The 144179-nt window shown below is 40.8% G+C and overlaps 1 protein-coding gene and 2 non-coding genes across 6 annotated transcripts; 2 read left to right on the top strand and 1 right to left on the bottom strand.

The window, feature by feature from the left end:
• Nucleotides 1–53938: 53938 nt before the first annotated feature.
• ZFX (zinc finger protein X-linked) lies at nt 53939–108328 on the bottom strand. 4 transcript variants are annotated; one of them, XM_032389557.1, is made up of 8 exons: nt 108248–108328; nt 86040–86128; nt 82506–83075; nt 60603–60752; nt 60240–60383; nt 59501–59653; nt 58826–58966; nt 53939–57970 (listed from the first exon to the last, which is right to left on the bottom strand). In XM_032389557.1, exons 2-8 carry the CDS (start codon nt 86098–86100, stop codon nt 56787–56789), a joined length of 2403 nt encoding a protein of 800 aa, XP_032245448.1. In that variant the 5' UTR covers nt 86101–86128; nt 108248–108328; the 3' UTR covers nt 53939–56786. The 4 variants fall into 4 exon arrangements, with proteins under 4 accessions (XP_032245448.1, XP_032245446.1, XP_032245449.1 ...); XM_032389555.1 differs by lacking the exon at nt 108248–108328 and adding an exon at nt 107689–108073; XM_032389558.1 differs by lacking the exon at nt 108248–108328 and adding an exon at nt 107316–107356.
• Nucleotides 108329–120301: 11973 nt separating this feature from the next.
• Nucleotides 120302–120404, top strand: LOC116622928. The gene has a single exon (XR_004297642.1). It is a non-coding gene; the product is annotated as a U6 spliceosomal RNA (small nuclear RNA).
• A 5625-nt stretch (nt 120405–126029) lies between these two features.
• On the top strand, nt 126030–126136 carry LOC116622925. Its single transcript, XR_004297639.1, has one exon. It is a non-coding gene; the product is annotated as a U6 spliceosomal RNA (small nuclear RNA).
• Nucleotides 126137–144179: the final 18043 nt, after the last annotated feature.

The following is a 144179-nucleotide window of genomic DNA, read 5'->3' as shown; positions in this document are numbered from 1 at the left end:
TCATAGCATCTGTGTATTTCCTTTCTCGTAATTATTTACCCGTTTGTTTGTCTTCTCTCTCCCCCGACTAGAATTGAAGCTCCATGACGAAAAGCACTTTCTCTGATTCACCGGTGTGTTCCCAGCCCCTAATAGCGGACCTGGCACACACTAGGAACACTTCAGGTATTTGTGGAATCATCAAACGAACGACTGGAAAGAGGAGCAGAGGAAGCGACTGGGTAATACGTATCAGAGGCAATGTATCTCTGCATGATGAAGGGTTGATTGCAGCTTTTGAGAAAAGGAATGTCAGCTTTAGGTAACACATCCGAGCATCCGCTCTGACCATCGGCTATTGCTGAAACAATTATCACTCAAGTCATTCTCGTAATGTGCACCAATGAGGGCTCTGGTGACAAGTACAGAAACCAACTTAAGCTAACTTAACCAAAACGAGAATCCACAAGAGGGCTTCTGACCTGCCTTATGGAACCTAAGCACTGGAGGCAGAAAGGGACTAAAATCAGGAAACCGAAATCCCTGGAAAGCTGGGGACATTTCTCTTTCTTCTTTCTCTTTATTCTCTCCCTCTCTTTTCCTCCCTCCTTCCCTCCTGCTTTTCTCTGCATAACTATTTCTTTCTTCTTTCTCTGCAGGTCAGCTTTCTGCACACCTGCCACTCATCGTTTCTGAGCATTTACATCTCTGCTGTCCTAGAACCCACATGGAGCTTGAGTCTCTCAGAATTGAACTTCCACATTTCCTGAGAGAGAGATTCTGATTGCCCTAGGCCTGGGTTAGGCGCTCAACCCTGGACAATTGCTCGTAGCGGGTGAGTTAGGAATACCCGCACAAACACTCCCTCCAAGGGGTATCACCTTGACATGCCCCAAGGGCGAGGGAGTTTAAAGGGACAACTCCTGGTGACAAGGGGGATCACTGGCTTTTTGGTGAGGGAGACACCTCAAGTTATCTACTGGGTCATGCTCATCCTTAGCTCCTCCTCGCTGTCTTTCTACTTGCTCCTTACCACTAGTTTACCTCTGGAGCATCCAGGCTTTGGGCTGATTCTTTAATTCCTGGAAGCCTCCAGGCCTTCGAGGGGCATAGTATGGGAGAGAAGGAAGGGAAGAAGAGAAGCACTTTTATGCCACAGAAAGAGGAGGTTGAGATCAAGAAAAGAGTATTTTAAGCATCAAAGCATGACAGATTATTTCTAAGAGCAGAATCAGATTAAGAAAAGAGTAAGTGCATATTAAGTATGAAAGCTTGATGGATTATTTTCAGTTGTTGCCTTTGAATCATTTGTTCAAAGCTAATGACTCAGCCACTAAGAGATTCTTTTGTTATGTGATCAGTCTTATCTTATTGCTCATATGGCAAGTTCAAATGATAATATATTTCTGATTAAATATTGCATTGATGAAGCAACCTGTTTCTTGGTCCTTATGCTCACTTTTATGAAGCATTGTCTTCCAAAAGTGACATGTGAATCTATAGAAACAGACCCATCAATATATTTGAATAAAAAATAAGTGGTTGAATTTTGGGTGTAGGATTTTAAGTTTTTATGGAACAATGTCACACAAGATAGAACAAGCGACATATTTAGGAAAAGTCTTCCTTAAAGGCCATATGGTATATTGGTTAATATTCTGGCTTTGTGGCCAAAGGATTCATACCCTGGTTTCTGCTGCTTAACTAGTTGTGTGATCTTCAACAAAATATTTAATTTCTTTTTTTAAAGATTTTCATTTATTTATTTATTTATTTGAGAGAGAGAGAGAGGGCATGAACAGAGGGAGGGGCAGAGGGAGAGGGAGAGGCAGGCTCCCCGCCAAACAGGGAGCCCAACTCAGGACTGGATCCCAGGACCCTGAGGTCATGACCTGAGCCGAAGGCAAATGCTTAACCGACTGAGCCATCCAGGTGCCTCTAATTTCTTATCGTAAAATAAGAATAGTAATAGCACTTGCCTCTGAAGAGCTGGGTAAGGTTTACTTGCATGAATGGATTGTATCAGTTAGGGATTGTACTGGAATGCAAACAACAGAATCCCTGACTACATAGTAGCCTCAGCATCACTATATCACACACCTGAAACTAAGAGAGCACAATGTGTTATCTATACTGGAATTAAGATAAAAATAAATAAATAGTAGCTTCAGCAGACCAGGCGATTCATTTTTCTCACTCATTAGGAGGCCCGGGGTAGGTAGTTGCCGGCCTTGGGTAAAGGGGTCACAGATTTCCGAAGTGAGGTCTTTGCAGTTCCTGTGATCTTTCTCTCATGATCCCAAGATGGCTGCTGTGGCCTCAGCCATCACGCCCATGTTCTTTTTTTTTTTTTAAAGATTTTATTTATTTATTTGACAGAGAGAGAGAGAGCACAAGTAGGCACAGAGGCAGGCAGAGGGAGAGGGAGAAGCAGGCTTCCCGCGGAGCAGGGAGCCCAATGCGGGACTCGATCCCAGGACCCCGGGATCATGACCTGAGCCGAAGGCAGCCGATTAACCAACTGAGCCACCCAGGCGCCCCCACGCCCATGTTCTTAACAGCAAAAAGGAGGAAGGGGTAGTGATTGAATCAAGAGAGCAAAAACTTTCCCAGATGTTTAAGTCAGCGCAGCCTAAGTGCTGTGATAAAAAAGCCCACTCATCAGTGGATTAACACAATTGAAGTTTACTTCTCACTCCTGCCAAGGTCAGTTGATAACGGAGGGTAGGGGCTAGAGGAAAAGGATAGGATGCAGTTTTGCTCAGTGCAGTCGTGCAAGAGCCCTTGTAGAATATGGGGCTTCCAGGGTCAAATGAGGCATGAATATTCTGCCAGCAGACAAGGGAAGATAGAGTGTGGGGAAGTGTGTAGAATGGATCAGGTCTAGAATTGAGGTACTAGATTTTTGTTCACATTTTATTGGTCAGATTTCAGTTGCATGGGTCCTCATAAATGTAAAGGGAGCCAGAAAATATAGTCCCTCAATGAACAATTCTTCCCAGCAACGTCTCGAAGGGGAGCCATGGAAGGGGAGCATGGACCTCCGCGGGTAGAGCCATGTCTGCCACACTGGAGACCCACAGCAACTTCTACATAAACTGTATTGCCTAGAATTGTGGTACTTGATCACAAGTACCACAAAAGAGGTTTCTTTTGATACGGAAGAACATCCTGTGTAGGCAACTAACAGTGTCTGTCTCATGTGAGAAAAGTACTTAACACAATGCCTGGCACTTCATAAACACTCCGGAAATGCTAGCGATCGTCACTGCTACGCTGTCTTTCTTAGGGAGAGATGTACTCTTTGGCGTAGCTAACTGCACTTCCTGCTCTGAATAACTTGCTGGACATTCTGGTTTATTGAGCGCTGAAACTAGAATCAGAAAGCCTGGATTTAAATCCTGGCTCGGTCCCATACCATCTTCTCTGAGCCTCACGTTTTTGATGGAAAAAATGGGAAGGTTTAGACCTGCCTCACATGCTTGTTTTGTGGGTTAGCTTAGACAATGAACTCGAATGGGCTCAGAGCATTCTTGCGTTCACACTACGTACACAATATTAAAACCGAATCTCGAACGGAAGCAACCCAAATGGTCATTCCTTGGGCTTCCGTAACAAAGGACCACAAACTATGTGGCTTAAAACAAAGGGGTTTATTCTCTCATGGGTCTGGAGGCTAAAAGTCTGAAATCAGGGTGTTGGCAGGGCCAGGCTCCCTCCCAGGGCCCTAGGGGAGAATCCTTCCTTGCCTCTTCCAGTTTCTGATGGGGGCTTGGTGTTCCTTGGCTTCCCACTGGATCACTGCACTTCTGCCTCTGCACTCATGTGGAACTCTCCTGGCATGCCTCTGCGTCTCTTCTCCTCTTCTTATAAGGACACCAGCCATATTGGATTAAGGGCCCACCCTGCTCCAGTATGACCTCATGTTAACTAATTATATCTGCCATGACCCTGTATCAGGTCACATTCTGTGGTACTGGGGGTTAGGACTTCAATGTGTCACTGGGGGATGCAGCTGGGGGAGGGGGGCTCAATTCAACCCAAACATAACGTTCATTATATGATGAATGAATAAACAAAATGTGGTATATCCATATAATGGAATATTCTTCAACAATGAAAAGGAATGAAGTACTGGTACATGCTACAATGTGGACGAATCTTGAAAACAATGCTAAGTGAGAGAAGCCAGACATAAAAGGTCACATACTGTATCATTCCATTTACACGCCATGTCCCCAATAGGCAAATCTGTAGAGGCAGAAAGTAGATTAGTGATTGCTTGGGGCTGGAGGAGGGGGGATTGGGGAGTGACTGCCAAAGAGTATGGGGTTCCTTTCAGGGAAGGACAAAAATGTTCTCAAACTGACTGTGGTGATCGTGGCGCTAAGAAAGTGAGCAAATGAAATTCTGCCATTGTAAGTAAGTTTGGGCCTCTACCTTCAATAAACGACATTTCCAGGGTCCTGAAAGAACCTATCCGTGTCATCCTATGGAATGCTGCTGGAAAGCTTAGAGGAATCTGGGGTTAGGGAGGGAGAACATGAGACTCTCGTGGGAGGAGGAGAGTTAGCTGGCCAAGCGGACTGGTGAGAACTGACATCCACTTGCCTCTAATTCCGCGCTCTGGGCTCCGCAGCTGGGAGGCTCCCTATTAGGAATGGAATGCGTTTCTTAATCTGTGTCTTAGCTCAGTTTGCAGCCCTTGGTCCTCATTGACAGGAGTAACCCCACTGTTTTCTCTTCCCTCCTCTCCTCAAACCTGCATTTACACAGAAGCCTTCTCTTTCCAGGTCACCTTTGGCAAGCCATTCAAGGCTCTGTTGTGAAAATTTCCATGAAATGATGCCTGCAATGTCACAAAATGATACTAAAATTTGAGAGATCTATTTCTATATCCCATAGCACCTAAATATCCCAACTCCCTTTCATCGTCCAGACAGGAGGGGGCAGAGTCTCCTCTTACACAGAGAGAGAAGGCGACCGACTGAGTGCCACTATTTGGATGTTGCGGGCTGCCCCATTCCTGGCCCAGGGCCAGGGGCTGTCGGCCATACAAAGACGAGTAAGACCCAGAACCTGCTCTCAGGGATCTTTGAATCCGGTTGTTGACAGTGTGCGTGGTGAGTGAAGGAGAAAGAACTAGCCCAACTAAGATTTGTAACTGCACCTGCCTCCAGAACCCCTCCTTGAGAATACATCCCTATGTCCCCCTGTGGGTCTTTAAAGATTTCTCTGCTTTCTCTATGCCTATTATTCCAAAGCAAGTTTCTCCGGCTCTCTCTTCATCCGTCCCTTCTTCAAAAACCTCCACCTATCACTAAGTAATACCGCTTTTTGAGGTGACTCTTTCCTGCCTCCCCTGAGTCCCCAAATCAGCAGGCCATTTCTTCTGTTTCCAGTCACCCCAAGGTGAAATACAAATGTCTGTTACATTAACAGGAAGAAAATTGAACTGAAAGAAAGTTTGCCTAATTTGTAAAATAAAAATGAGTTTCGATCCCAGTAGCTTATGTATTATTCTCGTAAGGACTGGGTTTACATCGATCATCTTTTCCATGGCAGTCAAGTGTGGAATGTGGTGAAGTTAGAAATATAATTGTATAGACATAAAAAATTGCATCTCTATAACCATCATCGGGACACTTTTCTCAAGATGCTATCTCGGTGTCCTTCAGAGCAATAACTCTATCAGTTGAGAATGTAACAGAAGCAACTTAAATGTTGTGCCTCGTTTACTTCTGCTCAGGCTAATGTGCTTCAGAGCAAGCCTATTACTCATGACATAAGGTACTCTCAGAGAGGCTGGAAACGCTTCAAGACCATTAAAATAAAATGCCAGCCATTCCTGCTGTTCAAATATTCTTCAACTTCTAATTTAAGGCACCAACACCTAAGAATGTAATTGTGTTATTCTCTCTGATAGCTGGAATCTATCGAAGCCAAATGCTGGGGAATTATGGACTACTGGGGCTACGGGAGTCCAGGAGACAAATGAGGTGGGGAAAACATGTTATTTTGTACTGCCACATTCAACATTTGTGCTCCGTTAGCGTTTATGTGTTAAAATGTATTCAAAGACCAAAGTGCCTGAATTGTCTTTCCTCAGCTGAATTGAAGAAGAGGTTGGGGAAATGCATAAACCACCTCGAGATCTAAACTCAGAAATCTGAAAGAGAGAGAAAGACTCACACACCTCTACTCGGAATTATTTTCCACACTAAATTTTCTCCAGAGTTGATCATCTATTTTCGAAGCAGGAAGTTGTCATCTTGATCAAGCAGTCCCGTGCATCACCCCCCTCCCGGGCCCCAGAACTGAACAGTTCCGTCCCTGATAAGCAAGTGGACCACAGTTTGAAAAAGGCACACTGGATCAGAAAAGGGCAATTTTAAAAGCCGATGCTGGGAAAGGTGATGCTTCCTCCACCACATGGGTAAATTATTTCTATTTAATGCCTGCCTTGGGAGGGGTACACTTTAGGTTCAGGGACCCCATTGGCACATCAGGGCTTTGCCTGGGACATGATGCCAATTCAAACTGTCACACAGTACAGGGAGGGGAAAAAAGCCTAAATCAGTTTCTATTCTTTAATAGAAAGCAATACTGTAGTTTAAATTAGCAAGGCACTGCTGAACCACTATTTAAAATGCGTTTGCACTGACATCCCAAGAAAGGGTTTTTTTTCTTGTTTAATTGCACTGTCAGTGTGGAACGCTTTCACTTAAAACCATTCTGAGGTAGACCTTTTAATAGAAAGTGACAATTTAAATTGCCATGATAGCGGCGTAAATGGTGCTTAAAGTCATTACTAAACTCATGTCGCACTTGGCTCCGGACCAGTTTGTTAAAGCTGAAGAAAAGGTGTTGGGGGCAGGGAGGAAAGTAACTAAATGGTGAATCATTAATTCCTTTTATATTCATTGTAATAACATTAGCTGTGATGAAGTCATCTGGCTCCCACTGGATGTAATGTACATTTCTACTGAATTCCACATTATTCCTTTCTAACATCGTCCCGAGTGATGCCTGTTACTGAGGAACTGCTCCAGTCACAGGCAACTGACTTCTCTTCCTCGTCTTCAGTGCCATGGTCTGGAAGAGGAGCTGGGCCTTCCATTTGCTGGTTGGAATTCAGAAGCAAAAGTGCTAGATTTAACTATTTTCCTTCTCTACTCTGCCTTGAGTCAGTCAGATTCTCCAGGTTGTCCTTGGGAAATGACAGCTCTGTCCCCAAAGCTGAAGGTGTCATTCATTGTGAGTTGAGGTCAAGGCCGCTCGAGGGGTGCCATTGGTCAAACGTGATTGGCTTAACCAAGACAACTGGTTTGCCAAACCCGTGAGGCCACACCTAGGGCCCCAGGGAGGGGAGCACCATGGAATCTACTGGAGCCCTGCACCCGGAAAGGAGCTCCCCAGGGGTTTAAGGTTGAGTTCAGAGCCTTGGGGACCACGATGGAAGGGAGAGGCAGGAACAGAGAAGCCTGTGTGTGGGATTGCGCAGCACTCAGCCGCTTCCACAGTCTCCCACTCAGCTGCCTCCGTTCGGAAACAGAACCCCTTAAAAGTGAAGTCATTTGGTTGTTTGGGCACAATAGGTAAACTAGTTGATTATAGAATTACCATATAAAAATATGCTGCACATTCCTTTTTATCATGTAAAAATTTCCTCAAAGAACGAACAATTGTAATTGGGCTCCCAGTAGGAAAACATCCTTTACATTTTAAACTTAAAACACTGTATTTAGGACAGGGTTTCTGAGTAGTTTTCTGAAGTCATACGATTGAAGGGCTCTGGGAATGACTTTACACCCTTCAAATTTTTCCTAGATGAGACATTAAAAATTTCTGAAATTTCCATCACTTAAAACGGGAAGTGACCATGGTGATCTTCTGGGGCATGACATTAGGGTCTTAACTGGGGGGAGGGGGGTTGGGGATGGGTTACAGAGACACCATGAAAACCATACACAGATTTTGGTATAGGTGTGCATTACTAAGGAGAGAGAGTTCATTTCTTTCATCAGAATTTCGAAGAACTTTGCAAAGCAAAAAATAGTTTATCCATTAATCCAATCTTGCTTCACTAAAAACCAAAAAACAGAGACCCAGAGAGGTGGTCGACTTCCCAGAGCCATACCAATGGCTCCCGGCCAGTCTACAGAATCCCAGCCAGTCCCCGATTCCCGGTCCCAAACCGCCTTTTTAATTTTTTACAATTCTTCTTCCTTTTGCAAAACAATGGATACTGCACTCCTGTGCTTGTCTGAAAGCTGCTCTCTTGGCAACCTGAACTCCCTGGAACGCAACTGTCCCTGGCAGAGGCAAGAGGGGCCTCAGAGCCCCTGCAATTATTGTCACGATGTTCATGCATTTTGGTCCATGGAAGAAGGACCCGAGAGAACCCTGATTCCTTTACACCATTTATGCATTCATTTAACAAAGATTTATTGAGCTAAATATTTATCAGTGTGTTATTTAGACATAATTCTGACACATTTTGTTATCCACTTTCAGAGAAAACAAATTTTGTCCATTTTCAGAGAAAATAACAGGAAGTGAGCTGGGAAAGGACTGCAAAAGGCAGAGAAATGATCCAGAATTATGAGATACTCGCTCACAGCCTGGCAGCAAAGAGAAAGCAAGAGCATCCGCTGTCGAGCAGGGAAGACCCGGAGCTGTGAAGCAGATAGTAAAGGATTTCTCACACAGCCTGACTGGGAACGGAGGGTTGGGCAGAGTTTGCTTTAGAGAGCGCTTCATTTAAAGGGTTAAAATGTATGCCATGTGATGAAAACCATCATCTACACAAAAACTCGTACACACATGGTCACAGCAGCAGTATTCGGAATAGCCAGAAGGTAGAAACAATGCAGGTGTCCACCCACAGAAGAGCATGTTCTATCCGTACCACGGAATATTATTCAGCCATGAAAAGGAACGAAGTACTGATGCACGCCACAACGTGAATGAACCTTTAACACATGATGGTGAGTGAAAGAAACCAGTCACCAAGGGCCGCATATTCCGTGATTGCATTTATATGAAATGTCCAGAATAGACACCTCGATCGAGGCTGAAAGATTAATTGTTACTTAGGGCTGGGAAGGATGGGGGGGGGTGGGTGGGGAGGATGCTCACCAGAGGATACACGGTTTCTTTGAGGCGATTCAAATGTTCTAAACCTTTCACATATCAGAATATATTAAAAGCTTCTGAAGGGGCGCCTGGGTGGCTCAGTTGGTTAAGCGACTGCCTTCGGCTCAGGTCATGATCCTGGAGTCCCGGGATCGGGTCCCGCATCGGGCTCCCTGCTCAGCGGGGAGTCTGCTTCTCCCTCTGACCCTCCCCCCTCTCATGCTCTATCTCATTCTCTCTCTCAAATAAATAAATAAAATCTTTAAAAAAAAAAAAAAAAGCTTCTGAAATGTATACTTTTTTAGAAGTGGGCTTGAACTCATGACCCTGAGATCGAGACCTGAGCTGATGTGAAGAGTTGGACGCTTAACTGACTGAGCCACCCAGGTGCCCCAAAACTATTGTTCTTTGAATGGATAAATTATAAGCTGCGTGAATTATATCTCAATAAAGCTGCTATTTTTTAAATGTACACCATATGAAGGCTTAAAGCCTAAGCTCTAGCCTTGTGGAAAATTGCTTTTCCCTTTGGAGCCAAATTCTGAAACGTCACTGGTCTTGAAGAAGTGAGGCTAATTCACACCAGGTTCTCAGTGCCGTCTGCTTTTGTTAGAGTAACAAAGGCTGCAGAAAATCCATAGAACGCAGAACGTCAGTGAAAATATCAAAGGAGGGAGGAAAGAAAAGAGTTAGAAGGAAAAAGCCACATGACACACATAGAGCACAGTGTTCTGTCAGAGAATAAACTTGGGTTTTGGACTCAGCCAGCTAGTCACCTTAGCCACCTTAGGGAAGAGGATTGTCAAAAGAGGGAAGGGGGGAGGATCTAGGATATAAATAAGTTTACTGTGTTTTGAAAGGCTAAGTCTTATTGGAGGAAACGAACTGCTGGTATCCAGAAAATGGAGAAGTCAGTCTCATGTGTTTAAGGGTCAAAGGAGACAAAGTGCCTGGTACAGTGGGGGAGAATGCAGAAGGCAATCTAAAAGTCTTGAGAGAAGCTATGGCCCTTCTCTTGTCTTTGAGGACATGGGAGGAGCCCTTTGGCACCGTCGCCATCCCCAAGACTAGAGAAAGGGGGACAGCTGTGAGCGTCACAAAGCATGGACACCTGGGCCAGCCTGGGGCATCAGGGTACCAGAGGGGCCCAACGTGTGTGGCTGATGGGACTGGACACTAAGCACTGTGACCTATGGAAGCCCGTGTGCCGTGAGCCGAGCACCCTGGGGTGAGCAAATCACCGAGGAAGCACAACATGCCACGCTGGGCCCAGGAAATGTCACAGCAGGGAGGCCAACAGTGCTGGTCGGTCGCTGGCCGTGGAGGACTGGTGCTCCTCACGACACCGGGAGGCGGCAAGTAGCATCGCAGCAGTGCCAGGAGGAGGCGCCAGCGAGCTGGGATCCGGCGTTTAGACAGCGTGAGGCCCACAGTGTTCTCAGACCACCGGGAGGGGCATCAGGAGCCAGGCAGTTTGATGCGGGATTTCCTATTCATCTGGCACATGGGGTCCTGAATCCATCTTAACTGAATTTGCAAATAACAGGAGACATCCCGTGCTCAAACCCTTAAGTTTGTGGACAAATTCATGCTGGTTACAACGAGAATACCCTGCCCTAGAAGCTGTATCCAACTTCAGAATTACGATGTATTTTCACAAGCATTAGCCCATACGGTCCTCACGAAGTCCTGTGAGCAGGTAGGTGGTTCACCTTATCCTCCCCATTTGTCAGATGAAGAAACTGAGGCTTGGTGAAGCCAAATGAACTGCCCAACATCCCATGATTAATAAGTCCTGAAGCTCTGGCTACCATAAGGGGTATTTTGCCCCCTTAGTCCAGCGCCTATCATGCCATGATGCCTTTCAAAAAAAGGGGACTACATAAGCCCCCCAAAACTTCAGGATTTTCCTGCCTCTGGACTGGAAGGGCCACGTTCCGAAGTTAACTTCAGTTTGGCCCCAGCTGCTCTTCTGGCTTTAGGCCACAGCACTGGCTCTAGGAAACCCTCTCTGCGCGCCCCTGTGCTCTCCAGCAGAGGAGGCCCGGGCCCGGGGCTGTGCCCGCCGCGTCCCCTGCCCGGATCCGCACACCCGGACCCAATCCTGCGTCGTCGGCCTGCCGCACCGGTGCGCTTCCGACCTCGCCATGTCCCGGCCAAGCGGACACTGTGCTTTGTTTGTCGGGATGTGTCCAACATTCCTGCTGCCTTGCTCCTGACGTGTTAATTCCGTGGGTCACTGGTGCCGGTTCTGTCTTCCTACCGAGAGTTGGAAGCTCTGAGATCAGGGGCCTTGTTTCACGTGCCCGTGATTCCCGGCAGCGTCCAGAGCAGCCAAGGAGCTGGTGAACCGCTGTGACGGACGCTCAGTCCTTTCTTGGCAGACACTTGGTAATTGCCTGGTTGGCAAATGTACGATTTTCTCGTCACGTCCTATGCTAAACCGCAAGGATCCTCAGCACCTGCGCCCACCCTGACCCTTACAGACCTACTTCCTCAGCCACTAACAGGCTGAGGACCCCTTCTTCCTGGAGAGTCCCGGCCCAGGGGTCGCCTTGGTTCGATCCTCTCTCGGCGGTGGCTGTGTGAGCTCCCACAAGCCCTGGGCTTCTCGCCTCCCGCCTGTGAGCCGGGGACCAGGAAGACGGTAACAGCTCTCAGCACTTAGGATTGTTACGGGGATGAAGTCCGTTAGGATGTGCTCAGACCTGTGAGTGAGCACAGCTACGTGCTGGATAAGCGCAGCCCCTTACGATTCGAGTTGGAATGACCCCCGCCCCCCACAATGGCGCAGCCAGTCCGGCTACACCGGGGCCTTCTCTCACTGCTCTCGGTTGAGCTTGAAGGAGATAAAAAGCAGATTCTAAAATGCGTCCCCCCCCCCCCACACACACACAAAAGAGGAAAGCAGGGTTTAACAATTGTTTTTCTGGGAAGACTCGCCTCCCTCTTCAAGATGGGCCTTTCAAAGGGGACTAGGCTGGGACTGGGCGGAGCTATTGGAGCCACGGCGGCGCGAGGGGCGCCCCGTGTAGGGGCAGCGAACCGTGCGGGGCCTGGTGTAGGGGCAGCAAACCGTGCGGGGCGGCCAGGCCGCCGGCCGTGGTCTCGCTCCGCCGTTGCTGCGAGGTTCCCAGGCTTGCGTGGGCGCCAGGGCAGGGGCCGCTTCCCCGTGAGCCAGCCGCTCAGCCAGCGGGTCGCACATGGACGGTCCGCTTAGTCGCTCACTTGTTTAACAAATACGTCTTCAGCACTGCATGGAAGACATAAGATAAAACGTATTTTTTTTTTTTTTTTCGTTTTCCTGATATATATACACCCTTGGTCCTCTGGAATCCCCAAACGGATACACTGACAGAGTTTACATCCCAGTCGTTTATAGACAACAGATAAATGAGTAAAATATGTGGTATGTTTAGATAGTGACCTGTTCTAAGAAGAAAGAATAAAGCAGGGAAGGGGATATGAAATGTCAGGGGATGAACATTGAAATTCTAGTGAACTTGGCCAGGTGACCAAAACCAGGGTTCCTCCAGGTTCTCCAGAGAACCAGAACCAAGAGGATGGAGAGAGAAAAGAAGGGGAGATTTTAAGGAACTGGCTCATGTGATTATGGGGCTGGCAGGTCTGAAATGCGCAAGGCAGGCCAGCAGGCTGGAGTCCCAGGAAGAGTTGATGTTGCAGTTTTGAGGCCAAAGGCAGTCTGGAGTCAGCTTTCCTTTTCCTGGGAGGACCTCAGTCGTTTTCACTTAAGGCCTTCAATTGATTGAACGAAGCCCACCCTGTTGGAGGAGGTCATCCAGAGGACACGACCGCCAGGTGACCCTCAAGCTGGCCCCGGGCAGAGGCTCCCTCCCCCGTCCTTGGAATGTTCCTTCTGCTTACTGGTCCCACACAAGGAGCCACTTTCAAGGACACAGCCTTGACAGGGTAAGGTGTTTCCAAGCCCATCTGGACTGGATACATGGCTGAATCCTGTTAAAGCCTCTATATCAACTTTTAAGATTCTGGCTGGGTGGGGGGGGAGTGCGGTGGAGCTCTCGTCCTGCAGCGCCCAAGACAAGCCTCGTAAGTTCCCTTGCTTATTAAACATGCCACCCAAATCTGGAATGGCCTACCTCTTTCTTCAGTCACCGCCCCCCCGCCCTCCTTATACGGGGGCCAGTTTGCAAACCAACAGCCAGCACCCACATAGTGGACAGTGATCTGCTTTGCTCAACGTCTACTGAGAAGGGGGCTCTTGAGAAAAAAAAAAAAAAAGCATTCAGAAAGTGAGTGAGCCAGGAAAGAGAAAAACAGAGTGAGCAGAAGGCGCAAAGGCCAAGGCCAAGTGGGAATATGCCAGGAGGGGAGTGAACAAGGGGAAGAGGAATGGAGAAGAGACCAGAATTCCAGGGGACAGACTCTGTGGGGCCTCGGAGGTCTTCCTAAGGAGCTCGGCGTTGATCTGAGCGGAATGGAGGGCAGGGTTTCAACAAAGGCTGGCGGGATCTGACTTAGGTTCTAACAAGATTGCCGGCCGCTGTGTTGAGAAGGACTGCAGGTGGGCGAGAACAGAAGCAAGGAGAGCAGCTGGGAGGCTGTCTCAGTAACCCAGGAAGCACAGCGGGGGCTCCCATCAGCCTGGTAGTGGTGAGGGCCAAGGAGAAAGGGCAAGGAGAAGTCCCCGAATTCTGTGTGTAGTTTGAAGATGGAGCTGGCCGACTGGCAGACTGCATTTGGATTGAGAGAAAGGAAGGGATCAAGGAAGGCACTGAGGTGTTTGGCTTGAACCCCGGGAGCTGCCATTGGCTGAGGTGGGGAAGTTTGCAGGAGTAGCTTGGCGTGGGGCACCGTATAGCAAAGACTCTGGGACAGAGAATGGGGCTGCCTAACACCTGTCTCCGTGGAGGCGTCCTGCAGGCGGTTGGATGTACAGGGCTGGAGTTGGGGAGGGAGGCTCAGGCTGGAGATAGAAACTGGAGCGTTAGCAACACATAGACGATGTTGAGAGCCCTGGGGCGTCGCATGAAATCACCCAGGCAGTGAGAGCAGACAGAGAAGAGGTCCAAGGATTGAACTGTGGGCCACTGGACACTTGGAAGTTGGGAAGCTGAGCAGAAGCCAGCAAATGGGATGAGAAAGTGTGATCAAAAAAGAGCAGACCCGGGGCACCTGGGTGGCTCAGTCGGTTAAGCGGCTGCCTTGGGCTCAGGTCATGATCCTGTGGTCCTGGGATCGAGTCCCGCATTGGGCTCCCTGCTCCGCGGGAAGCCTGCTTCTCCCTCTCCCACTCCCCCTGCTTGTGTTCCCTCTCTCGCTGTGTCTCTCTCTGTCGAATAAATAAAATCTTTTAAAAAAGAGAGAGTACCCAAGAGGTGAGTGGGGTATCGTGGGAGCAAGGAAGAAAGTGTCTCAAAGAGAAAGTGACCACCGTGTGAGATGCTGCTGCAGAGGACTGAGAAGTGACATTGGACGTAGCAGTGTGGGGTCATTTGTGAGCGGGGCGGCTTCGGTAGACAGATGGGGACAAAACCTGATTAGGTGGGCTCTCGGAAGAACAGAAGGCCAGACCCCACAGACTGCGCACGGACGCCAGTCTAGTGTTTAAGAGACGAGAATGAGCAGCACATGTATATGCTGCTGGGAAAGGCCCAGGTGGAGGAGGGAGGCGGCGATGCGGTGAAGAGACAAGACCGCCATGGCCGTGACCTTGAGAAGGATGGAGTCTAGTGCACAGGTGGAGGGACTGTTCCTGGCCAGGAGCATAAACAAGTCACCCGCCTTATTGGAGAGGAAGTAGATGCGAGGGGAGGGTGGCTATGGGGCTGGGGACGTGTGGAACTTCTTTCTGTTTGCTTAGTGAACTAGGAAGCTAGGTCAAGCTCAGGGGAGAGTGAACATGGGGGGTGTGGGAGGAGAAAAGAGGTTTGAGAGTTTGAAGACAGAGCTTTAAAAAAAAAACAGTACTGAATTTTGCTGGAATTTCTATGAGTTGGAGGCAAGCTCTTTAACCAGTAGTGACAGCACAGGACACATAGAGCCTGGAGTGAGCTAACCCAAAGGCTTAAGTTTATAGAAACACCAGAGTCCACAGAAGGGAGGGGAGGGAGAGCACAAAGGACCCCCAGGTGCCTGCTGCAAGACAGGAGGCACCCCAGAATGGACAAAGGGTACATCCGGTAGCGAATGGGGATACACGTGATTCCCCGTGTTGGCGAGTGTTACCGTGAGTGAGGTCTTTCAGTGCCTCCAGAAAACAACAGATGAAGAGCATTCCCTTCATCTTGAACATCTGCTCCCTTCAAATGGAAGATGGGGTGTAGAGGCTCAAGCAGGGCCGCGTCGCCCCCACCTCTGAGTGGCAGCCCCAGCTCATCTGTGGACACTGAACGTGGTGGTGCGGAGGGCCAAGGGACCGTTAGGAGGAAGGAGAGGGCAAGGCCCCATTCCACCTCCCTGCACTCCAAGAAGCTCCTGGCACGAAGGCAGCAGCATGAGTTTCACCTGGGAAACTGTTAGGAATGCCGATTCTCAGGCCCCACCTGCCACCTGCTACATCAGAGCCTCTGAGGGAAGGGCCCAGCAAGCTCTGTTTGAAGCAGGTCCTCCGATGTCCACCGAAGTTTGAGAAATACTGCCGTGAAGCAGCCTGGAGAAATTTCTCTCTGCTCTTATCCAGTAGTGCCACCTATTGGGCAAGCGCTTCAGATGCTGGGAGGTTCCTAGAAACACCGGAGCGTGTCCTTTTTCTTTTCCATATTTAAACGACTTTACAAACCCAAACCCAAAAGCAACCTTCTTATGATCCGTCACATTATGTAAACACTAATTTTACATGGCTGGGATGAATATATTGAGACTCCTATTTTGCTTAATTTTTTTCATAAAACATTTTGTATTCACTTTCCATGAATTAGCCCAGGAGAATATACAGTCATTATATTTATGGTAATATTCCATCATAATAAAATTACAGAGTCACAGGGACATTTTTCGAACGTGATGAACTGGACCCATGGTCCAACTGAGCATAAATAAATGCATGGAGACCACATGACTTAATATTTGGAATTAATTCCATCCTGGGAAATCTAAGAAGTTTGTTATCATATCACAAAGGAGTCCATCATTCCCGTGGTTTTAGACACTTGAGCTCTTTATAGTTTTCAGTGGTTACAAATAAGTACCTTTGTATAATAAACTGGTTTCTGAAAGTTATTTCTTTGGGATTATAATCTATAAAGTAAAATTTTTAGCCCAAATGGTCTGATAACATCAGAACATTATCTAAAGGAAGTGAAAAGAATATCTAGCAAACTCTCCAAATGGGTTAACAAAACAGTCGGTCGGTTGTGGGGTGGTCGTCACACGCAACAACAGGCTTACAACACAATATCCAACCTTCTGGCTTCCCAGTATCTTGGGGACACCTTTCCTATGTTGGTCCCGTCTCCCTGGTAGAAGCCAGAAAACTTGCTTTCTCAGCTTCCCTTGCAGATAGGTTCACACGTGACTTAGGATTCATCCATCAGACATACAGAAGTGAGACTCCGCTTCACACGTGAGCAATGGAAAGAATCTGGAAGCACGTGGAATCCACTTTCTGGCGAGGGTACGTGGCTTCCAGCACTCGGGGTGCTGGTACCTGGTCCTCGGTCGGCATTGCGGGTGCAAGCGGGGGTCCTTGTCCGGTGGTCTTCACTGAACAGCTGGGGGGATGGTTTAACCACTACTCCTGGCTGAGTAGCCTTTAAGCTGCACACTCTGGCCCCTGTCGGAGATCTGGGAACTATGTAATTCTCGTTAATAAATTCCTTCTCTGCTTCTGTGCTTGCTTTAGTCCTTTTGCTATGGAACAAATCACCCTAAAACCTAGTAGATCTTGTGGCTTACCGTGGAATTTCTCAATCTCGGCACAGTCAGCATTTGGGGCCAGATAATTCTTTGTTGTGGGGAGCTGTTCTGTGTCTCGTAGGATGTTTAGCAGCACTCCTGGGCTCTACCCACTAGATGCCAGAACACCCCCCTCCACGTTGGGACAAAGGAAAATAACGTCTTCAGACATCGCCAAATGCCCTGTGGCGGCAAAACCTCCCCTCGCTGAGACTCACTGGCTTAAAAGAATGTCTCGGCCGAGGGGGTTCTGGCTTGGGGTGTCTAATGCAGTTGCAGTCGGATGGTGGTTCGAGCTAGGGGCTGGCTGGGAATCTCTCTCTTCTCATGTAGTCTCAGGGCCTCTCCACGCAGTTTCTTTATATAGGCTAGTTGGGGCTTTTTCACCACGCAATGCCCTCGAGTTAGTTGAACCGCTGCTGCAGAAGCGCAGGGCTCCAAGAGGGTGTCCCAAAAGAACAGGGTGATGCCTTTTATGATCGAGCCTTAGAAGTCACGCTGTACCACTTCCACCATGGTCACAAGATTCAAGGGAAAGAGTTGTCCAAGTTACACTGTAGGATCACATGGGATGGGAGACATGTTTGCAACTTTTATCTGAACAACGTAATGTGCCACAGTGCCCTACAACATTACTCATCAGAGAAATGCAAATGAAAGCCACAATGACACACCACTGCATACCCACCAGAATGGCTAAAAATAAAAAGATTCACAGCACTAGGGTTTGATAAGGATGTGGAGCGACTGCAACTGTCTCATACTGACAGGAATGTAAATTGGCATAACCAACTTGGGAAAAATTGTCTGTATCAGCTAAAGCTCAACACATGCCCAGTCTGTGACCCAGCAATCACTTTCCTGGGTTTGGAACCCAAAGGAAATAAATGCATATGTGCAAGGGTACTTGTACAAGCTTTATTCAGCCTAATTAAAAACTGGAAAGTCTGTCAGTAGGAGAATGCATATATAAGTTGTGATCTACTCATCCGATAGAATGTTACACTTGCAACATAGAAGGACAAACAGGACGCCTGGGTGGCTCGGTTGGTTAAGCGTCTGCCTTCGGCTCAGGTCATGATCCCGGGGTCCTGGGATCGAGCCCCACACTGGGCTAACGGGGAATCTGCTTCTCCCTCTCCCTCTGCCCCTCCTCCTCCTACTCGTGTTCTCACGAGCTCTGCTCTCTCTCAAATAAAAAAAATATTTAAAAAATTAAAAAATTAAAAAAAAAGGACAAACAACTTATATACTCAACAAGGGTGAATTTCATAGACATTATGCTCAGCAAAGGAAGTCAGACACGTACACATGGTGTGATTCCATTTATATAATGTGCAAAAACAGGAAAAACTAATCAGTGGTGATGGAAATCAGAGGAAACGGTTACCTCTAGTGGGGGAAGGGGAGGAATACCAACTGGAAAGAGACACAAAGAACTTCCGGAAGGCTGGGGATAATCTATGTTTTGATCTGGATGGTGATTACACAAGTGTATACAGATGGAAAGTTTCATCGAGATACTTCGATTAGTGTATCAGTGCCCTGTAATCACTTTATTCCGCCCCTCAATAAAAAGTAGAAATAAAATTCCTTTGCTGCTTAAAGTAGCCAGTGGATTGTCAGTGGCACCTGAAGCCCTCACCACCGGAAGGCCGGGGCTCACGCTGCAGCCACCACGTTCCCAGATGGCCAGACCCTCTGCACATGAAGCCCACCGGAAAACCATCTCTACTCAGCATGCACCCAGGAGAATCTTCCTATAGAAGAGAAGTCCACGGGGCGCCTGGGTGGCTCAGGTCATGATCCTGGAGTCCCAGGATCGAGTCCCGCATCGGGCTCCCTGCTCAGCGGGGAGCCTGCTTCTCCCTCTGACCCTCCCCCCTCTCATGTGCTCGCTCTCTCTCTCTCTCTCATTCTCGCTCTCTCAAATGAATAAATATAAATAAAACCTTTAAAAAAAAAAAAAAAAGAAGTCCACAACCAAGCACTGTAACCCTAAAATACGAAAAACCGAGGAACAAAACCATGTCGCTGTTGAATGTGTCAGTCAATAGCTGTCTGTGCGCAGCCGAAGGAGAAATGAGGCAGGGAAAGGCTACATTGAAAAGTTTTCCCAGAACACAGCACCAAGAGATAAAGGGACAAAAGGAACAGAATTGTAAACGCACAGGGAGGAAAGATTCAGTAGTTACAAGGTTCCTCTTAAAGTTATTTCCAAAAGGAGATAAGCAAAGCAACATTAAAAAAAATGATAATAGGCAAGAAATTCCCAGAACTGAACCAAACACAAGTCCCTAGATTGAGAGAGACTCTGAGTGCATATCAGTATTAAAAAAACAAAAAACAAAGCCATCACCCACATCGAGACACTGTGACAAATTTTCAGAACGGAAGAACAGGGTGCCACCTAAAGCTACTAGAACAAAAAGACATGAAAAAAATGAGAGTATGATTGACATGGAATGTGCCATCAGCAAAACAGGGGCAAAACTACTGATAATCGCTGACGTGAAGTGATCGAAACTTGGGAGTTCGTTACATTATTTCCTCTGCTTTTCTGTAAGATTCGAGTTTTTTCATAATAAAAAGGTTTCTTTTGTTGTTTTTCCTTTTGTTGTTTTTTTTTTTTTTTAAAGATTTTATTTATTTATTTGACAGAGAGAGAGCAAGAGCAGGAACACAAGCAGGGGGAGTGGGAGAGGGAGAAGCAGGCTTCCTGCCAAGCAGGGAGCCCGATGTGGGACTCGATCCCAGGACCCTGGGATCATGACCTGAGCCTAAGGCAGACGCCTAACGACTGAGCCACCCAGGCGCCCTCCTTTTGTTGTTTAATAGAGGGAAAAAATATTTGAACTTTGAATTCTATATCCATTCATATTGTCAAAGATGAAGGCAAAATGAGAACATTTTCAGATTGTAAGGACTCAAAAGTATTATCATACCAGATGCTCCAAGAGGAGAGAACTTCAACAAGGAGAAAAATGGGACTAAAACAAGTAATGGGAGGGAAGGAGCGATGGAAAGCAAAGAAGTCAGTAAAATATGGGGTAAAACTAAATTATGATTGCTTATAAAAATTACCATCTTCAACACCAAACTGTAACGAAATTCAAGATGCATCAACATGCAAGTCATAGGAAAGCAAGGAAGGGCTGGAGTTGAGGGCAGTAAGAGCTTTTAAGGGTCTACGTTTGTCCAGGCTGGTAATACAGAAGCAAACTGACTTTTAGCCGAGTGCTGCTCAAACTTTAATATGTACAGGAATCCCCTGGGGGTTTTGTTAAAGAGCATTTTCTGATACAGCAGGGCTCAGGTGGGCCTGGGATTCTGTATTTAAAGATTTTATTTATTTATTTGACAGAGAGAGACACAGCGAGAGAGGGAACACAAGCAGGGGGAGTGGGAAAGGGAGAAGCAGGCTTCCTGCCGAGCCGGGAGCCCGATGTGGGACTCGATCCCGGGACCCCAGAATCATGACCTGAGCCGAAGGCAGTCGCTTAACCAACTGAGCCACCCAGGCGCCCCGGGATTCTGTATTTAAAACACACTGCACCGACCACATTTTGAGCCGCGAGGCTGTGGACTATATTGTGGCTAAGGATTGTGTTGCCCCAGGGTGAAGAGAGGCTAAACGTCCCTCATTCTGTTTCAAAAATGTAAAAATGATAGAGTGTTTCGGAAGATATTCAGGGACATGATTTTAAAAAACACGGACCAAAAATGAAGTGGAAACCCACAGCCGTTAAGTGTGGGCCCTTGGAGACCAGGAAGGACCTGGAATTTCAACTCCAACCAAGGAATAAGGAACCACCGCCCCCTCCCCCCCGCCATTCGCAGTAGGGGAACGGATGCCCCGAGCTCCCGTCCCCCCAGCTCTGGCTGCAGGCGGACCAAGTCCACCGTTATCTGCTCGGGAGCAGGCTGGAAACCGCTCGCTCAGGACAGGATGAGAAAGCAGAGATTGCTGCACAACCAGCCAGCCCCTATACATTCGGTGTGAGCTCCTGGTGTGGAACTGTGATACACCCACAGGGCAAAAGCCCCGAGCCACTGACTTCTGTCCTCAAGACACTGGGCTGAAGCAATCTTAACACCACTTTGGGGGACAGTGAGTGGGAGAGAAAACAAAACAAAACAAAACAGCCTCCATAAAGATGAACCTCGGAAACAAATTTACAAAGGCCACAATGAAAGCCAGCACTACAAAAGGAAGCCCACATGTAAGAAGAGTCACATAAAACAAAGTAGAAATAATAGAACAATCTGGAAAGGATTTTTCAAATGTGTATTTAAAATCAACAAACAAAAGCAGGTGGTTATGAATCAAGGACAGATGAAAAGCTTGAAAATTAAAAAAAACAACAACAATGAAACAATTTTTAGATGGCATATTAGCCAAGTCCAGGCAGAAAAAGAAAAACCTCTCTAGATATTTCCAACAGAGGGAACTTAATATAAGGAATGCATTACACAGGTGATAGAGGACCTGAGAAGCCAAGAGGGGACAGTGAGGCCCCCCAGGGATCAAAATCAGCAGGAAGCTGCTACCACCCCTGTGGCTCAAGGGAGAGCAGAGGCGGCTGTGCGACAGAACCGAGCATTTAGAGCCGCTTGATGGGAACCAGAACCATAGCAGGAGCTGCCGCCGTGGAAGGTGCAGCTATCTGGCGGAAGATGGGGGCACAGAAGGGACACAGCCACTGCCGGAGACACTGCCCAACACCGAAACAGAACAAGAGAAGTACCGCAGTTTCTCCCCTCCCTCTCTTGGCTTCTCCCCACTTATCCCCTCTTGGCTTCTCAGGTCCTCTATCACCTCAAGCCATCTGCCAATACCTCCCATCCGCCACACCTGCCCAGAGGGGATCCCGGGATACATCGTTCCTCGCAGTATGGAACAGGGCAGAGCAGAGTGGAGAATGAATCAGAGAACAAACCCGCAAATGCCCAACATGATGAGATCAACGAGAATGGGGGCAAAAAGTGGATTCGCAATTTAGAAGACAGAGCTGAGGAAATCACTCAGAGGCAGCACAGTAAAAAAAAAAACAAGATTTAAAATATGAAAAAGTAATTAAGAGCGAGGGGATTAGAGTGAGAGGCACCAATACATATTTAATGAAAGTTCCAGAGAGTGAAATGAGAAAGAATCAGGAAGCAGCAATATTTAAGGAGATAATGTCTGAGAATTTTCCAGAACTGAAGAAAGACAGTCGCTAGACTGAAAAAGCTATTTCCAGGGAAGATTGGCTGTATTATTTGTATCATGCATCCCACTGAAAACAACTAAAACTATGGATAAAATTTTTAAAATTTTAACAGCATTAAAAAGCGAATAAAAAAGTAAGGAAATACCAGGCCAAAATCCAAGAGAAAGCAGGAGCCTATAGAAAGAAACAGTTTCAAAGCACAGAATCACTTTTACCCCAAGGGATTTGCTAATCAGGAACACTTGTGCTTCGATTTTAGCAGTTTAATGGGAAAATTTGGACATAAATCAATGCCAGGACCTGCCCAAGGTAGAGAAAGTAACAGGAGGCCTTTCCCATGGGAAGCTGGGACTCCATTGGCTTGGGGATATTTAGAGCGGGGGGAAAAAAATCCTTCCCTGTGAAGTTGTGACCATGAACTTGCAGCTCAGGTTCACACTGCCTGAGTAGTTCTGGGAAATCTGTGTACCTGATTTAAAGTGGTTCCAGATTGGGACTAACCCAAGAAGAAAAAGCAAATGCAGAACTTTTTGTCAAGAAAAGCAACTTCATCCTGGGCTTCAGTGAATCTCCAGCAAAACAATTTTTCAAGTATAAAGTAATCAGCATCGAGTAAGAAATAACCAAAAATATAGGAGAACTAGTCACCACGAGTGGGAACCAGATAAAACAACAGACTGCAGAATCAAACTTAGCAAAATGTCAGACATTAATTGGGGAAAAATCCTTACTGCATTTAAAGAAATAAAACACATGATTGAAAATATCCGCAAGAAGAAAAAAACTATAAAAAGTTATCTTTCTTGGTTTCTAATGCTATTGTCCAATAAAAGGATCCAGGGCTCCTTGGAGAAATGATTGTTTCTAGAACTGGGGCAGGAAAAATACACGATGAGCCCGGAGCGTCTTGAAGTGCCAGAAAGTAAGGAAGTGCTCAAAAAACAAAAATGATAGGAGTATCTCAGAGGAGTACAGAAGACAAACTCAAGGAGCTAATAATGGCCAAAGCTGAGACAATTTGGGCAAGAGAAACAACATACGTAAAGTAGTATTGAATTATAGCCTAAAGTTATGTTTATAAAATAAACATCCATGAGTCCATAATGATATAAACAATTGAAGAAAAACTAATGGGAGAGAAGAGACAAATCTCCTGTACAGAAGAATCCCAAATAATTTCCGTACATACTCCCATGCAAGAGATGAAACTTAACTCCCTCCCCCTTACTTGTGGGCTGTGTTGGAGTCTTGCTTCCAAAGAGGACAGTATTGAAAGGAAGAAAAGTCACTTGACCGTGGAGAAAGCTGGTAAGCACTACCTGAGCCAGGTGACCAAGGTCGACATTGCCAGAGAAACTGCAGAATGATCTATTTCCTACAAAGAAGAAACAGACCGACAGTGGACTTTGCTGCAAGAACGGAGACCAGAAGAAAACAAAGAGGTAATTTCAGTGAAGCTGAAAGACACCAACAGCCAACCTAACAATCCCCACTCAGTGAAAACATGCTTTAGGAATAAACGTGAAATAACAAAGAAGAGAAGCAGAGCCATAGCAATCCAGATAATGAAGTTTTTAGATTCTAATTTAAAAGTAATTGGTTAACGGAGCGCCTGGGGGGCTCAGTCGGTTGAGCGTCTGACTTTAGCTCAGGTTGTGATCTGGGAGTCCTGGGATCGAGCCCCGCCATCAGGCTCCCTGCTCAGTGGGGAGTCTGCTTCTCCCTCTCCCTCTGCCCTTCCCACCCCCTCACCCCGCTCGTGCACATGTGCTCTCTCGCTCGCTCGCTCTCTCTCTCTCAAATAAAATAAAATAAAATAAAATAAAATAAAATAATTGGTTAATATGTTGAAAAAATTAAAAGAGAAGATTTAAAATTTTGGCAATAAAATTAGAAAGGGTAAATAGAATCGAATGGGAATCCAGAACAAAAAAATACAGTAATTGATATCAGTAACTTGATCCATGGGCTTAACAGCATTATTATACACAGCTAAAGAGATAATTGATGAAGTGGAAGATAAGCCAGGAGAAAAAGTATCCATGACAAACTAGAGGGGAAAAAGGAAAATCCACAAAACAGGGTAAGAGACATATACGTTATAAGGAAAAGACCTAGCAAAGGGGTCAGAGAAGCCTGAGAAGGGAAGAGGCAAGGTGGGACAGAAGCATTATTTGAAAAAGATAATAACTGGCAATTTCCCAAAACTAATGAAACATACAAGCCATGTATTCACGAATTGCTGTTAGTGTGAAGTGGGACAAACACGAAGAAAAGCACACCTAGGCACATGATGGTCAAACTGCTGAAAACAAAAGGCAAACAACAAATCTTAAAAGAAGACATGCAAAAAAGACAAGTACCGGGGCACCTGGGTGGCTCAGTCGGTTAAGCGTCTGCCTTCGGCTCAGGTCATGATCCCAGGGTCCTGGTATCAAGCCCCGCATGGGGCTCCCTGCTCGGTGGGGAGTCTGCTTCTCCCTTTCCTCCCCCCTTGTGCTCTCTCACTGTCTCTCCTTCTCTCTCTTACAAATAAATAAATAAAATCTTTAAAAAAAAAAAAAAGACAAGTACCTTCAAAGGAGCAATTATAAGACCGACAAATAATTTTTTTTTTAACAGAACTGGCGAGAAGAAAATGAAATGGTATCTTCAAAGTGTTGAGGGCAAACAACCGCCCATCTCAAATTACACAGTCAAGGAAAATACCCTTCAAAAATGAAGGTGAAAAAGAATATTTGCAGACAAAAGACTGATGGAATTCCTCCCCAGCAGAATTTCCTTAAAGGAAACAGTAAAGAGTGTCGTTCAAGCCGAAGGAAAACGATCCCAGATGGAAATCTGGATTTGCAGGAAGGAAGAAGTACAAGGGGAAGGGTAAATATGTGGGCAGTTCTAATATCGACTGTTCGATACAATAATAATAATTTGGGGGAGGCTTAACATACACAACTACAATGGCATATAGGTCAGGAGAGGGTATAAATGGAAGGTTCTGAGGTCCTTGCATGGTCCTGGAAGTAGGCAAAAAGACCATTTAGCATTAGATCCTAAAGAAGACACCTGTTTAATCTCTCATACAACTACCAGCCAGCAACTGAACTCCCGGGTATAGACCCAAGAGAAATGTGCAAATGTGTGCACCAAAAGAGAAGGGCAAGAACGTTCACCGTAGCAGTATTTGAGATAGCCCCAGATGTTGATGGAGAATGGATCAATAATGTGAAGTATATTCGCCCAGTGGAACAAAACGGACCCGGGGAGTTCCAGAGAATCTCTAACTGGAGTAGCTTGCCGATCTTTCCCAGCACAGCCACTGGAATGAGTGAATTGATTTGCTTCACTCCCGTTTAGGATTAAAGGATTAAAAGTTCCAGGAGAATGAGTCACCCTCACATACTTTAGGCAACACGCTGACACTTTTGGATCTATTGCAAACTTGAGAGGAAGAATCTGGCAGATGGAGCCTTCAGGAGCCTCTTTAGTTTCTGTAGCAGGAGTTCTGCCAGATCCTCAATTTATCATTCCACCAAGATTGTACACACCTAGGGAACTGCCCAGAAGTAATCGTGCTTGCTGTTATAGGAAGGATGGATCAATGTGGGGTGGCGCCCCCCCTCCCCTCACAAATCAATCCATCCTTTTGGTCACTCATTATTCACGTAACCTATCTGCCCAAATATACACATCCCAAAATGCTGTTGTCCAAAATAATGTGATTTTCTCCCTTACAACATAAAATGTGCTCACACTTTCCAAAGAGAGAGACACACTGAAGTCTCCTCGGTTTCTGTATCCAGCTGCAAGATAAAGATCTTTGGGTCAAAATCTGTTCCTCTTCTAATTCCAGCACAATTCTTTAAGCCGTGGTCTAAATAGCAAGTTTATCCGTCTTCATCTATGTTGGGAAAGGAGTCAGTCAAAGAGACGAGAAATTCTTTAAAATTTATAAATATACGTATTTGGCAAGGAAGACAATTTGAGGATTGGCGATAGTCTTGTTTTTGCCACCAGTTCTGAAGTTTCCCTCCTCCATCATAGAACCCTAACTCCTCCTGCCTTGCTGGCACGAGGGGTCCCAAACCTGAATTTCTGAGAGTCAGTCCTGACTGTTCAGGCATCCGGTAGTCTTCCATTACCTTTTGCCTGGGGGAGCCCCGTGTTCTATCCATCCCCTATCCCACCCCCGTAGTGTGGCAGCAACTAATTTTGTATCGATCAGAAGCAGCTAATCAAGCTAATATCATAAGCCCCTTGTTTTGCCTTCACACAGTCATATCCGGAAGAGACAAGCAGTTCATGTACCGGATGAGCCCAGTGGCTCTCTAGATTAATGTCCCAGCTAAAACCAGCGGCTCTTCCTCCCCACAAAGCGAGAGGCTGCACGTGATCTCAGTTTCCCCCCCCCCCCCCCCCCCCCCCGTGCTATCAGCAATGGGCAGCCGATGTTCTCGGCACTGGTATGCAACTCCCCTGGATAGTTGGCATCCAAGTTCAAATCCACATCCTCCTCACCCCTCCACCCTCCACCCCCACACAACTGCTCTCATAGAAGCCCCATAAAAAAAGGGGGAAAACTGCCAATAAATATATGAAAGGATTTTCAACCTCACTAATAACCAGGGGAATGCAACTAAAACAACAAGAATTCATTTTTCACCCACCAGAGTGGAAAATATGACATTTCGGCAAAGTTTAGGGCAAAGAGACACTTTCATCACTGCAGGAAGTATAAATTGGCACAGCCATTTTGTCAAGCAATTTAGTGGTGTCGCTAAGACTAAATATGTACGTATTATATGATTCAGCATCTGCTCTAGAAAACACACTCTGGAATAGATAGGTGGGAGATGTTCACCTAGGCACTGTGTATAGGAGTGAAAATCTGGGTATAACCTAAAGGTCATCAGTACAAGATAAGTGAAATGTGGTGTTTTCATCATTTCATAGCTAAGAATGAACTAGATGCACATGTATTAACAGGGAGTTCAGAACTGGATGAGATGGTTGAGTAAAAGAAAAAAAAGTAAAGAGGATTGAAAAAAGTGAATGATACTGCAGGAGAGTATTATTTTTGTAAAAACAGGCACATGCATGTTTATATACATATTTTTTAAGTTCTGGAAAGATTTAGTCCAAAGTCATAACAAAGAGTGGAGAGGTGGGGAGTAGAGGGACCCAGATCAGGTTACAGTCAAAGAGGACTTTATCTTTATATAAAATGTACTTATTTTCACCAGGAGAATGTTTTATTCTTACAAATGAAAATTAATAATAAAAATAATGCCTGTTACTTTGGAAAGTATACTTGTCTTAGAATGCTCACTCACCTGGTGTATGATAAAGACCTGCCTTTGGCGACATCCTTTTTGTAGGACCATAGACCAAGTGGCCCCAGAAGCTTCCAGCAGTACCCCCTTGGAGATGCACGGTCTAACAGGCTAACCAGGCAGGCACAGCAGAAGTTCTTTATGAGGCTTAATTAAGCCAAATCTAAACAGGAACCTTCTAAAGCTTTTGAAAATCTGCCAAAACTAGCTTTGGCCCTCGAATGACTTATCTACTGCTGCCTAACAAATTATCCCAAAACTTAATGGCTCAAAACAATATTTATTTCCCCACAGTTTCTGTGGGTCAGGAACTAGATTCTCCCACAGTGCTGCAATCAAGGCATCAACTGGGGCTGCAGTCTCATCTGAAGGCTCTATGGGGAAGGATCTGCTTCCAAGCTCACTCAGGGTGTTGCTGGCCGGAGTGTATTCCTCACAAGCGGTTGGACTGAGAATCTTGGTTCCAGTGAGGGCCTCAGTTTCTCACTGGTTGTTGGCCAGAGACTGCCCTCAGTTCCTTGCCATGTGGACCTCTCTATGGTGTAGATCACAACATGGCAGCTGGCTTCATCAGAACGAGCAAGCAAGAGGCACCAGACAGAGAGACAGTTGTGACCCAGACAGAAGTCACAGTCTTTTGTGACCCAATCTTAAAAGGAACAACCCACTGCTTTTGTCATATTCTATTCATTAGAAGCAAGTGACGAGTGCAGCACACTCAAGGAGAGACAAGCATCATTAGGATCCAGATCAGAAGCTGCTACAACCATCCCATGTGAATTCTGTGTTGTGTTTATGCTGTGTTAGAGTGGAACAAGTAAGGTGCGGGGGATGGGGGGTGTGCCTCAGGTATGGAGGAAATATTAGTATCCAGGAGTCCTGAAAGACAATTCCTGGTGTTAGAGAGAATATTAGTAAATCCAGTAGATGGCAGCCTTCACTATGAGCTGGTACCTACTCCCTTGAGAATAGCATCTTCTGACACAGCCTACCCTGGGAATAAAGAGATTTAAGCAGCCAATTAAATAATCTGGTTAATAGGGAATTATGGTATATACCTATTGATGATCAATTTTCAAAGAAAAATAAGACAATTCTGCTATAATTTGAAGTGATTTCTGTGATCGTCTTTTTAAAATTTTGTTGCAGATTTTGACATGTATGATGACAAATTATATCGTAATGACATGTAAGCTTTTTGCATGTAAGCCAGGATCTGACCAGTACAAGGCGAGCAGTCCAGCATCACCACTGGTAAATGCAGGCACGTGTGGCCATTTGTGTCTAGCAAAGTATTGTACTTCCAGAACAATGGCCATACCATCAATTAACTTTTAATCCTTTCTTCACATGGGTAAAATCTCTGGGTAACTGTAGATATTAAGGGTCATCCAGCAGTGTTTTTCAATCTATACTATGTGACTTATGAGTGCATCAGAAGGGACATTGCCATGGGGGCTGAGCAGTCTTCTCGGTGGTTGATTTGAAGACTACGTGTGGAGTGCTCGCTTGCTCTGTGTCTCTCTCTCCCTCATCCTGTGTTCTCCAGGGGCTTGTGCTGAGCAGTAGACAGCAGCAACTTGTCCTCTCTGCCCAAAACGACCCCCAGGAAGCCAGCAATCCCCAGCAGACACAGAGGCAGCAAAGCATCCTCCACTCCACTCCAGCCCTATAATCCTCAAAACAAACTCCATAATCAGAACAAGCATCACAGCCATACAACAGGAATTCTCAAATGCAAACACGAACACGCAAAACTCAGGGAACATTTGAGGGAATCCATTGCCATGAAAGACAGGCACCAAGCTCAACCAACACAAGAACCATCAGAGTTGCCTCTGGTATTTATGGAGGGATAGTTGTGTGTGTGTGTGTCTGTGTGTGTGTCTTCTTTCCACTCCACCTGGAGGAGTCTGAAACATGTCAAAGATTATCGGATAATAGGAGGAGGGTTTTTTAAAAATGTAATTAAAGGCTGAGAAGGAGTCATGAGCTCTTTCAGCATAATTAGCTTCAAAATATACACCAACAGGAAGTTATCCTCCACAGAAATGTCTGATTGCTTTGTAACTATTTCTGCCGAGGGTCACCTCGCCACACTGAACTCTTCCACTGTCCACTTCCACCTGCAGGACCTAAAGCTTTCTCCTCCTGCATCCAAGACGGGATGACAGCTGTTAACAGAGGTAATAAGAAGATCAAGAGGTATGGGGAAGAAGCGAAGATGTTGAGAGTGGTTCAAGGAGGTTGCTCTCTCCTAGCGGAACAAGTGGGCACAGGCGCACAAGATGGGTTAAATGGATAAGGACAACCTGCCAAGTTCTTCTTTAGACTCCATATGGTTGGGATTATGAAGTAAAGATTCAATGTTGTGGGTTTGCTTGGCTGAGGTGCGGTGTGCTACATCTTTCACCTCGCAAGTTACTCACAAAGGTTTGCTTTCTCTCAAGTAGAAGATAAAGAGGAAAAGCTCATGCATGGGGTAGTTATTGACCATCCCGTCCCCTTCCCAATAAGGCAAAAGTCATTAAGCCTGAGCTGCATTTTGAGGCACTATGAGCCATCTTTGTGTTTAAAGGTGTAATATTCAGCTGGACTTATTTATTTATTTATTTATTTATTTATTTATTTATTTATTTATTTGACAGGGAGAGAGCACAAGTAGGGGGAGCAGCAAGCAGAGGGAAAGGGAGAGGGAGAAGCAGGCTCCTCCCTGAGCAGGGAGCCCCCAGCTGGACTTTAGATTGAAACTTCTGTGTTAAACCTGAACAAGAAAACATTTGCACCATAAATGTCAGACTATCAGAACAATGATGCTAAAGAACAAGAGTTGGGGCACCTGGGTGGCTCAGTCAGTTAAGCATCTGACTCAGTTCATGATCTCATGGGTTGTGAGGTAGAGCCCCGTAGGCTTGGTGGTCAGAGGGGAATCTGCTTGAGATTCTCTCCCTCTGCCCCTCCCCTGACTCGTACTCTCTCTCTCTCTCTCTAAAATAAATAAACAAGTCTTTAAAAAAAAATAAAGAACAGGAGTTGTCCAGACCCAAACGGTAATAGCTCTGACATTCACCCCAGATAGCCCCCCAAAAAGGGACATTGTGAGATGTGAAGTCAAAGTGGCAAATTTGGGAGAGAATATGCTGTTGGAACTGCATATATTAGAGAGAAACCAAACATATGCAGCATTATGTAAGTCTACCAAATTGAGTAAGTCTGAAGTTGTAAATCAGATGTCACTTAAAACATAACCTCTGCAGATGTCTAGTCTCTGAAGAAATTAAAGTTGTTCCTGGATGGGGACAGAGGTCTTGTGACCAACAGGCTTGCATTCACTCAGGGCTCTCTCAAGCTCCACCAGTGCCACCAACCCCCTGCGACTTAGTAGCCTCTGTGAGGCTGGTGATAATGTAGGCTTTAGAGTCACTGATATCGAATACTTGCTACCAGAAACATGATCAAGTTGTGAGAAGTATTTCTTAAGGTACCAGACCAAAAGACTTCCATCTGTGACTAGAGATGCCAGTGAAATGGGACACGCGTGGAACCCACAGAACAGAGCAGCCATCAAGTGACTCCCATGTTAGGGCTGTTCATGGACTCCAGGTCACCAAAATGGTTTTTCCTTTGTTTTTGAGAGCCACCTCACAGCCCTGGAGAGAAGAGCAGAATGGACAATGGTGGCAATTCATAGGCCCAATTTATTAGCACATGTTGGTGAGCTGGGGAACAGGGCACTACCTGCTTCTCCAGACTGTTACAGCAGGCATCTCCTGGGAGAGAAGACAGCAAGTCTGGAAGGGCCAGAAGCCCCAGGAGCGGAGCTTCTCAACCTTGGCTACACATTAAGTCACCTAGGGAGCTTTCTAAAAATACCAATGTCTTGACTCTCCCCTCAGAGATTCACATTCTACTGGCTGGGGCTGAGTCCTGTGCAGAGGAACTTTCTCAAACAATACCAGGTGGGTCTAATGTGCAGCTAGAGTTGAGACCTCTGATCCAGATTAAAAGCCTGTATTCCTAATTTATAGTCAAGATTTATTAAGCCATCTTAGACTTCAGCACAATCTTCAGAATTATCATTGTTGGTGAAGCTAATCTGAGGATAAGAAAAAGGTCATTCATACCTGTTCTCCAAAAGCAAGAATAAATAATCCAGCTCAGACTGAAGATTCTGGTGTAGATCTAGGGGAGAGAAGTGATCCAAAATACAAAATTGGACCCAAGATAAGCAAGATCCCACTGGTTTAGATAAAGCAGGGTCTGAAACCTGAATAGGGCCCCCTCCCTCCCAAAAGTTCCATTGGGAGACTATACATACTAATTTGCTTTCAGTTGAATAGGAGGACTCATGACGGCTGGCAGTGAGTTTTTTAGCCACTCATACCCTAGCATTTTGGAAACCCAGACAAATGTACAGAAATAAAACCTAAAATGTTACGTCCAAACATGGCGATGTTCTATATGGCCTGGGTTTGTTTCAAGTTGTTAAGGAAGCCTGCCATCCAGCAAGCAGCCTGCCGACATAAAGATAGCTACTTGGTGAACATTTTCTCATTTCCACATTACATAGAGCAGAAACTGTGGAGTGTGCCACTCTCTGGCTCTAAGGTATGTGAGAAGAAATCAAGATGAACTCAGCCAGGCTCAGCCTGGCCTGGCCTCCACAATGCCAACAAAGTAATTAAACTCATGTCAACAGGAGAAGGATGGAGATTGAACTGGAGAAGTATTCTTTGGGAGCCACTATCAAACACAGGGACTCTCTTTACAGAAACTTTCAAATCTTCCTCAGGAAAAGTGTAACAGGGACAACAATTTTACAGTAGGAACATTGACCGTCTTCCCTCCCTCTGTTCGGTTTCTAAGGGAGAAAGAGTCCTTTTCATGGCACAGTTCTGGGGTTTTCCTTTGTTGTGGAGAATCCACAGGTAATACACAAAGAGATTAAAAAAAAAAACAAAGTAAAGAACACAGAGATTCCAAGTTGGAAGAAGAGTTAAGAGGGCAAGAAATAAGCTATATGGACTAGATATTTGAGGGGATTTGAGAAGGTTGGAAAGTGATAGTGGGAGAGATTTTCAGAGATCTCTTACCGGCAGTGTAAAGTTTATTAGAGAAGTAGCAGTAGGGAGAAGGGATATTTAATATGTTAGGTAGGCATTAAAAATGCATTTTCTCTTTGGTTTTTCCCAAGAGACCAAGTAAAGCTGTAAATTACTCATCATGAATGTTGGCTGCTGACCTAGATTTCTTTGGATAGATGCCTTGCAATAAATGGATCACATGAAGTCCTGATAAATTAAAATTATTAGACTTAGAATTAATTATTAATATCAGAGAAAGATTAAAGAGGCTATCACATTCATAAAACAAGAATTGGCTGTTAAGAAATAAACCAATTAGGGGCGCCTGGATGGCTTAGTTGTTAAGCATCTGCCTTCGGCTCAGGTCGTGATCCCAGCGTCCTGGGATGGAGCCCCGCATGGGTCTCCCCACTCCGCAGGAAGCCTGTTCTCTCTCTCCCACTCTCCCTGCTTGTGTTCCCTCTCTCACTGTGTCTCTCTCTGTCAAAAAAATAAATAAAATCTTTTTTTTTAAAAGGAAATAAACCAATTAAAGATTGGAACAAAAAAATTGAATATCAGAAAACGTTCTAGCTGAAGAACAAGTTTTTCTGAGTGATTTTCTCAGAACACAGTGCAAAAGGGGAACAAAAGAGGTGAAAATGTGAAAGAAAAGTTAAGAGAACAAGGACAAATTTAGAAGTATCAGCACTGATCTAATGAAAATTCCAGGGTTGCTAAAGGGAATAGAGGGGAGAATATAATAGAAGAAATGAGAAGAAAATTACCCAGATGTGAAAAAGAGACACTAGCTTTCATACTTAAAAAGTCAATCCAATGCCAAGGAGGATAATTTTTAAAATATTTATCTGGATCTATTATGATGCAATATCAGAACACCGAGAATAAAGAAAAAAAGTCCTTTAAATTCCCAAACAGTAAAAACATATTGCCTTCAAAAGAACTAGAATAACATTATTGTCAGATTCTCATCATGGCCTCTAAATACCATAAGAAAGGAAATAATGTATCTTCAACTATCAAGAGTGAGAACAGAATAGACATATTCAGACATGCAAGGACTCAAAGTTTACCTTCCCAAACCCTTTTCAGGAATTTAGAGGATGTGTTCCAGCACGTGACTGCGTAAGCCTAGAAAGAGAAAGATATAATATTAAAGAAACGGTAAATATAACCAGGAAAACAAATAGAAATAATTCAAGGATAGCAGCTGCACAAATAGACTTGGAGAGAAATCAAGCCAGTTGAAACAGGGGAAGGAGGATCCCAGAGGAAAAAAATTTGTGAATAAACCCAACCATCCAAATGCTGAATTAAAATAAAGAGCTCAAAAATGGCACTGCAGTGGTACAATGACAGGTGAGGAACATTAAATATAAATTTAGAATTAACACTAAACTAGAAATTATGTTTGTAGAATAGAATGCAAATTTCAAACACCTTGATGAAGTGAAAAAAGGAACCCATGAAAGATGGAATGTGTATTTTCTATTTGGGGAAATAGTAAATTAACTTGTATACAAACTCTTTCACAAAGTACAACCAGAAACGCCAGGTAAGGCATTTTTCAAAATCTGTTTGAAGGTGTCAGACCCAATGCAATGAGGACTTGAGAGCCAAGATAAAACAGAGATGAGAAACATACAAAGATGAGACCAACATTCACTGCTGACTTCTTTTCCCTTTGAGGCATTAACTGATTCTAAAAAAGCAGCTGAAAGGCGGAGAAGCTTAGCAAAAGCGATGACTCATAAACTGTGGAACTGAGCAGTGCTTCCAATAGTCTCAAAGGGATAGGGGGGAAATTAAAGAGTTTAGGGTCCACTAAGGAAAAGGGACACTGATAAACACTTCATGTTTTTAACTGAAATCTCTGACAGACCATATATTAGGAATAAGAATGAATCAGAAATGAATAAGCCCTCAAAAAGACTTACTCCCAGATTCAAATCAGTTTAATCCCTGGTTATATTAAGGAGAATTGCGTCCCTTTCAGCTTCTAGCCTGAAGCTAAAAAACAAAACAAAAAAAACTATTATAAGAAAAATAACACTTTACAGTGAATCAAGTTATCTCTATAATTTTCATACATAATGTCAAACATTCCATCAAAAATTATTAGAAGGATTCTGGCCAAGATGGAGTAAGAGGATTAAATTTACCTCCCCACATGAACCAACCAGAAGATAGGAAAAAAAAAAAAAAAGAAAGGAAAAACTAGGTTACAAGACACCATCTTTAAGCAACAAATGACAGTGATGGGGAGAACTGAGAAACAAACAAAGTGATTCCTAGGACTGCCCCACATTACTACCTTGAGTCTTGAGCTCACAGTGCAGGAAAGAATTCAGGCATAGCGTGGCAACCTCCCCAAGTTGAAGAGACAGAGCCAAAAATCTAGGGAGACCAAAATGGCGAGAATCTGCTGGAATTAGTGCCAGAGAGGAAAAAACTGCAAAGACACTGAGAGAACTCCAACTATCGACAGAGGCCCCCCTGAGTAGTCAGCAGATTGCTAATCAGCACAAGCATGTTAGCAAACTGCCCAAGGCCAGGGAAAAAACTAAATGAAGAGGGAACAGTACTCAAGCTTACACAAGGCCAACAATACTGCCTGTTCCCACCAACCAGACTGGACAACTTCAAAATTCACAGGGAATTTGGCAGAGTACTCAGAAGAATCTTGGGTCAGTCGTGGAGATAATTAACCTTAGACTAAACAATGTTCTGGTCCTGTCTGACAAATCTTTAAAGCAAGATCTGAAAGGATCAAATTGTTTCCAAGTGACTTAACTGTGTCACAGAATAAAACTCAAGAATGTTTATAGGAACACAAAATTATCCAGCACTCAACAAGGTAAAATTCACAATGTCTGGTGTCCAGTTAAAAAATTACTAGGCATGCAAAGAGGCAGGAAAATACAACCTAAAATGAGGTGGGGGGAGGGAATAAATCAACCAAACCAACCTAAAATGACACAGATGTGAGAATTAGTAAACAAGAACATTAGAAGAGTTATAACAGTATTTCATACCCTCAGAAAGTTAAGACATGGAAGATATATATATGTTTAAAACACCCAAATCAAGCTTCAAGAGATGAAAACTACAATGTCTGAGATGAAATTACACTGGACAAGATTAATAACAGATTAATAATAGCCAAAAAATTTCCAAATATGATGAAAACTATAAATTCACAGATCAAAGAAGCTCAGTGACATCCAGGCGCACACACACACACACACAAACCATGAAGAAAACCATTACAAGGTACATCATAATCATATTGCTCAAAACCAGGGATAAAGAGAAAACCTTAAAAGCATCAAGATAATCAAAAAATATGTTACACAGCATATTTCTCTTTGGAAAGATGCAAGCAAGAAGACAGTGAAGAAACATCTTTAGTGTATTAAAAAAATAAAAGTCCACCCAGAATTCTATGCCAAGTGAAAATCTTTCATAATGAAGGGAAATAAAGACTTTTTCAAACTTACGAAAGCTGAAAGAAGTCATCACACAATGGGGAAAGGATAGTCTCTTTATAAACGATGTTGGGAAAACTGGATCTCAAAGAGATACCTGCATTCCCATGTTCACTTCAGCCATTAGTCACAATAGTCAAGATATGGAAACAACCTAAGTGCCTGTAATGAATTAATGGCTAAAGAAAGTGTAGCACACACGTGCGCGCGCACACACACACACACACACACTAGAATATTATTCAGCCTTTAAAAAAAAAAAAGGAAATCCTACCATTTGCAACAACATGGATGAACCTGGAGGACATTATGCTAAGCAAAATAAGCCAGACACGGGAAAAAAAATACTGCATGATCTCACTTATATGTGTAATCTAAAAAAGTTGAACTCATAAAAGCAGAGAGTAGAGTGGTGGTTGTCAGGGACTAAGAGGTGGAGGAAATAGGAAGATTTTGGTCAAAGGGTACAAAGTTTCAGTTATGTAGGATGAATAAGTTCTGAAGATTTAATGTACAACATAGTGACTAGAGTTAATAATACTGTATTGAATACTTGAAATTTGCTAAAATAGTAGATCTTAAGTGTTTTCACCACACACACAAAACAGGTATCTATGCGAGGCAATGGATATGTTAATTAGCCTGATTGTGGTAATCATTTCACAATGTACATGTAGATCAAAACATTACATTTTACACCTTAAATATGTACAATTTTTATTTGTCAGTTATACCTCAATAAGGCTGGGAGGGAACAAACAACAGATAGGATGAACAGAAAACTAGCAAAAGATGATAGACTTAAACCTAATCACATCAGTGTTCACATTAAATGTAAGTGGTCTAACCACCCCATTAAAAAGGAAGAGATTGTCAATTTAGATTACCAATAAGGAAGACCTAACTATATGTTGCCTATAAGAAAGTGACCTTAAATATAAAGATACTTGGTTAAAAATAAAAGGATGAAAAAGATATACCATTCTAATACTAATAAGAAACCTGGAATGGCTATATTAATTTCAGACAAAGCCCATTTCACAGCAAAGACTATTATGAGCAATAAAGAAGAGCATTTCATAATGATAAAGGGGTGAGTTAATCAAAATGGCATAAAGGTCCTAAACATTTATGTATCTAGTAACAGAACTCCAAAATACATGAAACAAAAACTAAAAGAACTGCATGGAGAAAGACAAATCCACAACTGTGGTCAGAGATTTCAATATTCCTCTCAAAAATTTATACAAGTAGGCAGAAAATCAGGAAGGATAGGAAAAATTTGAACAAAACTACCAACCACGTGGACCTAATTAATTGACACTTACAGAACACTCCCCCAACAAGAGCAAAGTACACGCTCTTTTCAAATATTTGGTAACTAAATAACACACTTCTATATAACTCAGGGTCAAAAAGGAAATTAGAAAGTAAACTGAACTAAATGGAAAAGAAAACCGCATTTCAAAATTTGTAAGATGACACTAGAGTAGTACTGAAGGAAGTACTACTTTAGGACAAAATTAGAAAAGAAGAAGGACTCAAATCAATGACTTCAGCTTCCACCTTAAGAAACTAGAAAAAGAAGAGAAAATTAAACCCAAATTAATCAGAAGAAAGGTGATACAAAGATCAGAGCAGAAATCAATGAAACAAACAAACAACAAAAAAACCCAAGAAAATAAATGAAACCACACGCTGCCCCTTGGAGAATTTTAATAAATCTGATAAGCCTCTAACCAGACTGATTAGGGAAAAGAAAAAGGAAAGAAATCATCACAAGATATGAAAACCACAAACCAGCATCCATCATGAACAAAGATACAAAAATTTTCATCATCCCTCAAACCAGCTCTCCTCCCCATATCTCTGCCAATATTCATGCGTCGCCATTTGAGTCATCCTCAAAACCCACTTTCTACTTCTCTTTTTCTCTGCTCCCACATGCGACCAATCAGCCTGTCTTCAATTGTCTTTTCCCACTCACTGGTTTCAAGGCTGCCCCTGCTTTCCCTTCCTATCATCCCTGCTGTAGCTCAGGTCCTTCCTATCTCTTGCAGTAGCCCTCGAATGGCATCCTCCTCTGGATCCAGCCCATCCATACGCTGGGACAAACCGTTTCGACCTTCCAGCAACACCATTTTTGTTACCACCTTGAACTAAGTGCTTTATGTCAACAAGCACTAACCACAGTGTGCTATACATAATCAGCACTCAAACATTATTTGCTGAATGAAATGAACGGTGAGCTCCTCAGGGCAGGGATCATGTTGTTTACCAATGGATACTCATGATCCGGCACAGTGTACATGGTAGCACTCAATAAATGTTTGACTGACCGAATAAACAAAAGGATGCCACTTGCTGACTCAAACATTTTCAAGGGCTCCCTCTCCCTATTGAATATTGATTCAAACTGCTTAGTCTGGCATTCAATACACTTTATAAAATATTTCTGTATTCATCAGGGCTCTTTATGTTTTGAGAGATTAAAAGTCCAATTCCGAAGAATTTATGCATAAAAGAGGACATTAATTGGCTTGTGTAACTAGAAAGTCTAAATATCAAGAACAGGATCAATTGAGCCAATGGGTTTGCAGTGGGCTGTGGCATCCCAAGGTGTCTGAGGCAAGAGCTCAGGGGGAAGTATGCACAAAGTTAAGTAGAAGCTGAGGAATCAGAGATGATGGGGAGCAGTGGGGGAGTAACTGATAGGTGCTTGAGGCAAATCCTGGAGTCTGCAATCCTCGGCCATGCATGTGACCAGAGCAGCTCCATTAAAAGCAGCTTCAGCGGGTAATTCCCCTGGTGGGTGTTAAGGACTAAAGGCTAGGACCACTCAACCTGGGGTGCGGGTAGAGGGAGGAGCTCAATAATGCCACACATTCTACCCAGTAAGAAAGACATTTTCACCTGATAATACCTCCCTTCCCACCCAAGGGAAAATTATTTCCTTCCTGTCAAAGAAGAACATCAGGGTTGCTGATGGCCCTGAATAACTTACACATTCATATGCCTAATATCAGGGCCCTGCACCAGAGGACTGCTTCCTGCGCCTTTCACTGCTATGATTTCCTAGTTGTTTCCCTTTGTCAATAACATGGGCTTTCCCCAAATTTCAGAAAAGAGTAGTGATCCAGCGTTGATGAAAACAAGTCAGATTTTTTGGAAATGTGTGTGCCCCCAGGACCCAAAGCTAGAACCTGGGGTTACAAAGCCAAGGCAATAGAAGCACCACAAGATTTATGTTAACTGTAAATACTCCAGGAGTTTCTTTATGCATATGAAGGAGTACTGTAGTTCAAAAGAAAATTCTAAACAAAAATTTGGTAAATTGAATCCAACAATATATAAAAAAGAAAGGGCTTCTACAAAAAACTCCACATCTAAAATAATACTTATTACTGAAAGACTGAATGCTTTACCCCAAAGAGCAGAAAAAGGCAAGGATTTCCAATAAGGCCAGAAAAAGAAATTTCACAGGATGGGAATGTAACAAGTAAAAACATGTCACAGATGACATGATTGTCTATGTAGAAACTCCCAATGACTCAACAACAAAACTCCTAGAACTAATAAGCAAATTTATAAAGGTAGCAAGTTTCAAGTGTCAAGATACAAAAGTCAATTGTATTTCTATATGATAATAATGAACAATTACCGGGAGCAGAAATTAAAAACACAATATCACCACAATAACTCCCAAATTAAGTACTTAGGTATAAATCTAACAAAACATGTATAGGATATGGGTGCTAAAAATTACAAAATGCTAATAAAAGAAATTTTAAATAAGTGGAGAGACATGCCATGTTCTTGGATCAGAAGACTTAATAAAACTAAGATGGCAATTCTTATCACATAGATCTACAGATCTAATGCAAACTCCACTCAAAATCCAGGGGGAAATTTTTGAAGATAGAGACAAGCTTTTCTAAAATTTATAAGGAAATACAAAGGAACCGGAATAGTCAGAACAATTTTGAAATAAAGTTGGAGGACTAAGACTACCCAATTGTAGGACTTACTATAAAGCTACAGTAATCAAGACAATGTAGTATTGGAGAGGGATAGACACATAGATCAATGGAAGAGAAGTTGACAGTCCAGAAAGAGAACTATATAAATATGGCAAATTGATTTTTGACAAAAGTACAAAATCAATTCAATGAAGAAAAGATAGTGTTTTCAACCAATGGTGTTGGAACAAATGGATATCCATATGCCAAAGAAAAAAAAGAAGCACCTCAACTTAAACATCACACCTTGTACAAAAATTAACTCAAAATGTATCATAAATCTAAATCTAAACTGTAAAACTATACATAAAATAGGAGAAAAATCTTCTTGACCTCGGGTTAGACAGAATTCTTGGGTATGATGTCAAAAGCATAATCTATAAAAAGAAAAAAAATGAAATATTGGACTTTGTAAAAAATTTAAAACTTCTGATCTGCAAAAGATGTTAATACATCAAATAAAAAGATAAGCTACAGACCAGAAGAAAATACTTGAAAGTCACATGCCCAACAAAGGCCTTGTATCCAGAATATATAAAGAAACTCGGAACTCGACAGAAAAAAAACAACTCCATTAAAAATGGGCAAAATGCATTAACTGACACTAAAACAAAGAGGATATATGGATAGTAGACATATTGTAAAATTCCATTTCTTTGAAATGACAAGAATAGCAAACTCAGGGAGAATGAAAGGAGATTACTGGTTGCCAGAGGCTGGGAGGAGGGCAGGGACTATGGAGTGACTGCTAATAAGTATGGGATTGCTTTTGAAGTGATGAAATATTCTAAACTTAGATCTTGGTTATGGTTGCACAACTCTTTGATGATACTGAACGTATTGAATTGTATACTTTAAATGGGTAGATCTTATAGTATGTGAATTATATCTCCAAAAGATGTTTTTTAAAAAAACAGTCAAACAGTGTGGTATATTTACAGAAAAAGACAAATGACAAACGGAACAAAACAGAGAAACAGGCCCACATCTGTAGGAATATTATACATATTACAGAGCTGGCTCCGCAAATCAGTGGAGAGAGTATTGGTTTTTTGATGGAATTCAAACTGTACCAGTTTGAAATTGAAAAAACCTAAATTGGATGCCTAACTCATATATTTCCTAAAACCAACTGTGGATTAAAGACTTCAGTAAGGAAAGTCAAACTATAGAGCTTTTAGAAGATGATATTAGAGAATATCTTCTTTATTGTAGGGAAGGGAAGCCTTTCCTAAGACACATAAAGCACTAAGCATAATGAAAATATTTCAATTTTACTACTTTATTTTTTAAAAGATTTTATTTAAAAAAAAAATTTTTTTTAAGATTTTATTTATTTGACAGAGAGAGACAGCGAGAGAGGGAACACAAGCAAGGGGAGTGTGAGAGGGAGAAGCAGGCTTCTCGCAGAGCAGGGAGCCCGATGCGGGGCTCGATCCCAGGACCCTGGGACCATGACTTGAGCCGAAGGCAGGCGTTTAACGACTGAGCCACCCAGGCGCCCCTGTGAACCCTCTTTTTTAAAAAAGATTTTTTTTATTTATTTATTTTAGAGATAGAGAGAGCAAGAGAGTGCAAGTGGGGGGAAGAGCAGAGGGACAGAGACAAGCAGACTCCTTGCTGAGTGTGGAGCCGGACACGGGGCTGGATCCCACGACCCTGAGATCATGACCTGAGCTGAAATCCAGTGTCAGCCGCTTAACCGACTGAGCCACCCCAGCGCCCCTGTGAACCCTCTTATAACAAAGTATATATAGTACGACTTGAAGTTTTCTTTTTTAAAAATTTTTTAACAATTTTATTTATTCATTTAACACACACACACGCAGAGCATGAGCAAGGGGAACGGAAGGCAGAGGGAGAGAGAGAAGCAGGCTCTGCACTGAGCAGGGAGCCCGATGCGGGACTCGATCCCAGGACCCTGAGACCATGACCTGAGCCAAAGGCAGACGCTTAATGACTGAGCCACCCCGGTGCCCCTAAAAGATCTTATTTTTAAGTAATCTCTACACCCAACATGGGGCTCAAACTCAACCCTGAGATCAAGAGTCACACGCCCCACCGACTGAGCCAGCCAGGCGCCCCTCAAGTTTACTACTTTAAAATGAAGAACCGGGGGCGCCTGGATCCCAGGCTCCTGGGATCGAGCCCCCCATCGGGATCCCTGCTCGGCGGAGAGCCTGCTTCTCCCTCTCCCTCTGTCTGCCGCTCTGCCTACTTATGCTCTCTCTATCTCTCTGTTAAATAAAGAAATGAAAATCTTTAAAAAAAATAAAAATAAAAATAAACTGAAGAACCGTTCATCAAGAAACACAAGAGAAAGTCTTACGGCAAGCCACAGATCCCAGAGAAAATATATGCAAGGATTGTTAAATATCAAGGACTAATACCAAGAATATATAAAGGATGTTTATGAATCAACAAGGAAAAGGCAAACAAGCCAACAGAAAATGGGCCAAAAAACCCCTATATAGGCATGTCACGAAAGAGGAAACACAAATCATTAATAATCATGTGAGAAGATACTCAATATTATTCATTGTTGGGATATGCTAATTAAAGCCTCAATGAACTAGTTTAACATGCACAAAATTGGCAAAACTAAAAAGTCTGAAAGTATCATGCTTTGGTGAGAGTGCAGAGCAAGGAGAATTCTCACACAGTGCTGCCCATCTTCACCCAAACCGTATTTTCCGATTTTGCTGGTGGGAGTGTCAATCGGTCGGGTTTGAAACAGAGCTTGGCATGGCATGTGCAATTTGAATAAGGTGAGATAAAATCACCGGGGACAATGGCGCTATCATAGTGCTCGAATTCGTGCCAGCTCAACAAGACTTACAGCATTCTGGCAGAGGAAGATGGGGGCAACTCTGACCCAGCACTACCTATATACTAAGCATTAAGTTAAGACTTTTTCACACGCTTCTTTAAAGTTGAGGCAAAAGGGGTGCCCAGAATGCTGTTATTCTTTGACAGGAAACTTCTGGCTAAAGCTCCTTCTACTAAAGAAAAATATCTCCAGAACACTCTTACCCTCATCAGGACAAGCTACACATTTACAAATATTACCATTCTCTGGCTTCTTTCTTCAAGAGACATTGGTTTCAAGCATTTCAATTTTTCGATACAATAGCGATCACACACTGGGGTGTGGGAATAAAGGGATTTTTCTCATCGGTGCCATTTTATGATGATGAGACAAATCCAGGAGATCTTATATGTGAATTATAGGAATGCCCAAAGAAGCAAAATCCCGATCAGGGAAGTAATAAATACAAACATGAGAAAATTTCCTTCAGCTGAATGACTCATCAGGAAGAAAGGGCTCAACAAACAAATCCCAGACATGATTAGAACATACACACATACAGGATAGATCCTGGTGAGCTTTCTGAATTCCAAAGATAAAGAAAAAAAATCATATAACCTTCAGGCAACAAACAGGCAACATATACAAAACCAAACAAACAAAACCCCCAAAAACCAAAACACCACACTAGCATCAGACTTCTCAGACACTGACATTGGAAAACAGTGAAACATCTATGAACTGTCAAAGAAAAGGGACTGTGACCTGAAGTTGTGACCTCCCCACAAAGATATCGTTTGTCAAAGCAAAGGAGATATTTTGGGGTAGTCGAGGCCTCAGGAAGAATATACACTCACACAGCAGACATGAGGGAACAAACATGAGGTATACATCAATCAAACCACAATTTCTTCAGCACACAGATGTCAAATGGGGAAAGATAAAATGACTAAGAAACAGCAATAACAATAAATCCTGCAGTGCACACTTACATCTAAATAGATTATGATAACATGACTGAGATTTGTAATATAAGAGATAAGAAAAGATTGTTGAAATAGAAAACATATCAGACAAAGCAGAATTCAAGATCCAATGTGTTAAAGAGGACAGAAATGATGTCCTGTAAAAGGCACAATCATGAAGAAGTCACACATCTATGTAACAAAAATCTATATAGACACCAAATATATAAAGCAAAACTTGAAATACAAGGAAACTGCATAAAATACCCCTATGGGGGAAGATTTTCATATTTTTTCAAAAATTAAGTAGTCAAAAATAAGCAAGGACATAGAGGATTTAAAAATATAATCAACAAGCTCAATTTTATTTATAAATTTATTATAAATTTTATTTATAAATTTATACCAGATATGGAAAAGTAAACACTACACCAATATGTCTGTGTTATATTTCCAAAAAACCTTATTGTGCCTCTCCCAAAAAGAGAACTTTAAACATTCCCCCAAAATGGGGGAACCCAAACCAATAAAACTAGAGATCACTAGAGAAATTAATAAAAACTTCCACTATTTAGAAGTTAAACACCATTGTAAAGAAGAAATCAAAACTGACATGTAGAACTATCTAGAAAATTATGAAAAAGAACAATTAATATGCAATGGGGCACAGCTAAAGTCATATACCAAATAAAGTGCATAGCTTTCAAGGAGTTCATTTAATAAGAAATGAAAATAAATGAAATATGAAACATAAGACATTTCAACTAGATAACAAAATAAACCAGAAGAAAATAGGAAAAGAAAACTAGTAATAATGCAAGAGGAAATTAAATAGAAAACCAAAACATATAAGGAATAAACAAAATTAAGAGCCATTTCTTTTATAATATCTATAAATAGCTAAACCTCTGAAAGCCTGCTTAAAGAAAAACAGATGGACGCCTGGGTGGCTCAGTCGGTTAAGCATCTGTCTTCGGCTCAGGTCATGATCCCAGGGTCCTGGGATCCAGTCCCGCATCCGGCTCCTTGCTCAGTGGAGAGCCTGCTTCTCCATCTGCCTGCCGCTCTGCCTGCCGCTACCCCCTGTTTATGCTCTCTCTCTCTGACAAATAAATAAATAAAATCTTAAAAAAAAGAAAAACAGAGAAGGGTCGCCTGGCTGGCTCAGTCAATGGAGCGTGTGACTCTTGATCTCGAGGTTGTGGGCTCAAGCCCCACGCTGGGTGTAAAGATTACTTAAAAATAAAATCTTTTAAAAAATAGAGAAAACAAAATATACAACATTCGGGATGCAAAAGGAGATAAAACCCTTAGTGCAATAGAATAAAATAATCATAAGAATACTGTGTACATTGGGGGCCTGGGTGGCTTAGTCAGTTAAGCGTCTGCCTTTGGCTCAGGTCATGATCCCAGGGTCCTGGGATCGAGCCCCACGTCGGGTTCCCTGCTCAGCAGGGAGCCTGCTTCTCCCTCTAGCCCTCCCCACTGCTCTCTCTCTCTGTCACTCTATCAAATAAATAAATAAATAAAATATTAAAAAAAAAGAATACTGTGTATATTTTTAGGGAAATAAATTGAAAATCTAGAAGACTAGCTCTCAATCTTTTTTTAATTTAATTTTATTATGTTATGTTAGTCACCATACATTACATCATTAGTTTTTGATGTAGTGTTCCATGATTCATTGCGGATAACACCCAGTGCTCCATGCAGAACATGCCCTCTTTAATACCCATCACCAGGCTAACCCATCCCCCCACCCCCTCCCCTCTAGAACCCTCAGTTTGTTTTTCAGAGTCCATCGTCTCTCATGGTTCGTCTCCCCCTCTGATTCTCCCCCTTCATTCTTCCCCTCCTGCTATCTTCTTTTTTTTTTTTTTTAACATATAATGTATTATTTGTTTCAGAGGTACAGGTCTGTGATTCATCAGTCTTACACAATTCACAGCGCTCACCATGACTAGCTCTCAATCTTAGCTACACATTATAATCACTTGACAAGCTTGCAAAATTACTGATGCCTGAGCCCCATTCCCAGAGGTTCTAATTTAATTGGTCTGGGCACGAGGAAGACAAAGGCTGGGCCACATGATTCTCATGTTCAACCAAAATCTAGAACCACTAAATCCTTACAGGGCTTGAGCCACACGGTCCATGAACCAGCAGCATCAGCATCTCCAGGGAGCTTGTAAGAAATGCAGAATCTCTGGCCCCAGACCTACACAACCAGGATGAGCATTTTCATGGCGTCCCCCAGGTGATGTGTGTGCACATTAACATATGAGATGTACCAATCGAGAAAATGGACAAATTCCAAGGGAAATATAGACACGAAAATTTATTTAAGAAGAAAAGCTGATGGATTAATTAATTAATGTAGAAGAGATCAGAAAGTAAAGACTTACCATTTATAAAGAGGCATCAGACCCAGGGCACCTGGGTGGCTCAGTCGGTTGAGCGTCCAACTCTTGATTTTGGCTCAGGTGCTGATCTCAGGGTCCTGAGGTTGAGAGCCCCGTGTCAGGCTCCGTGCTCAGTGGGGAGTCTACTTGAGATTCTCTCTCCCTCTCCATCCTCCTCTGCTCCTCCGCCTGCTCACTCTCTCTCTCTCTCTCAAATAAATAAATAAATAAAATCTTTTTTAAAAATGATGAACATTTAAAAAAAAGGGAGGCATCAGACCCAAATGCTTTCACAACTGAGTTCTACCTAACCCTTAAAAATCAGATAATGCCTCCAGTTTTTATTTATTTATTTATTAACAATTTTATTTATTTGTTTGACAGAGAGAGAGACAGCGAGAGAGGGAACACAAGCAGGGGGGAGTGGGAGAGGGGGAAGCAGGCTCCCCGCTGAGCAGGGAGCCCGACGCGGGGCTCGATCCCAGGACCCTGGGATCATGACCTGAGCCGAAGGCAGCTTAACGACTGAGCCACCCAGGCGCCCCTGCCTCCAGTTTTTAAACCATTCCTGACCATAGAAAAGTTTCCAAGTTTATCTTATGCAGCTAGTGTTACATTAACATTCAAACCTGATGGGGCGCCTGGGTGGCTCAGTCGTTAAGCGTCTGCCTTCGGCTCAGGTCATGATCTCAGGGTCCTGGGATCGAGCTCCGCATCGGGCTCCCTACTCAGCGGGAAGCCTGCTTCTCCTTCTCCCACTCCCCCTGCTTGTGTTCCTTCTCTCACTTTGTCTCTCTCTGTCAAATAAATAAATAAAATCTTAAAAAAAAAAACATTCAAACCTGATGACAATAGTACAAAACAAGAAAACACCACAATATGAACACAGATACAAAAATTCTAAATAAAGTACTAGCCAATTTAATCAACAGTATAAAGAACAATAAAAATTGCCTAAGCAGGGTACTTTTATCCTAGAAATTCGAGTACAGCTTAACTTTTAAAAATCTATCAATGTAATTCAGTATACTTCATGACATTAACAAATAAAAAGAGAAAAATCAAGTAATTATATCCATAGTTGGCTAAAAGGTATGTGATATTAGCCTTTCCTAATAAAATCTCTAAGTCAAATAATAATGGAAAGAAACTATCTAACCTTGGTAAATGCTACTTTCCAAAACCAACATTATACTAAGTGGTTAAATATGGAAGTATGGCCATCCAAAGAAGTAACACAGAAATGCCTGTTGTAATCTATATTCTTCGGCATTGTTTTAGAAGTTCTAGCATAGATAAGATGCAAAAAGGAAATAATTGACATCTTTTTGTGACGACTACACACACAGAAATTCAAGAGATGACTAAAGCACAATTGGAATTGGGAAGATAATGTGGTAAATTAGCTGGGTACATAAAAATATATATAAAAACCAATAGCTTTTCTCTTTACTGTTCATATGGAAGAATAAATGTCGAGAAAACAGTGAAAAAGAAAAGGACTTGCCTTTTGATATTAAAGTTCAGCACAGAGTACTGTGAGTAAAACAATATGGCTTTGGCACAAGAATAGCAAATAGATCACTAGAACAGAAAGCACTTCATAGATGAATCCAAGGTTAAGTTAGGAACTTAGTACTTAAAGTGTAATTTCAGTTCATCGGGGTCAAGGATGACTTACTATAATAACTGGCTATCTATCCAGGAGAAAAGGGAAACTAGGCCCTTTAGCCAAATAACATATACCAAAATAACTTGAACTGTATACAAATCCAAACAAAATGAAAACATCACAAGAAAATCTACGTGTGTACTTGTAGAACTTTGGGGTAGAAAAGGCCTTTGTAAGTAGGACAAGAAACCCTAGGAATCACAAAGGGGGAAAATAAACATCTGATTACACAAATATTACAGATTTTTATGTATCTAAAGATAACATAAACAATAACAAGATAAACCATAGACTGAAAAACTGCAGCAAGTATATTAAAAAGCTACTAGGCCAGATGGTCAAAGGACTAAATAGGAAATGGGGCACAGCATTTGAACAGGTGATTCATAAGAGCAAACTCAAAGGGCTATTAGCTGTGTGAAAGTATTACTTAATTCCATCAGCAGGCAGGTCAAGGCAGACTGGAACAATGATGGCATACAGACAGAAATATATATAATTTTATCTGTGGTATGGGCCCAAACAGCCACTGTTTATAAGACTGAGGGGAGTGGCTACCACCCTGAAAACCTGAACATCCAACAAATATTTCTTTAGTATCCGCTACACACCATATTGTTCTAGGTGAACTGCAATGAACAAAACAGACAAAAATCCCTGCGCTCCTAGAATTTACATTCTAACAAAAAATACTTTGCTAATACCGAGTGACATTTAAAAAATAGCACACATCCTCTCACTTAGCAATCACATCGTAGGGGAATCCATCCTACAGAAATCGAAGCACAAGTATGTAAGGATTATAGGCACAAGGACAATTATTTCAGCATTTTTGTAGTGGCAGAAAACCGGAAACAACCTAAATGTCCATTAAAAGGGGAATGGTTGACCATATTACGGTGGGGTCATTCTCTGGAAAGTTATTCGGCTATTAGAGAGAATAAAACAGAGCTCGGTCTCCTGTCCCAGAGAGATGGACATGATATATTAAATGACTTGCAAAGATACCTAATCAGACTTTGGTCAAAAAATGTGAAATCTCTGCCTCCCCTGTTTTCCCAGCTTCCTCATACTCTCTTTCCATTATCTATCTTTGTACAGGTTTGTATGAGGATGGAGGGAAAACACACAGCCTGTTAACTATGATGACCACAAGGAAATGGCTTGCAGGAAGTGAAGGTGAGCTCAAGCTTGTCTTTATACTTATTTTGTATTGTACAACACTTGTTACAATAACATGTATTTTGCAACTAAAAAATCTAATGAAATTAAAACTCAGTAAAGATTTTCTTAAAAAAGACAGTATGTTCATCTAGATATGTCTCCTGAGGAAAGGGAAACAAAGCAAAAATGAACTCTTGGGACTTCATCAAAATAAAAAGCTTCTGCACAGCGAAGGAAACAATCAACAAAGCTAAAAGGCAGCCTACAGAATGGGAGAAGATATTTGCAAATCACATATCTGATAAAGGGTTAGTATCCAAAATATATAAAGACTTATCAAACTCACACAAAAAACAAATAATCCAATTTAAAAATGGGCAGAAGACATGAACATTTTTCCAAAGAAGACATCCTGATGGCCAACAGACACATGAGAAGATGCTCACTATCAATTATCATCAGGGAAATATAAATCAATACTACAATGAGCTATCACCTCACACCTGTCAGAATGGCTAAAATCCACAACACAAGAAACCAAAGGTGTTGGTGAGGATGTGGAGGAAGGAGAACCCTCTTACACTGTTGGTGGGAATGCAAACTGGTGCAGCCACTCTGGAAGAGTATGGAGGTTCCTCAGAAAGTTAAAAATAGAACTACCCTACTATCCAGCAATTGCACCACTAGGTATTTACTCAAAGAACACAAAAACACTAATTCAAAGGGATACACGCACCCCTATGTTTATAGCAGCATTATCTACAATAGCCAAGGTATGGAAGTAACCCAAGTGTCCATCAATTGATGGATGGATGAAGATGTGGTGTGTGTGTGTGTGTGTGTGTGTGTGTGTATAAAATGGAATATTCAGCCATAAAAGGATGAAATCTTGCCATTTGCAATGACAGGGATGGAGCTAGAGAGTATTACGCTGAGTGAAAGAAGCCAGTCAGAGAAAGACAAATACCATATCTTTTCACTCATATGTGGAATTTAAGAAACAAGCCAATGAGCAAAGGGGGAAAAAAGGGAGACAAACCAAGAAACACAGTCTTTTTTTTTTTTTTTTTAAAGATTTTACTTATTTATTTGACAGAGAGAGACACAGCGAGAGAGGGAACACCAGCAGGGGGAGTGGGAGAGGGAGAAGCAGGCTTCCCGCTGAGCAGGAAGCCCGATGCGGGGCTCGATCCCAGGACCCTGGGACCATGACCTGAGCCGAAGGCAGACGCTTAACCGACTGAGCCACCCAGGCGCCCCAAGAAACACAGTCTTAACTCTAGAGAGCACACTGCTGGCTACCAGAGGGGAGGTGGGTGGGGGATGGGGGAAACAGGTGATGGGGATTAAGGAGGGCACCTTGTTGTGATGAGCACCAGGTGAGGTATGGAAGTGTGGAATTACTGTATTGTACACCTGAAACTAATATTACACTGTATGTTAACTAACTGGAATTTAAATAAAAACTTTTTAAAAAAGAAAAAAGATAGTATGTTCTAGGTAATGGGATTGAAAAAAGAAAGCATTTTACTTTCTTCTCAGTACCATTCTGAATTTTCCATATTCTCTCCAAACAGAATGTGCATTAAAAAAATTTTAAAGACAACCAATAGATATGGAAACAGTTGATGCTTGAAATGAAAATTCCTGAACATAGAATCGATTCTTTGGTAACAACACAGATAAAAGATTTACATGTACGGACTAAGACCGGAAGATGAACAAAGATGACAAGCAAGTAACATTGTGGGTGATCATTTTTCTACATTTTGTTACAAAAATATGTAATAAAAATGACTTGCAAAGTTATCAGCTTTAAATATAAGTAAATTTGCCCTTGAAAAGTTATTTTTCTGAAGAAAAACTAAAGCGTACTGTACTAGAAGAAACAGGAACTAAACCTTTATTTTTTATTGTTTTTTAAAGATTTATTTGAGAGAGAGAGCGGGGGGGGGGGGAGGCGCAGAGGGAGAGGGAGAGTCTTAAGCAGACTCTGCACTTAACACAGAGCCTGATGCAGGGCTCGATATCATGACCCGGAGATCACGACCTGAGCCGAAACCAAAAGTCAGACGCTTTAACCGACTGCACCACCCTGGCACTCCAAAAACTAAACATTTAAAAGTCTGTCACAACCACCACCTCAAGAGGGGACAAACAGAAGTTATTTGGGGGAAAACAGCAAATATTTAGGGGTAAAGGTAAAAACCTCACGTTTTGCTAGTGGGCTAATGTCAGGGGGCTGCCCGGGATTGGACCAAGCCTTATTATTTTACGAAGATGGCAGGAGGGAAGTCTTCTCCGCCTTCCCTGAGTTCCCAGCCTGGGAGGGCTGGCGAGCATACTGCAGCCATTCTCTCCCACTTGCTCCATTTCTCTGGTGGGAGACCAAGCGGTCTCAATAGCTCAGGGTGACTTTGAGTGACTGGCTGCATGAGTCAAGGCCTCGACTGGGGGGAAAGAGATTTGGCCTCTGGGCCTCCCAATTCAACTTTACTAGAAGTCTCACATTCAACTGGTCGTTTGTGTCTATCTCCCATGTGGTTAGAACCCAAAGAGGAGAATGGGTGTAATTAGAACCTCCAAAACCCCAACAGATGGCTCTGCAATACCTCTCCTTATCTCAAAGCAGCTCAGGCAAAAAGAAATGGCTTCTGAATTTAAAGCCAAACACAGCCATTAAGGAAAAGCAGAAACTTGCCTCTCCTGGAAGGCAAAATAACGTATTCTATTTTCATCAATGCGTTTGGGATCTTTCTGTGGTAATTCGCATCATGAAAGAAGAAATGCCACCTAAAGTTCCTTAGCAGGTTTTCTGTAGCCAAGTATCCTAGTGGCTTTACCGTAGCAGCAGGTCACAACGCCAAATCCTTTGTGTTCACCAATACCAGCGATACAAGCAACACGAGCCCAAAGGAACAGGAAAAACCAAGTAAAAGAAAGTAGTTCTTGACGTTGACCTCAAACTTGGCAAACTAAAAATTTCCCTCAGAAGTCACGAAAATGATTTTAAAGTCAGAGTCAGGTGCAGATGCTACAGTGGTATTTTCACTGATGCTAGAAATGCTGAACGGAAGGGGTCACATCACTTCCAGTTTATACTTTGTTGGGGCTTTATTAACTTTGTGACTTAAACCTCTTCATTTCCGTGTGTGTTTATGTGTGTTTGTATGTGTATGCCTTTTCTATAGCCAACACTCCACTAGGATAACTTAAAACAAAATAGGAATTTATTTACAATAGCAAAGATGTCCAAAATAATGGAAACGATATATAACAAATCCAAGAATTATTTTATGAAAAAGGCAAACAATATATACACGAAAGATAAAACAAAATCCAAAAGGGCAAACTTAAATTTTGACTTGATCTAAACAGCTGCAGAATGTGGCAAAATGGTTTTTCAGATATGCATTAGTAAGTAATGATGGGCCAATTAAACACTCTTTCCAGCTTTTCTCTTTTACTTGCTGAATCTTCCTCTGAATTCTATTAACCTTTGAGGAGTATCCCTTAGGGGAGGCCATACTAGATTTATGAAATACAGGCTACTTACAGGTGTACTAAAAAGGATACACTTACTGTCTGGAGGGCTCACACTTTGAAAAAGGTAAACCAAAGGTGTCAACGAAGTCCCATTTCACCCTCACTGCTTATTGCTGGGGTTGTGTGAGAGAGAGAGAGAGAAATAGAGAGAGAAAGATTTTCTTGTCTACTACACAAAATGTTGCACCAGTGATCTTTTTGGTTCCTCAGGTGCTCTGAAAGGGTTTCCCAAACTTGAGCATGCATCAGAAGCACCTGGAGGACAGGTCAAGACACAGATCACCAGGTCTCGTGCCGTTTCCCGATTCGGTGGGTGTGACGTGCAAGCACAAATTTTTATCTTTAACAAAGTTCCAGGTGGTTATGATGCTGCCACTGTTGTCAGACCACACTTTGAAAACCACTGCTCTAAAATATCACCTCTTTTAAGATTTTGACCGGTCCCGCTTTTCCTTCATGAATCCTAGAACTGGTGGGCAACAAAATTGTTAATGCGGAGATTCCCAGAGAACAGAGCGGTACATTACCTGACTGCCTGGTCTCTGACAGCTAAGATGCTGTCTACCAGGCATTCTGGTACGACAAAGTGTTTCACACGCTACGGTTTTATGCGGTTCGTGGCTCTGGACAGTGACACTCACCGTGTTCTCTTGACCACTGGCCCCAAATTTTGATTATTTACTGTTTCAACTATTAGGCAAACACTTGTTCCTACACAGTTGAAGATCTGAAGGATCTCATCTTTAAACCTCAAAGATGGCTCAAATCGATCTGTTACTCTCTTTTGACTCCTGGTCACTTTCACCTAACTTATGATTTTTCTAACGGTGGCCACTCTCTAACATGTTAGCGTCTACGAATGAAAGCCGGGCACAAAGGTGTCACTCTAGGGCAGGGCTTCTGCTGTGGAGGCGGGGACAACACCCAGTGATTAAGTGTGCTGTGCAGGGATACTGAAATGAACTTTAAGTGCTCTCATAAACCATTTATGCCGGGCAAATTCGTCTCAGGGCAACTGGAGAGGCTAATGAAACAAATCCCTTGTGAAGATGAAGGGAAAAAAAAACGAACTTCAAGGACATGCTCATCAAAGGACTCACCAATCATATCTTAAGTTCCCTGATATATTACTAGCAAATTCACGGGGCTGAACTATGAGGAGTATTTGCATCAAGTCACAAAATTCAAAGCAATCAAGCATTTTGCAATCCACTGCTGCATAAAAGGAATTAAGAAATGGGGAAATGAAAATAATCCACTGCTTTTGATGTTTATTAGGTTTACAAAAACTGTACATTTTTTTCCTTAAGAAAAAGCATTAACTTAGTACTGGTATCAAATAGACTAAACATCCATTAACAGGAAAATATTCTGATTTTTATTTTTGCACGTTATTCTCAAGTACACAATTACAATAATGTCACACATCCCTATATGATTTTCTTTTTATGTATTTTACTTTTTTTTTTTACAAAGTGTACAGAGGGAGGGACATACAATATTTAATAGGATATTTCTACAGAACAATAACTTATATTATGTCCTTGTAAAAATCTGTACCTCTTTAAAACATTTAACTGAAACATCCATTTTTTTTAGCTTTGCTAATCAAAATTGTTTTAAGAATTAAAACTAGGTTGTAACTAATGTCAGTACATAACAGTGACTACAATTTCATTTTCTCTTTATACAGACAAATACATTTTATCATATTCACTTGACCAAACCCTTAAATACCTTTTAAAGGTTTCAATATTGTGCTTTAAAAAGAAAATAACTGTGTATGATTCCAGACTATGTAAGAGAAATATAAAGTGTGTAGAGTGTTGTGTTCTTTATCTTTCAGTTTATTTAAAAAAATATAGTTAAATGACCAATTATTTATATTTTCTGTACTAATTTTACAGCATGTTTTAAGGTTAATAAATTTCCACTTTCATTTAAGTGTCTTCTTTTACATGATTTCTGGGGAAAAAAACGGAGATTTTTAAAGGTTCTCACAAAAAAACAGACAGAGCTTTCAAGGATAGTACTGCGGGGCAATGAATCACACAATTGTAAGTTACTTTAAAAAAAAAAAGCACGTATGAGAGCCAAGAGGGCACAGGAGCTCCCACTGGGATAGGCCCATGCCTTGGCTTTAACTAGCATTCAGGTTGGAGTTCATACCAGCCTAAAGCACTTGATTTACAACTGGACGAAATCAATCTAGCATTTCAGAGGCTTGCCAACCACCAAATATTTAGATTTCTAACCCTATAAATATAATTCTTGAATACAAATATCAATGGCAAAGAGAAAGATGAAAGGCCAAAACCTAACAGCACAAAGGGGATGGAGCACCATAATGAAGTGGCAAGGCAGCTATCCAGTGGGAAGAAAATTCCTAAATCTCCTACGACGTGCCAGATACTCATATGCTGACAGCCAATTTAAAGGACCCCAAAAACTGTTTTCCATTTTCCAAGATCCCTCTTAACATAACCAAATTCTAATTAACCGAGTTCATTTTATGCATTTCTGACTCTGATTCAGAACTGTTTGTTTAAAAAATGTCGGCTCTCAAAGACAGACAAAACTGTGAAAGACTTGGTGATGTTCCAAATAAGGCCTCAGATTTTCCTCATGCACTTAAACACACCTTTATCTTCTAACCAAAGCCAAGTTGAGCGTTCAGTTTTTTAATGTTTGGTAACTGTAACTAAGAAATAAAAGAGCAGGCTGGACCCGCCCAGTGTAAGTCATAATTAGCACCCAATCTCTGGGACATGGAGCTGTGGTTTCCTTAATCCCCCTCACTGGGTGACGCAGAGTTCCCTCATGGGCTTCTCAGAGAGAACTGAGGGAGTTATGTCCGGATACTCATTAGCTTTTCAGAAAAATATAAAGGCATGGAGCTGAAGTTGTATGAAAACATTCTATCTAGAAACATCTTAACGTCTATTTTTTCAATTACCAAAGATATTTAAAAGAAAATACCTTTACTCTTTAAAAATACTAGTGTCCTTATTTTCCTTCTAATTCTTCACCTGAGTAGTCTCTCTGAAGAGCATGATTTACAAAATGCTCTCTCATGCATCCCTGCATCTTTCATGTTATTGTAAATTTAATACTTTTCATTATAGATCTTAACTACTACTGGGGTTGTGTGTATAAATATGTAAAATAAGCAATACACACAGATACATGTTCTCTATATATGTGCATATATATAATTCAGGGTACATTTACATATATAAAGTCGCAAAAGATCCTACGAGCCACGAATTACCTCTAGGAGATTCCAAAATGCAGTCCTCGATAATCTCATTTGTAGCACACAACCATTCCAAGACAAAGCAGCACAGACGGAATAATCAAAATACAACAGCATCAAGCAAAATTTGTCAAGGAAGTTCTCTAAAAGTTTGCTATGCTGACAAAAGATGTAAATACGTCAAAGAAAGCCCCCAAAGAAGTATAGTTTGTCTGCTAAACAAAATGAAAAGTAAACACGAACCCAGCCACTGTTCTTTCCTCAGCGATGCCAGGGACGCAAAAGCTCAAATGGAAACTTTCATTGTCATGTGGTCTGAAAATAGTAAGCAAGACAAGTAAATGACTTCCACGTTAGGATAATTAGACCTGACTGTAAAATCTCCCATTTATGTTAGTAGATGTCTCTGACAATTTTATTGTGAGAAATTTATGGGAACAAAAAAAAATGAGTCAACATGAATCTTTTCAGAGTTATCAATCTAAAGTTACCTTAACTTTAAGTTAAATGGTCTTAGAAGAGTACCATCAAGGTAAGCAAGGTAAATATTTAAATAAATATAAAACTTCTAAGATAGAAAAATTCAGTATAGAATCAGGGATTACTTTATTAAAAGCAACTTACTTGTTGCTGCTTTCCCCCATTTATTAAACAAACTGAATAGAATTCAGAACACACTATTAAACAAAATGTAAAAAAAAAAACCAACTCAACTAGAAGCAATAATTCTATTTGTACACAGCATAAATCAATATACAGTATTGTTATGTGAATGAGACGGGTTGGCTTTAAAATGAAATTTCCGCTTCAAGGCCACCATCTCCACAAATGTCTGTAGCGGTATCGTCAGGGCAGGCCCACTTCTTTATGGTGTCGCATTATGTGCTGGTTCTTTTCGGAAGGTCTCCGGAAGCCTTTCTTGCAGTACTCGCACCGGTGAGGGTAGTCTTTCGTATGAATGGAGATGACGTGCCGTTTAAAGCCGGACGCATCTGTAGTGCTATACTCACAGTACTCACACTGATACACCTTCCTGCCACTGTGGGTCTTCATATGCTTTTTAAGCTCATTCTGTTGCCTAAATCCCTTTCTACATCTCTTACACCTAAACGGAAGATCTTTTGTGTGAACGGAGAGGATATGGCGACTCAGAACAAATGGATCCGCGATCTTAAAGTCACAGTGTCGACACTGGTGCATTTTTTTACCCTTGTGGGCAGCCACGTGTTTCTTGAGTTCGGAAGGCCTGTGAAAGCCTTTCTCACACATGTCACACTTATGGGGGTAGTCCTTCGTGTGAACCGAAATTATGTGTCGTTTCAAATCGCTTGAGTTCGAGCTCTTGTGGTCGCAGTGCAAACACTGGTGTGTTTTGCTTTCTTGGTGGATAAGAGCATGTTGCTGCACCTCTTTGGTATCTGAGAAAGTCAGAAGACAGATGTCACACTTGAATGGCATCTCTTTACTATGCTTAGTTTTTACATGTGTTTTCAAGTTAGAAGAGTCTGCAGACCTATATTCGCAGTACTGGCACTGGTACGGCTTCTCCCCGGTATGGATTCGCATGTGCTTTTTGAGCTCCGACGGGTGACGAAAACCTTTCCCGCACTCCACACAAATGTGAGGAAAGTTCTTGCTGTGGACCGCCAAAAGGTGGCGATTCAATAACCCTTGTTCAGCTGTCTCGTATTCACAGAATTTACACTTGTGCATTTTGTTGGCTCCTTTTTCCTTATGCACCATTTTGTGAGTAAACAAAGCCCCAGCATGAGAGAAATGCTTCCCACACTCGTCGCACTCGATGGCCTTCTCTGCCTTGCTGGTCAGCTTGTGGCTCTCCAGGTGGTTGTGTAAACTTATCTTCTTGTTGGTAGTGTAATCACAGTCTGTACAGCGGTACTTCTTCTTGGTAAGGTGTTCAGGATGGTTTTTCATGTGCCTTTTCAAAAAACCTCTCGACTTAAATTTTTTCCCACAAATCATGCAAGGATAGACAGTCAAGGGATGTCCATCAGGGCCAATAATTATTGCTAGGAAAGGAAAAGAAAGGCGCATGAGTGATCAAACCAAGTTCCATTTTGGTTTCTGCAAGCATTTAAAGTGTGTGTTCTGAACATTATTAGGCAAGTATTCCTAGGTTAAGCTATTTGCTACGTGACATTCCTTTTACCATTTTTCAGTATAAGAGATAGAGCAACCCTGTCATAAAGAGAACCCTGGTCTGAAAACTTCATTCAGTCTGATTGTACCAACCTCAGTCCCTCCAGTTTAAAAAATCAATCAATAAATACGTAACTTCTGCCAACTAGTGATCAAAGCTCTATCAGTTTAGAAATCGGTAGAAAATTCTTCACAAAAACAAAGTTTTGTAATCACAATTCCTGCTTTGGTTATTCTGAAAAACCTAATTTTGTGTCACTTTACAGTAAAGCTTAAATCCACCTACAAAAATTTTAATATGCAAATCGCCATCCACGAATAGACAGGAACAGGGTCACGTAAACTGAAGTACTTGTCCTGCTGCTCTGGAAATTATGCCTGCCTTAAGGTAACATAATCCAATTCTTTGCATTAATTTAGTTTTTAAAACAGTTAATGCTTGTAACGTGTTTGAGGGATTTCTTTTCATTTCCACCTAAAAACCACCTGAGTTTTGAAATTTTTTTCCCCATCCACGTTTGATCCATTCCCTGTTTCTTTTTATCCCAGGAAATCATTCATGAATATCACTGAATTCTTAAAATTATATTTTCAAATTCCATACACAAAAGCTTACATGTGGTCTAGCAGCTAAAATGCCATCACAACACCTCCGTGGATACATACTAGAGTTCCATCTGAGAGCTTGCCAAGCACGCTGCGCTGTGGGACTCATGTGCCCTCACCTGTTTGGTACTGCCTGGAATCAGGTCTTCTCCTTTTCTTTGGTTTTTGTTTAGCCAGTCTGCCGAGCCCAGCAGACTCATCTATGTGCAAGAGGGCACTTGCAGTGCCATTCCGGGTTTCAATTCCATCAGAATTATTACCTAACAATGCGTATTAAAAAACAAAATTATACAGTATTATAAATTATAAAAAATTAGGGACTCTTTATTAACTATAACAACGAAAAGTAAGCCATGATACTCATGAATGACAGAAAGTCCCCATTCTAGGTAATGGGTTTTAGGTCCACATTTATTATAGTGAGACGGTAGGAAATGCCTCGCTTCCAAATCTAAAAAACACATGTCAGCATTTTGCCCCTTGAACTCCCATGTTGTCTCCCCAAATTGTAAAGTCATGGGCCAGATACAATCAAGATGAAAAGTTTCAGCTTGAAAGCCTGCATACTTCTTGCGGTACTTCCTTCTACGTAATATACACATGAAGGAAATTCCTGTTATAAATAAAGACAAAAGGTAGACTTTATCATCTTCCTCTCCTCTTGTTTAAATCAAGTAACCCTTACAGGGTAGTGGTGTTTCCTATTTCGGAAACCTAAGGCCACAGACACCGTTTCCAGTCACGAATTCACGTGCGCGAGCCAACTCCATTCGAAGAGCCGCCACGTGACTTACCGTAAGCTGCTGCCCATGCGATTGGCATGAAGGTTTTGATTTCATTGTCGTCGATCTGCTGATCATGCGCCGCGGCGGCAGCCGCCGCCGCCGCTGCATCCTCCTCCCCTACGATCACCTCCATATAAACTTCATCGGCAATTTCCGCGACATCTAAGTAGGAAATTATATCAAATTTTGTGACCAGGTTTACAGAGATCACAGGAAAGATGTTTTTATTTGAATTCAGTTAGCAGACAAGTAGAAGGAAGGTTCAAGTGTTACACACCTAGAACACAGCTTTCACAGAGTCCTAAGCAGGCAACGAATATTTGTTTAACGAATCATTCATTTCTTGGCTTTCATCTTAACTTGTTCTTTTTTTTTTTTTTTTTTAAAGATTTTATTTATTTATTTGAGAGAGAGAGAGAGAGAGCACATGAGATGGGGGAGGGTCAGAGGGAGAAGCAGACTCCCTGCTGAGCAGGGAGCCCGATGCGGGACTCGATCCCCGGACTCCAGGATCATGACCTGAGCCGAAGGCAGTCGCTTAACCAACTGAGCCACCCAGGCGCCCCTTAACTTGTTTTTAAAGCAACATTCTACGCATCCATAACGAGTTACCGAGACTGCCCTTGGAACACGGCAGCATAATAATCTCTACAATAATGCTACTTGTTTTCCTTCAAATACTGACCATAGTTAAAAAGAGAGCTACAGAAACACAAAACTTTCTCCCACAAAAAGGCCACCTACTTACTTAAATCTTCATCTTCTTGCTGAGAGTCGTTGACAGTCATATAAACCATCTTTTCCCTTGGCACACGAATACTGCTATTCTGATCAAGTAATTCAACTCCATGGTCATTCTCAGGCTCACTCTCCACAATGTCTACGGTGCCACCTATCAGGGAAGATGACAGCTCCGAGAATTTATCTGAAAACTTCATTTCCACCCATCTGACTTAACACATGTCATATACTTTTCTACTGCTACATGGAAATCCTTGTTTAAAAGTTATCTTCAGAAAAGATTTCAAAGGTCCGCAATCTAAACAACCCAAAAGAAATCAGGCTGAAGTGTCTTATCAGGATGCATACTATGCCGAAGCTTTCCTCTTACCTAAGTCATCCTCTCCAGGGTCAGCTTTAAAAATGTACACCTTGATGACTTCAGGGCAAGTGCCATCCACCTTACAAGGATCGATTTCCGACTCTGCGTCCATGGTCATTCCAGAGGAACCATCGTGTTCTATTTTGCCAGCATCATCCACTGAAAAGGCAGAAAATACATTACAAATAACACTAGCAGATACTTAAATGTTACTGTTTTGCAAAGTCCTTTGTACAAATATCATCCCTAACAGGATTCATACAAAATAGGATGATTTTACCTAGACCAGTAGACACGCAGAGCACGGTGGGAAATGTGGCTGACTGCTAGGCCAAAGCAGGGGTCATGGAGGGCCTTGTGCAACCAGGCAGAGGGGTTCAGACTTGACAATGGTAGGTCAGAGGTTTCTCAATCTGGTCAGGTGTCATCTCTCTTAGGGAACTAAAGAACACAGGCCCCAGCCCAGCAGCACTACAGAATTAGAATCTGTAGGGGTGAAGCCAGATACATGGAGCGATTTAGAGATTCCAGAGCAGTGAGAATGACAGATCACCATGTTCGCTAACATCAGGACTTAAGAGTCAAAACTGAACATGACAAAGGAGCCAGGGATAACTATGGGGTTTCTGATTTAGGTGACCGAGTGACTGGGGGAAGAAATGTTAATCAGAGAAATGAGTAAAAGGCTCTCTCTTCCTGCATGGGTAATTAATTTAAGGTCTGAGAGGTAACATCCCTAAAAGCTCTCAGACCAGTGCCTGTCCCCGTTCTTTTATATTCACAGCACCCTTTGCTTGTTTCTCTCCGAGTATACGATTTATTGTATTGTCACTATCAGGGACTTTCCCCCATCTTTCCCACTGATAGAGCAGAACTTGTCATTTTATTAGTCTTTTAAGACAAGAGTCTGGTGATGATAGATGCTCAGAATATTGATGAGCCAATGACTCAATGAATGAGATGTAAAGACAGTTGCTGGATATTTGAGTCTGAAAGCTGAAGGCTGACAGATTTGGGAGCCAACAGCTCTGTGCTAACTAGCCCTGAGATCACACAGTGAGGACCTGCAGTGTGAGGAAAGAGTGTGCTATGGATATCTTGGGGAACATCACAGTTTAAGGGAGGGACAAGAAGAGTTCACAAAGGAACCCAAGAAGGGAAAGCTGGAGAGGCTGGTGGAGGATCGTGAAGGAAGCGAGGCAGTTATAAATTCCAAGAAGCCTGGTAAGGTCCACAGCAATAATGCAGCACACACCCTAGTAACGGAGGAATGACCTGGAAGTCACTGACGCTCCTGGGGAAAAGCAGTGTAGTAAAGGCTATATGAGGTCAGATTAAAGTGGGGTGAGGATTCAATGGAAGGTGTGCGTTTCTTCAAGAAGTCTAATTTTAAAATGGAGAACAAAGGGGCAGTAACTAGAACGGGGAACAGGGTCAAGGACTTTTCTGTTTAACTGATAAGAACACTCAAGCATATTCAGTCTGTGGGAGCAAATACAACAGACGGGAAGAAGCTGAAGCCAGAGGACACGGGAAAACTTCTGGATCAAGATCTCAGAGGAAAGGGGGAAGATGAAATTAGAGGCAAAGATGAAGAAATTCTCCTTAGACAGTGGGAGCAATATGCGATCCTTCTGAGACCTGAAGTGGTAAACATGGATGCAAAGAGAGCTACATCGTGTTAAGGGGGAAGGCTGTAATGCTGGGAGCTGGAGAAGTTCGTGGCTGGTGGCTTCAACCGTGGATATGAAACCAGAGGCAAGGGCTTTGGTTACCAGGGAGAAAATGGCAAACTAGGTGAAGAGCTTAAGAAGCTGGAGAAAATGAGCTGATCCAGGACAAGCCTCATGATATGCAGGTTCAAAGAGACCAACTGGTTAAACTCTGTGGTCTGAGAAAACAAAGAGAGGTTCCCTGAACTCTGCACATAACTACCTAAATTCAAGGATCTTGACTATGCTTTTTATAAAAATGATTTGTAAGGGGAAAGAATTGGCATTAGGTCCTTATTTCTGGCCTGATGTGTACTTACCCCTTTTCAAAGCTAAATATTTTTATGACATACCAAGCTGACTGAGCCCAGGCTATTTTCTTAAAGGTAGCTCTGCAATTTCAAAGTGAGGTAGTGATAACAAGGATGAAGATCCCCCCCAAACTAGCTGGAGAGACCTGACTAAACCTGCTACGTCTTCAGAACACTCATCTCTGAGCAGTTAGATCTTGTTGATGAAGCTTGCCCTTTTTTGGCAAGGTATGGCAAAACTGATTCTAACAGCTACTGGAAAATCAAATGTCCTCGTGTTTACAAAGAACAAGGTCAGGCTAGCTGTTTTGGCATATTTTAGCTTGTTGGTACTCATAAGATAAAGCCTTTGATGACTGAAAAATCTTCATTTTGGAGCTCGCAAAATGGCATGTATTTATCTATAATTTGGAGGAAAAGACCTTTCTGTTTGCTTTCATAAGTGTGTGGGGAAAACACATTTCAAATATACAGGCTCACCTGAGCCAAGCAAAGCTATTCTATTATTAGACAAAAGTAGAATTCACCTTCAAGTTTTCACCTTGAGAATTTGCCCCACTAACTCAACTTATGAAATTACTCTGAATATGAAAAATTACAGAAGTGATTTTTTTAAAAAAACCCACTTTGATGGTCCTGTTAAGGACTCAAAATTTCTCTGTGATTTTAAAGCTACCATAAAAATGAATTTCTAAAAACAAAGAAGCCTTGGATAAAACTGAGTCATCATATGTATGATTTCCGCCTAAGTGCCTTCTTCTAATGTAGTGATGAAGAGCTAGAGCTCTGGAACAAGGCCTCTCCAAAACAGAAGAGCATAATTTCTGGAAATTAAGACTACTTCTAATAATAACTACCATTTGCATGGCATTTTGCTATTTCCTTATCATTTCTATGTACTTTAATTTTATTTGATCCTTACCTTTTCCAGATAAAGAAATAAAGGCTCTGAGATGGTATGTGCCTTGCCCAAAGTCAGTGAACTAATGAGTGAGGGATGGGAGAGAGAAGAGGTACCTGTCTTTAGAACCCAGGCCTTTATTTTCATCTTCTGATTTTTTAAGAAATGTATGTTTACTGTATAAAACTTAGAATTAAAAAAAAAAATCACCAATAGTCCCACCAACCAGAGATTCCATCATTATGTTAGGAAATTTTCTTCCCAGTTTTTTCTATTTGTGTTAAAGTAAAATTGGCATCACAGTTTCCTCAAGCCTTACATAATAATAATCTTTACAACTCATCCAATATTTTATTTTTTTAACTTTTTTTTTAAAGATTTTATTTATTTGACAGTGAGAGAGAGAGTACAAGCAGGGGGAGAAGGAGAGGGAGAAGCAGGCTTCCCACTGAGCAGAGAGCCCGGCGTGGGGCTCGATCCCTGGGATCATGACCTGAGCTGAAGGCAGACGCTTTACCCAATGAGCCACCCAGGCACCCCTCATCCAGTATTTTAAACTTCAAAACTGAGAAACATTTGACTTATCGATGATCTCATTAGTAACAGCAAAACTATAGCACAATATAGGCAATACTTTATACTGCTTGAAGGGAGCTTCAGTAAACTCTCCTAAAGACTGAAAATTGAGGGATACTTATTTGCAATGTTATAGATACCACGGTGTCTAAAAATATAGTTAAGATCTCAAAAAAACCAGTAGTTTCTGGAAAAGAAAAATTACTGGGGTGTGGGTGGGAAATACACCACTTCAAGTAAATTGGTTTTGGTTTTGGGTTTTTTTTTAAGAGAGAGAGGGAGAGCGTGCAAGCTCCTGCAGGGGGAGGGGCAAAGGGAGAGGGAAAGAGAGAATCTTAAGTAGGCTCCATGCCCAGTGCGGAGCCCAACGCAGGGCCCAACACAGGGCTCCATCTCACAACCCTGAGAGCAGGACCTGAGCCAAAATCAAGAGTCAGTCGCTTAAATGACTGAGCCACCCAGGCACCCGTTTTTTTCTTTACGTAGGCTCCACACACAGCATGGAGCCCAACGCAGGGCTTGAACTCACGACCCTGACATCAAGACCTGAGCTGAAATCAAGAGTTGGATGCTTAACTGAGCCACCCAGGTGCCCCCAAGTAAACTGTTAAACGAATGTTGATCTAATTAAAAGATCAGTAAAACTAAGCTGATGGAGAATCTATATAACAAGGAAGGATGGTGGTCATGATGGATAATGGTAACATTTACTGACCACATACCAAGCCCTTAAAATGTAACCATTCACTCCTCACAAAAACCTTATGACATAGGTAATATTGTTTTGTTATTCTCAATTAAGTTTCTAGACAAATTTTTATAATTTTTACCAAGACAGAAAAATATATGATATTGGATTGCGGTGGAATTGCATTTTGTACAAATTAACATCATAGAAAGAAAAGATCTTTACCATTTGATCTCTCTCTTCCTACGTTTCCTACCAAATACCCCTAGACGTAGCCCTCAGTCAGCTTTCCTAAAACAAAGATCCAGTTGCCTTACTCTCCGGCTCAGAATGGTACCCCATTTCCTACCAAATAAAATACAAACTGCACAGTCTAGTAACCGACCTCCGACCAAAGTGCCTTCTGCCTTCAATCTTGTCTCCCCCATCAGGCCCTAGACTACCCCGTGTGCCCTGAACTTAAAACAATACATTTTTTTTTTTTTTTTTAAGATTTTATTTATTTATTTGACAGAGAGAGAGAGACAGCGAGAGAGGGAACACAAGCAGGGGGAGTGGGAGAGGGAGAAGCAGGCTTCCCGCCGAGCAGGGAGCCCGATGCGGGGCTCGATCCCAGGACCCTGGGATCATGACCTGAGCTGAAGGCAGACGCTTAACGACTGAGCCACCCAGGCGCCCCAAAACAATACATTTTTATTTCTATTCCCTTATGCTTCTTGTACTTGTATATAATTTGTTGTAGAAATTATATAGTTTACTGTTTAAGAAAAGTATTTTTTTAAGATTTTTATTTATTTGAGAGAGCGTGAGCAAGAGAGCACAAGCAGGTGGAGCAGCCTCCAACATGGAGGCTCAATCTCAGGACCCTGAGATCATGCCCTGAGCCGAAGGTAGCTGCTTAACCGAATGAGCCACCCAGGTCCCCCCAAAAAAAGTATTTTTAAAGTTTTAAAAAATTAAAATGTGATCAAAATTCTACCACCTAGAACTATCAATTTACAGATCATTATTCAGATATTTCCCTATGCATATTTATAAATAAAAGGAAGAGTGAACAGATATTTTAATGAAAACTGGATATTGTAATATGCCATTTTTAAACAAAAATCACTACATCATAATTTACTTGAACTCAAACAACTTGAATTCCACAGTCAATCTCATTCCCTTGCTCTCCAATCCCTTGCCCTCCCCCTCCTTTCATTCCATCATACTGGCTTGAGAGAACCACAAACTTGCCTGATTTCAATTTTCCTCTCTGCCTCTACACCAGGGCCTATGCCGCTAAATCTGATGGCAAACACGCACACAAGCACAGACACATGCACACACACTGATGGTTTCACTTTAAATCCATGACCCTGAACCTGAAGCAAACCTTTTCTGCTACTTTCCCTCTCTTTTTCTAGTATCCTCTCTCCTCAAATCTCTAATTTCACCTCCCCATCCTCACTCTCAGTTGATCTTCTTTCTTATTTTACTGAGAACAAGTGAAACAATCGGAAGATTCACTGACTGATTATCAGATCTACTCACCTACCAGCAACTAAATCCAGCCTGTAAGCAAGACAAATCACCTCTATTCCTAGCTAAAGCCTGCCCCCTTCTTTATTGCTCTAGCATCTGCCCCCTCTACTGGATCACCTTCATCAGCACATAAACTATTCTTCTTCCCCCTTTAAAACAAAAACTTTTGATCCCATTTCTCCAATTCTTGTCATCCTGTATCCTCTAAACTCACTTCAACCTGGCCCATGAATTCACCAAAACTGTTCATCAAGGTCACCCGTTCTCAGCATCCATTTGACTCTGATTCACTTTCCTCACTTGGCTTCCAGGATATAAGCTCTTGGTTTCCTCCTCCCTCACCGGCCATGCCTCCTCAGTCTTTTGCAGGAGCCGCCTCTTAGCCTCTTAATGTTGCAAACCTCAGGGCTTAGTGTTTGGTCTTGGTTTATTTACAATCACTCCTTTGGCAATGTCATTCTGTTTTATAGCTTAAATTTCATCTATATGCCAATAACTCCCAATTTTGCATCTCCATTCTAGTCCTATTTCCCGAACTCAGATTTGTACGTCTTTGATGTCTATCAGATATCTCAAAATTAAGCCTCTGCTCAAATGTCATCTCAGCAAACGCTGACCACATCTGCAACCCAAAATCTTCCTTATACCCCTGTTTTCTTCCCAAGAAGATTATCACTTATACTACATCACTTATTTATGTCTGTGTACCTCTACTAGAACATAAGGGAGGGGAAAAGCACTGGCATCTGTTTTGTTCAATGATGTATCCCAAGTGTCTACAGTACACTGATATACAGAAAAGATTTAACATTCATTTCTTAAATATATGAATGCTGATCTTCAAGTAAATGTTTAGACATTATGTTACTAGTTCTTAACCCCCTAAAGATGAAAAAATATATTACAAAAACATTTAGTCATACTTTGCTTATAATACATGAATCAATTTTTTTAAGGAGAGTGAGAATGCATGCACAAGAGTGAGGGGGGAGGGGGCAGAGGGAGAGGGACAGAGAGAATCTCAAGCAGGCTCCATGCACAGCGCAGCGCCTGATGCGGGGCTTGAACTCACGACCCCGAGACCATGACCTGAGCTGAATCTAAGAGTCGGACCCTTAACAAACTGAGCCACGCAGGTGCACCATGAATCAATTTTAAAGCCAGTATCTACTGTCATCCTACTATGAAAGATATGATATGATTATGACTTGCTGGTTTTATCATTATGTCAATTTCTTGAAACAAGAAAGATTTGATCTTTATTTCAGGAAAATTCACTGGAAGATTCCAATCTTTATTTTAGGAAAATTTCTTCCACTATAAATATTTTTGTAGTTCATTGTTTGTTCCCTTCTTTGAGAATTCTCCTTACGTGTTTGCCTCCTCTATCTGTCTCCTGTGTCTAGCCATCTCTTCCATATTCATTTTTGTACCTTTTTTTTAACCATTTTTGTGATTTCCTAAAGCTGGATCCTCTGCCCATGCTTATTTACTCAGGCAGATTTATTCTTATAGTTGCTTCTATGGTGGCTTTTATCTTGATCATATTTTTATTTTTCTCTTCCGCTTCTTTCTGAATTTTGTTAAGTTTACTTTCTATCTGCCTCTATTGTCTTGTAATATATTCTTTGAACTTCTGCATCTCCTCTTTGACTTTTAAAAAAGATCACATTGGAAATGTTCTATAGTTATATCTGCACTAGCTACATGTGGTTATTCAGCACTTGAAATGTGGTTGGTGCAACTTAGACACTATATACCTAATTTTATTTAATTTTCATTTAATCAAACTTAACTTTAATTAGCCACATGTGGCTAATGACTACCATATTGGAACACAGAGGTTCAGACAATTGTTGGGATATACTTACTCTGTTTCTTTCAGAGATTCTTCTTGCAATTAATATATTGTATTAATAAATAAAAATATTTCAGAGAGTTGAAGATTCTTTAGATTCAAAAAGCTCATCATGCATGAAAACACAATGCAAGAAAAAGACCTACACCTAACTAAGCACAACTGTATGATATTTCAGACCAGGAGGGATAAAAAGATCTTTAAACCTTTCAGAATAAAATGAAACACCTACAAAGGAATGAGAGTCAAGATGACATCAGGCTCCTAAACTGTAACACTAGATACTAGGTGACAGTGAAACATGGCATCACAAGTTCTCAGGGAAAATTCTCTTTAACCTAGAATTCTGTACCTAACCAAATTATCAATCACATTTAAGGGTAGAATAAAAATATTTTTAGTACACAATCTATACTCCTTAGGAAGTTATTTCAATATGTGGTCCAGTACAATAAGGGAGTAAATCAAGAAAGAGGGTGGCATGGGAATCCATAACACAGTGGATTAATCTCAGGAAATGAGAGAAGGAAAATTTCAGAAAAATGCCTGTATTGCATTAAGCCTAGAAAGCAACTACTTCAGAGTGGAGCAGAAACATAAAAAGCTTCAAGAAGAGGGCGCCTGGGTGGCTCAGTTGGTTAAGTGTCTGCCTTTGGCTCAGGTCATGATCTGTGTCCTGGGATCCAGTCCCACATTGGGCTCCCTGCTCAGCGGGGAGTCTCCTTCTCCCTCTGCCTGCTGTTCCCCCATGCTCATTCGCGCATGTGCACTCTCTCTCTCTCTCGCAAATAAATAAAATCTTTAAAAAAAGAAAAAAGCTTCAGGAGGGGAGTCACTGGGAAAAGGAGGACTCAAGGAAAAACCTAAGTGGACAGAGAAGTAAGTCAAACTTAAGGATAGATTTCTCAGAAAGCACAATTAAGAAGGAAAACCCATGCTACAAGGATGGAATCAGTTTCAAAGACAAAGTTTAATTAAGCTTCAAGTCTATAAACTGTGACCAGTACCCACAAGAAGGACATGGATTAAGTCACTAAATCCCAGCCTTCCAGAACCAGAAGCTAACTACCTGACAGATCTTAAAACAGGTTAATTTTGAAAGAAAAATAAAGATGATTTTACATCCTAAATAATTTATTTCAAGGGACAGTCTGAATACACAAATCTTTTCTAAAGTTTTAACAAGATCCCTAGGTGTGAATGTTAGGATTAACATCAAGGAGGGAAATCAGGCCTTTTCAGAAGACCCTACAGTCAGTATTGCTATCGAAGAAAGAATCTGGTTCTCTGAACCAAGAGCCTGTTCTAACTTACTCTCTGTTAAGTCCAATAGTCTTACTACTTAAATCACTTCAATTTTTAAACTTCTAAACCCAAAATCCAATCAAAAGAAAAAAACTACAGAGTAAAAACTTGGTATTATTCAGTGTCTTATTAGATTTCCTGTGTGGGCAGGTGACTACTTAACAGTAAAAATACCTAGGGACGCCTGGGTGGCTCAGTGGGTTAAGCATCTGCCTTCAGCTCAGGTCATGGTCCCAGGGTCCTGGGATCGAGCCCCGCATCGGGCTCCCTGCTTGGCGGGGAGTCTGCTTCTCCCTCTGCCTGCTGCTGCCCCTGCTTGTGTGCTCTCTCTCTGACAAGTAAATAAAATCTTAACAAAAAAAAAACAAACCACAGATGGGCAGTTCCCCTTAAAAGGATACCTGAGCTCATGAGCAACTGTTATGTCCTAGACACTGTGGTCAGTGGTGTCCCTCTATTTTATCATGAAATCAATGACAACAGCTCCATGACTTAGGTGTTTTATCTCCACTTTACAGATGTGAAACCAGAGCACCTAAGACTAAGTTAACTTGCAGGAAGCATTCTGCTGAGTAAGCAGATGTTCTAGTAGATAAATAAACTTATAAATTCACTTTTGGGCCTCCCTTTCTTAGCTTCCTCCTTAGGAACCCTCTTTCTGTGGTTAAAATTCCATCTTATTTTTATTATATAGCCTATAAAAGATTTCAGAGAATTAGTGATAATCTGATCTCCTTTACTTCTTGAAACTTTCCTGAAGACATTCAAAGATTTAATGAAATTAGCCTATTCTATAGAAGGGGAATTAAAGGATCAGAGCCATTCAAGTGTCTGTCCTAAGTTATAGTGATCTCTAACATGACGTCAGAGAGAACTTATGAAAAATATTTGCCAAATTGCACTGAATTGGTCTAAAATATAGCTAACTAAACCTAGTTAACCAAGAACTGATTTCTTAATACTATAAATTCAGGGGGAAAAGAAAGGAATGACTACTATAATCCCACCTTGTGCCTGCCTTTAGCCAAGGATTCCCTGATCAGACAACAGGAAGGTCTTAAGTGAAGCCAGTCCAGAGTTAGTCCTGCTTGCCCAGTTGATGCCACCAACAGAGAGATTCTGTGTGGACAACAATGATCAGCCATTACTGACAGGCAGGCTCTGTGCTGGGTGCCTGCTCCATATGATCTCTAATTCTCCCAACCAGCCCACAGGTCAGGTAGTAGGACTGCCATCTTACAAATAAAAAAACAAAGGCCAAAGAGAAGTCAGTAATTTGCTCAAAATCATACAGCTAATGAGCAGCTGGGCTGGCATCCAAATGGAAAGCTGGCTGACTCTAAACTGCAGGCACTGATACACTTAAGAATTTCTCGAAGATCAGATCTTCGCATGTTCTTTCTTTCCCTCTCTCCTCCTCTCTCCCCTGCCCAACCCCCATTACCCCACAAAGTAATCACAGATCTGTTCAAAGGGCAAGCTGTTGGACACTTCTGTCTAGGTCACAAGCAGATAAACAGTAAATATGAGTCACAAGGCTAATCTGAAGCTCCAGTTGCTTCTAAGGCTTTCAAGATACAGATTTTTTACCCAATCTTATTTTTGGTGGGGAGAGGGGAGGACAACAATAAATGTGCCTTACCTGAGTGCTTCCAAATAAGTTTCAGAGTACCCACAGTAAAGACAATAATTTTAGATGGATTAACAGACATCTTTGTAAATTTTATCAGAACAAGCTTAAAGCTTATTCAATATGTCTTCTCTAAGACTTTTCTCACATTTCAGAAACATTCCCATGAGGATATGTATTTTTAAAACTCTAAAATTTCATTCTGTGGTTTACCAAATGGTTAAGAAACAAAACTGATAGAGTGCATATATAAAAATAATGGTAAGATATAGAAACATCCAACAATCTGCCCACAGAACAAAGGAATAAACAAATATTTTACCATGTCTCCTGTGCTAATAGCCCTGAGAATCAATAAATAAATCATAAGATTGTATTAACCCTCAGAGTTTATGCATTAAACATAGAAGTTTGGACTTATTTCTTCATTCATTCCCAGAACCACTTTTTTGGGGGGGGGAGGTACAGAGGGAGAGGGAAAGGGAGAATCTTAAGCCCCAACACGTGGCTCAATCTTACAACTGTGAGATCATGCCCTGGGCCAAAACTGAGTCAGACACTTAACCGACTGAGCCACCCAGGCGTCCTCCTCCCCCGGAACCATTTTTTATTAGATATCTACTACGACCAAAAGTTGTGCTCAATTAGGAGCTAACATCAGACCAACTGGTCAGAACACCTCAATGAGAAGGCCAGGGGCACCACGTGGACAGCTGCAGGTAGCAACTCTATGGACAGATCTTCAGCGTATCCAAACATGCTCCTCCTCTGGTAATGGTTTCGCCACCTGCCCAGCTCCACAAGCCAGAAACCAGGAAGGGAGCTTTGAACTCTCCCTCTTCCTCAAGCCTAAATTTAATCCAAATTCTACTTCCTAAATATGTCATGAAGCAGTTTCTGCCAAACTCTACCGATAGAACCTTATTTCAAACTATCATCATCTGTTTCTTACCTGAACTACTATAATCTCCCATAGCACACTTTTTGTTTCTGAGTTTACTCTTACCTAGTATGCTCTCAACATTGCCATGAGGATGATCTTTCCAAACTACCAGCCTAACCGTGTTATTATTATCTGCTTACAACCCTTTAACAGCTCCCCACATCGACAAGGTAAAATGCGCTTCTTAGTGCATTCAAGGGCCTTTATGATTTGGGCCCTGCCTATTTTGTCAATCTTATTTCTCACCATTTCCTCCATTTTCTTCACCAAAGATATTATTTGCACTCCAAAGAGTAAGTCTCTGAACACTCCAAGATCTTTCACATCTCCTTGCCTTTAAATAGGCCCTCCTCCCTCCTCTCTGCCATTCCTCCTGCCTTACCCACCCACTCATCCTTCAAACTGAGTTCACTCCAAATTATTTTTTTAAATATGTGACCATGATATTGTTTCATTTTTTTAAAAAATCCTTGTCCTTCGGATATATATACTGAAATACCTACGAATGAAATGATGTGTGGAATTTGCTTCAAAACAATATGAGAGAGAAGGAAATGGTTAAGAGTAGAGATGAAATACAGAGACTCAGGTCTTCAATCAAGCTTCCACAGAACTCTGGTTTATAGTGCTTTCATAGCATGTAGCTCATAGAAGTATACCAAACCACCCCCCCCATTTCCTCCCTTAGTGCTTCCAAAATACTTTGTATTTTCAGTTATGTATCTTTTCACAATCAACTGTAATGATCTGTTTCTGTTTGTCTTCCCTCCAGGGCTGTGGACTCTAAAAAGCCAGAGACTTGCACTGTTTATCTCTAACAGCTACCAAGGTTCCTAGCTTATCGTGGCTGGTCAAGAAATGTTTTTGAATGAATGAAGACACAAGGAAAGTAAACATCCGCAAAAGTAAAAATAATAGTTTATGTATGATTTCTCTTTCTCATTTAAACATAAATTTGAAAAAAAATCTATTTTTTAGGTAGAAAAACAATGGAATAGGGTTTGGAGGCTGGGTGGCTTCTGCTATGAGTTAACTAAGAAAATGTTTAAGCCCCTTAAATTATTTCCTAACACTGCTGAAACTGGGTATTCAATAATACTGTAAATTAAAAAAAATTTTTTAAATAATATTATAAATTTTAAGAATCACTGAATTCTAGTTGCCTCCTCCATCCACCAATAAGCAGTATTTAGGTCAAACTCTACTGCTTTGTAGTATGAGCTTTATACACATATGTATATAAATATACACACACACGAAGAAAGGCAATATGAGAGTGGAGGGTAGATACTTTGGAATAAAACACACTTGATTTCACATCCTCAACCTAATGCTAGCTGGATGTGTAACTTTGGTCAAGTTACTTAAACTGATTCTGTTACCCAATATGTAAAGAGTGATAACACCAACATTATAAGGTTGTGTAAAGAAAATAATGTATAATAAGTTCTGGCACACAGATACTATTTATTGAAGGTTTACTAGTACCTATTTTTATTGTTACCAACTTGTTACAAATCTACAATCTTTCCTGGGATAAAAATGCTTAAGTCAAAAAATTTTTTCTTAAAGTTGTCCATTTTGACTTGGTAACAGTCAAACCACAAATATAGTGATAAACATTTTCCCCCTGAAAAGTGAGCTTTATTAACAACAAACCTCATTAAACAAACTTAATTCCATCTCCTGATGGAAATGCAAATTGACTCAAAGGTCATTTAGAAAATAGGTCTGATGAGTCTGAAAGCATTTTCCACACATTAGCACCAAGCTCTTCTTGAAATACTAATTCAAATGGACTTAAATTATATAAATGCCACCAGACCAAAAGAGCTTAATAAGCATTAGTTAAGAACTAACCAATCTAATAATTTATTAACATTCAGCTTTTATACAAGCAGTTGCATGCTGTAGAAAGTAGTATTTTGAAATCAACTTTATCTTAGTGAAAACGTCTTTAGCCTTAGTATATAAAAACAACTAAATGGAGAGAAGACAGCTATATTATTATTCCACACTCACTGTAATAAAATACTTTTATTAAACTTATGGTCTGGGGGCACCTGGGTGGCTCAGTCATTAAGCGTCTGCCTTCAGCTCGGGTCATGATCCCAGGGTCCTGGGATCGAGCCCCACATCGGGCTCCCTGCTCCGTGGGAAGCCTGCTTCTCCCTCTCGCACTCCCCCTGCTTGTGTTCCCTCTCTCGCTGTGCCTCTGTCAAATAAATAAATAAAATCTTTTAAAAATAAATAAATAAATAAATAAATAAACTTATGGTCTGCACAAAGTAAAATTTCCAATTTTATAATCAACATGTTAAAAATTATGACATAATTTCATTTAACCAAACTAGTTTAAAGGGTTCTAAGTTTAAATTATTTGCTATAATTTTTCTTAATTTATCTATTTTAAAACTGCTTAAAGTAACTGAGAGCACATATTTTATTAAAATGTATATTAGAAATGAAGCATCATGTAGGTTTACATTAGAAAAGAGACTCTATGGCTAAGTGTTCAGTTTTTGACAGGAAGGATCCCATGCTCCAGAGGCCTATTAGTTGTTTCCTCTGATGTTACTGTAAGATAGGCAAACATACCTGACGTACCCGTGTTTTCCATAAGAACATACAATGTCGCCCCATCACTTACTGTGTTACATCTTTTAAAACTGAATTATGCATTTTTGCCTAGACTTAAAAATTTAAACTTTAATATTTAGGGTAGTAAATTTTGCAAATTCACTATGCACTCTGACAGCATGGAACTAGTATAAGGATAGATGATAAATGGAGCAGAGTTAGGAGTCCAAAAAATAAACCCCTCACATTTACAGGCAATTATTTTCAACAAGAGTGCCAAGAACATTCAATGGGGAAAGAATTGTTTTTTCAACAAATGGTGCTGGGACAACTGAATATCCACATGCCAAAGAATGAAGTTAGCTCCTTATCTACCTCACATCATACACAAAAATAAACTCAAAATGGATCAAAGGCCTAAATGCAAGAACCAAAGCTATTTTAAAATTCTTAAGAGGAACACAGGTGTCAATCTTCATAACCTTGGATGAGGCAACAGTTTCTTAAATATGACACCAAAAGCACAGCAACAGAAAAATATATAAATTGGACTTCATCAAGATTTAAAACTTTTGTACATCAAAGGACACTATCAAGGAAGGAACTACTGACAGAACGGGACAAAATATTTATAAATCATTTCTCTTATAAGAGACATAACTAGAATATACAAAGAATTCTTTCAACTCAATAATAAAAAGGCAAATAACTCCATTTAAAAATGAGCAAGGCATCTGAATAGACAATTCTCCAAATGGCCAATAAGCACATGAAAAACTGCTTGACATTATTAACTATCTGGGAAATGTAAATCAAAAACCACAACAGGATATTGCTTCACATCCACTAGGATGGCTATGATAAAAAAAAAAAAAAAGACAGTATTAACAAGTGCTACAAAGGGTGTGGAGACACTGGAACCCTCATACACCACTGGTAGGAATGTAAAATGGTGCAGCCATTTTGGAAAACAGTCTGGCAGTTCCTTAAAAGGTTAAACCATATGACCCAGCAATTCCACATATGAAATGTATGTCCACAAAAACTTGAATACAAATGTTAATATCATAGATACAACAGCCAAAAAGTAGAAACAACTTACGAATGGACTAAAATGTACACCCTGTACACCCAGAAAATGGAATAGTCTTCAGTAATAAAAAGGAATGAAGCACCGACACCTGCTACAACATGGATGAACTTTGAAAACATTCTGCTAAGTGAAAAGAGCCAGTCATAAAGACCATGTATTACAGGATTCCGTTTATAGGAAATACCCCTAACAGGCAAATCTATCCAGGCAGAAAGTAGATTAGGGGTGGCTTAGACTTGGACGGGACAGAGAGGGTTGATGGGAGTGATAGCCACAAGGTATGAAGTTTCTCCCTGGGCTAACTAAAATTATCTAAAGTCTGACAATGGTTGCCCAAGTTAGTGAATACACTAAAAATCATTGAATTGCACACTTCAAATGGGCAAACGGTATGGCATATGTTACATGCTGTTACATGTGTTAAAGCTGTTACCAAAAAAAAGTTTATTTCAACACTTAAGTTGAATCTAGGATTAGAATGGAATACCTAGCTCCTGCTCATCTTCTATCTAACTGTTCTAATTAAAAGACATGGGATATGTCAACAAGATCTAAAGAGTGACTTCTTGTTGATCATGTTAATATCAGAGGCACCCAGAGAATATTTTGCTTCATGCAGCTGTTGTAAGGCAGTGCCTGACTCATCATCACCAGATCTTCTCCAACTTTCCCTATTGTACAAACTGATGTTTGACAAAATAGCATCTTGACTATGCAGCTGCAAAGTCAAACTCCAGGAGGCTGAAGACCACTGCAAAGAAATTAGGGATGTCTGGCAGCTGTCTCGGATTAAAGGAGAACTAAAAAACAATTTGGTTAACACATGGATGACTCAAACATTCCACTTCTCAGAGACCCAGAAAACTCTTCAGTGCCATAAAGCAGTACCACCATATCTAGCCTAACCAGAACCAAGTGAGAACCAATAGCTTTTGGTAGGGAAGAAATGTATTATTAATACCTTCGATGTGGCACGATGCCCACAGACTTGCAGCTATAGTCTTCATATAGTCAACAAATATTTATTTCACACCTAATAGGCATAGGGTTTGATGAAGAAGATACTCAATGGCTAAGAAGCAGTGGATAGTTCCTATTTTCAAGAAACAGACCATCAAATTCAGAAGCAATCATAACGTCTAGACTGCAAAGATGAGATAAAGAGGTCATCCTGGCCTCAAAGGCAGCTCTACTGTGACAAAGAACATTTGTGTCTATATACACTATCAGGACACTATAAAGAATGAGGATTGCTACTTCGTCATTTTAAATGAGACCTTCAGAGGGAAAAAATCTGCCAAGATAGACACTAAAGACTTTACAAAAGCTGTTTATTAGGCTCTTAGATCCAATGACTTACTGAAATTTTTGAAGAGTATTTAGGTGTCTGTTCATATTCTCTGACCAGTGAGGTGAATAAGTATCATAGGAATTCAGAGATAATACTACCATCTCTCATCATGTTACGAAAAGCATTAAAGTGGACTGCTAATAATGGCATCTCTGCATTCTCTATCATGGAGAAAATCAGACCATAGTTCCTCTATATGCTTACCACAAAGCCTTTGTCAATCCTAAACTTCTGAAATCAATTTAGGTTTTAAGCTGAAATGCAGCACTGGGAGGCAGAAACAAGAGAAATGCTAATTAATTCCAAAGCATTCAACTGGTTTGATTCCAAAGCCAGTAGTAAATTAAATTTTTTAACATGACTATACTTTGAAAGGAAAAGGGATGATGGTGTGGAATGGAGGAAAAATGAATGAAGAAATACCTGCAAAAGAACAATAGATACTACCAAAAGTCACCATACCCCCCCCCAAAAAGTCACCATCCCTAAACCCAACTTAAAAGCAATCAGGGGCACCTGGATGGTGTAGCCGGCTAAGAATCGGACTCTTGGTTTCAGCTCAGGTCATTATCTCAAGGTCATGAGATCAAGCCCCATGTCGGGCTCCATGCTTGGCATGGAGTCTGCTTGGGATTCTCTCTCCCTCTGCCCCTCCACTCACGCTTTCTCTTTTTCTCCCTCTCTCTCTCTCTCAAAAATAAATAAAGCTTTAAAAAATTAAAAATAAATAAATAAAAGCAATCAAACCATCTCATTATAGTAAAAAAGGGGTATTAGGTAACTTGTGTGTGTGTGTTCTTCGTATTCTTTGAGCTTGGATGTGACATTCTATTTTAAAAGAAAGGAAGAGGGGCACCTGGGTGACTCAGTCGGTTAAGCGGCCAACTCTTGATTTTGGCTCAGGTCATGATCTCAGGGTCCTGGGATCGAGCCCCCATCAGGCTCCATGCTCAGAGGGGAGTCTGCTTCAGGATTCTCTCTCTCCCTCTGCCCACCCCCCACCACTCACACACTCTCTTTCTCTAAAATGAATAAATCTTAAAAAAAAAAAAAAAAAAAAAGGAATAAACTACCACTGTATTATTAAAATACATACTTACATACATATATAAAATATACAAAAATATACAACAATAGCAGTTTGTGTCCATCCTTATTTACTACTTTAGGAACATTAAAATCTATATAAATTAGCAGAAACCCAGGCCCTAAAAAAATGATGACTATAAGATTTTTAATGAAAATTTCACCAGTCTGGACTCTAATACAGTGTAAAAATTTAGTATACTGGGGGGGGGTGGTCTCTAGGTGGCTCAGGTCGTGATCCCAGGGTCCTGGGATGAGCCCTGTGTCCCCTGCTCAGCAGGGAGTCTGCTTCTCCCTCTGCCCCTCCCCCTGCTCGTGCGTGCACTCTCTCTCTCTCAATAAATAAAATCTTAAAAAAAAAAAAATCTAGTATACCATGTCAACCGTTACTAAATCAACTTTTACTGTTTTGGTTTTTTTTATGACATTCTTGGAGGGCTGAACTTCCTAAAATAATAATAAAGGCAAGAGATAGTATGCAGCTAAAGGTCAAACCAATGCTATGCATTTTACTCCTTAGCAAACAAGTGAAAAGAGAAGTCAAGGAGAACCAAGAGTGCTTTCGCCTAAATATTTCACCAGATCCTCCTGCCCTCATAAAGCACGATGAACCCAACTCCTTACTTTCTCCAGCCTTGCCTCTGGGTTGCCTGGTCTTGCAACAGAATATCTGGCAGTGGTATTTCAAAATGGTATTTTCATACTGAATGGCACATCTGACATACAAACTGAAGACTCCCAATCTCAGCTGGCCCCTCAATGCAGCTAAATAATCTATCCTGTAAATTCTTAAGCTTCCTGCCCTGGTCCCTCCCTTTAAGACTAAGGTTTTTCAACTCTTCACCTCTATTCTTCAGCTTTCCACCCACAACCTCTGTACATCCTATATTGGCAGAGGAATTTGCTGCACAAAGAAAATAGCTCTCAACACTTTTTTTTTAATTTTCATTTATTATTTTTAAATATTTTATTTATTTGTCAGAGAGAGAGAGGGAGCAGAAGCAGGGAGAGTGGCAGGCAGAGGGAGAAGCAGGCTCCCCGCTGAGCAAAGAGTCCGACGCAGGACTCAGTCCCAGGACCCTGGGATCATGACCTGAGCAGAAGGCAGATGCCCAACTGACTGAGCCACCCAGGTGTCCCTTTATTTATTTATTTATTTTTAAAGATTTTATTTTTAAGTAATCTCTACACCCACTGTGGAGCTCGAACTCACAACCCTGAGATTAAGAGTTACATGCTTTACCAACTAAGCCAGCCAGGCGCCTGCTCCCAATATTCTAAAGCTCCTTTTACTGCCTCTGTCTCAGAGAAGGTACTTACTCTTCCTCTCTAGGCCTCACCCAACAGCCCTCCACTGCTGCCCTGGACCTCATTCCCTCCCCCTTCTCTGGAACTGCTCCATGTGGTAACCCTTCCCTTATCTTTAGTCTCTCTATCCAATGGTTTGTGTCCTGCACCTATAAGACTATATAAGTATGCTCAACACATTTTCACAATCCAGCCAAACATCAAAGCTATACTCCTGCCTCTTTTGTCCCTTCCCTGACCAAAATGGCCATTTATAAAAATTGCTTCACCTACTTCACTTCCACCAACTTCTCAATCCATTATGGTTCATCTCTTCTATCTCCTCTTCATTGGCCCTTGCTTTATTGAATCTATTTTAATTAAGATACAATGACCTCCTAATTGCTCGATGGAACAGCTCCATTCTCTCTTTTCAGTGATGACACTTCTAGAAATTATTTTCATCTTTAACAGTATTAAAAATACTCTCTAAAGATTTTTCTCCTCCGCCTCCCAAAACTTCCTGATTTTCATGGGCTCTTCTCCTCCATGTACTTTTTTTTTTTTTTTTTTTAAAGATTTTATTTCTTTATTTGAGAGAGAGAGAATGAGAGAGAGCACATGAGAGGGGTTAGGGTCAGAGGGAGAAGCAGACTCCCTGCCGAGCAGGGAGCCCGATGCCAGACTCGATCCAGGGACTCCAGGATCACGACCTGAGCCGAAGGCAGTCGCTTAACCAACTGAGCCACCCAGGCGCCCTCCTCCATGTACTTCTTAAATATCTAAAGGATCCATACTCATTATTCTACAAGTACTCTCTGAGGAACAACCACCCATTTCCACGTAAAATACTATCTATATTTTCTTGTCCCAAATTTCTTCCTCTAGCCACAAACTCTCTCAAAAGCACCGAATTCATATTATCACCTGCCTAGAAAAAACATCCATCAGATTGTCCCCAGCAAGCAACTCAAACTTCTTTTTTTTTTTTTAAAGATTTTATTTATTTATTTGACAGAGAGAGATAGCTAGAGCAGGAACACAAGCAGGGGGAGTGGGAGAGGGAGAGGCAGGCTTCCCGCTGAGCAGGGAGCCCGATGTGGGACTCGATCCCAGGACCCCGGGATCATGACCTGAGCCGAAGGCAGACGCTTAACGACTGAGCCACCCAGGCGCCCAGAAGCAACTCAAACTTCTAACAGGTCTTAAATCATGTTCTTTGCACGAAATCTCCACCTCTCAGGTAACAGCATGACAAGCACCCAATCCCCCAAGGTAGAAACCTTAGGGTCCTCCATGAATTCTCTTTCTCCCTCAGATCCCCACCCCTATTCTATCTGTCACCAAATCTCATTCATTTTACTTCCTAAACTCTCTTGAATCTAGTTCCCTCTTTCTGTCCCCATTCCTATGAAGGTACTTAGGATCTTCTTTATCTCATAAATGAACCATTTCAACTAACCTCTACCACTAGTCTCTCCCTCATCTACTCTTATTCTGTATCACTACCAAAATTATCTTCCTAAAATAAATTCAAACTTCAAATGGCTATCATATTTTCCCCTGTGAGACTGGCAAAAACTAAAAAGGAAAATAATACCCTCGTTGGTCAGCTGTGTAGGGAAACGGAGCTTCTCATAAACCTGGTGGGGGAGTTATTATTAGGCAAAATATTGAGGCAATATCACCAGACTTATAAATGTGTACACCCTCTGACCTAGCAATTCTATTTCAAGAAATTTGTTCTAATGAATTCACCAGGAAGTACACAAAGATATACAAGTACATCCTAAAGTTCCCATCATTCCCAGCAAAGGCCAGACTTTTTTTTTTTTTTTTTACATACTATACAATTTGCCTGGATGTCTCCCTCCCAACTCATGCCCTTCTTCACCTGGTAAAACTAGAACTCATCCTTGAGTTCAAAGGTCAGCAACTCCATCTTGTCTCCACAGCAACTTGGTCCCGCCTCTGCATCACAGTGCAACCTCTCTTTCTCTCCTGCAGTAGACCGTAAGCTCTCTAAAGACAATGGTTTTATGTATTTTTTATTTATCACCTATCCATATCTGCACTACTTACAACAATGTCTAACACAGAGTAGGGAGCCCAAACACATGTGTTGAATGAAGGCGTTTTCTTCCTCTTCACACAAAGAATTCTCGGATTTCCAAAATCTGGAACTTTTAAAAGATATTTCCTAAAATGCTGGTGGACTCCAATATATGCTATGTGAAATTCCTCTATTATAACAGGTTTTCAAGCAAAGCAAATAGTCTTGTGAATTTATATAAGCAAATAGTCTGTGAGTCTTTGTTTGAAGTTTAGTTCCTAAAGGTACAAGAATCCCCATACTGGGTCAGAACTGTGGTCTATCCAATTGAGGATTTTATCTCTGAAAGTGGTACCAAGAAATATGTTGTAAGAAGATACAGCTATCCTTCCAGACGTTAAGTTAAAAATGTTCAAGTGTGTTCCAAAACACCTTACTTTTCTTCAATAACCTACTATGAGTCCATCATACTTGAAAATCATGTTTTGGAATCATTTAAAGTTTCAATACTCTGCCAGAGCTCTTCTCCATGCTATCTGTTATATAAACAGCATTTTACATGTAAGCAGAGTAAGTACATAAGTAGTACAGAAGTAGCACCGTACATCCGTACACAAGAATATAAGTAGTTTGGTTATACATTTTTTCCAAGTTGAACTCCTTTTTAGTTTCAAGAGGATTCCTAATTCTAATAAAGGCTCGTAACAGCCTAATCACATCCTTCATGATTTCAGAAAGTTCAGTTCTACTCCTTTCCGTCTTTGTCTTTCTAGACTGAAGAAATCTCATCTTTCTATTGTGTCCTTATAGAGAAATGACTCTTTACTCTGCACCATTTCACTTTTCTTAATTTTGAGTTATCTTACAGGCTCCAAACTGAAACAATAATGCAGGCAGGTCTACGAGATTTACTTTAGTTTTATAGAAGTCAAGAAAATTTCACCCCTGATGTAAGTTAGGAAAGACAGCCTTCAAAAATACCTCTGACAATCATGGTACCCCAAGACTTACAGGAAATCATAAGGTAGTCCTCACAGTTGCTTTTGTCATCATCTTGCTGGTCCACGGGGATCCCATTGGCATCTATGACTGCTTCAGAGGCACAATCTGCTACCAATACTTCTTCTGAAACGACGTCCGTTGTCAGAGGGTCGGTGACGATTTCTGCTTCTACTACACTGTCATGAACCACGTGTTCAACATGTCCAACATCAGATACATGTATGGATTCACTCGTCAAGACGTGTTCTGGCATAGACATTGAGGCTGAAGTAATGTCAGAAGCTAAAACATCATCTGGGACTGTGCAATGTGCTAAAGAAACTTCTTCAGTTACATCTGAGTCCAGAACTTGCTCAGGAATGATGACCGTTTCAGATACATCTGCTTCTTCCATGATATCGGGGCACTGAACATCTTCTATAACAACATCCTCAATAACATCCTGGATTACAACTGAGTCTGGGTCATCAGGAACAAAGTTATGCACAGTTATGTCTGAATCCACAACATCTGAAACAAAAACAGTTTCTTGTACTTCCACAACAATTTGATCACCGTCCATGTGTGTAGCATCAGCTCCTTAAAAAAAAAAAAAAAAATTAAAATCACAAATTTCAGGTAGGTGTGCATGACTACCTCAAATAATGTAAATGTTATTTAATTCCTACCAGTAAAACAGACTAGCTCCTCAGTTTTCTCAAACACTAACACAGATTAAAGAGGGGATCTATTTTTGAATCATACCAGAAACAGAAATTTTTAATACAAGAACTTTTATTCTCATCCCGAATCAAGCGATACGGAAATACAGAAAAACAAGGCAATTGAGCCACTCTCTCTCTCTCTCTCTCTCTCTCTCTCTCTCTCTCACACACACACACACACACACACACACTCATGAAAGTAAAATTCTAGGCTCACTAATGTTAATCCCATATGCAAAGGTACTTAAGGGATAGTTATAAAAGTAAGTAATGCAAGTTCAGGTGACAAATACACCATTTTCCTTCAATATATGTGTTTTCATTCCTCTCTCCTTCTTGTTCCATCTCTTTCTCCTCAACTCTTATTTTTTCTTCTTTCCACCTCTCCCATGTATCTCTTCTATTTTTACCCCTTCCATCTTTACCCCTTTCTCCCCCTTTGTTCTAGAACAATATCTCAACAATATCCTCCATTTATGACTACAGAAATTTAGAAATTATCCTCTGAATCTAGGATATAAAAGGATCGGGGCATAAATGAAAAGAGGGCTAGAAGGCCACAGTTATGGAGAAAAGACAACTGGCTAGGGAGTCTCTGTGGATAAATGAGATGCATAAAGTGCAGCTGCTCTGGAGTGGTGGAGGCCAAGGTTAGCTGGAATGGGGCCTGCCCCAACTTCACCAGGGTATTCCGTCTCCAGCCAGCCTCCTCCTGTCCCCCCATACCCCTATCCCCCAGGCAGCTCCTCAGAATATAAGAAACCTTACTCTAGTCCACTCTGCAATTAAGGAACAAAGGTAGAAGGCTGAATCAGTTGAAGCCCCGCTGAGATTAAATGACTTCACCAAGATCACACAGTTTGCACAGATTATGGTGCTCCATAAATATTAATCTGAATGAATGCCACAAATGGGAATCAAAATCAAATATCCTTGCCAAAAACATAGGATAAAAGAAAACAAATCCAGTATCTTGGATCCTGGTCTAGAGAAAAGCAAAGTTTTATAAAAGTCTTAACCTAAAATGCTAGTCTGTTGATGAGTGCTTCTGGATGTGACTCAAACCAGGCTGAGTCCAAGCAGCTGCCTAAATCAATGACTGTGTGTCACTGGCCAGGTCCTCAAAGACATATGGCTTTGCTTAACAAACACGAATGACCAACAAGGGCCAAAAATATCATTAAAAAATGTAGGAAATCTTACAGCCAGTTAATATCCATTTTAATTACATCTAGAAATAATAAAGAGTATGTTTGCTTTAATTTCTATAGGACTTCTACAAAATGCTTTATACTCATTTATTTTCCATATTCTCAATATTAACATCAGCAACAGATCATTGTAATCTCCATTTTGCAGACATGAAGTTGAAAGCATTTGGTGGCAAGAAGACTGGTTATAAAATCTAAATCAGAGAGTACGGTTTAGACACTTATTCGTTTTGTGACCCTGGGCAAGTCATTTAACCTCTGAGTTTCAGTTTCCTCATCAGTAAAATGAGGACAGTAGTATCTGCCATGCATACCTCACAGGACTGTTGTGATGATCAAATGGGAATGTATGGGGAAGTGTTCTGAAAAACTGTAATGAGAGGTTTCGTTATTATTAGGACATGAAAACGGAGGCCCTGACAGATTAAGTGACTTGCTCAAAGATGAACAAACACCATAAGTGTTAACAATCAGGGCTAAAATGCAACAGCCCTTCAATCCACCACTTAGTCCATGACCCAGGCTCACTTGTGGCAAGATTAAGCTACTAAATAGTGTGTGTTTTTCTCCAAAGAGCTTAGTCTCTTTTTCAAGCACATCAATTATACTTCATGTTCTAATGAAGAGAGAATTATACCTTTGCATTTATCATTATCAAACTGAAGTTACCAAATGTAAATTAAAAGACTATTCCAAGTTAAGTAAAATACATATACCCCCACTGGATTAAGAGATCGAAGGAAAAGTTAAAATTTAAAATCATTAATATTTAATTTCCTGATAAAGTTAATCACTATTTCTTTAATACACTGCAATATGATCATTTCAAGTCCAATGGAAAACTAGTCAACGCTTTATTTATAAGGGTAGCTAGCTAGTGTTATAAAAAACCATTTTACATTATAAAACCTAGCATAATCACTTTACAATGCTACATAATTGGAATCACAGGTAATCTGAAATTGTGAATACATTTCTTTTCTATTTTTAGAACTTCATGAATTTAATAGTCCTTGTAGTTTGGAGAGTGAGGTAAGACTCCGTCTTCCTGAAGCAGAGGGCTCCTTTTGTCACCTTGTGAGAGACAGCGTTATAAAAGTAGGATGGGGTCAGAAGGTGGAGGGCCTGAGGCTTATACTTTACCTGCTGGGTAATTGAAAACAGACAAATGACACAATCTACACGTTATTTTTTGATGTATTCTAATTGGTGGGCTGGACAAAAGAGACTAAGGGTAAGGAAAAGAATTTAAAAGTTACTGCAGACTAAGAATGAGATGAAAGAGAATGTCTATGCAGGAGGAAGCAGAATGAAGAGATGTAAGCAAGGAACATTTTCAAAGGGAGAAGTAACCAGACTTAGCACCGTAACTGGGCAAGATGCAAATAACTGAAGAGAGCACTGGTGTTTTAATACCGCTGCTGTTATGGAGAAGAACATGAATATTGGTTGTGAGGGAAACACATTTTTAAGGACAGGAATAATAATGTGCTCATTTTAACAAATGTAGGCGTGACGGGATAAAAAGATACCTAAGTGTGAGTATCAATGTGAGAGTCTAGCAATTCATCCACTTGATAGCCAACTCCAAATTTGGTAGTTGGGAAACAGAACGACCCAAGTTATACCTGTTGCATCAAAAAATGAGTGTGGCTCTTGTGGTTGTAATTGAAGTCCATCTTCATCCATGGCCTTTAATTCTCATCAGTCACAGCTCCTAAATCAGAAAAAAGTAAACCAAGCATTACTTTTTTAATATCATGTATTAAAAATCTCATTATATTTATATTTCTGAAACACTCAAAATTATGTGAGAGATGAACACCTATCAAAAATTTATCTATCTAAAATGAAAGAGAACTTAACTGATGTCCGATGATATATGGGCATCTAGATGACAGGAAAGGCAGATAAACCAAACAAGTCAGCTGTGCCATTTTTTTTTTTTTTTAAGATTTTATTTATTTTGGGGGGGAGCAGGGGGAGTGGCAGGCAGAGGGAGAGAGGGAGAAGCAGACTCCCCACTGAACAGGGAGCCCGATGTGGAGCTTGATCCCAGGACTCGGAGATAACGACCTGAGCTGAAGGCAGTCACTTAACTGACTGAGCCACCCAGGAGCCCCTGTACCTAGCTTTTTAATTGAGATACTGCTTTCACACGTCAAGTATACACATCCTGATGGATTTTTTTTAAAGATTTATTTATTTTAGAGAAAGAGACAATGCGGAGTGGGGGGTGAACAGAGAGAGAATCTCAAACAGACTCCCCCGCTGAGCGCAGAGCCCAAAGCAGGGCTCGATCTTACAACCCAGAGATCATGACCTGAGCTGAAATCAAGAGTCGGACACTTAACCGACTGAGCCACCCAGGCGCCCCATATCTTGATGAATCTTGATGAATTTTGACACAAGCATAAACCTGTATAATCACTAAACTACCCAGATCAGGATCTAGAACATTTCCAGCACCCTAGCACTCTTGTCGCCTCTCAGTCCGTATACCCCATATTCCCAGAATGGTAACCAGTTTTATTAAAGTTCAATTTAAACACACTCTACAGCTTACTGGGGGGAATTTTCTGCACAATTTCCCCATCACTTCTCTAAATTTAACGTAGTCTATCTTTCAACCAATACTTTAAACAACTGTAAAAATTCAAAATGTATAACTATAGTAAACACCCTTTGGGAATTCTGCCTAACTTACATTGACCCCTCTTAACTGACCCTCCAATCTAGAGAAGTAAATTCCCACAGTGTATTTATGCTCTCCAGGGCACAGCTCACTGGCACTAGGTATAAAAAAGTAAAAACAAGTTCATCTGTGAGCATAACAAAATCAAAGTCCTATCCCTGAGAATCTGAAACCATGAACAAGGGTCAGTCTTCTCCCCACCACTACCACCACTGGCTGTAACACAGGAGATGAGGAAGGACATTTTCCAACTTCAGGTTAGACTAGCGAGATAAGGTTTACAAATAAAAAATAAAAAGAATCCAGAGAATGCCCGGAGAAATAAAGTAGAGGGAGTAGGGAGGGGAGGTGTAACAACAGGTTCTAGACCTTTCTGAAGTCCAGCTATAGAACCTTATCTGCCTTAGGTTTTTACAAGACAACCCAATGACCTTAATGCTCCCTTTTCTACTTAAGCCCAAACTTACAAAAATCAAAAAAACCTGGGGCGCCTAGGTGGCTCAGTCGGTTGAGCAGCCGACTCTTTGGTTTCTACTCAGGTCATGATCTTGGGGTTGTGGGATCAAGCCCTGCATTGGGCTCCTGTGCACTCAGTGGGGAGTTAGCTTGAGGATTCTCTCTCCCTCTGGGCCTTCCCCTGCTCACGCACATGCGCTCTCGCTCTCTCTCTAAAATAAGTAAATCTTTAAAAAACAGACCAAAAACTTAACCAATTAAATAATACACTATTTAATACTAATCACTAATCAGGGATTGTGGTTTACTCATGTTATAAATACGGCATAAACCACCTCCCTCATTGGTTTCCTTATCTACTTTCTCACTTTCTAATCCAGCCTAAATAGTACTATTCAGATGCATTTTTCTTTTACATTTATCATTTTTTGCTGATGATATAAGTACTGAATGCTTCTTACTAAAATTTCAAATAACAGAAAGTGCAATTTTTTTGAAGTATATTATTTTAGTAATCTCTACACCCAACATGGGGCTCAAATTCACAACCCCCAGATTAAAAGTCCCATGCTCCAACTGAGCCAGCCAGGTGCCCCAAGAGTCATTTTTCTAAAGCATCAGCTAGATGGTGTCATTTTTCTAAAGTTGAAAAATGTTTAACGGCTCCCTGCTGCTTCCAAATAAAGTTCACACTCCTGCCATCTAAATTCTGGCCCCAAACTATCTTTCCATCATTCTCTCCCCTACCTTCCCTTCAAGCACCTTCCCCCACCACTGCATGCACACACTTCAGCCAAACAAAAATGTCCCATGTCCCTAATAAGACCCCAGCTCTACACTGAGCTCAGGGTTTCTTCTACCTGGAACACCTTTCCCTTATCAACTCTGCTTAGACCTTTTCCCCAAGTCTCCTTCCCTACCAAAAAAGAAAAAGCTGAAAATAATCTCTCCTTCCTCTGAATTTCTGCCGCACTTTTATCCTTTTACTCTGATTGTACTTGTTTGCAATAAATATTTATTTATACATATCTTATTTTCAGATGTTAAACTTACATATAAATAGTTCTTAAATATCCATGAAAAACTCAAAATAACATGAATGTAATAAATGGATTTTCAACATGTCATCTCTGAGACATATTCTATTCATTTTCAAGGAAGGACATGTTTTATTTATTCAAACTGCTTCAAATTAAAAGGAACAACAAAAAATTTTTCAACTATGAAAAATGGAAACTATACATGCTCTGAATAAGTTGTCAACTGCTCTCTCCCCATTAAAATCACCTCTGGTGGGGCACCTGGGTGGTTCAGTCGGTTAAAGGTCTGCCTTCGGTTTGGGTCATGATCTCGGGGTCCTGGGATCAAGCCCTTCGTGGGGGCTCCCTGCTCACCGGGGAGTCTGCTTCTCCTTCTCCCTCTGCCCCTCCCCCCACTCATGTTCTCTCTCGCAAATAAATCTTTAAAAAATAAAAAATAGGGGCACCTGGGTGGCTCAGTTGTCAAGCGGCTGCCTTGGGCTCAGGTCATGATCCCAGGGTCCTGGAATCGAGCCCCACGTCAGGCTCCCTGCTCCGCGGGAAGCCTGCTTCTCCCTCTCCCACTCCCCCTGCTTCTGTTACCTCTCTCACTGTGTCTCTCTCTGTCAAATAAATAAAAATCTTAAAAAATAAATAATAAATAAATAAAATAAAATCACCTCTAACCATAATGCTTTCTCTTCTCCCCACTTTAAAAATGTAATTACAAAATGATATAGTAAATTAATCTTTTTTTTTTTTTTAAAGATTTTATTTATTTATTTGAGAGAGAATGAGAGACAGAGAGCATGAGAGGGAGGAGGGTCAGAGGGAGAAGCAGACTCCCTGCCGAGCAGGGAGCCCGATGCGGGACTCGATCCTGGGACTCCAGGATCATGACTGAGCCGAAGGCAGTTGCTTAACCAACTGAGCCACCCAGGCGCCCAGTAAATTAATCTTCTAAACATAATGCCATACCAGTACCTGAAATTAAGCCAATTAAGAGGGCAATAAGGATCCGTTAAGGTATTAAGGCCCCCTCTCCAGTTTCCCTACATAAACCCAATCCCATCAGCTCTAAGAATTCTCAACCTACACACTAACTCTTTTGCTGGGTATTCATCCTCCTTGGCTTTTCTATTAGAGTTTGACAGATAATCACTCCCCTGGATTCCAAAATTCTCTCCTTCCCTCATTTCTCTTCCCACCTTCCCAACTGCTGGTTACTCTGCCTCCCCAACTCCTTACTGCAGCCTTGCTCCAGAAGGTACACTCAGCCCTCTTCTCTTCTGCTTTTTATTCCACAGTTTCAACTACCATTTACACAAAGATGAGTCCCCAAATCCACATACTCAGGGTAGCACCTAACACTTCCACCAGACTGCCTGTGGAATATTTTCATCAGGATAGAACCCTGCTTTCTCCTGACATGACCACTATGGCCTTTTCCTTCTTCCTGCTTAAATTCAGTCAGGTTGTCAGACCTTCTCCGTTTCTTCTCCACAACTTCTCAGGAATCTGTCCCTCTCTTTTTATTCCCAGTGTCACCGCTTACTCTCAGCTTCCTATTTCCCCATCCCCTCCTCCCCCCACCCCCAACCCAGCACCAGGGGATGAAAATAGCCTCTCCACTGGCCTTTCTGCCACTCCCACAACAAATGACAAGGAATCCTGTTAACATGTGAGGGCTGGGGCCAAGTCCTGAGCAGGCATTCCTGCAATCTGCATCTGCTGCACACTGATCCTGTGAAGCACCGCTTTGATCACAGCACTCCCGCTTGCAATTCCCCAATATGCAAGCTGCTCTAAAATGTTAACCCCAGCTCTCATAACAGACTTATTTGCCATTATTCCCATCATTTTACATCCTATCCGTTTATTTTCTAACAGATATTCTGGCCCAAATGGTTGGTATCCACTCACCTTATTTTTGACATAGGTGAGCAGTAATTATTAAACAGTTTTGACTGATTATTTTTCATTCTATTTTGTCATTACAAAATTCTAATCCGGAAAAAACATGTTTTGTACTTCCAAGCGGAGATGACTATCCTTCAACTTTGTAACCCCTGTGGGGTTAGAAGTAATTCTCTCTGACATCAGAATGAAACCAATGTTCTTAGAACAGAAGCTACTTAGAAGAGTTCTCAGGATTGCGAAAAACTTAGAGTGGGGAATGTGCACTAATAACATAACTGAAATTGCCCCTGCCTTTGCTGCAACCAAGCCCAGAGTTGAATCTGGAGACAAATAAGCAGAATGGTTCAGAGAACCAATACTCTAACAATTTAGGTGAACACATACTAACGTTTTGTCTGATTACCAAATGTCCTCAAAAATACTTCTGGGACCCCACTCTCACCTCAAGGTTAGTAAAATAGTCCCTTCCCAGTTGCAAAAATCATGATCCTAAACATGGTGTGGAAGAATTCACAAGAGAAAAACATACAGTTTTAAGGGAAATAATGGGTTGAGAGAAACTCAAAAAATTCACAAAAACTTTCTTCCATTCTTTAAAATAAAGCAATAAAAATACCATACCAAGTTAATAGGTATAGCAAGGGCATTTATCTATCTTAAATTAGGGATAGCGAATATTTCCATCTTGGATCTCTTGATGCCTAGACACTGTAATGATCCCCCTTCTTGAGCAAGTTAACAAGGTACTTACATATTTACTTTGCTTTTGCAGCTATTATGCATACAAGAATTACTTTTCTGCTTTTGGCCTCCCAAAAACTCACTGCTTTTTAATTTTATGACTCAATCCTAGTTCCTCTCCCTAAGTCAAACTCAGAGAATTAAATTGTGCTATACACAGTAAATGGAATTGCTCAAGCTGCAAGAAAGGCAAAAAGCAGATCTGTCTCTAAGAGAATTATTTTTCCTTTTTCTTAAGTAAACTCTACCCCCAAAACAGGGCTCGAACCTGCAACCCCGAGATCACGTCACATTCTCTACTGAGATTTTTCTTTGAGCAAAAGTGGAACTGGTGAAAATTTACATTTAAATCCTAATTAACATCTTCCCTCTTAAGCTACATTTCTTTCCAATTTTTTCCCCACGTTGTTCGATGTTGGCCATTATTTCTTCAGATACCTAATTTTCAAGTATGGAATTATATTTCACTTCTTTTACCAATTCAGCCCTTAAATTAAATTTGCCTCTAAGCTAGCCACTCTTAAATTCGTCAACTCCTCTTTATTTTCACTGCTACCTCTCTAAAAAACTCTGGTTGTCTTACATCCAGAACCCAATGGGGCCTTTCCAATTAAAAGACTTGAGCCCTGGGAGGCCTGGGTGGCTCAGTAGGTTAAGCGTCTGCCTTCGGCTCAGGTCACGATCCTAGGGTCCTGGGATCAAGTTCCGCATCAGGCTCCTTGCTCAGTGGGGAGCCTGCTTCTCCCTCTGCTGCTACGCCCTCTGCTTGTGCGCTCTCTGATAAATAAATAAAATCTTTAAAAAAAAAAAAAAAGACTTAAGCCCTTCTAGGGGGCGTCGAGCTGGCTCAGTCTTAAGAACATGCGACTTGATCTCAGGGTCATGAGTTTGAGCCCCATATTGGGCAGAGAGATCACTTAAAAAGAAAAAAAAAAAGACCTGAGCCCTTCTTGAACTCAAGGAATTTTCTTCTGTTGTTTCTATATTTCCTTCCATTTTCTCTGTTCATTCATATTAGAATTTCTACTATATGATGTAAGGACTCCTAAATCTACCCTCCATGTTTAATTTTTCTTCAAATTTTCTTTCATATTTTCTTTCTACATTCTCAAAACCCCTAAACTCTTTTTTCTAAGCTAGCTAATTTGATCTTCACTTCATCTACTGAATTTTTATCTAAAAGGTCATATTTTAATATCAAAATAAACTTAGTTTCTTTTCCACAGCAATCTTTTCTCCTTTTTTGGGTAGATATAGTATCTTCCCAAATATCTCTGAAGATTTGAAGTTAACTGTGTATTCTAAATTAAACTGTCTCCTCTGCTGTCTCATTATTAAATCGGTTAGATTTGGTGCCTCTTTTGAACTGCTGATTTTCCTCAAAAGCATGATTTTTCTAGGTTGTCAATATCTGTAGATGAAGGTCAAGACCAAAGTTACATTCTGATAGCTGGATTGTATTTCCTCAGCTCAAGCGAGAATCTCTGTTTGCCTAAAAATAAACCTAAATTATGACCACATTGAGAGCTCTAGAGTCTAGAAGAATGAGGCCAAGGGAGAGAAAAGAACCATGTAAACAGCCAGGCTTTCCTTCAATGATGGACAAGCATCCCATCTTTCTGCTACTGGAAGTCCAATAGCCCTCAGGTTGGCTACAAGCTACCTAAAGCACTGCCCGTTTCTCCCCACAGTACCCACTTTGGAATTTCCTATGGACAATTTGTAAATCAGAGCACTGAATTTCTGGCATTACCTCAGGAGGAAAACCACATGAGAAGACATCTATACCAACAGGTAAATGACTTAGCTTTTCATGCCTTTAATTAACTGGCTGTGCCCACAGCTTGCTCTTTCTCCTAGGACATCCCTGCTTCTGAGATCAGGAATGCAGAATGAAATTTCTGGATGGTCCTTCTGACTTTTTGAATAAGGCTACAGGTTCACTAAGCTCCCTAGGGTTTTGCCATTAATTGATTCCCAACTGCTTTATTCAACCAGAAATTCGTCATATTCTGGTTTGCAAGTGGCATACCTCTCAGGTTTTTTTGTTTCTCTGGATTTCTCTACTTCTTCCTCAATATGATTTTCAAAGGAAAAAAAAAAGTAAATATGTGTGTTCTCTAGTCTATCTTGAATCTGAAATCATTATGAACTTGTGTCAAATAAAACATGGAAATATATAAAAACAAAAAAACTATGAGAGAAATAAAAAGAAATCAATAGTAGTGACAAGCTACAACTCTTATCAACACTTGACAGATCAATTACTCAAAAACTAAGGAAAGAGGGGTGCCTAGGTGGCTCAGTCAGTTAAGCATCTGACTCTTGGTTTCAGCTCAGGTCATGATCTCAGGGTCATGACATCAAGCCAGCCCCGCCTCGGGCTCCAAGCTCAGCTCGGAGTCTGCTTGGGATTCTCTCTCCCCCTCTCCCTCTGCCTCTCACCCTGCTCTTGTGCGAGTGCGCTCTCTCTCTCTCAAATAAATAAAATCTTAAAAAGAAGAAAAGGAAAAAGATGTACATAATTAACATTATTAATCTAATAGCTTTATTTCAAATTCCATTCCTGAAGAACAGTATATTTTGTTTTCAAACAACCCTGCCCACCCTCTGTGACAATAAGAGGAAGAAAAAATGCTTGCTGCTGTAAATGTCAGAGCCCCGTCCTTCCTTGCCCTGTCCTACTTGGAACTTCTGTACACTTGTTCAAAATTTCAATGCCAAGTTTTTATTACAGATTAGTTTTTTCCATAAAACCATTCTGAACCAGTCAATAACTTCACAGTTTTGGTTAAAGTCTAAGAGTCTGAACTTTCAGAATCTATTAAAATTTGGTCCTAAAATGACAAGTCTTCTTAATGCCTTATTTTTCCAAAGCCCTTATTCATGCTCAGACTAAGAGTTGCCAAAGTACCCTCTGAACCTAGTTGCACTGATGTGCTATCAACACCAAGCACTAGAGTTTTTTTTTTTTCAAGATGTTATTTATTTGCCAGAGAGAGGGAACACAAGCAGGGGGAGTGGGAGAGGGAGAAGCAGACTTCCCGCGGAGCAGGGAGCCCGATGTGGGGCTCGATCCCAGGACGCTGGGATCATGACCTGAGACGAAGGCAGACGCTTAATGACTGAGCCACCCAGGCGCCCCTGTTTTTGGTAGTATTCTCTCCAGGTTTGGGCAGGAATATAATTTAACAGTGAGTTAGGATGTCTCGTTTTTTGTCCCCTTTTCATTCCCATACTCTGGAACATCTACTTTTTATTTAAAACAAACTACCCAGGGGGCACCTGGGTGGCTCAGTTAGTCAGGTGTCTGCCTTCTGCTCGGGTCCTGATCTCTGGGTCCTGGGATCGGGCCTCCCGTCCCCACGTCCCGTCAGGCTCCCTGCTCAGCGGGCAGTCTGCTTCTCCTTCTCCCTCTGCCCCTCCCCCTGCTCCTGCTCTCTTGCAGAATAAATAAAATCTTTAAAAAATTAAAAAAAAAAACTACTCAGTTACATTATAATATAAAGGTATTTTTTTAAAGATTTTATTTTTAAGTAATCTCTGCACCCAACATGGCGCTCAAACTCACAATCCCGAGATCAAAAGTCACATGCTGTACATACTGAGCCAGCCAGGTGCCCCAGAAAGGTATTTTCTTAACAGTTAAAAAATACAACAGGGGGATGCCTGGGTGGCTCAGTGGGTTACGCGTCTGCCTTTGGCTCAGGTCATGATCCCAGGGTCCTGGGATCGAGTCCTGCATGGGGCTCCTTGCTCAGCAGGTAGCCTGCTTCTCCCTCTGCCTACTGCTCCCCCTGCTTGTGCTCTCTCTGGCATATAAATAAATGAAATATCTTAAAAAAAAAATACAATAGGAATGGAGTGCCTGGATGGCTCAGTCAGTTAAGCATCTGACTTCAGCTCAGGTCATAATCTCAGGGTCCTGGGATTGAGCCGTGGAAGAGAGCCCCACAGCGCCCCACCTCAGGCTCCAGGTTCCATGCACAGCAGAGTTAGCTTGTCCCTCTGCACCTCCCCCAGCTCGTGCTCACTTGTGTGCGTGTGCTCTCTTGCTCTCAAAGTCTTTTTTAAAAAATACAATAGGAATGAAATACAAATACATGCTACAACATGGATGATCCTCGGAAAGAATATGCTAAGTGAAAGAAGCCAGACACGAAAGACCACGTATTAAATGTCAAGAATAGGCAAATACGTACAGATAGAAAGTAGATTAGTGGTTGTGAGGGGTGGGAGTTGGTGACAATGATTGCTAATGGACACAGGGTTTCTTTTGGGGGTGATAAAATGTCTGAAAATTAGTGGTGATGGTTGCACAACGCTGAATTTACTAAAAACCACTGAATTGTATATTTTTAAAGGGTGAATTCTATAACAATTTTATAAATTATAAAAAACACACGAGTATAAGCAAATCTTAAACTAGTGCATGTTACAACATGTTTTTGGATAGGAGAATGATATATCAACTTATAAAAAAAGACATAGATTAAATTAAGGTAAAACACTAGAAATATTCCTTCTAAAGTCAATTAAGACAAGGACACCCCGGGGGGGCCTGGGTGGGTCAGTCGGTTAAGCAACCAACTCTTAATTTTGGCTCAGGTCATGATCTCAGGGTCATGAGTCTAAGCCCAGCACATAGCTCTGCACTGGGCGTGGAGCCTGCTTAAGATTATCTCCCTCTCCCTCTGTCCCTCCCCCCCAACTCGCAAAAAAAAAAACAAGGACACCCATTAACACTATTATTAAGATTACATGAGAATTTATAGCCAATGCAATTAGGTAAGATAATAAAATGTAAAATACAATTATTATTTAAAAGAAATTATACTTATTTATGTATGATCTAACTATGAAATCCAAAGAAATCAACTGAAAAACTACCATCAGTTTAAGTTTTATAAAGTGTGCTGGTATAAAATTAATAGACTTGAAGACAAAAGCTTTTTTAAATCCCATTGATAAAAATACTTGAAAACTCTAAGTGTGATTAAAAAACACAAATATATAGATAAATCAATCTTGCTCTTCAAACCCACAACTATACTGTCAATTAATCTTTGACAAAGCAGGAAAGAATATGCAACAGGAAAAAGATAGTCTCTCCAACAAATGGTGTTGGGAAAACTGGACAGTTACATGCAAAAGAATGAAACTGGACCGCTTTCTTACACCACACACAAAAATAAATTCAAAATGGATGAAAGACCTAAATGTGAGACACGAAACCATTAAAATCCTAGAAGAAAACACAGGCAGTTAACTTCTTTGACATAGGCAAAAGCAACTTCTTTCTAGGTATGTCTCCCGAGGCAAGGGAAACAAAAGCAAAAACAAACTGTTGGGACATGATCAAAATAAAAAGTTCCTGCACAGCAAAACAGACTTAAAAAAAAAAAAAAAGGGGCGCCTGAGTGGCTCAGTCGGTTAAGCGGCTGCCTTCGGCTCAGGTCAAGATCCCAGGGTCCTGGGATCGAGCCCCGCATCGGGCTCCCTGCTCAGCGGGAAGCCTGCTTCTCCCTCTCCCACTCCCCCTGCTTGTGTTCCCTCTCTCTCTCTGTCAAATAAATAAATAAAATCTTTAAAAAAAAAAAAGATGTGTGTATGTATGTATGTATTTTGAGAGAGAGTGCAAGCGAGCATGAGTGCGGGGGGGGGGGGTGCGACACAGAGGGAGAGGGAGAGAGAGAATCCCAAGCAGACTCCCTGCTGAGTGTAGAGCCTGACACAGGTTCTCAATCTCACAACCCTAAGATCATGACCTGAACCAAAACCAAGAGTCGGACGCCCAACCGACTCAGCCACCCAGGTGCCCCAAGAAACAGACTCTTACCTATAGAGAAAAAACTGACGGTTACCAGAGGGGAGGTGGGTGGGGGGATGGGTTAAATAAGTTGTATGGAAGTGCTGAATCACTGTATTGTACACGTGAAACTAATATTACACTGTATGTTAACTAAATGGAATTTAAATAAAAACAAAAAAAAAGTCTTGTTCTTCAATATGTTGAATAGTATCAACTCTCCCTTAATTAACCTCTACATTCAATTGAAATCCCAATACACTTTTGTTGTAAATCAGCTGATCTTATATATGTAGGTCTTCTTTCAGACTGTTCTATTCCACTGATCAATCTGGCTTTGTGCCCACTGTTTTAATCACTATAACTTTATAATAAGCTTTGATATATAGTAGTGTAAGTCTTCCAACTTCTTTTCCAAGATCGCCTTTGCTATTCCAGGCCCTTTGCATTTCCCTATAAATTTGAGAACTGGTCTATCAAAAAAAAAAAAAAAAAAAGTCCTGTTGGGGTTTTGTTTGGCATTGCATCGAATCTCTACATATCACAACTGACCTGTCTGTAATACTGATACTTCTGATCCATGGATGTTGTATCTCTCCCCACCACTTCTCAGTAAAGCTTTTACTAAAGGTCTTAGTATGTTTTTATTTAATTTCCAGTTAACACAAAGTGCAATATTAGTTCCAGGTACACAATACAGTGATTCAACACTTCCATACGATACCCGGTGCTCATCACAACAAGTGCACTCCTTGATCCCCATCACCTGTTTAGTCCGTCCCCTCATCCACCTCCACTCTGGTAACCATCAGTTTATTCTCTATAGTTAAGACTCTGTTTCTTGGTTTGCCTCTCTCTCTTTTTCCTCCTCTGCTCCTTTGTTTTGTTTCTTAAATTATACATATGAGTGAAATCATATGGTATTTGTCTCTGACTTATTTCGCTTAGCTTAATACTCTCTAGCTCCATCCATGTTGTTGCAAGTGGCAAGATGTCATTCTTTTTTTATGGTTGAGTAATAGGTACTGGCTTTTAAATTTGACTTTCAAATTGTTTATTGTTAGTATAGAGAAATATAATTAATTTTTGCATATCAATCAATGCTAACCAACTATAATGCAACAATATTAGAAATAAATGTCCCAGAAACAACAGGAAAAAAATCCCACAGATTTAAAAACAAAGTTCTAAGTAACTCAATGGGCAATAGGAAAATTATGAAAATCACAATATATTTAGAACTAAATAGGGGTGCCTGGGTGGCTCGGTCAGTTAAGCATCTGCCTTTGGCTCAGGTCATGATCCCAGAGTCCTGGGATCGAGCCCTACATCGGGCTCCCTGCTTAGCGGGGAGCCTGCTTCTCCCTCTGCCTGCAGCTCCCCCTGCTTGTGCTCTCTCTCTCTCACCCTCAAATAAATAAATAAAATCTTAAAAGAAAAAAAAAGAACTAAATAATAAAAATGAATTCATGTCAAAATCATAGCATCTAGTTACAGTTCAGAGAAAAATTATAGTTTTAAAGGCATATTAAGAGCAGAAATTAAATATTAATGAGCTAGGGGCGCCTGGGTGGCTCAGTCGTTAAGCGACTGCCTTCAACTCAGGTCATGATCCCAGGGTCCTGGGATCGAGCCCCGCATCGGGCTCCCTGCTCCGCGGGAAGCCTGCTTCTCCCTCTCCCACCCACCCCCCCTGCTTGTGTTCCCTCTCTCGCTGTGTCTCTCTCTGTCAAATAAATAAATAAAATCTTTTAAAAAAAAATTTATGAGCTAAACCTTCAACTAAAATTTTTTAAATATCAGAATAAATGCAAATAAAGTAGAAGGAAAGAAATATTAATCATATCAGTAGGAACAGAAAGGATCAATAAAAGAACTATTTGGAAAGCCTTAATAATATAGGCAAGTTACTGGTAGTACTGGTCAGAAAAAAAAGAAACTAATGAAATTAATATTTTAAAGTCATTATCAAAGCCTATATTTTATACCAGTATATCTGAAAATTTATATTTTTCTAAAATATTGTTCCTTTTGTATAAATAACAAAAAAAAAAACCCAAAAGCCAAAAAGACTTCTCATGAAACTATTACTGTATCAAAAACCAAATCACAAAAAATACCAGTTTCACAGATGAATTCTACCTGACCTTCAGGAAACAGAGCATCTCTATTAAATACAACTTGTTTAAAATATAACTCATCCTATGAAGTTAGCATAAGCTTATTATCGAAACAAAACAAAGACTACACCAAAAAGGAAAAGTATTTGGCAATAACAAAGGGATGCATATATCCAGGGCATCCAAAGACAGTTTAAAATAGAAAATCTAGGGATGCCTGGGTAGCTTAGTTGGTTAAGGGTCTGACTCTCGATCTCAGCTCAGGTCTTGATCTCAGGGTCATGAATTCAAGCCCCATGTTGGGCTTCACAATGGGCATGGAGCCTACATTAAAAAAAAAAAAAAATCTATCAATGCAATTCATCACACCAACAGATGCAGCAAAAGCACTAAAAAAAAAAAAAATCAACTGTTCAAGACGAAAACTCTAAAATGATAAGTAGAAAATAAACTAATAACATCTATCCCCTCAAAAAAAAAAACCCACTACAGCATGATATTTAATGTTAAAATATTAGAAGCACTCCATTAAAGTATCTAGAGAAGGATGCCTGATACCAACGCTTCCATTCAACACTGTGCTAAATGCATTAGTCAATGCAGATCCAAAAAAAATAAAAAAGAAACAGGAGGCAAAATCTAATGGAAAAGAAGAAATAAAACCTTCATTATTCACACTCAGCTACTTAGAAAACGCAAAAGAATTATAAACTATCACTTGCACGTTTCATTCAATCTAAAGATACTACCAACTATAAGATGCACCCTTGTTTTACATACAACTAAGAAAAAACACTGCCAATTAAACTGATGTCACACTTTTTTATCTAGAATTTTCATTTTAGATTGAGACCATTCTTTTAGACTTATATTTTATCATATCTTGCACATATATAGAAAGAAAAATAAAAGCAAAAAGAAATTGGTATGATTTTCCTAAAACTTCACATTCAGGGTCCTACCACGGATTGCTTTTCTACTCAAAGCTATCCAATCTTTCTTACAATATTGTCCTCTGCCAACAGGAGTGTTGGTGATGCAGCATTTCTTAAAATGCTCCATTATCATCTGTGGGATTTTCTTTCCAGTCAGACATCCACTTCACAATTTCTGCCTTCAGCTGTAGTGTTTGGCATGAAATAACAACACAACAATGCACATGCTCATTTAAGTGATGACAAAATGAAGAGTGCTGACCAAGTGTGTGCATGTGTATGCAATGAGAACTATATCATAACTGCTGCCTGAACGACAGTGATTATAAGGTGGCCTACCGAAAACCTATTTTGATTTTATAAATTCTAAAATATAGGGGAGAAAAGTGCATCTCAGAATCTATGAAATATAGTAAGAGCAAAAATCAGCAAGGTTACATGATGAATACACCTAAGGTCGTAGTATTCCCTATACATTAGCAATAACTAAATAAAAATAATAACTAATAACAAAATCCTATTCACAACAAAAACTGCATAGTATCTAGCAAAAAAATCTAACAAAAGTTGTGCAAGAGCTTTATGAAAAGCAGCAGAGCATGCTCAGATTGAAATCCCAGCTCCACTACTTAGTATGTATACTATCTATACGTGTCTATATATTTATTCTATAAATTTGACACAAATATAATAAAAATCCAAATTTTTCATAGACATTGACAAACTGACCCAAAAATAAAAAGAAAGAAAATAGCTTTAAAAGTTTTGAAGAAAAACAACATATTATAAAGCAAAAAAAAAAAATTTTTAGTTATAAAGCTATCATTATTAAATCAGAGTGATACAGATATAGAGAGTTAAACAGACCAATGAAAGCAGAAGAAACTAGAAACAGATGTGTATATATGAGAATACAATAAACCTCAGGAGTTTCACTATAAATCAGTGGGGAGAAAGGCTGAATTACTCAATGAATCCATATTAAAAAAATAAAGTTAGATCCCTACATCACACAATAGAAAAAAAATTCCAGATGAATTAATGACCTAAATATGAAAAAGTACGGTATCAGTATGACCTTGGGGTAAGGGAAGAACTTCTTGCAGATACAAAAAAACATAAGTCATCAATGAAAAAAAAATTGAGAAAACTGGCTACCTTCACATTAAGAAGTCCTACACAAACAAGCTAAAAGATAAGCCACAGACTAGGAAATGGTATTTTCAGTATTTATAATTATAAATCATTAGTATTCAGAATATAAAAAGAATATCCACCAATCAATGAGAAAAAGGAAACAACCCAAAAGAAAAATGGACCCAAAGATAAAATAAGCAAATCACAGAAAACTCAAATGGTCAATAAATACGTGGGAAAAAAGCTCAACCTCAACAGTAATCTAAGAAATGCAAAGAGAAAACAGCAATGAGATACAATTTATACACAACAGATTGGAAAAAATTGCAAAGGCTAATCTTTTGGCAGTAGTCTCCAGAAATAGAGGCTGATACGCAGCTAGTGGGAGTGTCAAATGGAACAAAATTTGATGATGCCGCAATTCCCAGTAAAGTTGACAAATGCACACTCCTGAATGTAGCAATTCTACATTTATAATCTCAAGAGAGAAGAACCCTGTGTAAGGATGTTCACAGCAGCATTGTTTGAAACTGCATAAAACTACAAACAACATAATGGCTGCTCCATAAGAATAGATAAATAAACCACAGTATATTTATACATTGAAATACAAGTATAATGAATTAGATCAGTACTTTTCAAACTTCTTCGTCTCAGGATCCCCTTACATTCTTATAAATTGAGGACCCCAAAGAATTTTTCTTTATGTGGGTTCTATCTTCAGATATTTATAATAGAAATAAAATCTGAGACATTTAAAAATATTTATTAATTCGTTAAAAACAAGCCAACTGTACATAAACACTTATTTTTAAATAACTATTTTTCAAAACAAAAAATAAGTGAAAAGAATAGTATTATTTTACATTTCTGCAAATCTCTTTAAAGATAGGCTTAATAGAGAACAGCTGGATTCCCATAAGTGCTTCTGTGTTCAACCTATTATGACATCATGTATCACGCAGCCTCTGTACAGCACTCATGCAGTGCACACAAGAATGTGGCCAGAAGAATCTTATGGATCCCTGGGAATTCCTAGAGCACACTCTGAGAACTCCTGAACTAGACCCACACACAAAATGGATAAACCTCAAAAACACAATGTTAAGTGAAAAAAAAAAAAAAAAATGAGACGACACACACAGTATGATACCATTTATGTAAAGTTAAAACACAAAAACCAATACCTGATAATGGTTTTGGTACATACATATGAGGACAATTGTTACTTCTTGCAAAGAAAAGACAGGAATGGGATTGGGGGGGGCACTCTTTAAATGGATCTGTGAGATTTTCTTTAAACAAACAAAAAAAAGTTATGAAGCAAATATGTAATAAACTATTAAGTTCTGTTAAATCTTGGTGATGCTTGCTTTTCAGGAGTTCTGAAATACTTCACAATTTAAAAATCTTAAATATATTTTAAAAAATCCTACACTTACTTCTCACTGATTTTTCCTTAAAGTGTGCCTCCTCTGAACAAAATATAGTTATGAGATACCTGGATTTTTTTTTTTTTTAAGATTTATTTATTTGACAGAGAGGACCACAGCGAGAGAGGGAACACAAGCAGGGGGAGTGGGAGAGGGAGAAGCAGGCTTCCCACTGAGCAGGGAGCCCAATGCGGGGCTTGATCCCAGGACCTGAGATCATGACCTGAGCCGAAGGCAGACGCTTAACGACTGAGCCACCCAGGCGCCCCTGGATTTTTTTTTTTTTTTTAAGATTTATTTATTTAGGGGCACCTGGATGGCTTAGTAGGTTGAGCATCTGCCTTTGGCTCAGGTCATGATCCGGGGGTCCTGGGATCAGCCCCATATTAGGCTCCCTGCTAAGCTTCTCCCTTTCCCTCTGCCCTTCTCCCTACTCGTGCTCCCCTTCTCTCTCAAATAAATAAATAAAAATACTTTTTAAAAAGATTTTTTATTTTAGAGAGAGAGCACATCCTAGCGGGAGGGCCAGAGGGAGAGGGAGAGAGTATCTCAGCAGACTCCACACTGAGTGTGGAGCCCAATGCAGGGACTGATCCCAAGCCAAAACCAAGAGTCGGACACTTAATTGATTATGCCACCCAGGCGCCCCAAGATACCTGGGTTTTTATTTAAAAAGTTGTTTGGAAAAATAATTCGACAGGAATAAGAATAGATTGGCCATATTAACCCCAAAAAGTTAAGCAGTGGGGGCAGGGGTTACCTAGCTCATGTAGTGTGCCTTAATATGTATATTCCTTGGTCAAAGGACACACAGATTAGATGCCTTACTACCTGAAAACTAATCACCTACAAAAAGTTTTCTATAACCAATAACTGAGATCATTGTTTTTAGAGATAATGACCATATGCCAGGTACTGCTCGAGGATAATAAAGGAGAACCTGCCTCTACATTCAGGTTCAGAAAAGATGACAAAAATATAAGCACACAGTTAAAATTTAATAGGTTAAATACCAAATTAAAGTTGCCCACACTGATATGAGACAAAGAAGAATGAGCCTGGAAAAACAATAGTGCCAATAAGAAAAAGAAAGTGAGACAGCAAGACTTGTTTGAGGGACTCTGGGTTAAAAAACAAATAAGAAAAAAGACTATAAATAGTACTGGACATCTACAATATACCAGATAAATTTGGTTTCAGCCAAATGTTGAGATAGTAACACACCTGGGTAGAGATGGTCAGTAGGCAACTGGAAATGCTAGATGAGAAATTAGAAAAGAGGGTAGGCATGGTAAAGGGACATTAAAACCAAGGGAGAAGATTCAAGAAAAAGGACAGAGGATTGACCTTGAGGGAAATACCATCACAGAAGACAGAAAAAGCACAGAAAGTTTCTGAAACAAAGAACACTTTTATTTGATACACCCAATGACATGTGAAAGTTTCCCAATTTCGGAAATAGTGGATTCAGGAATAAGTGCAATGAAAAGAAATAAAAGTACTGGTGAAGGGAACGAGAAGACAAGTGAGGTTTTTCTAAGATAAGCAAACCTAGGAATGTTTCTAACGAGAGGGAAAGGCACAGAGAGGGCAATGATGCAAGCAGCAGAATCACTGAAAGAGCCCCATCCCGGACGGGTGGAGCAGACAGGCAGAGCAGTTGTGGGCCTGAAGGAGGTCAATTCTTCCTGCAGCGAAAAGAACGGGAGGAAAGCCTAGGTAGAGACAGAGTATGCAGTGGAAAGGAAGGAAACTCAAATGCTTAGATCAGATTGTTGTCTATCTTTCTGGTTTAAGTAAGAGATTAGGTAATCTCTGTGAGGCTGAGGGGTTTCAAGGACGGATGGAAGAGTCTGAGAGTAGAAAAATAGTCTGGAATCACCAGTGTACACAAACACAACACAAGCAAGGTCATCAATGATAATTACGAGTCTGGATGGGGTTAGAGAGGAAGCATTTACAAAGAGCAATGTGGAAAAAAAAAATTTTTTTAATGCACTGTGAGCATGTTTTTTAAAAAAGGAAACTTGAACCTATCTGAAATATACACATAAATTAAGAACTAACACCTCACTTATCCAAAATGGTTGGGTAATAAGGTGTTACACCAGTCAGTTTCCCAGATCATCAAGGTCTACCCTTTCAGGCAAAAACATTTTATACTTAATGGTTTCCGACAGAAATCCTTCTAAACTACACATGATCTGTCTTCTTAACTATACAACTTGAGTCTCAATCTTAACCACCTACTCCTGCTGTACTGCGTGTGCAGCTAGACAGTTCTCTTTTTTACAGCTCTCCTAGGTCTTTCCCAGCTGTCAAGATAGAAAGCAACTGGTTCTTCTAAGTTTATGTTTATCCTTACCACCTCAACAACCGCAGCCCACTTGCTTAGCAACCTGCTTGTAGTCAGCCTCCTACAATGCAGTGTTTCTCCAGCTTTCCTAAACCATGGCCCCTTCCTTATGTTAAACATGAGAATCTTCAGTTCCCTTCCGTCCTCTCCCGGAGCATCAGTGCTCTGACCTCTTGCGGTCCAGGAAAATGGAAAAACTGAAACAACTTTCTAGTCAATACTTACGCTACCTATAGATTTAGATCATAAAATTCGAGGAAACACATTCCCCACACGTCCATCTAGGACAGTCAAATATTAATCAAAACATGAGAAGGTTTGGCTTAGCAAACAGCCTTAACAAAAGGGTAGTTACTCTCACGGGGGGAAGAACAGGGATTGCAAAAGGCCATCTGAAGGCTGCTGCCTTTTGAGTAATCTTTCTTCTAACTTTTCAAACTGACTTCTTAAAAAATCACCATGAGAATACTTACAGGTTCATTGCTCATTTTCGTAAGTAACCCAGAGCACTAGTGCTGCAATTTTCAACCACAATAAATGAAAAGTTAGAAACCTCTCCCTCTTTGTTTACTACAGAAATTATAACTCAGAACTACACGTTATTTGGAGTGAAGTTAGGAGAGAAAAGAGCAGCTCTCTAGTACAAACGGATCATTGAAGTAGCAGCAAAACTGGCTTAACTTCTGAACAGTTTTGATAATCATTCAGGTAGTGAAAACATTGATCCACTTGCTACTCTCATTATTTCTCAACTCTGAAACCTTTCCTAGTCCAATGGAATTGCTAAGTAAATATGAAGCCCAGCTCAGGTGTATCGTCATCCTTCTACGTGAGGGCTTCCCCGGGCAGCCCGATCATATAAGCCCCTCCACCTGGCAAGCAAGTTCTTCCACCTTTTCTAGCCAGGATTCCCACCACCCTCCCACCTTCACCATCGACTCCTGCCAAACTACAAATACTTGCTGCTTTGTTTTTAGTTTTGTTTTTTTCCAAATACTATTTTGTGAAGAAGCTTCACCCTTGAAATGCCCTTTCCCCAGGCCCCACCTCTGCTTAACAAAGTCCTACCCATCCTTAAGTAACCTCAAAATGTCACCTACTTCAGAAATCTTTTCCTCATGCTCCAAATAGAAACTCTGCCTTCCTCTGAAACCCCAGTAATTGCTTGTACCTTTTCCGCAGCACTTGAGTGCAATTCACCACGTCTCCTCCGCCTCTGAACAGCGAACTTCTTGCAGCCACCGTATGCATTACAAGAACCTTTCTAATCTTTCTTATCAGCCAGCCCAGCGCATCGGTAACACTGGGTTCCAAGTTTACTGGGGAGTTGTGCAGTATGCAAACAAAAGTCCTTTAAGGGACAGAATGCTACCTAAGAATTTTTCAAATCAAATAAACTAAAAAACATGGCAAGCAGATGAATAAATACTGCAGCACTAAGAAAATAAAAAACTTTCTACCCTTCTTACTCCTCAAAAATAAGTTAATACCAACAGATCACGAATAGCTTAAATGGACCTTTTCAAGAAAGTTGTTTTCAAATAAATGAGTTGAAAAGACTCCTTTAAAAATGTATTCGTTTTCGTGCTGTGCAAATTACACTTTGCCCCCTGTTGGATAAAAGAGTGATGAGAACTTCTTTCCTATCGAATTTTATTTTTATTTCTTTATTCAGGTACTAGAGAAAGCAATGAGTGTTGGAAAACCGCATCTAGGGCACCATAATAGCCACGTACGACGTTGAGTAAAAATAAAATGTCGTGGGGTTCCATTTGCCGTAGTGAGCCCAGATGTCTGGGCTGCCACCCGTCCCGACAGCCCCCGTGTTGCTACAGGAGCGGGAGAAAGGCGCGGGGCCAGGGACGCTGAGAGACGAGATGGCCGCCTGCGGCAGCTCAGTTAAAATGCAGCGGAAGCAGCAGCCAGTCACGGGGCTGCGGGAGGGAGGGCAGCAAGGTGGCGCTGCCGCCGAGCGCCTAGAGCCTGAGCGCCCATCATGGCGGCAAGGGCAATGGCCGCTGCGGGGAGCGAGCACGCCCCCTCCGCGCGCACACGCTGCCGTGCCGGGCCTCGGGGGCCCGTCACCGGAGCCGCCGCCGCCGCCGCCGCCGCCGCCGCCCGCTCTCCGACCCCCCCTCACGGGCTGTAGCGGAATTTTCTCCTCAGACACCGCCTTCAAGATGGCGGCTCCCCCTCCCGACAACCCCCTTAATCGTCCCCTGCAGCAGGCGCCGAGCCGCCGCCATCTTGTCCCCCGTCCCTCCCCCCCTCGCCGATATTTACATAGCGAAAATCGGCCCGGCCGGCCTGCGGCCTTCACCTCACGCCTGCAGCCTTCGCCTCCTTGCCAGGCCTCGCCCCCGCGCGGTGCCCCGGGCAGGCCGCGGCGCCGACCCGACGCCCCTCCGCCGCCTCCCGGGCCACCGGGCGACCCTCCCCCAACCCCCGCCCGTTCACGGAGCGCGCCTCCGCCGCCGCTCGGGGCAGCCGGGCTCCTCCCCGGGCCTAACTGCGGCCTCCTCGGGGCCTGCTCGGCACCACGCGCCGCACCGCCCGGCCTAGCGCGGAAGGGCGCCTCGCGGGCCGCCGACCAGGCCGGGACCAGGCCGCTGCGCGCGCGCTAGGCCCCACGGCCGCGGCGGCGCCCGGAACTCACCGGACGGACGTGCGGGCGGTCGGCGACGGTGGCGGGTGCTGCAGGCCGGCCTTTCTCTGGAGCACTGGGCCGGGCTCCGGCTGGTGGGGCGGGCGGAGGGAGGGAGGAGGGGCCGAGCTCGGAGCTGACAAAAAGCGGCCCAGCTCCCCGGCACGGGCCCGCCGTCAGCACGTCACGTCACCGCCCGGGAGAGAGACCCAGGAAAATGCGGAAGGGTAGATAGGCCCCCTCCTCCGCCCGGTGTGTCCCCTTGGCGCCCCGGGTCGGCGCCGCTCACGCTCCGCGACCGGGGAGCCCAGTGGCCTCGCTGCGGCGGGGTCTCCGGCGGCCGGAGTCTCCGTGACAGCGCCCCCCTTCTTTCCACCTCCTCCGCGCTCCCGCCCGCCGCCGCCGCCGCTACACACGCGCCGCTGCCGCCGCCTCGGCCGTAAAGCCCGCGCGGGGCCGCGGTCCTTCGACCCCGTGGAGAGGCGGGCGGCCCGCACCCGACCCGGCCTGGCCGCCCCCCACCATCTCCCGTGGGCCTCGGCCACCCCCCGGGCCCTCCCCGGAGACCTACCGCCTCTCCGCGCCTGTCTCGGCCGAGGCGCCTGCTCGAGTTGTTTGCAGGCCCTCAGACCCCCGCCCGCAGTAAATGTGTTTTCTTCATCCCTGTGGCTGGAGAAGATAAATTTAGCAGTCCCCGGCGTCCCCTGCCTTGGCTTAAAAAAAAAAAAAAAAATCTTTGAAATAAAATGAAAATAGGCTTGCCAGTCTAAATGGGTGTGTGGGCACGAGGAGGGGGAGAAGGGTTATCTTACAGCTACTACCAAACTGTTTATTTTTTTTTTTTAACAAGCATTCAGTCAGAGGACCTAACTGATTTTATTAGTTTGCAGGATACAAAGATGAGAAAAAGGGTTACCTTTTCAGACTGGTTTCGCACATTGCAATGAACCGGAATTTTTAATGTATATTTTCTATATATCTGTATTTCAGAGTTTGGGAGCCTATGAAATTTTAAGTCTTGCGTAATTGTTTCATAAGTAATGAGTTTTTCACAGTCTTTAATATAGAGAGGTAGCAGAATTGAGTATGGATGTTTTTTACAAACTACTTAAACAAGCCTTTTAAAGTTTAAAAACACTTAGGAGAAAAAGAAAAATATGTATTTGATAAACAAGCATTTATCAACTCCAAAAATGCGTATTTGCGTTTCCATTAAATTTTTATGCTCTTTCCATACTGAACTTGGGACCCAAACTATGTTTACAACTTACTAGTTAAACGTTACGCATTGTAATCCTTACATTAATCCAGAACCTGACATGTTTTATTTCTTCAATTCACTAAATGTTAAAGAGATTTTTAAACAGTAAAGAACACAAAGGTTATAAAGCAAATAGCATACCGGTGAGAAGTCTCTTCAAATACAGAGGCCATGTATTTAGGGTCCTGTCATAACTTTTTAAAACTCCCAGAATGCAAGTTGTCCATTCCCTCAGACGTTTTACAGTTATAAAATGCTTTCAAGAAGGAAAAACAAAGGTATAATAACAAATCTCTGAGGACATACTGGATGGTAATTTTCCTCTCCAGGCTTTACCTTTGGTGTTTTTGCAAGAGATTAAATTTCCTTTCAAAAATGATGAATGACAACATGTCTTCAACATTTCTAGAAAATTGCATTAGGTTGTGATACAGACTATTCACAGAAAGGTAAATAAAACTAGTATTTGTTCAAGTAAAATATGGGAAATAGCTTGTGTGTGCACACTAATATAATTTCAAAAAAATGATAACCAGTGTTTTAAGTACTTTCCAAGGGCCTCCATTTAATGCTATGGTATGTCAAGAATGGGGCCTCATCACCATGTAGCTATAAGCAGCATGAATACAAAAACCTAATGTCAGCATTCTTGTTAGTTCTTCCATAATTACCATCAAATACTTCTAAGTACACCAGTATAATGCACTTCAGAAAAGAGTATCAAGGATCATAAATGAAAAAGATGTTTCCTCAATTTAAAAGTCCAGAAGTAGTTTAGGTCTTCAGACTTTTCAAGAGCCCTTTGCCATTACGTTTCATACATAAGAGACTATTAACTTTGTTAGGAAACAATGCCCTAGTTCTAGTCATTATATTAGATAAAACTTTATTGCAGTACAACAAATATTCTATAGATGATTGTACAGATGAGCTCAACTATAAGTTGTCAAAAAAGGGAAAGTAATTTGTACTTTAAATCCATTTATGGAAGGCCATAAACAACAGTGTATGATAAAAATCATTTCACTAGAAGTACACTCAATATAAAATACTCATGATAAAGGAACAAAGAAAGTATAAGCAGAGATCAGAAATTGTTCAATGTTATAATAATATACAAAACATAGTTTATGAAAATATTCACAGTAGGACCTGGAGGACACCTAAGATCAGTGAAAGCATTTGTAACCAAGCAGTGAGTGATTAAGGACCTGACACCTCACACTTGAAGGACAGCCCATCTTGCATTGATACTTGTGTTCAATGTTTTGGTATTTGGGACCTATAGAATTCTGGGCACAGAGTAAAAAGATGTGGTGCTTGCCCTTGGGGAACTGCAAATAAGGAGGCTGTGTGTGGCAGAATAAAAACATTCTTAAGTGCTTTCATTTTCTCGCTTAAATAAGCACACAATAAAAGGAAATTTTATTTAGGTACATGGAGAGCAGAATATTTCAAAGGCATATGCTGTGAATACAAAATAGATGGTTTCAATACAGTCAAATGGCTTTTGGTTATGTGCTAAAATGTATTTGTTCCTTCAGAGCTGTTAATGTATATCAGATATTAAAAGCATCTACTCAAGGTTTTGACAGTGTTTTAATAACTTAACTAAAATCCCTGACATGTTTATAGGTCCTTGAGCCAGAAATAATACAAGGCCTTTCAATCACTTTTGCAGAGAAAGATTAGTCAGAAAAGAAGCTGTTAAAAAAAAAAAAAAAGAAAAGAACAAGAAGAAAAGAAGCTGTTTATTTTCACTCCACATCACTGACTGATGGAAATCCAAATGGGAAACAGTAAATTACTGCCTTAGAAAATAGAGACCTTCTTGAATAAAGTTGTGGTAATTCATTATTTTATATCCCAAAGGTTGAAAAATATTCACTTTCCCCTAGAAAGGCCCTAGTTTTATTGAACTAAGCATGCCCTATAAAAATGAACCATTTATCTGATACTTGATACTTAAGTTATACTTATCTTAACATGAGCAAGTTGCATCATGTTGGAAGTCAGCTGGCTATAATTAATGTCAAGTAAGAATTTTTAATCTGAGCCTTTAAGCCACACACCCTCCCCAAGGGAAATAATTTTAAAATAAACAGTGACTGACAATTAGGTGATTTTCAAACTATTTTTTCACACAAGTCATTAGTTGAATAAGACATTGTTTAGTTCCTGAAAGTCACCAATAGCCAAATTCTCATGGATTATAAATCACAGAACACAGCAAACAAATTAGCTCCACTAAAAAGGTGAAAATCGATATGTGAGGCCTAGAAACAATGACCTGTTGGTGCCCAGCCTGGGGCCTCTATATACAATTTTCCACTAAAGGAACCAGGGTTTCTGGAAGAAATGACTGATTCCTGGGCTGGAGCAGAAAAGTACATAGCAAACCAGGAATATCGCCTCATAACAGAAAGCAAGAAAAGAAAATGTCAAAGCTTACTAGGGGTTGTGTCAAAAGGTCTCAGGGACCAGTTTAAAGGCTCTAGTTGGCTAAAGATGAAAAAATTTGAATGTCGAAAGAATAACTGCTGTGGAATGAAACACATCAAGTATGTTTGTGAGTTTATAATGAGACTTTTAAAAATGATTGATTGCACACCTTTGTGAATATACCAGAGACTAGTGAATTGTACAATTTAAAAGAGTGAATTTTATAGCATGTGTATTATATTTTGAATTTTAAAAAATGATCACCTTTGCAGAATGGTAGAGAACCAACTCATTGTTCTGAAAACCAGTAAAGGGAAAGGTGAAGCACTGATCCTTTATGAACTGTTCCTCAGACTAAACAAATAGCTGATGAAGGGAATTTTCTTTTAATAATTCTACAAACACATGAATAAGACTTGATGGAATTAGAATAGAACCATTTTGCAACCCCAGGTGAATTAATGGATCTAAGCAATGATCAGCAATGGCTGCTAACCAGAGCGACAACTACACATATACCTCATGACAAAAGTACACAGAGTCATCAACTAAAAAAATTAAACCTTGGGACGCCTGGGTGGCTCAGTCGGTTAAGCATCTGCCTTCAGCTCAGGTCATGATCCCAGGGTCCTGGGATCAAGTACCGTGTCGGGCTCCTTGCTCAGCCAGGAGCCTGCTTCTCCCCCTGCTTGTGCTCTCTCTTTGTCTCTCTCTGTCTAATAAATAAATAAAATCTTTAAAAAAAAATCAAACCTGAACCTGATCAACTCTTTAGCTCTAACTGCCAATTTACAGGAAACACAGGGAACAGAGAAACATATCAATGAAATCACGGGGATGCAATCAACAAAACTCAGATGGTGGTAAACACTATAGGACCTGCTTTCTTCAACAAATAAACTATAGCATAAAATTTGAGGGGAAATCAATAGATAAGAAAAGACTTAAAAGATATTATTAATCAAATGCACTGTATGAACTTTATTTCGATCTTGATTCAAACAAACAAGTGTAAAAAAATGAGATAGAGAAATGTGAACATTGGATTGTTGTCAACATGAACTGGATATATACTGATATAAACAATTTATTGTTAATTTGGTTTAGGTGTAATGATGATTTGATTATATCTTAAAAAGAGTCTTTATCTTTTAGAGATACATTATCAAAATATTTACAGATAAAATGATATGCTACTGATGAAAGACCTATACTCTGAAAACTATAAAACACTGATAAAAGAAACTGAAGATGACACAAATGGAAAGATATATTGTACTTACGGATTGGAAGAATTAATATTGTTAAAATGTTGATACTACCCAAAGCAATCTACAGATTCAATGCACTCTCTATCAAAATACCAATAGCATTTTTCACAGAACTAGAACAAATAATCCTAAAATTTGTATGGAACCACAAAAGATCCTGAGTAGCCAAACCAATTCTGAGAAAGAAGAACAAAGCTGGAGGTATCATAATCCCAGATTTCAAACTGTACTACAAAGCTATAGTAATCAAAACAGTATGGTACTGGCACCAAAAAAAGACACATAGATCAATGCAACAGGTTAGAGAGCCCAGAAATAAACCCGGGCTTATATGGTCAATCAATCTAAGACAAAGGAGGCAAGCATATAAAATGGGGAAAAGACAATCTTTTCAATAAATGGTGTTGGGAAAACTGGACAGCTACATGGGAAAGAATGAAACTGGACCACTTTTTTATGCCATACACAAAAATAAACTCAAAATGGACCAAAGACCTAAATGTAAGACCTAAAACAATAAAACTCTTAAAAGAATATATAGGCAATAATCTCTTCAACATCAGCCTTAGCAACATATTTGTAAATATATCTTCTAAGGCAAGGGAAACAAAATAAAAAATAAACTATTGGGACTACAACAAAATAAAAAGATTTTTCACAGCAAAGGAAACCTTCAACAAAACAAAAAGGCATCAAAATGAATGGAAGAAGATATTTGCAAATGACATATCTGATAAAGGGTTAATATCCAAAATATATAAAGAACTTATATAACTCAACACCAAAAAAACAAACGATCCGACTAAAAATGGACAGAGGACCTGAACAGACATTTTCCCAAAGAAGACATATAGATAGCCAACAACCACATGAAAAGATGCTCCAAATCACTAATCATCAGGGAAATGCAAATCAAAACCACAATGAGATACCTTATATCTATTCAGCATGGCTAGTATCAAAAAGACAAAAAACAACAAATGTTGGCAAGTACGTGGAGAAAAGGGAACCCTTTTGTGCCCTGTTGGTGGGAATGTGAATTAGTGCAACCACTGTGACAGTTATGGAGGTTTCTCAAAAAATTAAAAATAGAAATGCCATATGATCCAGTAATACCACTTCTGGGTATTTACCTAAAGGAAAAAAAACACTAATTTGAAAAGATACATGCACCTCTATATTTATTGCAGCATTATTTATTTATTTAATTTTTTAAACATTTTACTTATTTATTTAAAGTAAGCTCTACACCCAATATGGGACTCAAACTCCTGACCCCAAGATCAAGAGTCACATGCTCCACTGACTGAGCCAGCCAGGAGCTCCTGCAACATTATTTATAACAGTCAAGATAGGGAAGCAACCTAAGTGTCTATTGAAATCAAAGTATAAAGAAAATTCAGGATATATATATCATCTATATATAGATGTAGGATGTAGGATATATATATATAATGGACTATTACTCAGCCATAAAAAAGAATGCGATCTTACCATTGTAGCAACATGGATGGGACCTAGAGGGTATTGTGTTAAGTGAAATAAGTCAGAGAAAAATAAATACCACATGATTTCACTTATAGGTGGAATCTAAAAAACAAAACAAATGAACAAACAAACAAAAAACATAAAGAGACTCCTAAATAACAGAGAACAAACTGGTAGTTGTCAGAGAGGAAGTGGGCAGGAGCATGGGCATAATAAGTGAAGGGGATTAAGAAGTAAAACTTCCAGTTATAAAATAAATAAGTCACAGAGATGAAAAATATAACACAGGGGATATAGTCAATAATACTGTAATAACATGGTAAGGTGACAGGTGGTGACTACACTTACTGTGGTGAGCATTTCGTAATGTATAGAATTGTTGAATCACTACGTTGTACATCTAAAACTAATGTAATACTGTATGTCAACTATACTTCAATAAAGAGAATGATATGCTATCAGAGATGGCCTTCAAAATAATAAGGGAGGTTGAGGGACGTACAGGGGTTGAGGGTGAAGTGGGTAGGGGATATAAATGAACCATAATTGGCCATGAAAGGACAAATGTTGACTCTGGGTACATTGGGGTTTGATGCATTATTCTCATTGTGTATATATTTGAAATTTTCCATAGCAAGTTTAAAAAACAAACAAAAATAAACATACAAAGAAAAAATCACCTTCACATTTCACAGAATCTTTGGAGTGGGGCAAGCATTACAGATATTCAATTGCCTCCCTTCTCACTTTTCTGTGGACCATATAACAGCACTTATTTTCAAAAGAATTAGCATAATTAAAAAATGAAATAAATAAAACTAGACCACTTATGATTAAGAAAACAGCAATGGGGCGCCTGGGTGGCTCAGTTGGTTAAGCAACTGCCTTCGGCTCAGGTCATGATCCTGGAGTCCCGGGATCGAGTCCCGCATCGGGCTCCCTGCTCAGCGAGGAGCCTGCTTCTCCCTCTGACCCTCCCCCCTCTCATGTACTCTCTCTCATTCTTGCTCTCTCAAATAAATAAATAAATCTTTAAAAAAAAAAAAGAAAACAGCAATGGTTTTCAAATTTGCAAGGGAATATCTTGCAAAAGATGCAGATTGCTGGCTCTCATTTCCTAGAAATTCTAATTTTTTTTTACACTTAAAATATGTATTTAATGTAAATATTAGTAAGATTGATTAAAATTAACACATACACAGGAAAATTATTAATGTGGGGGCTGAAAGAAATGGTGATTAGTTTTTCACCAAAAAGAATTGGTGATTTTCCACTGTAAACTTTAATGTTCTTTCTCTTGACTAAACGCTAGAAAATAACTATGGATAATTGGAGATTTACCTATGTCCCTGGTTACTAGCTACTCTTTTTTACTTTTTTAAAAAATTTTATTATGTTATGTTAATCACCATACATTACATCATTAGTTTTTGATGTAGTGTTCCATGATTCATTGTTTGTGTATAACACCCAGTGCTCCATTCAATACGTGCTCTCTTTAATACCCATCACCAGGCTAACCCATCCCCCCACCCCCTCCCCTCTAGAACCCTCAGTTTGTTTCTCAGAGTCCAAAGTCTCTCATGGTTCGTCTCCCCCTCCGATTTCCCCCCCTTCATTTTACCTTTTCCACTATCTTCTTTTTTTTAACATATAATGTATTATTTGTTTCAGAGGTACAGGTCTGTGATTCAACAGTCTTACACAATTCACAGCGCTCACCATAGCACATACCCTCCCCAATGTCTATCACCCAGCCATCCCATCCCTCCGACCCCCCACCACTCCAGCAACCCTCAGTTTGTTTCCTGAGATTAAGAATTCTTCATATCAGTGACATCATGTGATACATGTTTTTCTCTGATTGACTTATTTCGCTCAGCATAATACCCTCCAGTTCCATCCACGTTGTTGCAAATGGCAAGATTTCATTCCTTTTGATGACTGCATAATATTCCATTGTGTATATATACCACATCTTCTTTATCCATTCATCTGTCGATGGACATCTTGCCTCTTTCCATAGTTTGGCTATTGTGGACATTGCTGCTATAAACATCGGGGTACACGTACCCCTTCAGATCACTACATTTGTATCTTTGGGGTAAATACCCAGTAGTGCAATTGCTGGATCGTATGGTAGCTCTATTTTCAACTTTTTGAGGAACCTCCATACTGTTTTCCAGAGTGGCTGCACCAGCTTGTATTCCCACCAACAGTGTAGGAGGGTTCCCCTTTCTCTGTATGCCTGCCACTATCTGTCGTTTCCGGACTTGTTAATTTTAGCCATTCTGACTGGTGTGAGGTGGTATCTCATTAAGGTTTTGATTTGGATTTCCCTGATGCCAAGTGATGTTGAGCACTTTTTCATGTGTCTGTTGGCTATTTGGATATATTCTTCGGAAAAATGTCTGTTCGTGTCTTCTGCCCATTTCTTGATTGGATTATTTGTTCTTTGGGTGTTGAGTTTGATAAGTTCTTTATAGATTTTGGATACTACCCCTTTATCTGATATGTCATTTGCAAATATCTTCTCCCATTCTGTCGGTTGTCTTTTGGTTTTGTTGACTGTTTCTTTTGCTGTGCAAAAGCTTTTTATCTTGATGAAGTCCCAATAGTTCGTTTTTGCCCTTGCTTCCCTTGCCTTTGGCGATGTTTCTAGGAAGAAGCTGCTGCGGCTGAGGTCGAAGAGGTTGCTGCCTGTGTTCTCCTCTAGGATTTTGATGGACTCCTGTCTCACATTTAGGTCTTTCAACCATTTTGAGTCTATTTTTGTGTGTGGTGTAAGGAAATGGTCCAGTTTCATTCTTCCGCATGTGGCTGTCCAATTTTCCCAGCACCATTTGTTGAAGAGACTGTCTTTTTTCCATTGGACATTCTTTCCTGCTTTGTCAAAGATTAGTTGACCATAATCTTTAGTAGGTATGGGATAGAGCTAAGGGATCTGCAGTTTAACCAGGAGCCCAGGTGATACATAGACAACTGGGCCACACACCAATATACTTTAAAGAAACATTAGTACATCCTGGTAAATGCCTCTTTGCCCACATTTATAACAGTTTCTCTTGGAGTATAAAGAAGTAAAATTGCTGGATATGGCACATTTTCAATATTACTCTCCAAAATGACTATATGAATATATATTCCTTCCAGCAGAAGAAGAGAATTCCCAAATCCCCATTTCTTGGCTAACTCTTGATGTGCTCATACTTTTTAATTTTTGCCAAGAACATAACTACCCAATGATCTTTCAGTTAGCAACGTTTGCTAAAGCAGCTCTTGAAAAATCTGCCACATTTTGAACAAAGACTCCTTTTTAATGACATAATAACTTTCACCCCAAAATACATTAAATAAATATGCCAAAAGAAGTGATAATTCAACATTACAGTTTAAAGCAAAAATATCCTCACCAATTACAGAACGTAAGAATTCCTCGTCAGAGAATCTCATATGGAACAAATTTGAATTGTGCTCTATGTTTACATGAACCACAAATGTTTTTTGCTTATTTTTGCACACAGACATAAAGCAAATAGAAACAAACACCCCAAATTGAGAACAAAACAGGAAGGAGCAGCTGGCAGAAATGTGGAACGTTTCGTAATTCTTGAAAAGGTGAAGGAAGCCGAGGACACAGCAGGAATCTGAGTGAAATTAAGGTTTCAGTAAAGTGTGAATTGTGCGTGTAAGACTCTGGTGGCCGGCAGTGGAGTCCCCACTTTACGGTAATGACACTACGTTGAGGGAAAACTCACATGAAAATGAAGTCAGGGGAAGCCTGGGTGGCTCAGTCGGTTAAGCGACTGCCTTTGGCTCAGATCATGATTCCGGGGTGCTGGGATCGAACCCCGCATCGAGCTCCCTGCTCAGCAGGGAGCCTGCTTCTCCCTCTGCCCCTGCCCCGCTCATGCTCTCTCTCTCTCTCTCTCTCTCTGTCTGACAAATAAATAAACAGAATCTTGAAAAGAAAAGAAAACGAAGTCAGAAGTCGAGTCAGAGCATGCCATGATGCGGTCTGGTGAGGAGTCTGGGACGGTCTTCGCTGTAAAGAGTGACCCCGAGCGTAGCCAGAACCGCTGGATTCGGAATAAAAGGGTTACGGAGCCCTAAGCTGGGCTCTGGAGCAGAGCTTCTGGAACTTAACGGGCACACAACGCCCCCCCACCCCACTCCCGGGGTGGGGGGGTGCTGTGAACCTGCTCTTCTGCTGCAGCGGGGCCAGGACGGCCCGAGACTCTGCATTTCCAACCAGCTCCCGGGCCAGGCCTCTGCGCGGAGCAGCAGGGGTTCCCGGGATCCGTGGGCAGCGCGGCGGCTCCGCCCGCTGACTTTGCTCCCAGCCGGTGGCCGAGAAGCCACGCCTCACACGCACGCAGCTGCCCTAGAAGGACCGTGGGGCCGGGAAGGGGCAGGAACCCGTTGCCCGCGCCGCCCGGCTGGGGGCAGCCAGGGGCTCAGAGTCCTTCGCGGGGCCTCACGTGACCCAGGACGGTTGCGGGAAGAGCAGGGGGGCAACCGCTGGGGAGCTGAATACGGTCACCCGCGTCCACGCCCCCGGGGACTGAGCCTGCACAGGTGGAGGACAGAGACGGCCGACACGGAGATCGGACGACCAACACCGAGACGGACGGGTACTCGCTGTTCCTAGCCAAGATGCAGTCGTGAAAGATCTGGGAAAAGGTTTTCCTGAGCTCGAGGAACATCTCTATCTGCAGACTGAAAGCTCACCCCACCTGGGGGAAAATGACCTCCCTACACACCGGCACAGCTGGGCAACAATTTTTAACGCCGACTTTTCACCGCAGAAACCCCTGCAGTCCTTAAGACAGGAGGAAACCCATCATTTACTGAGGGCTCCCCTTGTGTTCTGCACCAGGTGCTTCCATGAATTCTCTCACCTGAAGCTCAGGGCATTGCGGTGAAGCCGTGGGGCCGGCCTTCAGGTTGACCGGATTCAGGAACTCCGTCGATTTGGTCTGGACGCCTCTGCTCTCCAGCTGCCTCAGCTCTCTTCCATCCCAGGCTGTAGCAGACAGGCTCCCTCCACGTGGGCACACGCAGCTCCGGGCTCACGTCATCGCAGCCCAGGCCCTCTGCAAGAAGGAGAGAGTCTCTCTTCTGGGGATAGCGGCCCCCAGCCTTCTTGTCCGGCTCCTCAGGATATGGAACCTCTGCCCTGTGAGCAAGCTGGAGCGGGAGTGATCGGGTCCCAGTAGTACAGCCTGCTGCACGTGCAGGAGAACTTCTGTCCCACAGTGGAGTCTGGACAGGGCTGGGACCTCCGATCCTCTGCCTTGAATCTGCCTGGATATAGCTTCTGCAACACAGAGTTGGGGTGATGAGAGATGCTGATGGCCTGCCCTTCCTGGAGTGAAACCATAGCCCTAGACTGGGAGCTGGGAGGAAATGGAGTCCCATCTCTTTGGCTGCATCTTACAGAAGTAGAGATTCCATCAGACTGAGCTGGGAAGTGGGAAGCAGTTTGTGGCTCAAATGTCACAGACTCCCATTTAAGTAACAAGTTCATTACTCTTACTAAGGTTTACCAGTAGATTTTCTTGGATAAATGTTTCTCTATTTGCTGTATGTTCCTAGGACAATCCCAGAGACTTTATTATTATTTTTTTTATTTTTTAAAAAGATTTTATTTATTTATTTGAGAGAGAGAATGAGATAGAGCATGAGAAGGGGGAGGGTCAGAGGGAGAAGCAGACTCCCCGCTGAGCAGGGAGCCCGATGCGGGACTCGATCCAGGGACTCCAGGATCATGACCTGAGCCGAAGGCAGTTGCTTAACCAACTGAGCCACCCAGGCGCCCCCAGAGACTTTAAATGGTTGGGTTTTTTAAATAATTTTCACCAGTTAAATGGTTGTTTCACTGGGGAAAGTGTCTACCGACCTCACCCCACCATTTTGGAAGTCCATACTTCAAGTTTTTGGTTTTTTTTTAAAGGTGAAAAATAAGTTTGTTTGATAGTATTATAAACTCATGATTCAAACATATTCCATGTGTTTCAATCCACTGCAATTATCCTATTGATGCTCAAATTATCCCAACTGTGACTAGGGAAAACTTCTTTAGGTTGGCTCCTAAGTCCTTTTGACATGATCCTAACAGTTGTTGACAGCTTTCTTGCTGTTAAAATACTGTGTACATTCTACTTGCTTCGGCAGTTACAAATACTGAAATTGGAATGATACAGAGATTAGCATGGTCCCTGTGCAAGGATGACACACAGATTCGTGAAGCGTTCCATATTTTTACATACCATAGATTTCACTCATGTGTAAAACTTAAGAAACGAAACAAATGAACAAGGGAAAAAAAGAGACAAGGCAAAAAAACAGCCTTTTAACTACAGAGAACACACTGATGGTTACTAGAGGGGAGGTGGGTGGGGAGATGGGTAAAATAGGTGAAGGGGATTAAGAGTACACTTATCTTGATGAGTACTCAGTAATGTACAGAATTGTTGAATCACTATATTGTACACCTGAAACTAATATAACACTACGTTAACTACACTGGAATTAAAATAATACATACATACATACATACATACTGTATATATTACCCACAGAATGCTTTTGAAAAACAGAAAGGTCACACTTACCAGTACCAAAAGGAGTATATATGGCTTCCAAAGAAATGAAGATAAAAGCAAACACTCAAAAGGGAAAAACAGATTAAAAAATCATAAAACAAATTTAAAAAATAAGGAAACATTAAAGATAGAATAAAAAGGGATGCCTGGGTGGCACAGCCAGTTAAGCATCTGACTCTTGGTTTTGGCTCAGGTGGTGATCTCAGGGTCATGAGATCGAGCTCCAAGTTGGCTTCGTGCTCAGCATGGAGTCTGCTTGAGATTCTCTCTGCCCCTCCTGCTCACGCTCTCTTTTTCTCTCAAATAAATAAATCTTTTTTTAAAAAAGATAGCATAAAAATATGACATGAATAATAAAAAATGTATTAGTCATCATAATAAATATATTGGAATCTACCCCCCTATTAAAAATTAAGATTCAAAAAGAAAACAAGATTCACAGGGGTGCCTGGCTGGCTCAGTTGGTAGAGCATGTGACTCTTGATCTCAGGGTTGTAAGTTCAAGCCCCACATGGGTTGTAGAGATTACTTAAAAATAAAATCTTAAAAAAAAAAAGACAAAAATAAATAAAAATTAGGATTCACAAATTGGATTAAGAATTCTATTTTATGTTATTTAAATGAAACAAAATGAAACAAAAAGATTAATGTAAAGGACGGGGAAATATAAAGGAAATGCAAATGAAGAGAAATCAAAGATGAAAATACTTACATTAGTACAATTTGACATTTAAAAAATGACACTGGAATTTATAAAGCCAAAATATGAAGAAGGATAGAATATCACTTAATAATACAATTAATAAGTGTTGTTTAATAGCTTCCTGGAAAGAAACATGTATTGAATACTAGATAATATACTGTTTTTTTTTCCTAGTGTCATGTAGCATTTACAAAAACTGAATATATAGCTGTACTAACAGTGGCATGTAAGCAGGGTTCAAATCCTAAAGAAGACTCACAGGACCCAAAATGACATGGCTTACAAATGTACAGTTTATTATAGGGAAAGGACATGCTATAGCAACAGCACAAAAGTCAGAATATACATCACAGTGTATGATTCATAGCAGGGGTCTGGAGAGGCCAGGCAGGCTCCTATTGTCCTCTTCTTCTGGTCCTAGTGATGTTCTGTACTCATATCTTCCCTGCCCCAAGCCTCGAATCAGCCATTTCTTTAAGGAGCACTGGTTCCATTTATTGGAGAATGGTATTTAGGAACAAAGATCTGGGTGCTAGGTGTGCTCATTGCTGCTGGGGTAGCACTGCTTCTAGAACATTTCAGAAGCCAGAGCCAGAAAATATATCTAAGTATACTACCCTAGTACGTATCTATGTACATATCTATATGTACATATCTATATTTCTGTATGTATCTACCAACTAGAGTACATTTATGTACAGTTCTTTTTATTGTTAGCCTTATAATATTGAGTCAAAACACCAGTTTTTCTTTTTTTAAATTGAAGTATAATTGACATACATTTTATTAGTTACAGGTGTACAACATAATGATTCAATATTTGTATATACTGCAAAATGATCACCCCATTAAGTCCAGTTAACATCTGCCACCATATACACATTTCTTGCAATGAGAACTTTAAAGACTTCCTCTCTTAGCAACATTCAAATATGCAATATAGTATTATTAACTATAGTCGTCACCATGCTGTACATTACATGCCCATGACTTATTTATTTTATAACTGGAAGTTTGCACCTTTTTTAAAAAATATTTTATTTATTTGAAAGAGAGAGAGCACAAGTGGGGGAATGGCAGAGGGAAAGGAGAAGTAGGCTCCCCGCTGACCAGGGAGCCCGACGCAGGGCCTGATCTCAGGGCCTCGAGATCATGACCTGAGCTGAAGGCAGATGCTTTAACCAAATGAGCCACCCAGGCGCCCGGAAGTTTGCACCTTTTGACTCCCTTCATCCATTTTGCCCACACCTCACCCCTCTCCTCTGGCAACCACCAATCTATTCTCTGTGTCCATAAACTTAAAAACAGTTTTTCAAAGTTATTTAACATTCCCCCCTACCCTCTTCAGCAAAGTTACACCATACAGTTTTAATACCATTAGATTCTTTTGTCACATGCTGCATTCCATCCCAGGATCACTGACAATCAGATGGATTTTTAAAAATTTGCGAACAGTAAAGTTCATTCTTGGTGGTGTAACATTCTATGGGGTTTTTTTTAAGATTTTTTAAATTTATTTGACAGAGAGAGACACAGCAAGAGAGGGAACACAAGCAGGGGGAGTGGAAGAGGGAGAAGCAGGCTTCCCGCTGAGCAGGTAGCCCGATGCAGGGCTCGACCCCAGGACCCTGGGATCATGACCCGAGCCGAAGGAAGATGCCCAACCACTGAGCCACCCAGGCGCCCCCATTCTATGGGTTTTTGGCAACTGTAGAATCATATATATCTACCCCATCCTTGTACAGCCCATTATATACTCAACCTTTCCCTCTCCCACAATCCCTGGCAACCACTGCTCTGCTTTATATCCTGTGGTAGGCTGAATAATGACCTGAAAAAATATGCAAGTCCTAATCCCTCCAACCTGTGAATGTTACATCACATGGTAAAAGAGACTTTGCAGATGTGATTAAGAATTTCGCCATGGGGAGATTATCCTGGATTATCCAGGTGAGTCCTAAATGTAATTACAAAGGTCCTTAAAGGAGAGCAGCAAGACAGTCAAAGGAGGTAGTAGGAGACATGAGGATGGAAGCAAGAGGTTGGAGTGAGGTGAGGAAGGAGTCACAAGCTACGTAATACAGGCAGCCTCCAGAAGGCAGAAAAGTTATGGAAATGAATCCTCTCTTGGAGCCTCCAAAAGGAACCAGTCCTACAGCCCCTTGACTTTAGCCTAGTGAAACTGATTTTTTACTTCAGGCCTCCAGAACTGTAAGAGACTAAATTTGTGTGGTTGTAAGCAACCAAGTTTGTGGTAACTTTTTATAGCAGCAGTGGGAAACTAATACATCTCCCTATAGTTTTGCCTTTTGCACAATGTCTTATGAATGGCACTATACAATACTTCAGGGTCCTAGAATCTGGCTTCCTTCACTTGGCAAAATGTATTTACAATTCATCCATGTTTATGTTATATATATTGTACCACTAAGAAATAAGATTCATTCATGTCAAGTGAATCAGTAGATCTTTCCTTCTTATCACTGACTAGTACTCCACTGTATGCATGTGCCAGTTTGTTATCCATTCACATGTTGAAGGACATCTGGTAGTTTCTGATGAATAAAGCTGCTATAAACATTTGCATACAAGTTTGTGTGTGCACATAAATTTTCCTTAGCTATTAAAGAAAACTCATAGGTATTCATAGCTTTTAGGACATGGAGATGGCAATTTAAATATCATTACCAGGGAAACACATTATTAAGTAATACAAACAAAAAGAATTACAGGCTTTTTAAGGCCAAAGTTACGTTCACAGAACAAGCCAGAAGTTTTGAGTTCCAGATGTCTTACAAGACCCCTTTGTTAGTAATAACATTTTCAAGGACATACTAAGAAACCAGAAAATCATCTTATTCTGTTGCTGGGATTTCTTATACTGGCAGTTAGGACAGCCTGTGGTTTCCCAGACCAAATGCTAAAATTCCATTATTTAGAACCGAAAGAAATAAAGACAGATCTCGGAAGATTAAAACTTACTATGGAAAGGAAAAGGGCAAAATAGAACTATAAACAATTGGAATATTACCATGGAATGTTATCCATCCTACAGTGTGAACAGCAAAAACTGACAATATCTGAATTTCTGATTTATTATATTGGCAACCCATTTACCTCTAGTCCTTAGTACTGTTGCCACGAAACTTTTCAAATAATTTCATGAAGTCATTAAAACTTACCTGTTTTTTCCAACAGATGTGCAGTGACACCTCTGTCAGTGGAGTATGCCTGAACAAAACAAAAAATAAGTCATTCAAACATAAAAGTGGCAAAAATTTTCCCTAAGGGACCCAAACTACAGAGGAACAATTCTGAGTTGCACCTCTCAATGCAAAATCAGGTACAAGTCACATACCTATCGAAAAGGCTTATAAAACTAACTGCAAAGTGTCTAATAAATATTCATCGGGGTTTGAGATTTTTCTTCTACTTACAAGCTAATGAAGTAGCCTGTTTTCATTTACTGGATGCCAGCAGCATGGTAAGCAGTCTAGCATCATCAGCATATTTGTATGGGTTCCCCACTCCCCAAGTCCCACAGGGGCCATGCCGAGGGGCCCAGTGGACACATTGTGTATATCATGTACTTTTGCATTGCAGCTGAGGAATACTGGCCTTGGGGGAATTCACATCTTCTAGAGCAAGCCTCTAATTTGTTGAGAAGGAGATATCACCTCATCCCTCAAGGCAGCTCCCTACAAACAAAGCCCTGGGAAAGGACTCAAGTAAAGAGTGGTCTGGGTTCTGCATTCCAGGCCTGTGAAAGAACAAGCAGTGTGACTCTGGGCTGTGACAGCATCTTCCAACAATAGCATGCCCAGAGAGAAAGCAGGCTATCTATCCTTCCACATGAAGCGGACAATAAGAGGTCCTGCCCAAAGTTTTGCTCCCAGGAATATTTTCCTTCACCACCGTCTTTCAGGGGCTAGAATGCATCCATTTTTAAGCTGGTGCCAGCAAACCGTGTGTAAACCAGGCCTGTGCTTTTTCTCTGTTAACCAGTCATAGAGAACTCTCTGGGAAGTCATAAATGTGGGTTAGGGGAGAAGTAAATCAGTAGAAGCAAGTACCATGGGAGTTTAAAACATTGCCTCATGCACTTCACTTGTGCCTTCTGACAGCTTGGACTCAATCATGTATATACAGCGTTACCATTTTCTACTGGAATACTGTTGTCACATCCTATTTTAGGGTTTCCATGGATCAGACGACACTCACTTCCTGATGGTCATTTCAAGTGGCACACCTCACTCTCCTTTCAACTTCCAGATTTCTTGCCCATGCTTTTCATTGAGTGAACCTATCCAGAAGCAGGAGGGCAAAGAAACCTATTGATACTGCCCCCTCCCATGACACAGAGCAGGTAGAGAGGGTGGAGTGAATCTGGAAGGGCAAATGGAAGATATCTAGCACAGCCCATAAATGGCATTGATGTCACTGGCATGATTTTCTAAAACATTAAGCCATTCTTGGGAAAGTTCCAAACAAAACAACACACGCTCCTTTCAATTTACACAGTAGTTCCGTTCCTGGAAAATTCCAGGATATTAAAACCATGCAAAAAATACTTTGAGTTATGCTCACTTCAGCAGCAATATACTAAAATTGGAATTATACAGAGAAGATAAGCATGGCCCCTGCACTAGAATGACATGAAAATTTGTAAAAAGCATCCCATATTTTTAAAAATAAATTTTAGAAAGAGAAAAAAGTACATTGAGTTTACATGCAAAATGAGGTCAGGTTCAGGTTCAGATGATTACAAATAAGTTTTTCATACACATGAATGCCTAGGGGGATGTTTGAAAATTACATAAGATGTAGGAAAATTTATCCTCGTAAGAAAGGCACATGCATTGAAGGACATATGACATTCTTGGCTTCTGCCCAACTAACTAATCCCCAGCCAGGGGGTTCCCGTCAATCACTGCAACAACCATAGTAACCCCACGTGTTTTCAAAGCATACCCTTGGACAGTACTGCCCCTAGTGATAGTCTCCTAAGGTGAAACATTCATCCTTGCAGAATTTGAGTTTGATATTTCATCCACTTAGCGTCTGGAGGCAACACTCAATGGAAGAAATTACTTCTCAATTTATGGATTCTTGTTCAATCCAACATACAAAAGTCTCTGACCCAGTTACCAAACACTTGCTGCCATTTCTGGAGATGTTTGTGAATTTGAATTTTCTGATTTAGTATAAATACAAAGTGAGAAAATAACTGAACGTGCAGCTCAAACTTCACACGGAGCCAAATTAAAGTTTATAAATAACCACATTTCATATCACCTGAAATTAAACTATAACATTTTTCTACTTTTAACTAATATATTTTAAGTAATACATCCACATTATATAAAAATACAAAATATATAAACAAAAATAAAGAATAAAAACATAACATTCTATGGTAGACAGAATAATGGCTCCCCTCAAAGATGTCCACGACCTGATTTCCCGGAAGCTGTGAATGTTACCTTACATGGCAAAAGGGACTTTGCAGATGTGACTAGTGAAGGATCTTGAAATGGGTAGATAGCCTGGATTGTCCAAGTGGGCCCAATGTAATCACAAGGGTCCTTAGGAAAGGGAGCCAGGAGGGTCAGAAGACAGAGAAAGTGATGTGACAATAAGAGCATATATTGGAGTGATGTAACGAGAGTCAAGGAGTGCAGGCAGCCTCAGCCTCAAGAAACTGGAAGACACAAGCAATGGATTCTCTCCTAGAACTTCCAAAAGGAACCAACCCTGCAGACACCTTGATTTTAGTCCCAAAAGCCTCTTCATATTTCTGACCTCCAAAACTGTAAGAGAATAAATTTGTGTTGTTTTAGGGCACTAAATTTGTGGTAATTCATTACAACAACAATAGGAAACTCATAAACATTCCTGCCCCCCCCCCGAGAGATCCACCATTGTTAACACCTTGGTACCTGTACTTCCAGATCTTTTCCTATACCATTATATGTGTCTGTGCATGTGTGTGTACTTCTTACAAAAATGAATCACAGTTGAATCACATGCTATTTTATAACCTGCTTTTTTAAGTCTACAAACTCCATATGTCCATTTCATCAAATATCTAGACTACATTAAAAATTTCCCAAATGACACAAAAATGCCCTTAACAGTTGTTTGGTCCATAACAGGATCTATTCGAGGACCACCCATGGCATCTGATTATTAGGTCCCTTTTGTTATGATGTTGACTATTAAAGAGACGGTTCTACAGTTGCTTTGAAGAATATGCCACCTTTTGGTTCATTTAGTTTCTACCTCTGGTGCTATGTAGTTTGTCCTTTTTTTTTTTTTTAAGATTTTATTTATTTACTTGACAGAGAGAGACACAGCGAGAGAGAGAACACAAGCAGGGGGAGTGGGAGAGGGAGAAGCAGACTTCCCGCAAAGCAGGGAGCCCGATGCGGGGCTTGATCCGAGGACCCTGGGATCATGACCCGAGCCAAAGGCAGACGCTTAATGACTGAGCCACCCAGGTGCCCCTTAGTTTGTCCTTTTATCCCTGTATTTGCTATAACATTTTTACTAAACATTTTTGGCTAGAATTCTCTATAGGTGATGGGCATTCAGGTTGAATCACATCAGAAAACACGTAATATATGGTTAATCCATTAATGATGTTGAGACTGACCACTGGATTAAGGTGATGATTGCCTAATCACTCCATTTTACAGTTATATTTTTGCCCTGAAACTAGGAATTGACCATTGTTCTTTTTGCATTTTAAAAATATCCAGTTCGAGGGTGCTTGGCTGGTTCAGTTGGTAGAGCATGTGACTCTTGATGTCAGGGATATGAGTTCAAGTCCTATTTGGGTATAAAGATTAATTAAAAATAAAATCTTTTTAAAAAAAATCCAGTTCCCATTAACCATTTTAACACCTGTAGATATGGTGTTATGATCATTATAATTATCATGGTAATTTCATTCAAGATTGTGATGTTTTTCAAAATCTATCATCTCTTCTACATTTACGAATTAGCATTCACCTGTGAAGTAGAGCATTCCTTCATTTGGGGGGATATTTGGTTACATGAAATACAAATTCTACCGGAAAGGCAGGATAAAATGTTTAATTTTTTTACCATTATAATTACGAATTTTCATAGTAAGTAGTTGATTCAACAGCTTCCTCAGTGAATTTTCAGAGTCCATCTGTTTGAACTCATTGCCACCATTAGTCTTTATAATGCTCTAAATGTCATGACGATGGCCAGTGGAACATAACCCCAGTAATCTTTAAGAATTTTATTTATTTATAGCACAAAAAAATATCCCTGGCTTTTCTTGTATTTTCCCTGTTCCAGCCTTGGAATAAGCTATTTCTCCAAAAGGTCCAGTTGCACTTTAATGGGGAATGGTTTTCAGAGACCACAACCTGAGCACTTAGGGGTGTTCATTACTGGGGTAACATTGCTTTTAGGCCATTTCAATGGATACAGTTAGAAAAATATACATATTGAGGCAGACAGACTCTAGGGTGGCCCCCATGATCCCTACCTCCTGGTGTTCATGTTCCTGTGTGCTCCCCTCCCGAAAGTGGAAGGAATCATGACTTGCTTCTAGCCAGTAGTGTATGGCAAAGACGGCAGGATGCACACGATTACATATATATGGTTATATATGTATGACTGATGGCAGTCTTAGAAGGAGAATCTCTCCCTTGCTAGCTCTAAAGAAGCCAGCTGCAGGCTGTGAACCACTTATGAAAAGAGCCACTTGACAAAGAACTGAGGGCAGCCTCTGGCTAACAGCCAGCAAGAAACGGAGACCCTCAGTCCAGCAGCCTGCAAGGAATGAAAAACTGCCAATAACCGCAAAGCTTGGGAGCAGAGGCAAGCACAACCTTGACTGACACCTTGATTGAACCTCTGTGAGTCCCTAAAGCAGAGCATTTAGCTAAGCCATGCCCAGACTCCTGACCCACAGAAAGTGTGAAATAATAAATGTGTCCTGTGTTAAGCCTCTAACTTTGTGGTAATATTATGTAGCAATAGATAACTAATACACTATTTAATCACGGGCATATATGAATTTTTAAAATTCAATTTTAACATTACAGTGTTTTTCTTAATTTCTCAGATTTTTATATTAATATTCTTACAAATAATGGGACTACTGGTCCTATCCCCTGCAGGACTGCACACCAAATGGTGAACAAAAAAACTGAAAATGAGGGATCTCTTCTATCTTCCCATTCTTCCACTCTTTGAAGGAGAACATTTATTCATTCATATTTTCTCATTCACAGCCTTGCTCATTTAAGCAAACTAAGTCTATGAAATCACTTTATAATAATTTTAGCCCTAAAATTCCTTTAAATTGTTATTGTGAGGTATAACATTTCCTATTAATATAGTCCTCCATGGTTTAAAACTAATTTTTTTCAAGTCAAAGTTTCTCTAATAAATTTTATTTTATTATTTTCTTAAGATTTTATTTATTTGACAGAGAGAGGGAGAAGCAGGCTCCCTGCTGAGCAAGGAGCCCAATGTGGGACTCGATCCCAGGACCCTGGGATCATGAGCTGAGCCGAAGGCAGCCGCTTATCCGACTGAGCCACCCAGGCGTCCCTCTCTAATAAATTTTAGAATGGCATTCAATTAACAGAAGTTTAGGCAAAATTATCATACAAATTATTTGCTTTTCACTAACAATGCTTTTTTCCCCAAACAAGGAACATCTATGCTTTTTAAATGTTTTTTGAAAAGAATACATAGTTTCATTCTTCATATTTTTAAGAAACATATGAAATAGAAATTCAAAGTCCAAGCTCTGGACAACCACTTACGGTGAACAAAGATGTCCCTAATTAAAACAATCACTTTCACTTTCTTCTTTTAATATTTAGTAACAAACATTTATTTTATTTTTTTAAATTATACAAATAAATCTATATTTCTATTATTTATGATAAAAAGTTAAATGTTTTCAAATGTCCACAGGAAGTAATGCCATTAATATTGATAAAAGAAAAAAATACTCAGATTCACTTTGAATACTTATCTATTACTTTCAGGTTTAGCACAAGATGTTATAGAACAAATAATTCAGCCTGACAAAAACCATTTCCCAAAAGTACTACTTCCAGTAACAATTTCTCTTCTGAATGAGACCTGACAATAAAAATTGTGATGTTTCTCACAACTACCCTGCTCATGAGTCAATAAATATTACTCTAATGTATTTTATAGAAGGTAGCAGGGCTGGCCTTACAGAAGCTTGAGGAACAATGGGTAGGTTCTCTTTTTTTTTTTTTTTAAAGATTTTATTTATTTGACAGAGACACAGTGAGAGAGGGAACAGAAGCAGGGGGAGTGGGAGAGGGAGAAGCAGGCTTCCCGCGGAGCAGGGAGCCCGATGCAGGGCTCGATCCCAGGACCCCGGGACCACGACCTGAGCCGAAGGCAGACGCTCAACGACTGAGCCACCCAGGCACCCCAATGGGTAGGTTCTCTTGACCAAAATTATCATATCCACTAAAAAAGAAATTAAGTTATTTAAGTCAAAGACTTTTCTGGCACAGCTTCACACATTCTTTAAAACTCTGTTCCATGTCATGAAACTCTTTGTTCTAGATTAGTAACGTATGGAAGATGTTGAATGAATCTTGAGAAATGGGTCTAGGTTTTATTTATTTCTCTGTCCTCACATCTAGTATAAAACCTGGCATATTAACTCAATTAATGTTAAATAAATGAATAATTGGAGGAAGGAAGGAAGGGGTGTAAAGGATCCAATGAGATGGTCTTAAGTGCATTTAAGTTACTGTGAAATATATTTAAATGTTTTTAAATGAATAAAGAAATATAAAATAATGAAAAACTGTAAGAAGTTAACCAAAACTTTAGTGAAAGCTGCAGATTTCCATGAATCAGTGAAAGAAATAGGTATTAATAGGAGGATCCCAGAAAGATGGGAGAGTAGGAGGATTCTGAGCTCACCTCTTCCCACAGACAAAACAAAGCTATAAATGCATATAATGCAACTCACTCTGAAAATGACCCAAAGGCTGGCAGAACAGATCTTCCATAGCTAAAGACAAAAAGAGAAGACCACATCAAGAAGAGTAGGAGGGGCAGAGACACAGCTGAGAACCAGACCTCTGACATGGTGACCCACAAGAGGGAGGGACATTACAGACACAGAAGTCATCTCTGAGGAGCAAGGGACCACACCCCACACTCGGCACCCCCAGCCCTGGGGACCTGCACTGGGAAGATGAGCCCCCATAATGTCTGACTTTGAAAATCAGCAGGGCTTAAATCTGTGAGAGTTAGAAGTCTATAGGAAACTGAGTCTCCACTCTTAAAGAGCCAGTACACTAATACTTGGTCAAGACCCAGCACAGATGAAGCAGTTTGAAAAGCACAGATTTATTGACTAACTTTAGGGAATGTTCTGGAGGGGAAAGGATCTTTAGGAGCTTTCTCTGGAAATGGAAGTTTGGGGAGGCACTATTTATCTTACCCTCCTTCAGTGTAGCTAGCCAGATACTTGTGGAAGCCAGTTCTGATACTCTCCACCTACCTTGCAAGCACCTATTACCCCACCATGGCATTCACCTGCAGACCTGCCATGACAGGTGCCTCTCCAAGGCAACTCCTGTCTTGCCATACCTGGTGGGCAGTCCCAGCTGGGACTGGCATTTCCCCAAAGCAGCTACCACCCAACTACACCAGGCAGGCAGCCCCGGTGGTACTGCACCCCTCCAAAGTGACTCCTGCCCTGGGAAATCAGAGAGGGGGGAATCAGTCCTGCCCACCAGCACAACCTTAGCAGTTGTAGCCTGGTTCTGGTAACCAGGGGAAACTGGACTACTGGGCCCCACAAGATACCTTCTAAATAAGGCCACTACCTTCAAGACTAGGAGACGTAGCTGACCTACTTAATACATAGAAACAAACACAAAGAGTCAGACAAAATGAGGAGACAGAGGAGTATGTTCCAAACAAAAGAACAAGACAAAAATCTCAGAAAAAGAACTAAACAAAATAGAGATAAGAAATCTACCTGATAAAGCGTTCAAAGTAATGGTCATAAAGATACTTACTGGACTTGACAGAAGAGTGAGAACTTCAAAAGAGATAGAAAATATAAAATAGAACCAATCAAAGCTGAAGAATACAATAACTGAAATGAAAAACACACTAGAGGGAATCAACAGCAGCTTACAGTATGCAGAGGAACAAATCAGTGATCTGGAAGATAAGGCAATGGAAAGCATCCAAGCTGAATAGCAAAAAGAAAAAGTAATTTTTAAAAATGATGCCACCTGGGTGGCTCAGTCAGTTAAGCATCTGACTTCAGCTCAGATCATGATCTCAGGGTCCTGGGATGGAGTCAGGCTCCGCACTCAGCAGGGAGTCTGCTTGTCCCTCTCCCTCCACCCCTCCCCCCACTTGTGCTCTCAATCTCTCTCTCTCTGTCTCAAATAAAAAAATAAAATCTTTTTAAAAAATGATGATAGATTAAGGGATGTGTACAACATCATCAAGTGTACTAACATTCACATTACAGAGGTCCCAGAAAAAGGGGCAAAAAAATTATTTGAAGAAATAATAGCTAAGGGGTGCCTGGGTGGCTCATTCGTTAAGCATCTGCCTTCGGCTCAGGTCATGGTCCCAGGGTCTTGGGATTGAGCCCCGTATCAGGCTCCCTGCTCGGCGGGAAGCCTGCTTCTCCCTCTCCCACTCCCCCTGCTTGTGTTCCCTCTCTTGCTGTATCTTTCTCTGTCAAATAAATAAATAAAATCTTAAAAAAAAGAAAAAATAAAGAAGAGTTAATATCTATCCTTCTCAAACTATTCTAAAAAACAGAAGAAGAAGGAATACTTCCAAATTCATTCTATGAGGCCACTATTACCCTAATAGCCTAACCAGACAAAGACAATACCAAAAAGAAGAGAAAAATATAGAAGAATATCCCCAATGAACATAGATGCAAAAATCTTCAACAAAATATTAGCAAATCAAATTCAACAATACATTAAAAGAATCATTCACCACGATCAAGGGGATTTATCCCAGGATGCAAGGATGGATCAATATCTACAAATCAATCCACATGATACACCACATTAACAAAATGAAGGATAAAAATCATAATCATCCCAATAGAACAGAAAAACCATTTGACAAAATTTAACATCCATGCACAATAAAAACTCTCAACAAAGTAGGTATAGAAGGAATATACCTAAACAAAATAAAGGCCATATATGACAAACCCACAGCTAACATCATACTCAATGATGAAAAGCCAAAAGCTTTACCTCTAAAATCAGGAAAAAGACAAGGTTGTCCATTCTCCCCACTTGTATTTAACATAGTACTGGAAATTCTAGCCACAGAAATCAGACAAGAAAAAGAAATGAAAGGCATCCAAACTGGTAAGGAAGAAGTAAAACTGTCACTATTTGAAGACGACATGATACTATCTATAGAAAATCCTAAAGACTCCACCAAAAAAATATTAAAACTCATTAAATGAATTCAATGAAGTTGCAGGATATAAAATTAACATATAGAAATCTGTTGCATTTCTATACACTTATTAACAAACTAGCAGAAATTAAGAAAACTATTCCATTTACAATTGCATCAAAAAGAATAAAATACCTAGGAATGAATTTAACCAAAGAGGTGGAAGACCACCATTACTATTTAACATAGTACTGGAAGTCTTAGCCTTAGCAATCAGACAACAAAAAGAAATAAAAGGCATCCAAACTGGCAAGAAAGAAGTCAAACTTTCACTCTTTGCAGACCACCTGTTACTCTATGTAGAAAACCCTAAATACTCCACCAAAAAATTGGTAGAACTAACACATGAATTCAGCAAAGACAGAGGATATAAAATCAACATACAGAAATCTGTTGCATTTCTATACACCAATACTGAAGCAACTGAAAAAGAAATCAAGGAATCAGTCCCATTTACAATTGCACCAAAAACTAAGATACCTACGAATAAACCTAACTAAAGAGGTAAATAATCTGTACCCTGTAAACTATAGAACACTTATGAAAGGAACTGAAGAGGAAACAAAGAAATGGAAAAACATTCCATGCTCATGGGTTCGAAGGACAAACATTGTTAAAATATCTATACTACCCAAACCAATCTACATATTTAATGCAATCCCTATCAAAATACCAATAGCATTGTTCATAACAAACAATCCTAAAATTTGTGTGGAACCACAAAAGACCCCAAATAGCCAAAACAACCCTAAAAAAGAAAAGCGAAGCTGAAGGCATCACTATTCCAGACTTCAAGCTATGTTACAAAGCTGTAGTCATCAAGACAGTATGGTATCGGCACAGAAACAGACATAGATCAATGGAACAGAATAGAAAACCCAGAAATGGACCCAACTATATGGTCAACTAATCTTCAACAAAGCAGGAAAGAATATCCAATGGAAAAAAGACAGTCTCTTCAACAAATGGTGTTGGGAAAACTGGACAGCCACATGCTAACTAGACCACTTTCTTACACCATACACAAAAATAAATTCAAAATGGATGAAAGACCTAAATGTGAGACAGGAAACCATCAAAATCCTGAGGAGAGCAGAGGCAGCAACCTCTTTGACCTCAGCCATAGCAACTTCTTACTCAACATGGCTCTGGAGGCAAGGGAAACAAAAGCAAAAATGAACTATTGGGACTTCATCAAGATAAAAAGCTTCTGCATAGTGAAGGAAACAATCAACACAACTAAAAGGCAGCCTACAGAATGGGAGAAGATATTTGCAAATGACAGAACTGATAAAGGGTTAGTATCCAAAACTTATAAATAACTTATCAAACTCAACACCCAAAAAACAAATAATCTAGTTAAGGAATGGCAGAAGACATGAATAGACATTTTTCCAAAGAAGACTTTCAGATGGCTAACAGACACATGAAAAGATGCTCAACATCACTTATCACAGGGAAATTACAAATCAAAACCATGATGAGATACCACCTCATAACTGTCAGAATAGCTAAAATTAACAACACAAGAAACAACAGGTGTTGTCGAGGATGTGACGAAAGGGGAATGCAAACTGGTGCAGCCACTGAAAAACAGTACGGAGGTTTCTCAAAAAGTTAAAAATAGAACTACCCTACAACCCAGCAATTGCACTACTAGGTATTTACCCAAAGGATACAAAAATACAGATTCGAAGTGGTACATGCACCCCGATGTTTATAGCAGCATGATCAACAACAGCCAAACTATGGAAAGAGCCCAAATGTCCACTGACTGATGAATAAAGAAGATGTGGTATATATATACTATGGAATATTACTCAGCCATCAAAAGGAATGAAATCTTGCCATTTGCAATGACACGGATGGAGCTAGAGCGTATTATGCTAAGTGAAATAAGTCAGTCAGAGAAAGACAAGTACCATATGATTTCATTCATATGTGTAATTTAAGAAACAAAACAGATGAACTTATGGGAGGGGGGAAAGAGGGAAACAAACCATAAGAGACTTAATGACAGATGACAAACTGAGGGTTGACGGAGGGAGGAGGGTGGGGGATGGGCTAGATGGGGGATGGGTATTAAGGAGGGCACTTATGATGAGCACTGGGTGTTGTAAGTGATGAACCACTGAATTCTACTCCTGAAACCAATATTGCACTGTATGTAAACTAACTAGAATTTAAATAAAAATTTGAAAAAACAAAACAAAACAAAAACAGAGAGGCAGAAGACCTGTACAGTGAAAACTATAGGATACTGATGAAAGGAACTGAAGATGACACAAACAAATGGAAAGATATATCATGCTCATGGGTTAGAAGAATTAATATTATTAGCATGTCCATACTACCCAAAGCAATCTATAGATTCAATGCAATCCCTATCAAAATACCAGAGCATTTTTCATAGAACTAGGACAAATAATCCTAAAATTTGAATGGAACCACCAAAGACTGCGGATAACCAAAGAAATCTTGAGAAAGAATAACAAAGCTGGAGGTATCACAATCTCAAGATCAAACTATACTACAAAGATATAGTAATCAAGATGGTACTGGCACAAAAATAGACACATAGATCAATAGAACAGGATAGAGAGCCCAGAAGTAAACTCACACTCATATGGTTAATTAATTTATGACAAAGGAAGCAAGCATATAAAACGGGGAAAAGACAATCTCTTTAATAAATGGTACGGAAAACTGTATAGCTACTTGCAAAAGAATGAACGTGGACCACTCTTTTACACCCTACACAAAATAAACTCAAAATGGATTGAAGACCTAAATTTGAGCCCTGAAACCATAAAACTCCTAAAGAAAATATAGGCAGGAAACTCTTCAATATCAGCCTTAGCAATATATTTTTTTTAATCTATCTATGCAAGCAAGGGAAACAACAGCAAAAATAAACCACTGGGTTCTTTTTTTTAAAAGATTTTTTTAAAGATTTTTTTACTTTTTAAAGTAATCTCTACACTCAATGTGGAGCTCAAACTTACAACCTTACAAACTTACAAACTTACAAATGCGATCAAGAGTCGCATGCTCTACCGACTGAGCCAGTCAGGCGCCCCAAACTAAAAAACTTTTGCACAGTGAAGGAAACCATCAACAAAATGAAAAGGCAACCTACTGAATGGGATCAGATATTTGTAAATGATATATCTGATAAGGGGTTAATTTCCAAAATATATAAAGAACTTATACAACTCAACACCAACCTCCCCCCCAAATCCAATAAAAAATGGGCAGAGCACGTGAATAGACACTTTCCCAAAGAAGACATACAGAGAGCCAAGACACATGAAAACATGTTCGAGATCACTAATCATCAGGGAAATGCAAATCAAAACCAAAATGAGATATCACCTCACACCACTCAAAATTGCTAGAATCAAAAAGAAAAGAAATAAGTGTTGGTGAAAATGTGGAGAGAAGGGAAGCCTCATGCACTGTTGGTGGGAATGTAAATTGGTGCAACCACTGTGGCAAACAGTGTGGAGGTCCCTCAAAAAATTAAAAATAGAAATACCACACAATTCAGTAATTCCACTTGTGGGTATTTACCCAAAGAAAAAGAAAACACTGACTCCAAAAGATGTATGTACCCCTGTGTTTATTGCAGCATTATTTATAATAGCCAATATATGGAAGCAACCTTAGTGTCCATCAATAGATGAATGGATCAAGAAGATGTAGTATACATATGCAATGGAGTATTACCCAGCCATAACAAGGAATGAAAACTTGCCATTCACCACAACATGAATGGACCTAGAAGGTATTATGCTAAGTGAAATAAGTTATACAGAGAAAGACAAATGCTATGATTTCACCTATATCTGAAATCTAAAAAAACAAAACCAGAAAGAGATTCATTAATATAGAGAACAAACTGGTGGTTACCAAAGGGGAGGGCTGGGAGGGTGGGTTAATAAGTGTAGGGGATTAAGAGTTATAAACTTCCAATTATAAAATAAATAAATCATGGAGATGAAAAGTACAGCATGAGAAATATAGTCAATAATAGTGTAATAACTTAGTATGGCAACAGATGATAACTATAGTTGTGGTGAGCATTTTGTAATGTACATAAGTGTTAAATCAGGATGTGGTACACTTGAAACATTAATATATTGTATGTCAACTGTACTTCTATTAAAAATAAAAATTAATAATGGTAATAATTTTTTTAAAAATCCAATAAATGCATATTAATAGGTTATAAACCCAGAAATGAGGATTATGTGGACTGCAGGTACAACCCCTACTTTAAATTTTGGAATCCATGTCATTTGGTCTATAAAAAGGGGATTAGGGGCACCTGGGTGGCTCAGTGGGTTAAGCATCTGCCTTCGGCTTAGGTCATGATCTTGGGGTTCCAGGATCGAGCCTGCATTGGGCTCCCTGCTCGGGAGTCTGCTTCTCCCTCTCCCTCTGCCCCTCCTCCCACTCATCCGCACATGAACGCTCACTGTCTCTCTCTCTCAAATAAATAAAATCTTTTTATAAAAAGGGTGGAGGGGAATAGTCTACCCTTAGAGAGCTATGGGACAGACCTCACAATCTGCCAGGCTTTGGCCAAACCTTCAACGCCATCCCGATCAAAATTCCAATGACATTTTTCAAAGTGCTGGAACAAACAATCCTAAAATTTGTATGGAATCAGAAAAGACCCCGAATCACCAAGGAAATGTTCAAAAAGAGAAACAAAGCTGGGGGCATCACGTTGCCCGATTTCAAGCTATATTACAAAGCATTGATCACCAAGACAGCATGGTACTGGCACAAAAACAGACATATAGACCAATGGAACAGAACAGAGACCTCAGATATGGACCCTCAACTCTATGGTCAAATAATCTTCTACAAAGCAGGAAAAAATATGCAATGGAAAAAAGACAGTCTCTCCAATAAATGGTGCTGGGAAAATTGGACAGCCACATGCAGAAGAATGAAACTCGACCATTCTCTAACACCATACACAAAGATAAACTCAAAATGGATGAAAGACCTCAATGTGAGACAGGAATCCATTAAAATCCTAGAGGATAACATAGGTAGTAATCTCTTTGACATCGGCCACAGCAACTTCTTTCAAGATACATCTCCAAAAGCTAGTGAAACAAAAGCGAAATGAACTTTTGGGACTTCATCAAGATAAAAAGCTTCTGCACAGCAAAGGAAACAGTCAACAAAACAAAGAGGCAACCCAAAGAATGGGAGAAGATATTTGCAAATGACACTACAGACAAAGCGCTGATTTCCAAGATCTATAAAGAACTTCTCAAACTCAACACCCAAAAAACAAATAATCAAGTCAAAAAATGGGCAGAAGACATGAACAGACACTTCTCCAAAGAAGGCATACAAATGGCTAACAGACACCTGAAAAAATGTTCATCATCATTAGCCATCAGGGAAATTCAAATCAAAACCACACTGAGATACCACCTTATACCAGTTACAATGGCAAAAATTGATAAGGCAAGAAACAACAAATGTTGGAGAGGTTGTGGAGAAAGGGGAACCCTCTTACACTGTTGGTGGGAATGCAAGTTGGTACAGCCACTTTGGAAAACAGTGTGGAGGTGCCTCAAAAAATTAAAAATAGAGCTACCGTATGACCCAGCAACTGCACTACTGGGTATTTAACACAAAGACACAGATGTAGGGAAAAGAAGGGCCATATGCATCCCAATGTTCATAGCAGCAATGTCCGCAATAGCCAAACTGTGGAAAGAGCCGAGATGCCCTTCAACAGATGAATGGATAAAGAAGATGTGGTCCATATATACAATGGAATATTACTCAGCCATCAGAAAGAATGAATACCCAACTTTTACATCAACATATATGGGACTGGAGGAGATTATGCTAAGTGAAATAAGTCAAGCAGAGAAAGTCAATTATCATATGGTTTCATTTATTCGTGGAAAATAAGGAATAGCATGGACGACATTAGGAGAAGGAAGGGAAAAATGAAGGGGGGGGAATCGGAGGGGGAGATGAACCATGAGAGACTATGGACTCTGAGAAACAAATTGAGGGTTTTAGAGGGGAGGGGTGTGGGGGGATGGATTAGCCCAGTGACGGGTATTAAGGAGGGCATGTACTGCATGGAGCACTGGGTGTTATATGAAAACAATGAATCATGGAACACTACATTAAAAATTAATCATGTATTGTATGGTGACTAACATAACATAAAATTAAATTAAATTTAAAAAAATAGACAGCAATTGTCTCTGAAGTAATAGGGACAACACTGCCCTCTAGGGAGCACTTTGGAAGTTTGTGCGTACTTTTTTGGACGCGCTGGAGTGAAACTGCGAAACATCAATGATAAAGGGAATCTTTAAGGCCACGAGAGAAAAAAGGCACTACCACTAAAAAATGAAAATTAGACTGTCATCAGACTTTGCATCAGTCAACAACTGCTACCAGAAGACAGTGGAATAATATTTTCAAAGTGAAAAAGGGAAATTATTAGCAACACAGGATTTTATACCTAGGTTAAATTATCATTCTAGAGTAAAACAAAATAGGGACATTCACAGAAAGAAAAGTAGTTTACCACTCACAGACTCTTACAAAAAGAAATACTGTGTTTTTAATTCCAGTATAGTTAACATACAGTGTTATATTAGTTTCAGGTGTACATTATAGTGATTCCACAATTCTATGCATTGCCCAGTGCTCATCATGATAAGTTTAGTCTTAATCCCCATCACCTATTTCACCCATCCCCCAACCACCACCCCTCTGGTAAACATCAGTTTGTTCTCTATAGTTAAGAGTCTGCTTTTGGCATTGTCTTTTCTTCACTCCTTTGTTTTGTTTCTTAAATTTGACATATGATTGAAATCATATAGTATTTGTCTTTCTCTGACTTATTTCACTTAGTGTTATACTCTCTAGAAAAGAAATTAATTATCCAGAAGGATATCACCCCTATTTCCCAGCCTCGGTGAAAGAGTTGAAGCCTAACTTTGATAAGCACCAATTAGCAAGTAGAGCTGGCCTAATCACATAGACAAACCTTCCCCTAACATCCTCCAGTACTTTTGCACTAGCTCACCTCAATGCTTAAATTTTAGAGGTGAGTTCAATCTCTCGCACCCATTGCAATATTTTTTTTTTTTTTAAAGATTTGTTTGAGAGAGAGAGAGAGAGCGCGAGCCAGCGGGGGGAGGGGCAGAGGGAGAGGGAGAGAAAGAATCTCAAGCAGACTCCCTACTGAGCACAGAGCCTGATGCAGGGCTCAGTTTCACAACCGTGAGTTCATGACCTGAGCCGAAATCAAGAGTTGGATGCTCAACTGACTGAGCCACCCAGGTGCCCCTGCAATAGTTTTGAAGTCTTTCTTGACTTTTCAACAGGTCAGGTACAAAAATCTTTCAAAATGTTGCTGTTAGAATGAGTACATTTAGAGGTGGAGAAGAGGATCCTTTAATTCTGTATATGAACAAATCCCAAGCTCACCTCTGAACTGAGCATGAATGGGACAGACCCAAAGCAATGTAGCAAACAAAGACTTTGAGAACTGAACTGTGATATAAAACACCACTCAAACGAGCCCCTGAGTAGACGATATGTAGGATAAGCCCGCAGTATCAGAGCAAAGGCTTTGAAAACTGAACTGATGTTGGGATCAATGCATACAGAAGGTGAGCTAGGAATTTGGAGTCTGAACCCAACCAGGTTGATGGCCTGCCTGCTTTGAAACAAATCACATCCACCAGAGGACTTTATAACAGGACCCAGATTCTTACAACATAAGATTCAAAATATCCAGTATACAATCCAAAATTACTTGACATACAAAGTATCAAGAAAATGTGACTAATTCCCAAGGGAAAAGACATTCAACAGATGCCAAACCCAAGATGACTCAGCTCCTGAAATTTATAGACAAAGACTTCAAGGCTGTTATAATTATGACCTGTGAGGTAAACATACCCTTTAAATAAGTGAAAAGATAGTTCTCAGCAGAGTAAAAAGAAAATATAAAAAATAACCAAATGGAGATTTTAGAGGATAAAACTATATGAAATAAAAAATTCACTAGATGAGCTCATAGCAGAAGTATATATGTAATATGTATGTATAATGTATCAAAAACCATCATTTTATATGATATATAACTATATATGATAGGTAAATATGAGGATTATGAGGACTGCAGGCACAACTCCTACTTTAAAATTTTGGAATCCATGTCATTTTGTCTCTAAAAAGGGGATTAGTCTAGCCTTGAAGATCATGAGAAGCTGGAGATCTACAGCCCAGGTCTCACAACCCAGCCAGTCTCTGGCCAAACAGCAACCTTACTCAAAAGAGATGGCAATAGTCTCTGAAGTGTTATGGGTGTAAAAGAAACAACACTGCCCTCTAGGGAGCATTTTAGAAGTTTGTGTGTACTTTTTTGGGACACACTGGAATGAAACTGCAAAATATCAATGATAAAGAGAATATACATACAAAAGGAGGCAGGGAGAATTGGAGAGATTCTAAGGATTTGGCTAATGTGATTGTAGGGGCTGGAAAGTTTAAAATCCTCAGGGCAGGCCAGCAGGCTGGAAACCCAGGGAAAAACTGATGTTGCAGTCTTGAGTCTAAAGGCAGTCTGGAAGGAGAATTCTTTCCTCTTCACAGCAGGTCAATCTTTTTTGTTTTGTTTTGGTTTGGTTTTTATTTTTATTTATTTTTAAAATTTTATTTTATTATGTTATGTTAGTCATCATACATTACATCATTAGTTTTTGATGTAGTGTTCCATGATTCACTGTTTGCATTAACACCCAGTGCTCCATGCAATACTTGCCCTCCTTAATACCCATCACTGGGCTAGCCCACCCCCCCACTCCCCGTCCCCTCTAAAACCCTCAGTTTGTTTCTCAGAGTCCATAGTCTCTCATGGTTCGTCTCCCCCTCCGATTTCCCCCCCTTCATTTTTCCCTTCCTACTATCTTTTTTCTTAAGCCCTATAATGATTGGATAAGGCACACCTACATTATAGAAGATAATCTGCTTTACTCAAAGTCTACTGATTTAAATGTTAATCACATCTAAAAAAATACCTTCACAGCAATACATAAACCACTGTTTGATAAAACACTAGGTATTATAACCTAGCCAAGCTGACACATAAAATTAACCATCACAGATGACAGAGAAAGAAATACTGTGAGCTTGAAGACAGATCAATGAAAATTATCCAATCTAAAGAACAGAAAGAAAGAAGAGTGAATAAATTTAACAGAACCTCAGGCCTGTGAAAAAATACCAAAAGGTCAACTCTTTGTGCCACTAGAGTCCCAGGAAAGCAGAAAGAGATTAGTGCAGAAAAAAAATATTTGAAGAAATCATGGCTGAAAATTTCCCAAATTTGGAGAAAGGTATGTCTCTATAGTCAAGATCAGCAAATTCAAAACAAGATAAACTCACCAACAAGAAAAATTTGTTCATTCTTCTCAATTACATGTGATGCAATAATAAAAAATGACCAGATATAAGTGACAGTCTCAACAAATATTAAAAAATGAATATTAAACAGACCTCACTCTCTGATAGAAAAGAAGAATAAAAAGATATTTTTTATTTTTTATGTTTAGTCAATTATACTTCACTAAAGCTGAAAAAATGTTTAGAACAGGGGTGCCTGGGTGGTTCAGTCGGTTAATCGTCTGCCTTCGGCTCGGGTCATGATCCCGGGGTCCTGGGATCAAGCCCCACACTGGGCTCCCTGCTCAGTGGGGAGTCTGCTTCTCCATCTCCCTCTACCTCTACTCCTTCCAGCCCCCCGCTCATGCTCTCTTTCACTCTCTCAAATAAATAAAATCTTTCTTAAAAAAAGAACAATAAAATGCTACTAAATAACTTATGGGTTTAAGAGCAAATCACGATTTTGCAAAGGATTCTTAGATATGAAACCAAAAGCACCAGCAACAAAGGAAAACAGACATACTGGACTTCATCAAAATGAAAAACTCTTGGGCTTCAAAGGATACCATCAAGAAAGTGCACAGAAAACCCACAGAATGGGAGAACACATTTGCCAACCATAAATCTGATAAGAGATTTGCATTTAGAATTAAGAAAGACAACCCAATTGTAAAAATGAGTCAAGGATCTGAATACACATTTCTCCAAGGAAGATGTACAAATAGCCAGTAAGCACATGAAACAATGTTCAGTACCATTAGCCATCA

The sequence above is a fragment of the Phoca vitulina genome, unplaced genomic scaffold (genome assembly GCF_004348235.1).
Source record: "Phoca vitulina isolate PV1807 unplaced genomic scaffold, GSC_HSeal_1.0 scaffold55, whole genome shotgun sequence".
Lineage (NCBI taxonomy): Eukaryota > Metazoa > Chordata > Mammalia > Carnivora > Phocidae > Phoca > Phoca vitulina.
This window is presented reverse-complemented; position numbering and strand designations above follow the sequence as displayed.

Coding starts and splice junctions, on each gene's coding strand:
- ZFX (XM_032389557.1), bottom strand. CDS start 86,100: ATGGATGAAGATGGACTTCAATTACAACCACAAGAGCCACACTCATTT. Junction 59,654..60,239: donor GCAAGAAGATGAAGATTTAA/GTAAGTAGGTGG, acceptor TTTCCTACTTAG/ATGTCGCGGAAATTGCCGAT. Junction 58,967..59,500: donor CGCATGGGCAGCAGCTTACG/GTAAGTCACGTG, acceptor ACGCATTGTTAG/GTAATAATTCTGATGGAATT.